At 42.9% G+C, this 144,179-nt stretch overlaps 2 protein-coding genes across 3 annotated transcripts in view; both read right to left on the minus strand.

Annotated features, from left to right (window-relative positions):
- HSF2 (heat shock transcription factor 2) overlaps nt 1-8,536 on the minus strand; it is a 24,374-nt gene extending 15,838 nt beyond the window's left edge. For both annotated transcript variants that reach the window (XM_063443462.1, XM_063443461.1), the window contains exons 1-7: nt 8,364-8,536; nt 5,578-5,686; nt 5,266-5,393; nt 4,297-4,421; nt 3,220-3,295; nt 1,192-1,253; nt 863-944 (exon numbers count right to left, since the gene is read on the minus strand). In XM_063443462.1, the coding sequence (XP_063299532.1) occupies nt 863-944; nt 1,192-1,253; nt 3,220-3,295; nt 4,297-4,421; nt 5,266-5,393; nt 5,578-5,686; nt 8,364-8,522 (741 nt within the window). In that variant the 5' untranslated portion in view covers nt 8,523-8,536. The remainder of the gene's footprint in view (nt 1-862; nt 945-1,191; nt 1,254-3,219; nt 3,296-4,296; nt 4,422-5,265; nt 5,394-5,577; nt 5,687-8,363) is intronic.
- A 29,379-nt stretch (nt 8,537-37,915) lies between these two features.
- On the minus strand, nt 37,916-75,559 carry LOC134587222 (heat shock factor protein 2-like). The gene is made up of 12 exons (XM_063443464.1): nt 75,365-75,559; nt 66,176-66,284; nt 65,355-65,482; nt 63,243-63,367; nt 62,136-62,211; nt 59,630-59,679; nt 59,304-59,379; nt 56,861-56,991; nt 55,252-55,374; nt 42,373-42,442; nt 40,780-40,852; nt 37,916-38,545 (listed from the first exon to the last, which is right to left on the minus strand). The coding sequence occupies exons 1-12, from the start codon at nt 75,455-75,457 to the stop codon at nt 38,238-38,240; spliced, it is 1,362 nt and encodes a 453-aa protein (XP_063299534.1). The 5' UTR covers nt 75,458-75,559; the 3' UTR covers nt 37,916-38,237.
- Between the last annotated feature and the right edge of the window lie 68,620 nt (nt 75,560-144,179).

Consider the following 144,179-nt stretch of genomic DNA (forward strand, 5'->3'; position numbering starts at 1 on the left):
GATCAGTCTTTCCTTTAAATCTATAACTGAATAAGAGCTTTGTGTTTGTGAGTAATTGTTAGAGTTATTCACTAAAGTACGGATTGGCAGAATTTCAAAGTTAAAGGGACACTATAGTCACCAAAACAACTTTAGCTTAATGAAGCAGTTTTTGAGTATAGATCAGATCTCTGAAGTTTCACTGCTCAATCAACTGCCATTTAGGAGTTAAATTGCTTTGTTTATGCTGCCGTTGCCACACCTCCCCTGGCTGAACTTTAATTTAATTAATGAACTTTAATAACATACATGGGGCGCCTGCAGGGTCTAGCAAGATACTAACAGAGCAGGAGACAAGAAAATCTACATTAAACTGAATCTGTAGTAAATGAAGTGTAAACATTAGTGGACTCTTGACAGGAAGTGTTTAGGAAGTCTGTGCAAGTCAAATGCAGGCAGGTGTAACAAGGACTACATAAACAAAGTAAACTCCTAAATGGCAGAGAATTGAGCAGTGAGGCTGCACAGGCATGGTCTATACACCAAAACTCCTTCATTAAGCTGATGTTGTTTTGGAGACTATAGGTCCCTTTAATTCACATTTTAGGCCAAAATCTCCAAATTGGAAAAAAATCTCCAAGTAAACGTTTTTTACTTCAACTATTTTAGGCTAAAGATGGAAATATTTTGAATTCCCAACAATTCACATTTTTATGAATAACCCTGCTACAAAACTAAACATGGGGTGCAGATTATGCTACCAAAAAAAACAAAAACAATCCCACACAATACATGATACTTTGGTTTTATAGAAATTAGAATCACTACAACAATGAATGTTTAAGATATTAAATGTGGACATTTTTAGTTTGAGTAACCTTACATGTTTATCTTCTACCGTCTCTTTAACTAATGGCTTTAAAAGCGTGGATTTTGGAGAACTGTTTGTGTTGAGTAGCAATGGCCTGGAAAGAAACAGAAGAGAGGTGAGATGACATTTAGGAGGTAGTATTTATAATTAAATGGGAAGTATCACAAAAACATGATCACATTAAATGTGTTACAATTATCCTATTGATAGGGTTTGCTTAAAAAAAAAAAAATAATAATAAACCACTTGGTCAAAGAACAGTTTTACCTCCATCATATTAATACTACCATTCTTTTGTGATAGTTCCCTTTTAATTAACAGAATAAAAAAAAAATGCTTACTGTTTTCTCTTCAGACTGACTAGTCTGTTATTCTGTACTAATGTCACAATGAATTGCACTATCTGCAGAGACATAAAACAAGTCACCATGAAATAAAAAGTCTGCGGAACTTTGCATAGCAAATTTTACAAAGCAAATTACACAAGGAATTGGGGATTGCAAAATCGGAAGTGCTCCCAAAGCCTACAGTTGTAACATCTGTGAACTACTAAATTATCTATACTACTGAACTACTTGACCCTGATAAATGGGATATGACCTTCAAAAAAGTTTGAACAATAAACAGAATCTGATTAAGCAAATGCACATACAAAAAAGTGGTGTAATGCCTTTATTATGAATATTGCCAACATTTTGCAATATTGAAACATAGAATGTGACGGCAGATAAGAACCATTAGACTCCTCTAGTCTGCCCAATATTTCGAAATACTTTCATTAGTCCCTGGCCTTATCTTAAGTCTAGGATAGCCTTATGCCTATCCCATACAGGGAGAGACTACCCATGCTCTCTATATTATCCGCAATTATGGTGTGCACACGTACGAAGAGCAAACAATGATTGTCACCACTAAAGCGTGTTCTCCTCAATAGATTTTGTTACAAAGGAGTTATATTCTGGTCAAAATCTCTCTCACAGGTTATGGGTAATCAATGCAGCTGTCCTGAAGCTGAAAACAGTCCCCATATTGCAGGGTTCAATTGCTTCTAGCTGTTGTCATTCAGACAGCCACTACAGGCTCTTCCAAGGAAATTGCAGAGTAAATCTCTGTTCTTTCAATCAGATGATCTTATAGAGGGCCAGCAGACCCAGCACAGCAATGGAAATAAGGTAAGATTGTACTATATTTAGGGGGGTAAAAGGGTCCAGATAGGGAGTTTAAAATGTGTACACATTTGTATTCCTGACCCTATAGTCCCTTTAACTTACTTTAGAAGATTTTATCTCCTACTCTGTATATTGAACTTCAATTACATACAGAAGGCTCCTGCAAGGCCTCCTAGCAAGCCATTAACAGAGCAGAAGATACACTTTAAATTAAACAGAACTTGCAATAAAGGAAGTTTAAACATTGGATCTCACTTTTGAGGGAGTGTTTAGAAATGATGTGCAGTTACTTGCAGGGTGGAGTGACTAGGGCTATCTAAACAAAACGATTTAACTCATAAACCGCAGAGAACTGAGCAGTGAGACTGCAGAGGCATTTCTATACACCACTGTTATAGCTCACTTTGAGTGTGTTTTTATCACTATGGGTAGCACGTTGTTGTTTTCTTTGATGGTTATGTTACTAGTGACCCTAGGGCTAGATGGTTTAGGTAGGCACTAGTGGTTTACCACGGTGCCGAAGTATCTAGGGATGGATTGTACAGTAAGATTTTTCTGGTTGACTAGCTTACAGTCTATAGGAGGTGGGGTATAAAACACAATAGGACAGGAGATACCAGTCACTTTCTCTGTCCTTTCCACTCAGTGGAGGCTTATTGCTACCCTATTTATAATGGGACTGTTATTATAGTCTCTTAGGACCTCGATCTCGCTTAGGTTTTTGGGTACACATTTTTAAATTTATTGCTAACTTTACCCTTCGTATTTAATATAGGTTATTTTTACATCATTATTTCTGTTTCTCCCTTTCAAGGTTTTCGGTTTTCCCAGACTCCTTGTTTCTTCCCTTTCTTGTTTAACTAATCAATTTAGGGATACCCCCTTCTTTGGGAGAAGCGTTTCAGGTAATCCACTAAGGTGGGAGGATATAAACAGTAAGAAGCAGTGCAGACAGATTTAAAATCAGATTTAGCAAATAACAGGTTGCTCAAGAAGTACTATGAGGAGGTGCCTAAATACAAAGGTTGACAGAATCCCCCCGCGCCTCGTCAAGGTTCTTCAACATATCTTGAATAGACCAGGGGGTTTACATTTTTAGATCAAAGAAGCAAAGCTAGAAAGAGTTTAGTATTTATAATAAAAAAAATTTAAAGAATTAAAAAAAAAAAAAAAAAAACACCTTGTGAAGAAATCATATACCTTTCGAATAACTTGTTGCTGATTGTTATGCTTGGTACGAAGATCTGAAATTTCTCTCCACAATGCTTCATTTTCTCTGAAACAAAAAAGACAAACTTCAGTTTGAAATTCAAGAACTAAGTAATGAATTCACCTATTACATTTTTTAGGAAAGTTACAGATTGTCAGAAAGTTATTTCCAGTTCCATGTCATTGCTTTCTGGACCATTAACCCGGTCCCATTTTATGACACTCGCCCTCTAATACTTGCCTGACCATCTTTTTCCTTTCTATAAAGCGGATACAATTCTAACATGACTTTGGGCAGTACTGCCACTCTTTCTTTGAAAAGTTTTTTTGGGGGTTTTCATTTTACATATATAAACACACTTTTCAACAGGTGAATCTGTTCCCGATCAGATCCTGAGCAGTAGTTATTAGTCCCAACCATAGACCTTTATTAAGCTATCAGGCATGCCTCACTGCATCACAGGCTCCACATTCATTTTAGATATTCTCCTTCACCACACATCTAAAATGTTGTCCACTTTATTCTCCTACTTCCGTGTTGTCACGGTTTAAAAAAAACAAAAAAAAACGTATTATTTCATTTACCATCTCCAATACTCCGCACGCTTGTTCTTCTCTTCTACAGTCACACCTTCTCTTCTCCCCTAGACATCAGTCCCCTGCCTGCACCTTTATATCTCACTTCCATCTCCTTTAACTCTATTGCTCCTGCAAGCGGAGCACATCTTCACTAACCCTGGGCCTGCTTCCTTTCTTCCTATTTCCCCTAGCAACCCTTCAACATTACACACATTCCACTTGTGCTCCCTCTTTTCACTGGGACCTTTGGAATATTAGCTCTGTCTGTAGCCTTGTCAAATCAGCTTTCATTCATCTTTATTTTTAATTCCCTCAATTACCTGGCCTCTCTGAAACTTTGCTCTCCCCCTCTTACTGTACTACACCTGCTAAAAGGGGATTGCCCAAGGCATACTAGACATAATGAGGGATGGATTTTTAAGTCCCACTTGCAAAGCATCACCCTCAGCCCCAATAGTCTGAGTTAAATAAAAATTCCAAATGCATTACCTTTTTAAAGTAAATAGCCTTGAATCAATGGTGTCTTGTTTGACCTGCACCTTAGCAGCACTACTTAAGATTTTAGTAATGTCTTCCTGTCTTACTTTTACTTCTTCAGGTCTTGTAGAAGACACCTAAGATGGCAAAAAAATAAAATAAAATCTGAAATCAACACAAATAAAAATACATTGGTAATACAGCTTTTCTCAAAACCACATGTATGCTTTTTAAAAAGTGTAGAAATAATATTATTGTTAAGCCTTGTAATATATATTTTGCAAGGAAAAAATTTTTACCTACCTATGGTAAATTTTGAATAATCTAATAGTGACACCCTATGCATTTGGTGGTTTGTTTGTTTTTTGGCATTACACAAAGCTGGACTCTCCCTCTCATTTTGAGACCACCCTTCTTCAAACACATGGACAAAGAAGAATTAGCGATATCAATTATGTCCAACCATGACAGCACTGAAAGGCGGAATGGAAATGACATCCTAAACCATGGTTGCCACCAACAAACTCATTGCCCTGAAATATATTAGTTATGGTGTTTAAAAGGGACACTAAGCATCATAACAGCCAACCTTTTGAGTAATTAGGTACAAGGAGTCTTTGTGTGCAATTTCACGTTTTTAGTCAATCCTTGGACAACTAGTATTCATCTATGGAAGGAGTTGGCATAATGGGCAACAGTCAAAAATGGCAAAGGTGTAAAGAGAGAAACTATTATGGGGAAAACTTGTCTATGTACATATTTTAGAAAAACAGCTAGCATATTTTGTTAAATTAAATTTCATATAAAGCTGCATCTGGAACGTCAGGCAAGTTTTAGAGTCTGATGTTATGGGATACTACATTAGAGCAATTACTTCCATGAAGAAGAAAAATCAAGCTCAACTTCACCTACTATCATTGCCATGTACTATAGCCTTTTACAATACAGTGATGTATGCACTTTTCCCATAAATAAACTAACCTTTCTCTTTATGTTCTCCAATAACTCGTCCTGACCTTGGACAAAGAATGGATGTTGAAATTCCACTGGCCCATCTCTCTCCTGCTTCACAATTCCAGAATCTGCATGTACTACCTTACGGAAACCGTCTGGAAAGACAGACAGGAGGAAAGATAATTTATTAAACATCATGTGATACTCGTATGCATAACCTCATGAGCCTACATACAACATGTGCATAGTAAAGTATTACATATAAAATGAAAGCATCCAAAATTATAAATATATATATATATATATATATATATATATATAAATAAAAAATAACCTTACACATGTTTAGCTGCCTTACAAAGCTTGCCATGTTGTTGTGTTTGAAATATTTGGGGAGAATCTCTTTAGCAAACCGTTGCTCGTCCAGAACAAGAAAACTCTGTCCATTCTGAAATAAAAATAAGATATAAGAGTCGTCAGTGATGCTACCCAATGCAAAATAAAACAATTTACACAGATATATATATATAAGATAATCTCAGTGTTAAATCATTGGGAGCAGTTCTCCACACATCAGTGTAACATTTTAAACAGAAAACCATGGTCACAGCTACTTTCGCAAAATATATATGTAAAACTTTATATACTTTCCTTTTATCTATCATGTATTGTAAAACTAATAATTTATAATAATAATAATTAATAAAATTTAAAAAAAACATAACATTTAAGGATGAAAGTTATCTTCATGAAGCACAGTGTTCCATAGAGAATACCCAAGGAAAGTTTCCTTTGTTAGAGAGGTTTGCATCTATTTTCTTAGTGGCTGCCCACTTTCATCCACCCTCGATCTTCTTTAATGCCATCTCCATGGATCTCTGTCACCCTCAGTTTTAATGCATCCGCAGACTCAATCACCCTCAATTGTCTGGCGGTCTATTTAAACAGCATTACGCACGTTTATTTCATTTTGATAAAAGTCCCATTCGGAGACTGAAAGGTTCATCCATATGTTTCTTGCTTCAATAAAGCAGCGGTAAACTTCTATACCAAGAAACATTATCTCTCTCACACACACACACACACTTTTTTTTTTTTTAAATCTAAGCGTTCATTTTTCAGCCATAAGGAGGGGATGGGATTTTTAACATCATATTGTGAAGCAAGTGGCATCTTTTTCTCCAAAATATTTACCGCTAGGCTGGCTTCCTGTAATCTATTAGGTACCCAGTGCACCTCCGAGGTGTTTAAGGTTTTATCATCGTGGAGAAGGCCATACCTCTCAGAGGTACACTGTGGACCTAACAGGCATGTGTGACGAGTGCCATGCATGTATTCAAGCTACCCCCATAGGAAAGCACTAAATCAATGCTATACTATGGAGCTTCCACCTCACGTGATTGAATTCTATTCAGTGCAACAGAAGCACTTGTAATGGCTGTCAGGATGGCAGCCACTGGAGGTGGACTTAGCCCTGCAATGTAAACATTGCAGTTTCTAACCAACTGCAATATTTATAATAGCAGGGTTATAAGGACAGGGACATTGTATCCAGACCACTTCATTCACTATAGTCACCAGAACAAATACAGCTTATTGTATTTGTGTAAGCATAAATCATTTCCTTCAGGCTTTTTGCAGTTAATATTGTTTTTTCAGAGAAAAGACAGGGTTTACATTACATCCTAGTGATGCCTCCACTGGTCACTCCTCAGATATCTACTGGAGGTGCATCCGTATGGAGACACTGAACTTTCCTCGCAGAGATGTATTGATTCAATGCATCTCGATGAGGAGCTACTGATTTGCCAGGGCTATGTTTGACTTGTGCTGGCTCTGCCCCCGATCTGCCATTTTGACAGTGTAAGCCAATCCAGTGCTTTCCTGTGTGAAAGCATTGTAATTGGCTGAGAGAATCACAGAGAAGCAGACTGGAATAAAAGTAAGATTTAGCTATATTTAGGGAGACAAGTTGGGCTAAATAGTTAAACACTATAGGAATACATGTTCATGACCCTAGGCCTATAGTGTTCCTTTTTGAAAATGAAAAGTGAAAAAAAGGCTGTAATCCACCAATATTGGGGAACTTTGTCACAGTAGTAGACTTATATGAAATCAGGGTTTAGTTCAGACATGTAAAATTATATTTAAAGATGTGAAATGCTTTTTTTAAACGGTTTATCTTTTCTTGTGTGTGTTTGCATCAGTCCATATTTGTGGTTATATTAACTTCAATGATTTCAGCAGCACCTATTATTTGTGTCTTTTGGGAGCCCATTTTAGGCTCAGGTCTTGAGAATGCATCCAGTAGTGACGTGAAATGCATTTTGTTGTTGTTTTTTCTGTATCCCCCTCTCCTTCTCTTTGTTGATGCTTAGTGCAGAGATTAGTTACAACTCTTGTAACTGCCGCTTATTATGGTGGCCATGCTCTGTTAACAATATTGTAATAAATCTGAACTACAAGCATACTCGTTCTCCAGATCTCTCTTCTTTTCATTACGCTCTTTTGATTGCGGTATTGCTATTTTTGTGAGAATGGAAGAGCCTTGATGCTGGCACCGAGAACTTGGGAGCATATTTACTGCCATGGTGGAGTGAGTAATATAGGTTTCCTGCTGCTTTTGTGACATTTCATATACGTATTCCAATTAGTTTTTATCAACTAACTAAATTGCTATATTTTTTTTCCTTATTTGGGGGTAGCAGCACATACCTCTCTTTACTTTTATTTCAGGTTTAATCATCCTGCACTTCCACACACCTGTACCCCATAAAAAGGAGCACTGCTAAGTGTTTAAACAGAACAAATCCTCACTTGTTGCTGGATATTTATGGATCTGCCAACAGTCAAACCCATATAAAGTATATAACGTGATTGCAGTAGGAAGCAGGTCCAGTCTGTAACATTGCTGAAGACAGGGATCCAAGACTGGGAATGAATGAGGGCCTGGGCCGGTTATTCCCTGCTGAGATGGAGCTGGTACCCGCAGGGAGGCCTCAAGGAAGGAGCCGGCGGGCACAAAGCACACACACACAGGGCCCAGCAGCATGCCACGGCCAGGAAATACTCCAGCGCCGTGCCCATCCCCAGCTGGCACAATACGGCACCCGCCTCAGCCCTACCTGGCTCCACGTGATGAACTCGTTGGTGTCCGAGTCCTCCACCAGGGTCCACAGCTTGCTCAGGAAGGCCGGCACGCTCGAATTCTGCTTCATTGTCCCCCGGGTGCTACCAGGGCCTGAAGAGAACACACTCTCACAGACAGGCCGCCCAGCGCGCATGCGCGAGAGAAGATCGGGGGGAAAGAAAATCAGTACGAACAACCTGAAATCGGCCCCGCCCATCGACTAAGTATCTGGCCTGGCGTCCAATCACGGCTCGGCTTTGCACAACAGCTCGCGACCTCACGTGGAGGGACAGGTGGAAGGCAGGGTCTTTACTGGAGCCCGGGCCTGCATTGGAACCCAGCGGGGTTTGTGGCCGACCAATCAGAAGCTGCGGAAGGCAGAGTGAGGGAGGGGGTGCTGGTGACATGTGCTGCGCTCTTCCTATGGGACCTGCACCAAATATAGCCTGAGATAAACTTGTTATAAGTGTCCTGGTACATAACATGCATTCACCATGGAGACTATTAACCCTTCAACTGGGCACTGAGAGACGGCATACTTACCAAGTGTCCCTAATTAGGAGGGAGAGTCCCTATGTTGGGCCCAAATTTCTATGTCTCTCTTTTTTATCCTGATATCCCTTTTTATTAGGAGTTCCAGGTTGTTGGTCTGTCTGAGTGTATAACAGAGCTTTACAGCAATAATACAGCAATGTGTCTTTCAACTATAATAACTGTGTTTAGAAATCAGTCCGTGTGACATAAAATATATTGTTCTTGTTCTAGATTACATTTTAGTTGCATGAATTATTAGGAATTTATTGCATGAAATTATCAGCCCAACTCTGGCCACACAACCCACTTACTCTAAAACTAAAATGTTCTTTCTCCAGTCGTATTCCTTTCTTGTTCCTTTTCTTTGTTATAAACTAAAAATTGTGCTGTGTCTACCTGTTATTCTGTTGAATATTGTAAATTGCACTCAGAAGCTGGTGTTGCTTTGAGTAAATGTTGGTGATACATGCACGACAAAAATAAAGAATAAAAAAAAAAAAAAAGTGACATCCAGGAAATGCTAGCCGGCCTGCAGAAAAACTTAAAACAAATGTGGGAAGATGACCTTGCAGTACTAACCACAGAGGTGCAGTCAGTAACAGCCCGCACACAAGCCACTGAATCAGGCCTGGCAGACCTGAAACAGGACCTCCAAACACTGGGGGACACAGTGCTGAGCCTAAAAGCAACACAAACCTCGATGGCCAGACAACTTAATATTTTGGACGACAGAGGCAGGAGGAAAAACGTAAAAATACGGGGGGTCCCAGAGAATATACCACTAGAAGAGCTGCCCCATTTCATCAGGCGCCTAGTGGCAACAGTCCTACCGTCCAAAGGGGCCAGACAATTTATGTTTGATGGCATATACAGGATAGCAAAGTCACCCCGGGCTCCAGAGTCAGCGTCACGAGACCTAATTCTGCGCTGCTGCACCATGACTGATAAAATGGGAATAATGGCGGCATTTCAAGGGAAGACCCCCTACACATTCGAGACTTGTCAACTCTCCTTATTTCAGGACCTAAGCAGGGAAACACTCCTTTGGCGTAAAACGCTGAAACCAATCACAGCCACCCTTCAAGACGCAGGTATCACCTACAGGTGGGCGACACCGAAGACCCTGTGGGTAACTAAAGAGGGAAAACACTACAAAGTCTCGGATCCAGCAGAGGGACCGGCGCTACTAGCAACACTGGGGCTAAAGAAACAAGGCATGAACGCAACCTCAAGCCTCGAGCGGAGACCAACAGGAAACAGAGCAGTAACAGAACCCAGAGGAACACACGAAGCCAAGACCTGACTCAAGAACATCTCCCATCAACCCCGGTTGAGGGACACTGGGACTTTTCAAGATCTACAGTTTGCTCCATTACATTAGATAAACTGTCCTACCCACAACCGTTACAAGAGCACACGCACTCCGGAGCTCTATTACCACCCTCCTCCCCCCCCCCCATCCCCAGGGTCACAGGGGAACTACATACAAAGGGGCCTACACACGACCTTAACGACTCCGCTCAGTCAGCGACCCACCTTACCTATGACATAGCTATATAGGACTGACGGACCACCATTATACACATTGACGCCCATAGACGCACCATAGCAGTCACTTTCTGAGATTGGACCTGAGCCATGCAATTAGACCACACGCAAATAGTCATAACCTAGCGAGCCACCACGCAACGTATACCTATTAGGGAATACCATAGACACACACAAATAGTCTAGCGACTCACATGGAGCTTATCCTAGAACTTCCTCCAAACAGAGGACACCGACGAAATCCGAGTCTAAAGCCCCTAGACATGACATCCACTTCCAGCTACCACAAACCAGGCAACGTTGGTGGTGACGGCAACTAAACAGTGATGAACTCACACCCACTTACACATGACCACATACCGCTACAACCCACCAGCCCTCTTAAAACTAAAAAATGTGCTTAATGTTTCTTGCTGTTGTCTTGTTGTACCAAGTTTACAATGTAGATACTTTACTTTACTATATCCGTTACAGCACCTGTTTGTGTAATCTTCACATTATGCGCTGAAAATAAAGAATTAAAAAAAAAAAGCATGCAACAGGACAAACTTGAGGTCTCGTAGGGAAGACCAGGTAAAACCTGACCAGAATGAAATGTTAGTTATACAAGCTATAGGTGGGGGAGTATTTGTAAGCTAAATATGAGTCATGAGTAGAACGGACCCCCAACTAGAACTTTGGCATTTATTATACTCACTTCTATTTTTTACTTTCTGTTACTTCTGTGTATTTCCATTTTGGATTAGATCCATAGATTCTCCTATGTGACATTTGAACTTATTCTATTCAAAGTTATATTTTAGAACCAGCACTTTATGGTGTTTCCACTACACTGGATTCTACCATACGGTATCACCTAAGTGGTACAAATCCCTCCTGGGGTTACCCTTTGTGGTCTTGTAGTACAGTAGTACGTGTATTCAAGGGTATGAAAAATAAACACAAGACAAATCCCAATCTAGTGTAGTATATAATATAGGGATAAAGTAATAGGGATATAGGGATATATATATATGTGTGTGTGTGTGTGTGTGTGTGTGTAATATAGGGATAAAGTAAGTCTATATACACACACATACATATACATATATATATATATATATATATATATATATATATATATATATATATATATATATATAATACCTTGTTGGAAGTGCACTCACAGAACTCGATACTGTTGCCAAAAATGTGCCATTTATTCAAACTTCAAAAAGTTGAATACATAGTGTCAACGTTTCAGTCCACTAGGGACTTTTTTCAAGACTTGAAAAAAGTCCCTAGTGAACTGAAACGTTGACACTATGTAATCAACTTTTTGAAGTTTGAATAAATGGCACATTGTTGGCAACAGTATCGAGTTCTGTGAGTGCACTTCCAACAAGGTATTATATATTTTGAGGTCGGAGTGGCACCTAGGCAATAAACAAGACTGGGAGCAGGAGTGCGGGACCCAGCGTGAATTTTATATATATATATATACAGTCAGGTCCATAAATATTGGGACATCGACACAATTCTAATCTTTTTGGCTCTATACACCAACACAATGGGTTTAAAATGAAACAAACAAGATGCAGACTTTCAGCTTTAATTTGAGGGTATTTACATCCAAATCAGGTGAACGGTGTAGGAAATACAACAGTTTGTATATGTGCCTCCCACTTTTTAAGGGACCAAAAGTAATGGGACAGATTAACAGTCATAAATCAAACTTTCACTTTTTAATACATGGTTGCAAATCCTTTGCAGTCAATTACAGCCTGAAGTCTGGAACGCATAGACATCACCAGGCGCTGGATTTCATCCCTGGTGATGCTCTGCCAGGCCTCTACTGCAACTGTCTACCTGCTTGTTTTGGGGGCATTTTCCCTTCAGTTTTGTCTTCATCAAGTGAAATGCATGCTCAATTGGATTCAGGTCAGGTGATTGACTTGGCCATTGCATAACATTCCACTTCTTTCCCTTAAAAAACTCTTTGGTTGCTTTTGCAGTATGCTTCGGGTCATTGTCCATCTGCACTGTGAAGCACTGTCCAATGAGTTCTGAAGCATTTGGCTGAATAATAGCAGATAATATTGCCCGAAACACTTCAGAATTCATCCTGCTGCTTTTGTCAGCAGTCACATCATCAATAAATACAAGAGAACCAGTTCCATTGGCAGCCATACATGCCCACCCCATGACACTACCACCACCATGCTTCCCTGATCAGGTGGTATTCTTTGGATCATGAGCAGTGTCACGTCCTGCTCTGTTCTTTGGAGATGTCTGCCAATGGCTTCTGGTATCCAGTACTCTTGTTACAATTCTTGTTTAGTTTTTCTTGTTTTTTTGGTTTTCTATTCTATGTCTGGTTTTCTTTATGCTGGGATTTCTGGGTTCATTCCTATAGTCCGTCCCTGGATTTCCCAATCTCTTGGATTCATTTAAATGTTTGTTTTATGTTGCCACACCCGTTTGTTTTCCATCATTCCCTTTGTTTCAGAGTTCATGCAGGCAGCTCCTCAAGGCTTCTGCCCTTTCTTGCAGGTAAGTGCTATATATGTTTTCTTTGGTTGTTTTAGCATACATTAGGCAGTGTAGGACCTGCCAGATATGGGGTACATTGGCATTGTTGGCAGGCTTATGCAATGTATGATCATATAGTGTGACTAAATCCCCATGATTTTCATATGTAGTACTTAATTATTTCTACTCTTGTTTTGCCTTGTCTTGTTTGTATACCCAGTCCATGTGCAGTCCTGTCCAGTCATGCCCATGTTATGTTCATGTTTTCCTCATGTCTTGTGTATATGTTCTGGGTTTAGCTTACTATCTTTCTCTGGTTCTAGGTTCTATTAGTTCTGTCTTGTTTTCATGTTTGGTGCCTATCTCTAGTCTTGCCTTGTTTCTAGTACTGGATACAATCTTGCTGCAGAGCCTCCCTATTCAGCTCCCGGGAGGTCTGCTTAATTTCCAAGCTCCTAGTTCCTGGTATCCGCTGAAGCTGATTCAGGGTTCTGGTATGTGGCTGCACAAACGCTGGTGCTCAACACCAGGGGGTGTGCGGTTACCCTGCACCAGGCCCTGCTAATCCACCTCCACGCTGTGACTCCTATTCTGAACTTCAGGCATACTGGGTCCCAGTCCTGCACCGCCGCCTGGATAGTGTCTGGGTCCCGGGCACCGGACCGCCACCCTGACAAGCAGTTCCTTTCCTTCTCCATACTCTTCTCTTCCCATCACTCTGGTACAAGTTGATCTTGGTCTCGTCTGTCCATAGGATGTTGTTCCAGAACTGTGAAGGCTTTTAAAGATGTTGTTTGGCAAACTCTAATCTGGCCTTCCTGTTTTTGAGGCTCCCCAATGGTTTACATCTTGTGGTGAACCCTCTGTATTGACTCTGGTGAAGTCTTCTCTTGATTGTTGACTTTGACACACATACACCTACCTCATGGAGAGTGTTCTTGATCTGGCCAACTGTTGTGAAGGGTGTATTCTTCACCAGGGAAAGAATTCTTCGGTCATCGACCACAATTGTTTTCCGTGATCTTCCGGGTCTTTTGGTGTTGCTGAGCTCACCGGTGCGTTCTTTCTTTTTAAGGATGTTCCAAACAGTTGATTTGGCCACACCTAATGTTTTTTCTATCTTTCTGATGGGTTTGTTTAGTTTTTTCAGCCTAATGATGGCTTGCTTCACTGATAGTGACAGCTCTTTGGATCTCATATTGAGAGTTGACAGCAACAGATTCCAAATGCAAATAGCACACTTGAAATGAACTCTGGACCTTTTATCTGCTCCTTGTAAATGGGATAATGAGGGAATAACACACACCTGGCCATGGAACAGCTGAGCAGCCAATTGTCCCATTACTTTTGGTCCCTTGAAAAGTGGGAGGCACATATACAAACTGTTGTAATTCCTACACCGTTCACCTGATTTGGATGTAAATACCCTCAAATTAAAGATGAAAGTCTGCAGTTAAAGCACATCATGTTCATTTAATTTCAAATCCATTGTGGTGGTGTATAGAGCCAAAAAGATTAGAATTGTGTCAATGTCCCAATATTTATGGACCTGACTGTATATATGTGTGTGTGTAGACTTACTTTATCCCTATATTATATATATGTGTGTGTGTGTGTATAGACTTACTTTATCCCTATATTATATACTACACTATATTGGGATTTGTCGTGTGTGTGTGTGTGTATATATATATATATATATATATATATATATATATAAAGGCACTAACAAATTATGAAGCCTCTAACTCTCTGGAAAGGAGGATCAAGTAGTATAATTCCCATTTAGGATCTTGTGTGTGCATAGGCAATCCAATAGCGAATATATGCAGACAGAAACAAGAAATAAAAAATACAGTGCTCTCAGTTATAGTAAAACATATAATAATATAGCGGAGAGGTACTCGCTACTGTGGAGCAAAACATCTGTTTTGCTCAGTCCATAGAGCTTAGGTGGTATGTTCCTTACTAAAGGAATAGGAGATCCGACTCCAAAGAAAGAAAACAGGATTGGTTCAGCAGTATAATAAAATATAACTACCGTATATACTCGAGTATAAGCAGAGCTTTTCAGCACATTTTTTGTGCTGAAAAACCCCAACTCGGCTTATACTCGAGTCAATAGTCTGTATTATGGCAATTTGCATTGCCATAATACAGACAGGGGCTGTGGGGGCTGCAGAGCTGTAACTTACCTGTCCTGCAGCTCCTGTCAGCTCCCTCCTCCTCCGTGCCGTCCGTTCAGCACCTCGGTCAGCTCCCAGTGTAAATCTCGCGAGAGCCGCGGCTCTCGCGAGACTTACAGTGGGAGCTGACAGAAGAGCTGACCGGACGTCGCGGAGGAGGAGAGTGTTCAGTTGTTTCTAAATGTATACTGATGAGCTGGTGATTGCTATTGTGGTATTTCAAGTTTCCTTGTTTATCTATGCACACAAAAATAAAGACGAAAAACAAACCAAAAAACTGACTCAATAGAAGATTCAAATTGCAGACCTCCCGTGTACAGAACTGGCATATTTGACTACTGATCATGAGCACATACTTCCCTTCTCGGACTTGGCATTTAACTCACAGGCTTAATACAGGGGTACAAAACTGACATTACTGATTACTGACTGTGAACAATTCTATCTCACTACTTGGACTTGGTGTCTTCCTTCTAGGCTGCATATTTGTGTAGTGACCTTGGCTTTGTACATATCTGGTAATGGTTTCTGCACTTTAAATGTTACTTGTTTCATTGTGTGCTGAAACTTTGTTGCGGCAGTAACCTTGCCACTTGATTGAAATACACAATGGGATTGAAATACACAAGCGCAGAGGATTGTCAGGAAGACAAAATAGTATTACCAAATACCTGCAAGTACACTGCTGGGTATTAATTAATCAGCAAAACTATACCAGCAGCTCCTACTTACCTTCATGATTAAATAGGAGCCTTAGATGTGCATCTCCAGGCCCATTCAGATAGAATAATCCCATTATTCCTGAATATGAACTATCGACTGGAGGGAGCATTTGCTGCTAAGGAGCCAGTGGGAGAGTTCGTCAGTGTTTGTGCAGGAACCCATTGCCTTGGATTCTCTGGAACTATTTTGGGGCATCACCTCGTGGCCGTCCGGCCGGTTAAAACTTCTCCAGAATGGCGATTTCGTTCCACCGAACCGTTCTGAGTGCTTTTGGATATGTTGTGCGCTCAGACCCAGGCTATTGGAGAGTATAAGACTTGTAGTGTTCCTATCATATTTTCGTATGTTTTCGGGGTGTTTTAGAATATTGTACATTATTTCCTGGATTGAGAGATAATTGAGTTATCTAGTTTAGAGCTCAATTATCTCTCAGACCCAGAGGCTGTTGGGTAAAAACCCCTGTAAAGTTGTGAAGACCCAATGCTAGGGGCCCATGCACAAAAGGCTGTGTGTGGCCCAATAAAAAATCAATTGACTCCAAGAACTGTGTGTCATACAGTTACTGGGGGAACGGGCTATATTCACTAAACAGCGCTTCCCTTTCAGCTCCAGAGTAGGAGTCACGGCGTGGAAATGGATTATCAGAACCTGGTGCAGGGTAACCACACAGCCCCGGATGTTGAGCACCAGCGTTTGTGCGGCCACATACCAGGGCCCTGATGCAGCTACTGCGGATCCCAGGTGCCAGATGACAATATGCAGACCTCCCAGGAACTGGATTAGGAGGCTCTGCAGCAGACATGTATCCAGTAGAGAAACAAGGTAAGAATAGAATAGACACCAAACAAGAAACCAAGACAAAACTAGGAGAACCCAGAACCGGAGCAGGACATAAAGCAGAACCCAGAACATGTACATGAGGAAAACATGAACAGGGCAGGACAGGACTGTACATGAACTGGGAAAACAAACTAAAACAAGACAAGATATGCAAGACAAAACAAGAGGAGACATAACTAAGTACTATATATGTAAAACATTGGAGATTTAGACATACATAAATGGCCAAAATGTATGCAGCCCACCACTGCGCCAAAGTACTTCAAATTACGGTGGGTCCTAGACTGCCTAGATATGCATGACTAAATAAACAATAATAAAACACACACAGCACTTACCTGCAAGAAAGGGGCAGAGGACTTGGAGCAACTGCCTGCAGGAACCAACTGAAACAAAAGGATTAATGGCAAAGGAACAGGTGTGGCAACAAAAAAACAAACATTTAATCCAAGAGACTGGGAATTCCAGGAACGGAATACAGGAATTAACCCATAAAGAAAACCAGACATGGAATAGAAAACCAGAAAAACTAAACAAGAAATGTAAAAAGAGTACTGGATACCAGAAGCCAAGGCCAGACATCTCTGCAGAATGTGACAGACATATAGCAACACATAGAATAATTCAGGCACACAGTCACAGAGATATGCAGGCGCAGAATCTACATATACAGGTACGATGTCATATAAATACAGACACACTCAGAGACATTCAGACACTGTCGTATAGAGACATAGGCATACAAAGACATACAGACACAGTTGTATAGTCATACAGATACAGACATACAGAGCAAAGGCAGATCCAGAATCTCGGGAAGGGCAGTGGTAGTGGGTTGAAGTGGCTGTAATTAAAAAGTTATGGCATGTAGTAAAAGGTGGGGTAAGGGTTGCACATGGGGTGACCGCAACTGTTGTTGGTGGGGCTGTGGTAGAGGGGACCAGGAGCTGTAGAGGGGGGGAGGCAGAGGCTGAGAGAGGTGGGACAGGGGCTGAGAGAGGGGGGACAGAGACTGTGGTGAAGGGCACAGGGACTGAGAGGAAGGTGGACAGGGGCTCTAGAGGTGGACTTTAGGGCCCCCACCTGCTGCTCAGGGGTGGGGGCCGGAGGGAGGACAATAGGTCCCCCCCTTATTCTAATTTAGGGCCCCCACTCGCCACTCAGGGGTGGGGGCCGGGGGGAGGACAATAGGGCCCCTCTTCAGGTTAGAAGCCCCCACTCGCGTGGCACAGGTGGGGGCTCGGGAGGGGGGACACTTTTTTTTTTACAGTGAGCAGCAACAGGCTGCTCACTGTTTACTAGACATGCCCCTACTCGTGGTATAGCGAGTAGGGGCATAATTTACTAATACTTAGTAATCTTTACTTCGTATTAGTAAATTTGGCTGAAAGACCAATTTAGGTCTTTCAGCCTGTTAGTAGATAGCTCCCTAATACCATGGGAATTAGGGAGTTATTTACTTATTCCTTTCATTCCATTGACTGGCTATTAAGTAACTTACATTTCATATGAATGTGTGTTACTTGATTGTTGTAAGTGTTGCAAATGCTTACAGCAACTGGACGACACACAGTTCTTGGAGTCAATTGATTTTTATTCGGCCACACACAGCCTTTTATGCATGGACCCCTAGCATGGGGTCTTCACAGCAACTTTACAGGGGTTCCTGGCTATGTCTGTATATGTTTGAGAAGGGCACGGCCGGGGTGAAACATCACTCTGGAGCTGGAAGGGAAGCGCTGCTTAGTGAATATAGCCCGTTCCCCCAGTAACTGGACGACACACAGTTCTTGGAGTCAATTGATTTTTATTCGGCCACACACAGTCTTTTATGCAAGGACCCCTAGCATGGGATCTTCACAGCAACTTTACAGGGGTTCCTGGCTATGTCTGTATATGTTTGAGAAGGGCACGGCCGGGGTGAAACATCATTCTGGAGCTGGAAGGGAAGCGCTGCTTAGTGAATATAGCCCGTTCCCCCAGTAACTGGACGACACACAGTTCTTGGAGTCAATTGATTTTTATTCAGCCACACACAGTCTTTTATGCAAGGACCCCTAGCATGGGATCTTCACAGCAACTTTACAGGGGTTCCTGGCTATGTTTGTATATGTTTGGGAAGGGCACGGCCGGGGTGAAAATCACTGAAAACAAGTATTTTGGTTATCAGGTTATTCAATCTGGGACAGCCAGTTTAGCTAGTGCTAGAACTAGAGCTAGATTTTTGTTTATAGTATTGTTGAATCACCTGTGAATTTTAAAGCTAAGAGTGGCATTTGTTTACTTATTACATAAAACTGCTCCATTCTGCAATTTCAAGTCTGCGGCTGTTTATACCCAAGAGGCCCATGTTGTTTTGGCTGGAAACAAGAATCCTGTGTGGTCGCTGTATCATTATGTACACACACACAAAATAAATATATATATATATATATATATATATATATATATATATATATATACACACACACAAAATGTGTATGTATACATGCATCCTTAATGTGTAATTTATTTTTTTAAACTTTCTTTCTGCCATGTGCTGCATTGTTATTTAAATGCAATTCTCTTATGCAGTATACTTAGACACCATTCTTCCAGATGGTTATATTTACTTTTATTCTCCATGCTTCCTCAATGTTAGTTGTCAAACCGTTTTAAGACTGATTTGATGTCTTACCTGTGGTTTGGGAGTGCCACTACCTGCCTCCAGTACAGGACTTAAAGGAGCACTATAAGGTCAGGAACACAAACATGTATTCCTGACCCTGTAGGGTTAAAACCACCATCTAGCCACCCTGGGCCCCTCATGCCTCCCTAAATATATAAATCTTACTTGTATTCAAGTCTGCAGCTGCTGGCTCTGACCCTGTCTGCCGTTAGACCTGCCCACTACCTGGTGACATCATCAGAAGTGGTAGCCTGATCCAATCACAGTGCTTCCCCATAGGATTGGCTGAGACTGACAAAGAGGCAGATCAGGGGCAGAGACAGCACAATTCAAACACAGCCCTGGCTGACCCAGGAAGGATCCCTAACAGACATCTTAGGAGTGGCCAGTGAAGTCATCACTAGGCTGTAATGTAAACATTGCATTTTCTCTGAAAAGACAGTGTTTACGGCAAAAGGCCTGAAGGTAATGATTCTACTCACCAGAACAAATTCAATAAACTGTAGTTGTTCTGGTGACTATAGTGTCCCTTTAAAGTTGCACTGTCATGGCCGCATCCATTTCTTTTTTTTTTTTTTTTTAACCTCCCCCCTCCCACTACATCTAATTGTCCCCCTCACCACCACATGCATCTAAGCCCCACATGTTAAACGCTTGGGTATTTGCTATTGCCTGAAATTCAGATGGGAATTTCATCTATTCATTCATTAGAAAGACGAAGGAATGAATAGAAATTTCAGATGAACAAACAAACCGAATATCAGTGTTCATTTAGTTTATTACAAGGAGAGAGCTACTGACTCGCAGTTCCCTCATTGTATTATGTAAAATTATAAGCGTCAGGGAGCTGTGCTCCCCGCCACTTCCTAAGCCTCCCCATGTCCTCCCTCACTCTGTGGGGGTCAATATGACCCCTATATTAGCATAAGGGAGATTGATAATTAAGCCTGTGGCTGCTCACTGTTGTGGGGGCTAGAGGGGAGGACAATAGGTCCCCCCCCCATTGTCTTTAGGGCCCCACCCGTCGCTCATGTTGAAGAACATCCTGTCATGTACTTAAAGGACCACTTCACACTTTAAAAAAAAAAAAAAACATAGTTTAGTATATATACCCACAATGAATACATGAATGTATATTTTTATATAATCTATGAGATTACAAAAGCTGCAGTTCTTATTACTGCAGCCTTTGTAAGCCCTCCCCTTTTTCACAGGAAGATAATTTCAGTCTCTTTTCAGGGAAATAAGCAATCAGAGGCTTCTCATTGAAAAGCCTCTGACTTGGTCCCAAGTAGCACGCTCGCGCACTCTGTTGCGTTAACATGCACACATTGTTGAGTGCACGTGTGCATGGATTAAGCTGAGGAGCTGGACTAAGGTCTGTGAGGGAGAGGTAGGCAGGCATGCTCAAGTAGAGCGTGCCTGCCACTTACGTTAGCTCAGGGAAGCTAATGGAAGTAGTAAGGAATCCTCCCTGACTGTTTGACTGACAGCCAGCAGGGTGTTCCCTAGTTCATTTATAAAATTGCTGATTACTCATAGAAATCAGCACTTTTATAAACTGGGGTTTAACTAGGGTACTCATCGCCTATAAAGCATTTCAGCAAGTTGAAGTGCTTTTGGGATGTGAAGCGGTTCTTTAAGTTGAATGTGCATCAACAAAGATACTCTGTAGTTGAAAAACTGTCTAGCAATGGACATTAGAAACATTTAAATATTATCTGCTAGGTAGAAGATTAAAATTGATTACCAATGATGCACCTATATAAAGAGTATAAAGAAAAAAATACCAGTGACCAGGTGGTTTCTGAGCCTACAACCATTTAATTTTTCTCTGGAACATTAGACTGTTAAAGCTCAGGGTAGTGCAGATGATTTTTACTGTGTGCACTGCTTATTGATACAGCTCATTCCCATAGGTCTGAATGGGGGTGATGGATATGTCACAGAGTGTCTGGTAAGGTAGTGGAGGGAAGGTATTTAAAGACCCAGAATACTTCATAGTGTCTATTCACTCACCTCTACCTAATTAATTAATTAATTAGCAGCAGGTACATTCTAAGGCTGCTGACTACTATAAAAAAAATGTGCTTTGTTTTAACTGGTGAGGGCACAGTAGGGGTGAAACATCATTAAAAGCAAGTATTTTGGGGTTCAGCTCAACTGAACGGTCGCATGAGCTGTTAGCTCCTCCGTGATCCGACCCTCAACAGTGATTAAACTAGCAAGTCTGCCTCATATTCACCGCAGAATACCATACAAGACCGGTACTATAGACATGGCATCAAAATCTGCCAAGAAACTCAGGCATAAACAAACCCTGCTGCATGTCCAGGAGCTCTCCTCGCCGCACCTACAGGCCCAAGATGGCGCCGGAACGCCGAGATCCCCAGCAGCATGCTCGGACAGCAGCGACCTCACCTCGGTCTCTGAACCAGCAGCTGCCCCAGCCACAGATCTTTCGATACACAAAATGTTACAGGCCATGCAGGCCTCCCTACAAGCCGAAATGACCAAAAAGGCGCGGGAGATTAGATCAGACATCCATGCCCTGGGGGACAGAACGTCCCACCTAGAAGAAAAATCAGAAGAAATAATATCTGCTCACAACACTCTGGCTGATGCGTACACCGCAATGAAAGAGCAGCTACACCGCCTAACAGAGAAGGTAGCGGATCATGAGGATAGAGACAGGCGCAGCAACATACGCCTCCGCGGCATTCCGGAGGAAGTCTTACCCCAAGATCTCCAGGCCTACGCCACAAGTCTCTTCCAACACCTAGTCCCAGACCTAACACAGAAGGACTTCCTCATTGACCGCATACACAGGCTGCCTAAGCCGAAATCTGTGCCAGCAGCAATCCCGAGGGACACAATTGCAAAGCTGCACTATTATACTACCAAGGACTGCATTATGAAAGCTTCCAGGCGCACACAGGACTTACCTGAGAAATTCACGGCAATCCAGCTCTTCACGGACCTCTCCGTATCCGGAGCTCGCCACCATCACTAGAGCCCTGCGAGACGCAAACATCCTATACCGGTGGGGATTCCCGGCACGCTTAATTGTCCGACGCAACGGCGTGGACCGTCATATCACCAGCATTGCAGAGGGGGAGAGGTCCCTTGCGGAATGGGGCGTTGCTCTACCACCTCAACCTGACAGAGGCACCCCACCCGACCGCCGGCGGCCCACATGGAAGGTGCCGCACGACTGGAACGCAGCAGCTTCAGCTAAGTGACTTTCCCACAGACATACACGCTGCTTTCTCTTTTCTACGCAAGGGCACACCGGCCTGACACCTTTTTTTTTTTTAATTCTTTATTTTTGAAGTGCGCACAGTTACAACAGTTGCTTAGGAGGTACCCCAAAGGCAGTCCTCTAGCATGTTAGGCACAGTTTAAACAGGGGTAGACATAAGATCTTGCACACAATTTTTTTTTAGTTAAGGATATGAACAGTAATGATATACATTGCTTAGAAAGTTTGAAAACCTAACATATAAAAACATCGCTTTAGTTTTCTACGTAGTAGGTTAATATGCTGTGTCAGATGCTAGGCAGAAACATTAGACAGACAGTTTACACATTAAACACTCTAGTTTAAGACTATACTGCTAGGTCTGGTCTGAAAAAGCAAGTGTCAGGGGACCGGGTTAATGACACTGTTAAGAAAATACTTGCTGGAACGTGTTAGTTTATAGGTCCATCGTTTCGACCGCTGGTACCGCTGATAGTCCACTGGGCACACTGTCCTGTTGTAGTAAATATGCTGAGGATGCTGAGGATTCGGAGCTTGAGGAGGTCTCGTGGGCTTTTCCTTGTGGTTTGGGGCTGGTGGCGGAACGTTGAGGTTCGGAGTCTCGTGGTAGCGGTGGGTAGAACGCCGATCCTCGGCTTGTTATCTCTGCCACCAGTGCCGCCTCCGCAGCTTTCGCCTCTGTGGTGTTGGCAGGTTAGTGCGGTATGAATGTTGGCCCATGGGGGTCTCTCAGGCCGTTTCCCTCTGCCCGCTCGGTGTGCCTTGTCTGGCTCCGCTGTTTGCCCTGCCCAGTTGAGTTGTTGGGCCCAAAGGGTGTCGGAAATGATTCCCAGGACGTCTGGTGTACGGGTCTTAGGGCCTGCTGAGGCTGGTTGCGGCAACGACGGACCTCGTGCTGCAGAGCCGGGTGCGGTCGCCATCTTGAGCGACTTCTTTCCCGCATGTTGTGGAGGTGTTGCAGGGCTCGCAGGTTGTCCCCCGGTCCAAAGGGGGGGGGGGAGAGGTGGTTCGTGGGTGCCCCCTTGTCTGCCAGAGAACCGGGAGAGCGGCCGTCTCTCCTCGGCTCCCGCCCGCACAGGCCGCCAGCCTCGCTTAGATCCGCTTTGCCCCGGAGAGCCCAGTGACGGGTGTCCCTGTGTGCCATGCAGTCTCCTCAGTCCGAGTCTCGCGTGCAGCAGTCCCTGCGGTCGGGCAATGAACCCCAAATCTCGGCCTGACACCTTTACCAATTGGAGACTTTATTTGTTATGTCTTATTTTGCTTTTCCGCACCTTTTCCTCCACTGTTTTCTCTGTTTTTCCTTCTCTTTTACTTTTCTTAAGGGCAACCAACGGCTTATTGCAGAGCTTTCTCTATCTATGACACTAGCTCGGTTGTCGAGCAGAGAATAGATGACAGACTTGTTTATCGAGCCTCGCAGCTATGGCGGAACCCTGTATATCGGGTCCCCCCATGGCGGTGATGCCAGAGGTCTGGAACGTGTTCCACACCATGCACCTAAAGCTGCTCATGCGGGATGCCCCACGCTACAGGGAATATTGGCCTGCTGGTACCGCAGACATAACAAGACCCTACAACGCCCGCTTAGCTTAACCTTACTGAAATGCCAAAGCCACCTACTCAGAGACCAGAGCTCAGGGAACCAATGCCCCAGAGCAGACACAAACTCACGATAACTCAGAGGGCCGACCACTGTATGGTTAACCACATCTTCCCCCCCAGGCTCCAAAGAGCCATGTTCTCACCGTCCCAGCCGCAAGGCGCTCTCTCTGACGTTTTTTTGTACATAGTTTTTAACACCCAGTTACTCTACCGAGAGATTATCTCCTGGTACACACCCTTACCCCCCAAATCCCCAACCCCACTATTGTATCAACTATGGCGCACAACACCCAACGAAAAGCTACTAAAAACCACCAAACAGTCTGACCACACTACGACTCTGAGAAGGTCCTATTGCACGAGCCGTGCAAACCTGACATCCACCAATTCACCGATACCACAGGAGCTTAACCTTTCACTGCATCATCCCTATGACCAACACAGCAATGCACCACCGATACCCACGCGACAAACAACATGATGCAACCACTGCACCGCTTCTACCCCCTCAAACTATGAAGGACAATCGCCACATACTGAGCTCACCACAGCTGTCCACCTCCGTACACACAAATGACACTCACGATACTGTCCTTAAATGCTAAAGGCCTAAACTCACCTCACAAAAGACGACTAGCACTGGAAGAGGCAAAAAAAACATAAAGCCCAAATAGCGTTCTTCCAAGAAACACATTTCAAATGGGGCCATCGCCCCAAATTCAGTTCCAAATTGTTCCCCCATGACTACCACTCATGCTTCAAGAAAAAAAAGAGAGGGGTATGTATACTGATAAGTAAATCGGTAGCATTTTCATTAATTAAAAAAATAAGCGACAGACAGGGACGATACCTCCTGCTCCAGTGCCTCATTAATAATGAGCCATATACGTTTTTTAATATATACGGCCCACACACGAACCAGACAGAATTTCTGGATACAGTGTTTGCCCTGGCAAACTTTCACAAATTCGGGGAACTCATCATAAGGGGAGACACCAATTTCCTCCTAGACTGCACACTGGACACAACCTCAGCCCATAAACTTACCGCACCATCCGCACGTAGACTCAATAAAACTACCTCCTCACATTGCCACCAAATTCTAAACAATAACTTCCTAGATCCGTGGAGAATTCTCCATCCCTCAGAAAGAGACTACACGTTCCACTCACCCGTGCACAACACCTATACGAGGATAGGTTCCTCATTCCTTCTACGACAATACATAAAGTAGTAAAGACCCACATAGGCTTGATCACTTGGTCAGACCATGCCCCTATAACACTGACCATGGCGGAACAGTTCCCAGCATTGGGCAAAGGGTCCTGGAGACTGAACGACTCCCTGTTAATGGACACAACACTCACGGACCAACTGAGAACACACAACCCCCACACAACCCCTACGACACCAACTTTTAACATTACAGTCCAAACTCTGAGACATAGAACTAAAGAAAACGACCCATATGCTTAAGCGCTTTAAATATAATTTCTTTGCGCAAGGTAACAAAGCGGGGGCGTTGCTGGCAGCACGGCTCAAAGCCCGCACCGCCAACTCAAAAATAGCCTATATCACAGATGACTCGAAACGAAAACTCACGAACCCACAGGACATAGTGGATGCGTTTGCATCATACTATGGCAGGCTTTATAACCTTAAGGATAACCCCGAAACTACGCCACCCCCTGCATCTGCCATCGAGGATTTCTTGGGTAAGACAAACCTCCCCAAACTGACACCTGATGATATAATCTCCCTATCGGAACCATTTACTGTAGGGGAGATAATAAAAACAATTACGCAACTACCTAAACACAAATCACCCGACCCTGACGGCTACACTAATTTCTACTATCAAACTTTTGCATCCACCCTAGCACCCCACCTATTCACGCTATTTAACCACTGTTTTGAAAAAGGCTCACTGCCCCCTGAGATGCTGAAGGCCCACATTTCCACCCTCCCGAAACCAGGGAAATCCCCAACGCAATGCCCCAACTTCAGGCCCATCTCCTTACTCAATGGAGACGTCAAATTATATGCTAAGCTCCTAGCAAACCGCCTAGCCACCGTACTCCCAAAGCTCACGCATAATGACCAATCTGGCTTTGTGAAAACAAGACAAGGCTCAGACAACACCAGGAAAATCCTTAATATCCTCGCACACACACATACCACCCACGGAGAGGGCCTCCTCCTAGCGCTAGACGCGGAGAAGGCCTTCGACCGACTCAATTGGATTATATGAGAAGGGTCCTTCAAACATTCGGCTTTACCCCACCATTGCTTTCTGGAATTATGGCCTTATACAACAAACCCTCGGCACAAGTAGGGAATGCTGGTTTCCCGTCTACCCCCTTTAATATCACCAATGGGACCAGGCAGGGTTGCCCCCTCTCACCACTGTTATTTGTCCTCTGCTTGGAACCACTGGCATACGTCATCAGACACCACCCCAACATTAAGGGTATGTCAATAGGCCCATGTGCATACAAACTATCTATGTTCGCTGATGACATCTTCTTGACATTAAGCGACGTAGAAACATCCCTGCCAACCCTACTGAAACTTTTAAATGAGTATGGTAAATTGTCATACTATAAATTAAACCAAGCCAAAACCCAGGCCCTACCTGTAGGCCTACAGCGAACCACAACCGCAGGCCTTGTTCAGGAATATAGATTCGACTGGAGAAAAGACCACATCACATATTTAGGGGTTAAGATAGCACCCACAGCGGACCAAATATTTCACTATAACTATAAACCACTAATCCTACTATGCAAATCGGAATGTCACAGATGGAAACCAGTGAAATTGTCCTGGTTAGGCAGGATCAACACCATCAAAATGGTCCTACTCCCAAAGCTACTGTACACATTCCGCCTACTACACATACAAGTCCCGCCTTCCTTCTTTAAAACGCTCCAACAGATAATATCCCAATATATTTGGGACTCCAGAAAACCCAGGCTATCACACCGTACTCTAAACAAGCCACAGCACAAGGCGGAGTCGGTCTACCGGACGTACACGCCTACTATAAAGCAGCTATACTAGAGGCAGCGGTAAAACTGCACAATCACAAAGGAACGTACCAATGGGTAGACATGGAGGTCACCCACTCTGGCTCGACGCCCCTGGTTGATCTCCTGTGGACCCCGAAAATCTATCGGCCCAAGGACAAATCCCTCTTACCGACCACATTACTGACTCTACACCACTGAGACAATCTACGTCACAAATACGACAATACCCACAAATTTCATCCCCGCACGCCATTGACAACACTGAAAGCAATCTCGCCCTGGCTCTCACTACACTCATGGGTCAAACTGGGAATTACCCACATAGAACAAGTTATGCAAGGTGACCTCATTAAACCCTTCCCAGACCTACAGAAGGAATTCAAACTCACCAATTCTTCAGTGTTTCCCTACCTAAAACTCAAGAGCGTAATTCCATTACATGTAACACATGACCATGAGTCCCCCGACCCAGGCTCAAGGGCCGTAACAACACTGTATGACAGATGCTGGCAAACCCCCAACAAGCCCAAATCCCTATCCCTCTGTTATCAGTTGACCCTAGGGGCCACACCCATAGGCACCCCAAAATTTGTGACCCAATGGCTTACAGAGGGCGCTGGCTCGATAAGTAAAAATGAAGTGCTAGCAGCCCCGCGGGCCCTCACAGGCATTACACAGTGCTACTCCCATGTAGAGGCCCACAAAAAGCTGGTATATAGGTGGTACCTAACACCCCACAGACTCCACTCGATGTACAACACAGCTCCACCACACTGCTGGAGCTGCGGGACTGAACGAGGCACAATGCTCCACATTTGGTGGACGTGCCAACGAATACGACCTCTATGGGCAGAGGCACAGACCATTTTGCAGTCCCTAGGCATCCCATCGCCACCCCTAGATATCCACACAGGTTTGTTCCTCTCATACCCGCGTTCAACCCCAAAACACGTGAGACGTATAATGGCCATTGTTATCCTTGCAACACGTAATCTGATAGCAATTCAGTGGAAACAACCCCACTGTCCCCCCCGAACCCAACTACTAGATAAAATCCATCAGTATTACATGTATGAGAGCGTGTCAAACACGACTGTCGCCCAACAAAAAGTGTTCCAAACAGACTGGCATCATGGGTAGCTCTAAGAGACAGAACGACCAATGGTAACAATACTCTATGCCAATAAGGCACTAAACAGGAGCGATGATAACGTTGCCCCATGGCTAGCTAACCTCTCCCGCCACACGCAACAAACTCCAGAATTCTCGTCCCCAGCACTAACTCAGACAGAGCCGGATTGACCTATTCATAGACATTAGCATGGCCAAGTCGCAAACCCCGTTAGGCCCTATGGCCCATACGCTGTGGTCTCCATCCGCCATGGTTATATGTTGCCGTGCACCAAACTGTGCTGCGCTATATATTTCCCCCTCCTCCCCACCCACCCACCTCCTCCCCATTGTATCTTCCCAGTTGGAGGATCCTACAGGTCCGAGCATATAATATTAGGTACCAATGGTAGGTGGTCACCAAATCAAGATAGCAGATAGAACACTTAGGTGTGATGAATGAATCCTTGACATGCTATATGAAATAACTATAAGCGCACATACACGACGCAACCGAGAGAGTTTCTGAGGTCACCCTCTTGCCTCCTGCTACTCAGATTCCAAGATGAGACCACAAAAGATGACCCCCATTGTACATTGTGATAGCATTGCTTATTACGTGAATTGTGATTCCCCCCACCCCCCTCTTTCTTTCTGTACCCCATTTACCATATGAAAATAAAAATTGTCAATTGAAAAAAAAAAAGCAAGTATTTTGGTTGTCAGGCTATTCTATCTGGGACAGCTAGGAATGTTTAGATAGTGCTCTAATTAGAGCTAGATTTTTGATTATAGTATTTTTGAATCACCTGTGAATGTTAAAGCCAAGTGTGGCATTTGTTTACTTATTAAATAAAACTGCTCCTTTCTGAAATTTCAAGTCTGCGGCTGTTTATACCCAAGAGGCCTGTGTTGTTTTGGCTGGAAACAAGAATCCTGTGTGGTTGCGGTATCATTATATATATATATATATATATATATATATATATATATATTGCCGTAATGGTTAGATAACATATAATTAGTAATAACATATGAATAGTAATAATAACCAGCCGGCAATGCAGTAAGCCTGTAAAAAAGAGGGCAAAAGGAAGTGTACCATACATATACCATACAATACATCAATTATTTGGACAAGTCTTGAAAGGCTTGACGAATCTCTTTAACTGGTTCTGGGATATATAGAGTGTACGTGGATGATTTCCAGCGTTCCATGGCTTTAATGATGTGTGTTGGAGTGTTATTGGATGAGGGCCGAGGAGGCAGCCCCTATGCGAAAAGAGTGGCCTGAATAGTGATTTGAATTAATTACTGGTTAGTAGCATGCGAACGTACAGCATGAATTTAGATGTAGTGAGCGTGAAACCGAGTAGTTCGAGAAGTGGTTGGTGAGGTAATTTTTGGAAAGTGCTGAAATATGTGTCTAAAACAAGAACTGGACGCCATTTGATGTTGGGTAGAATGGTATATTAACTGGATGTCCCATCTGACTTGTTTTAGAACAGTCGAGTGACAGGATGTAGTGATCCTGGGTTTTAGTGATATTCCTAGTTGTAAGGAAATCTGTGTCCGTTAGATTGGTCAATGTGAATTCCCATGGTCTTAGAAAACCGTAAAAGGCTAAGTATATGTCTGTTTTGATTACTATATTTGTATGTGGTTCAAAAGGAGAAGCATCTAATAAATTGGATAGAGATTGGAATAGTTTACCTTGGATAGGTAGTCTCTTAGGGGGTAATATTTTGTCAGATTTATGTATCCCTTTCAGCAAGATTTTGATTTGGTAAGTGGATAAGAATCCTGTGATGTTAGGGTGAAGTATTAACATGTGATGTTGAATGACTGTTGTTAGGTAGAATTTGATAGTGTTATAAGGTAATTTTAGCTTAAGGTGGCAAAAGGAAGTGAAACCCAATAAAGACACCATTGCAAATTTTTTCATGAATATGGAAATGAGCAGTGAATTTGGTGAAAAGTATCAAGTGGTAGAGGTTCTGTGCGCGTGACAACAAAACATTTAATCTATTAACATGTCTTGAAATGGGGGGGGGGGGGGGGGCAGGAGTAGCTAGATGAGAGGCAGTGGGTAGAGTCTTGTGGAATGCCTGCAAGTTAGAGACCCCTGGGATGTGAATACATGTGAGAAAAAACTGGTGAGGGGCTGCCACCAGTTTCCTCAAAAACCTCATGATAATTAAAGAAGATGAGCGACCTTTGTTGACAATGTGGCAGGTAGCTAGGTTATCTGAGAAGCATCTGACCGTGCGACCAGCCCAGCCAGGCCCCAAGGTAACTGCTGCCGCCACAATAGGGTACAATTCAAATAAGGCAGAAGTCTTAGAAAAACCTGGTAGTGACTCTACTTCAACAGGCCAAGGACCCCAGAGCCAGTTATTGCCACAGATGGCTGCGAATCCTGTATTGGCCGCATCATCTGTCCAGATTGTCGGGGAACTGTCAGAGATTGGTGGGATAAACATTGCCTTCCCGTTCCATTGTAGCAAGGAATTGCGCCACATGCGCAAGTCTGCCGTCGCGTGAGGGTCCAAAATGATGCGTGAGTAGTCTAAGGAAAGGTGAGGGAACAAAGAACAGTTGTGAAATAAAAGATCTGCCTTGTGGAAAAATACTCATGGTAAATTGAGCGAGCCAAGCAGCCTTCCGGTTGCAGGAACCCAATTGTAAGTAAAGGTTGATACTAGACAAAGTTTGCTAAATTGTATCACAGGATACCATATTTACAGAGTCCAGTTGAATCCCCAAAAAATGAATAACCGTATCAAGGCCCCCAGTCTTTTGTGGGGAGACTGGTATCCCCAGGCATCCAAAAAGACCGATTGCAGCAGTAAGACTGTGAGGGGTTTGAGAGTTGTCTTCAATCGTGAGGAAATCGTCCAAGTAATGTATAACTGTCGGGCATCTGCACACATTAAGTAGCAACCAGCAGAGGGTTTCCACAAAATGTCAAATATTTTGGGGCTACTCTTGTAACCGAACGCGAGTCTGGTGAAAAAATAATATAGACCATGCCACTTAATGCTGTGGAAATGTCATAGTGAGGGGTGGATAGGAAGTAATTTAAACGCATTGACAATATCGGTTTTGCTGAGCCATGCCCCTGCCCCAGCTGAGAGAATGGCCCACATAGCATTGTCAATGGTGGAGTATTGTAAATAGAACTCCTCATAGGGGATGAGGGAGTTAAGACTAGGTACTGTGGAGGAATGTGGTGCCGAAAGGTCAATGATCAATCTACAATAGGATTTGTTCTCCATGAGGTGAAAGGGTGTGACCTAAAAGGGCCAAGAACAAATCCCTGTTCCTATTTAGTCTCAATCAGTTTGCCCATCGATTCTGGATTTCCTAAGGCCGACTGTAAATTGTTACATTCAAGCGTTCCAGATGACAAGTGAATGATACTCGTGTGAAACCCTCGTGACAATCCCTCAACTAAAAAGTGAAACAAGTGTCGTGAGTGGTGACTCCTTTACAGGTCAGAAAAACAAATAAAATATCAGTGAGGTAGGGCCTAGGGTACATTTTACTTGGGCACATGGGCTTAGCATGAGCCCGGAAACAATTATATAAAATGTTCAACAGTCTACATGCTCTAAATCCACATGTAGCTGCATTAAAATTATTGCAGATTTGTGACTTGCCCAAAAACACAATATCCCGACCGAGTTTATCCTTGATTATTTTGGTAGACTATAGAATTGCTACCATTTATACCTGTAGTTTGCCACTGTAATGTTCTGTGCATGCAGTTTGTATTAAATGTTTAATGTTTGTGACCAATATTTCATGTACACAGTTATTAAAATTTTGGGTGATAGAATTTGGTTTCTATACTTTTCAATTGTATAGAACACATGGCTACTCTACTCTCCCTCTTTCCTATGCTCCTCTGGCTGTAAATACCTTCATATAACTGTTCCATCTCCATCTCTGTTCTTCAGGCCTCACTTCACACCTTTCCAGAACCATCAATACTCAAGCTCTGCATTTCTCCTCAGCACTACCTGCCCACACAGGTTCCCTCTAAATTTATGGCATGCTCCCCAAGCTGTTTGAGATTCTCACTCAATTACATCTTCATTCCCTTTACACTTTACCAATAACGGAAACTATCTGTGAACTTCTTTTAGCCATTACTTCCAAATTTCCCCTGCTACTTGCTGTCTCAAATCCCCACTGTATCCTTTAGATTGTACGCTCACGGGCAATCTAGCTAAGCAATTTGTATAAAATAGCTTCAATAGCTAGATATCAGTTAACAGGCAGAGCCCTCTCTACCTTTTGTATTTGTCTGTGTATATTGTACGTCCTCCACTAATTGTACAGCGCTGCGGAATCTGTTGGCGCTTTATAAATACCAGTAATAACTAAATAAATGTACACATCCAGTTCCTCTCTCTTTTTGGAATAAATGAAACAAAAAACATCCCTATATATCCCGAAAGCCTGGATGAATTCAGGCAAAGATAACTTCTTACTCAACCTCGAGTCCCTTGCTCTGAGCACCACTGAAATATCCCAATACGCATACGTCCTATTCTCAATAACATCCTCGGATTCAATAAGGAGCAAAACCAGGTTAACATCCTTGCCTCCCAGGATGTCCTTTTTTAAGATGAGCTGGAACCATATGCGATGGGTGTATAGCCTCAGGGGCTCTCAGTGGAGTGACAGAGTTACCCGGGTGCAGATGCTGCTGGCAGAGCAACCGTTGGTCTAGAGCTGGCAGTTTCCAAATGCTCCAACCTATCGTTTATTAGTCCAATGGATGATAGTAAAGAGGCCATCATGGCTTACACATCAAGCGGCTGGAATGCACTAGGCCCCTCCCCAGCATTAGAGGTGTCGGTGTTAACATCTAGAAGCTTGAACAACTCTTCCTGGCAGTAGCTGGGAATGGAATATGCCTCCTGCGGAGTTCAGCAGTGATTGTGGTACTGTCCACGATCTGAGCGATGACGGGCTAGCTGCATCTGCTCCACGGGAAGGAGCATCAGACCTAACTGCGGTGCTGAGAAGGGACAGTTCATCAGGGACATCAGGAGCCTGGGACATACTGAAATATAAGAGCACCATTTAGTGTGAAACCCAATCAGTACTTGCAGACTAGTTATTGCCATGTGGTGAAACAATTCCACTAATAGGTGACAGGTGAGGCCCTGCTAGTTGCCAAGTTTAACAGCTGTCTGCAAAATTGGCCATGCTTCTCTGTTTGATATCATGCAAACGGGTTTCAGACGTCTGAGCACTTGACATTGACGCACGTTCGTTTACTCCTACAGGAGTTTCTTTTAATATTTCTGGACATACAAAATCATTGATTTACTATCCCCTCATTTCCTCACAATGTTAAACTCTACCCAGTGGCCTGTCTCCAAGAATATGAAAAACAGACTCAGTGATCCAACGTGTAACGAGTTGTTATTGGCGCTTAGCCTACCACATCACCCTGTATCTACAGTGATATTAGCCCGCTGGGTAAAATGGATAATGTCTTTGGCTAACATAGATTCATCCATCTATGGTGCACATTCTACTAGAGGGGCCATGGCTTCAAAAGCTTTCAACCTGATCTGTAAACTGGAAGACCTTCTTCGGATGGCAGATTGGTCTTGTGAATCAACATTTAAGGAATATTATTTTCGCCCTAAAGAACATTTCTCCTCTACGGTTATTTCACAGCTTAGAACTAGCATAATATGAGCCTCCATGTACTTAATAAAATTACCAGATTTCACACCCTAGGTACACTGTGGGTAGTGAGTTGTAAATGTCTAGTATGCTTTAAGAGTTGGTTATTTATTTTCATGACTTAGTTACCTACAATATGATTAACTTAACATAGTGAATATTATTCAGTTTAATCACTACTGATAACATGGGTAATATTCTCTTGGAGCATATTTTACCATTTGTTCTCTCTGTTCATTACAGCTTGAAACTTTACGATGGCTCTCATCAGGACCGATTTCATCCACAGTTACAACGGATGTGTTCAAAAGGATCCGTTCCCTCGAAAGATGTTGCCTCACAGACAACAACTGTTCAACTGTCTGGTTGTGTTGAGTCAGTCATTTTGTTTCTGGTTCTTCTCGTTGACTATTGGCATCACCAAGAAAGAGTGGCTTAGGGTCACATGGGACTATATGGAATGCAGACTAATCTCATAGCATATGATGTTATGGTTAACCCTCTGAGGGTATTTTTTTTTCTATGAATATCTTAATATCCTTTCTTTGCTGCTGAGGAATAAAAAAAAAAAGAGATAAAGCATAATATTCACCTCAGTGTCCTTAATAAAATCATGACTATACATCATGTAAATAGTGAAATCTGGTAATTTTCTTATGCAGTATAATTATAACCATCTGGAAGAATGGGGTCTATTTACTTTTATTTTCCATGCTTCCTCAATGTAAGTTGTCAAACCGTTTTAAGACTGATTTAATGTCTTACCTTAGGTTTGCCAAGTGCCACTCCCTGCCTTCAGTGCAGGGCTTAACCCCTTAAGGACCAAACTTCTGGAATAAAAGGGAATCATGACAGGTCACACATGTCATGTGTCCTTAAGGGGTTAAACTCATTACCTGAGAGTGATCAGCCAAAGACTGGCCCTGCCCTCCTATAGAGGAGAATCTGGGCACTGCTGGCACCAAAACCAGTCCAGTACAGTACAGAGTAGTAGTTATTTTGCTTGTTCTTTTAACAACTTGAATAATGTTATCCTGCATGCTCTATGCTTATTCCCACTTGTAAACATATCATGTTTTCATATCCTTTATCTTCAGCTCTTTTCCACATAATTTTCCTCCTTTTATTTTTCCCAATATTTCTTCATTTTCATTTCAATGTCTTTTTGGCAGGTGCCTCAAACCTACCTACCACACTTGATTTTAGGATATGCTGATGCCAGGGCACATTCCTCCTTTGTCATATATTTATCCATAGGCTTGCCCATGCACATGTTCTTCCCCTCCCTGCCGACTATACATGTCTTGATTAAAATATATCTTTATCAATTCTAAGTACACTTTCCTAATGCCTCAGATTATTGCTGATGTATTCACCAATGAAACCCAGTGTGTGTAATCTATCAAGGTTGAGTGTATAGAGCAGTGGCCCCTAAACCAGTCCTCATGGACCACTAACAGTCCAAGATTTATGTATTTCCATTTTTTTTTTTTTTTATTCAAATGGAGACACTGACAAAACCTGGACTATTGGTGGTCCATGAGGGCTGGGTTAGGGTCCACTGGTATAGATAACATTATGCTGCTCTTACACCCATAAGATATCTGTTGCATTGATCCACGAGACCCACTATGCTGTTTCCTCTTTTAAAAGGCATTATCCCACAGGTTAATTTTGTAATGCATTTTATTTACGAAATTTTAAACGGCACAGTCTGTGGAGTTTGCATAATTTAGGTGGAAAGGGGGCAGGAAAAGGTGAGTTTAACTTAGCCTGTCCTTTGAAGGCATCTTCTTCTTGTGGCACTTCAGCATGCATTAGAGTACAGCACTGAGGTCTACAGCAGATCCCGCGGAATCCTCAACACATAGAGCCAAGTCCCGGCAGCTGTCACTGGTGATGGCTGGGGGATTGACACTTCTAGACAGTGGTAGCTCCACCTAGTGTCAGGCGTAGGAAAAATTGTGATGACAAAGCAGTTCCTACTTTGTCTCACTATAACTTTTGAAGGAATTTCAATGAAAGATTTTATCTTTGTGAAATACTAATTTTTCAGGGGAAAGAGTGACAGTGACAAAAAAAAGAAAATAATATAAATATATATTTTACCATGCTTGTGCCTGCCCCGACACTCTTGTCTAATCTATTGTTTTTTCATAGAGAAGCATAGGAGATTAAAAGCACGGCGTGCCCAATTACATGCTGGAATCCAATAGGTGATACCTGTGATCAGGATCAGTATTTAAGGATGGTAGCAGTCCTCACAGATCCATCACAAACAGAATCTGACTTGGTTGTTGCAAGAAGACAGTCACTAGAGGTAAGTTTAACCATGCAACAAAAACATTGCTCTAGTTACAAAATGGCAAGGTTTTACATCGAAAAAACTAAACCGACAGGGCCCCTGCACCCAGATGATTTCATTAAAACGGAAAAGCAAATACTTTTAAACAAATATACAAACCAAAATAAAGCAAGAAAAATGTTGACCAAGTTTATAAAGATTGTACAGATTGTACTGTTGAAAATGCATCTCAACGGGAATTTCTTCAGCCTACCACCAACATCATTCCTCTTACTCACCAATCTCCTTTTCAAACCACTATTGACAAAAACCAGGTGCAAAGTGAAGTGATCTTCCAACTGCACATGTGTAAATCATGGTAGGAATGCCCAATGCACTTTTCCAGCAATTATACGAATAGGACACCGGTTTATTAGACAGTATCCCACCCTTGTAGAGAGGTTGGAAAGCATAAGAAATAAGAAGCAGTAAAATATTGGACTTTTTCTTTTTCTTTTTTTAAACCTGCAGAAAATCAAAGCAAAAAATCCCTTTTGAATGGACAGTTGTCTCCTAATGATGCATGTCCCTTTAATATGAAGTGGTCATGGAATAATAAGGCATGTTAAGGAAGCTTAAATACTTAAGCATGTTCAGGTAAAAAAAAAAAAAAAAACACTTCATTTTATACCTTAAATGTGAAATTCTCACAACACATGGGGCGGGGTGGTCCGCCAGGATAGATAAAGTTGACAAAGAATGATAACAGGTCACTGGCATTGTCTAGCCATTCCAGTGGGAATATTGCCGCCATTGTCACCTACCCACACACTAATGAATGGCATTTATATTGCACCCACTTGATCAACAGAGCTTTTAAAAAAAATGATGCACGTGGGGAGCAAAGGCTATCTCGATCATACAGAAGAGCTACTGTAGATCAATTTGCAGAAAAGCAAACCGGTTTTCCTTGCACTAGAGGTTTAATAGGTACGCGCCCTCCTGCGCAGGGCCCCTTCAGCCACTTACCTGAATCCAGCACCATCTGAATCTTGGCGCTCGGTCAGGCTCTGCCCACACTCCTCCCTTGCCGCTGAGACATTATGCATATGGCCGCGTGCGCATTAGACCTCCCAACAGAAAAGCGTTATTCAATGCTTTCCTATGGGGAAAATCTGACGCTGGAGGCTCATGAAAATGTCCAGCGTCAGATAACGGACCAAAAGTCAGTTTAGATTCCAGTGGCTGTTAGGAAGATAGCAACTAGAGGTGTATTTTTAGCCTCTCAGTGTAAACACTACTGTTTTTACAAAATAGCAATGTTTTACATTAAAATGACAGGACCACTACACCCACACCACTTTATTGAGATGAAGTGGTCTAGACTAATTTTGTGGTCCTTTTATAATTAACATTAAAAATAGGAACTATAAAACAAAGACTCATTTGCTGTAATGAAGATTTGTGCTGACCTGGAGGATGTGATTAGTTATGTACCATTAGGAAGACGACGAAGAAAAAAATCTGCACAATAAAAAAGTGTTAGCTCACAATGTTTTAAAGCAAACAATGCTGTATTGATATTATTATGATCAACATATCCAGTGTTTGTGTTTTTTTTTGTCCATCCCTTATAACATATAAATGGATTTACTCATTCATTCAACTAAAACACCTAGCTTACTCCAACTGCTAGGCTAGGAATACTGTTGCAGTTATTGAAAAGGAACTCTCAACAAGATAAGATAATCCAAAAAAAATAAAACATCTAAAAATAATGCTATAAATTCCACACTTCTAACAAAGGAGGAAATATTTATAGCAAAGGAGGTCTAATAGCAAAAATAACCATCTGGGCTAAGATTCATTTTGCTTTTTGCCTTGAAATTTGGACCTCTGGGTTTGGGTTTCCTCATGTTGCATTCTCTTTCCATCTACAGTCATAGAAGGCAGAACCACATTTTTTGGCATCTTATCAGTGTGCATGATGAAGCTGGCTAAATTAGACAGCACTGCTGAAATCTCTGAAAGTTTCTCAAAAGACTGTTGTTCCAAAGTTAAAACACGCCTTGTCAAGGATGTGTTGTCTTTGTGCATTTCCTTTAGCATGGTTTCCATCTTGCAACAGGAGGATCTGCATATTTTTCGTCTCTTTCTTGTGTGCCCTTTAAATAGACAAATATAATTCAAGTAGTAAATATAGACACTTTCATAGCAAAACAAAATCATAGTCATGTTTATTTTAAATAAATATTCATGTGATGCTCGGTTTTCTTTTAACCCCTTTAGGACACATGACATGTGTGACATGTCATGATTCCCTTTTATTCCAGAAGTTTGGTCCTTAAGGGGTTAAATGCACATTACGGATTTAGCAATTGACATCATGAGTCAAATTCGGTCCCCAGATAAGCCCGGGACCACAAAAATAGACAAACAAAATCAAAACAGAAGCTTTGGGAGTCATGTATAAATATGTTGTATCCTGAAAAGTGGGGCAGTTACCATAGAAACCAGTAGACGCACAGAACTTGTGACACCACCCCTTTTCCAGGTTTATCATTTCAGAACAGATATGTGTTGTAAATTTCTCCTCCTCTGCCCACTCTACTTCACTTTACTGACTGACAGACAAAGGGCACAGTGTACAACAGTGATTGAGAGAAAGTTAAGGTGCACAGCATCATGATAGAGGCAAATACAGTGGTGTGGGATTCTTCACTTAAACATATAATAGACAAGTAAAGATGCTAGAAATTATTACAATCTGAGTGACATGTTGGACACCCCAGGAAGAAAGTCCAGAACATATAATTTGAAAGCCTCATATTTAGCCTTGTAACTTTCCAAAACACTGTAAAACCAGAACATGGTGGGCACTGGGAGACTTTGCTGAACACAAATATGAGTTTTTTAAAACAGCAATATGTATAATGATAATAATATCATCAGTAAAAGGGCAGTTTGGGTGTGAAAAATGCAAAAACGAATATGAACACTAACTTTGATCAAGTTTTGTGAGTAAGTGGCTCTTAACAAAAAAAAAACCAAAAAACTGGACATACCCCATTTTTAATACTATGAGTTGTCTATTTTTGCAAATGGTATGCAAAATCAAAACAAACCCTAGAAGTTGACTATATGTCTGCTCAACCATAATTCACATTGTTTCACTTTAACACTGATATATAATTTTGTTCAGGAGAAACGGGGCTTTCATTTCACATCCAATATTTTTATAGGAAACAATTTAATAGGAATAAAAACTGAAGAAAAATAACCCCATTTCTTAATTTCTCACTTTTTTTATTTTTATTTAGTCACACGTGGCTGTTTATGTAATACTGTTTGCTTTTACTGCAATAAAATACACATATTTGTGTTCAGTGATGTCTCACGAGTACAACAGTACATCCTCACGTACACGGAAAGTTAAAGGGTCAAATATAAGGCTTTCCCCTTTCCAGTTTTTACACATTGAAATTTGCCAGATTGGCTATGTTGCCTTTGAGACCACATGGCAGCGCAGGAATGAAAATTACCCTCACCATAGCATACCATTTGGAAAAGTAGACAACCCAGGGTATTTAAAATAGGGTATTTCCAGTCTTTCTTAGTAGCCACAGTTAGCATTCATATTTGTTTTAAAAAAATAAAAATAATTTCAACCAAAACTGCACTCTCACTGATAACATCATCGTTAACTGATTTAAAAACACTCATATTTATATGCAGCGAAGTCTGACTAGTAAATCAGTAGCCCCCCAGACCTGCATGTACAGGTTTTAACGTGTGCCGGAACATTACAGGGCTAAATATAGGGCTTGCAAATTGAATTTTATGAACTTTCTGCCTGGATTGTCAGACAGGTCCCTCAAATTATAATTGGTAAAATCACATAATTATGTATGTACACTTTCATTCAAAGTGTATTTTTATATTAATATATGTGAGCATTAACAATACACATTTACAGCAGAAGCGGAGTGTTGGGAAGTATCCCGGAGGCTCCAAGCCTCAAAGCCGTTACAGCGTTTTATACCGCCACAACAGCTTTAAAGACCTTTAAATGTGGAACAGCATTAAATGCCTTAACAGCGTCATGGGGTTAATGAGAAGATAATGCAGGGCCATCTTAAAGTATAGGAAAAAAAAATAAACCTTTTTACAGCTAACTTGCTTATCCAAGAATATACACGGCTTCCTCAAGTTGTACAAAAAAATATTCTCATATTTGTCATTAGAAAGTTATTTTTAGTTCGCTTTAAAAGATTTAGTATATGGATGCTTAACGATCACACTGTGTATTGTGTATATTATACTACTGCATACATATCATGATATTTTATGTAATGACATCATGAAAGTTTCTATGGGCGATAATCTTGATTTGCCTTACCAGAGTTTATGGAGCCAGCCCGGTTTTCATCTGCGTCTTCAGATCCACTGTAATCCATTATAAATTCTGTTTCCTATGATTTGTAATAGTACAGGATACATACGCATTAGACCACACTCGTCACAGGATAGAGGAGGGGATGGGAAGGTGGCCGAGCACCAGGGGACATCGGCACAGGGAAAAGAGGGGTCGCGGGGGTGCGGTAGTGCCAGGAATACGGCTTTGTATTCCTGGCACTACAGTATCCTTTTAATGTTGTGCTGTTGAGGTATTCTCTCACGCAATTTACATAGCCTGGATTGTAAATAGACTAGTGTCTATGAAACCACAGTTTGTAAGAGAGAGTAATCATCCTGAAACATGGAAGCATATAATATGGTCAGGTTTGAGTGATATACCTGTCCATTAAAGGAGACTATAGGCAACCAGACCACTACAGCTCACTGAAGTGGTCTTGGTGGAGTGTCCCAATCACCCTTATTCCTGCAGTGTAAGCATTGCAGTTTGAGAAACGGCAATGATTGTATTACAGGACTAAGACTGCCTCTAGTTGCCGTCAGACAAGCACTTTCTGTTGGTTAAGCAACATTTGGTCTGCATGAAGACACCCAGCGCCAGTTACATACCCATAGGAAAGCCTTGAAGCAATGTTTTCCTGTGGGGATGGTGTAATGCGCTTGCGGCGCATGCGCATCAGTCCTCTCACCCTTTTCAGATGACTGAGGAGGCAGAGCACTGATCCAGCACCGCGCTCCCGATTGGGTAAGTGTAAAAAGGTTTCTAACTCATTCTATGCCCAGAGGAAACTAGAGTGTAAGGAATACAGATTTGTACCCCTTACACTATAAAATCCCTTCAAAATGGCCTCATATTTCTTGGTTGTTATTAAAATTAAATTAAAAAAAAAAAAAAAAGAAATATTACTGAATCGAATAGTTTCTATAGGTTAGGAAATATATGTGTTTTTTTAATATATTCTTTTCAAAGCAAGCAATGGGTAAAGATAGCAAAGTTCTTAAAGTAGAGCAATAAACAAAGAAATTAACTGAATATTTAGACAGATTGCTCACTTTCACAACTTAACTTCGAGTTTATAAATAAGCCTCACATTAAGGAATATTTATCAAAGAGTTTTGCTCTGCAAAAATGGTGCAAAGTATTAAAACGGAGGCAATCACCACAGAAACCATAAGGTAATTTCCTTTTACATCTTTCCACTTCTCAGAACAAAATCTTGATAATTCTTCCCTGTAGTTATTAGACAATTGGCTACGGTTTATTGGTATGTTAACCATCATATTTACATGCAAACAAAACATTTCAATATGCAGGATATATTACTTTGCAATAATAATAATAAAAAGTAACAAGAACAAAAATAATAATCTAGATCAAAATGCTCAATGTTCTGTTGGTTGCTCTTTATTTAAAAACGATAAAAAAAAACAACAAGAACACAATTCAGGCATAAAGATCTCAAACTGGAGAAACTTATTTTATTCTTATTCAAATTTTATGATCTTTTGAAACACAACTGCTTTTTCTCCACAACATCTACATTATTACAAGTTATATTATCAAAATCATACTTACAGAATCTTGATGCTCTGCCTTGCTCTCCATTTTTATTTTCTTTATTTTGCTTCTGTCAGAAGGCTTTGAACTGTAAGAAGAATAAATAAATAAATGGTCACATTGTATGGTGTTGGAATAAAAAACAAACCTTAGAGTAAAATCGCATAATATTACCATTTACAAACATATGTGGTACCTACTTTAAACCCCACCAGAAGGACAACAGTTCAAGTGGTCCCTTCCATGATTTAAAGGGACACTATAGTCACCAGAACAACTACAGCTTATTGAATTTGTTCTGGTGAGTAGAATCATTACCTTCAGGCTTTTTGCTGTAAACACGGTCTTTTCAGAGAAAATGCAGTGTTTACATTTACAGCCTAGTGATAACTTCACTGGCCTTAGATAGCTGTTCGAGATCCTTCCTGGGTCATGGCTGCCTAAAATGCATCCAAACATTCAGTATCTGCACCCTCTGCATGCATAAACCGAACTTTCCGCATAGAGATGCGTTGATTCATTTAATCTCTATGAGGAGATGCTGATTGGCCAGGGCTATGTTTGAAAAGTGCTGCCTCTGCCCCTGATCTGCCTCTTTGTCAGTCTCAGCCAATCCTACGGGGAAGCATTGTGATTGGATCAGGCTACCACTTCTTATGATGCAGGCAGGTCTAAAGGAAACAGGGACATGTAAGCAGCTGCAGACTTTAATACAGGTACGATTTTACTATTTTTAGGGAGGCATGTGGTGGGAAGGGGGGCTAGATGGTGGTTTTAACCCTATAGGGTCAGGAATACAAGTTTGTGTTCCTGACCCTATAGTGCTCCTTTAAACCTGTGATCTTGGTGTTATACACAAATGTTGCAACATGCATATTAGCCCATAGAGCAGTTTTACCACCCCTGAACATAGCTAAAAGATGGTCTTACACACATCCAAGCTATTTTTTTTGTATGGAATGTATCCTAGAGTAAGTTGCTACCTGATATAGCAAAGTACTTTCTGAGAATTGTCAAGTAGGAGGATAATGTTCATGCAAAATAAAGTTTTATAATTACATCTATCTCCTAGTCTAGTGTGAGAAAATGCTGTCAAAAGGTTAACTTCACTACATTCACTGTAGTAAATAACACCACTAAAGTTTTTGCACCTGATTTACACCCCCCACCCCTCCCAGTAGAGGAGTAGAGGAGTAGAGGAGGGAGAAAGAAGAAGAAAAAAAAATTCTCGCCCATATCAAGTCTAGAAAAGACACAAGCAATATAAACAAGGACAGGGCTTTATGTGCAATCACGAAATAAGGTAAATACTGTACATGTATCCAAGTTTAAATCTTGTTTACCACTAATGCCCGATGAATGGTTTTTGCAATTTGTAACACTTGGTTCTGGTTCAACTTACATGTAATGCTTGCCTCTTCTGTCACACCTTTCCAATCTGCAGTTTTTCTCGTGCATCCTTCTATACAGCGGCTTGTGAAGCTGCCTGAATTAGTGACCCATATTCCACAGCATTCAACTGTGCATACAGCAATGGTTGTAATCTGCAAATATGGGGCAGTACAGCTTCATTGACAGCTGGTACTGAAGCTACTGTAAGGTATTACCTTACAGTAGTAGTTTTAGACATGTTTTTCTCTCCATCTTTATTTTTATAGCTTTGAATAGCAAACATCTGAAAAACAGAATTCAGATGTACGGGTTTTCAAGAAAATTCACAGTTCTCCTATACAGAGTATTGGGAAGACCTTGACTCATTCCAAAAATTCAACAACGTCTTCGTTATTGCAAAAGCAGTGCAGAATCAAGAGGCCTGCTGAAAACAAGTATCACACAAAGCGTTCTCTTCATTTTTAAAATGTAATATTTCTAAAACACACGTTAAAAAAAAACAACAACCAAAAAACAAGTCTGTAGTGTCCATTTAATACAATGTTAATGTTATATAGGAATAGCAGTTTTATCGGTAAAAAGAACATCTGCCCAAAGACCAGCAATTCCCCAGGTCCGGCAAAAAACATATTGCAATGAAAACTTAATCTCCTTGAGTGCTTTCATGTGCTGATGTACATGGGGAAGTGCGAGGTGAGGTGTACGAGATGAGGGCAGCGATTCCTCCTCTTCTGTGGAGGCTTCGGGTGAGTAGCAGGCCTCAGACGCCATCTTAGGTCTCCGTGGGGGCTCTAAGGCTCGGGTTGCCTAGGCGTAGCTGAGCCCTGATTCTTTTTGTTTTTCATCCCCATCATCTCTGCTTGGGGGTATCTTGTCTCGGTTGTATTGTTTTATGTTTTCCCGTGGATTTAAGCTTTAATGTTTATGTTTCGAGCGGAGCTCTGAGGAGATGTCCGCTCGGTTCAGCTGCTGGCCACGCCCCTCCGTATTTGCACTTTTAAAGCGGCACTGTCATGCCGAATCCCGTTTTTTTTTTAACCCCCCTCCCGCCTCCACTACATCCAATTGACCCCTTAGGTCACCCCCAAATGCCCCTAAGCCCCCCATATTACCTATTTTTTATTCTTTTTCTTCTGCCCCAATCTTTATTCAGGCCGCCGCCATCTTTGTGTGGGTAGGTGAAGTCCCTGAGTCATCTGCCCACACTAGATAGCCTGTGAGATTCCCGCACATGCCCAGTGAAACACCTGGACATGCGAACGGGAATTTCACCTATTCATTCATTCATCAGACAGACGAATGAATGAATAGAAAAAATCAAACGAACAAACAAACACCGAATATCAGTGTTGTTTGTTCATTCAGTTTATTACAAGGAGGGAGCTACCGGCGTGCAGCTCCCTCCTTGTAATATGTAAAGACAGAAGCGGCAGGGAGCTGTGCTCCCCACCACTTCATAAGCCCCCCAGCCCCCCCCCCTTACTCTCTGGGGGTCAATATGGGGGTCAATATGACCCCCATAATAGCATAAGGGAGATTAAAATCCTGTGGCTGCTCACTGTAAAAAATAAAAATGGTAATAAGGGGGGGGGGGGGGGGGGGGGGGACCACCTACTGTCCTCCCCCCGGCCCCCACCCCTGGGCGGCGGGTGGGGGGGGACCTACTGTCCTCCCGCCCTGGCACCCACCCCTGTGCGGTGGGTGGGTGGGGGCCCTAATAAAACAATAAGGGGGGGGGGACCTACTGCCCTCCCCCCTGGCCCCCACCCCTGAGCGGTGGGTGGGTGGGGGGAACGTACTGTCGTCCCCCCCCTGGCCCCCACCCCTGCGCGGTGGCCCTAATAAAACAATAAGGGGGGGGACCTACTGTCCTCCCCCCTGAGCGGTGGGGGCCCTAAATGAAATACCCCCCCCCCCAATCAAGGTGACTAGGGGTCCCAAGCCCCTAGTCACCTCCCCCCCCCCCCCAAAACAAACTATCCCCTACCTACCCCCCTCACCCTAAAAATAGTGAGGGGGAATAAAATAACTAGCCTGTAAAAAAAAGAAAATTAAACTTACCATTTGAAGTCTTCTTTTTTCTAAAATCTTCTTATATTCAGCCCCCAAAAGGCCAAATAAAAATCCATCATACCCGTCGAACTAAAAATAAAATAAAAAACCCGAGCGCAAAAAAAAGAATCCATCTTCTGATTGGTGGGTTTAAGCCAATCAGAGTGCTCTGTGTCATTTTACAAGCATGGGAAAGTTCTTTGGAATTTTCCCACGCTTGTAAAATGACAGAGCACTGTGATTGGATGGCTTGAAATCCATCCAATCACAGTGCTCTGTGTCATTTTACACAGCGTGGGAAAGTTCTTTGGAATTAAACCCACCAATCAGAGTGTTCTTAGCCTAATTGCAGGGCGGGGCAAGGCTTTATAAGCCTTCCCCCACCCTGCGGAGCTCAGTCTGCGCGGAGCCCTCCATGGGTGAAGATGGAATATTTTTTTTGCGCTCGGGTTTATTTTATTTTATTTTTAGTTCGACTGGTATGATGGATTTTTATTTGGCCTTTTTGGGGGCTGAATATAAGAAGATTTTAGAAAAAAGAAGACGTCAAATGGTAAGTTTAATTTTCTTTTTTTTACAGGTTAGTTATTTTATTCCCCCCTCACTATTTTTAGGATGAGGGGGGTAGGTAGGGGATAGTTTGTTTTGGGTGGGGGGGGGAGGTGACTAGGGGCTTGGGACCCCTAGTCACCTTGATTGGGGGGGGGGGGGGGTGGGTGTTTCATTTAGGGCTCCCACCCACCACTCAGGGGTGGGGGCCGGGGGGGGGGGGAGAGGACAGTAGATCCCCCCCCCCTTATTGTTTTATTAGGGCCCCCACCCACCGCGCAGGGGTGGGGGGAGGAAAATAGTTCCCCCCCCCATCTTTATTAAGGGCCCCCACCCACCGCTCAGGGGTGGGGGCTGGGGGGGGGGGGAGGACAGTAGGTCCCCCCCTTATTGTTTTAGTAGGGCCCCCACCCACCGCGCAGGGGTTGGGGCCAGGGGGGGGGAGGACAGTATGTCCTCCCCCTTATTGTTTTATTAGGACCCCCACCCACCGCTCAGGGGTGGGGGCCGGGGGGGGGTGGAGGACAGTAGGTTCCCCCCCCTTATTGTTTTATTAGGACCCCCACCCACCGCTCAGGGGTGGGGGCCAGGGGGGGAGGACAATAGTTTCCCCCCCCCATCTTTATTAAGGGCCCCCACCCACCGCTCAGGGGTGGGGGCCGGGGGGGGGGAGGACAGTAGGTCCTCCCCCTTATTGTTTTATTAGGACCCCCACCCACCGCTCAGGGGTGGGGGCCGGGGGGGGGGGGGGGGAGGACAGTAGGTCCCCCCCATTATTGTTTTAGTAGGGCCCCCACCCACCGCGCAGGGGTGGGGGCCAGGGGGGAGGACAGTAGATCCCCCCCCCTTATTGTTTTATTAGGGCCCCCACCCACCGCGCAGGGGTGGGGGCCAGGGGGGGGGGGAGGACAATAGTTTCCCCCCCATCTTTATTAAGGGCCCCCACCCACCGCTCAGGGGTGGGGGCCGGGGGGGGGAGGACAGTAGGTCCTCCCCCTTATTGTTTTATTAGGACCCCCACCCACCGCTCAGGGGTGGGGGCCGGGGGGGGGGGGGAGGACAGTAGGTTCCCCCCCTTATTGTTTTATTAGGACCCCCACCCACCGCTCAGGGGTGGGGGCCGGGGGGGGGGGGAGAGGACAGTAGATCCCCCCCCCCCTTATTGTTTTATTAGGGCCCCCACCCACCGCGCAGGGGTGGGGGCCAGGGGGGGGGGGAGGACAATAGTTTTCCCCCCCATCTTTATTAAGGGCCCCCACCCACCGCTCAGGGGTGGGGGCTGGGGGGGGAGGACAGTAGGTCCTCCCCCTTATTGTTTTATTAGGACCCCCACCCACCGCTCAGGGGTGGGGGCGAGGACAGTAGGTTCCCCCCCTTATTGTTTTATTAGGACCCCCACCCACCACTCAGGGGTGGGGGCTCGGGGGGGGGAAGGACAGTAGGTTCCCCCCCCTTATTGTTTTATTGGGACCCCCACCCACCGCTCAGGGGTGGGGGACAGGGGGGGGGGAGGACAATAGTTTCCCCCCCATCTTTATTAAGGGCCCCCACCGCTCAGGGGTGGGGGCCGGGGGGGGGGGGAGGACAGTAGGTCCCCCCCATTATTGTTTTAGTAGGGCCCCCAACCACCGCGCAGGGGTGGGGGCCAGGGGGGAGGACAGTAGATCCCCCCCCCTTATTGTTTTATTAGGGCCCCCACCCACCGCGCAGGGGTGGGGGCCAGGGGGGGGGAGGACAATAGTTTCCTCCCCATCTTTATTAAGGGCCCCCACCCACCGCTCAGGGGTGGGGGCCGGGGGGGGAGGACAGTAGGTCCTCCCCCTTATTGTTTTATTAGGACCCCCACCCACCGCTCAGGGGTGGGGGCCGGGGGGGGGGGAGGACAGTAGGTTCCCCCCCTTATTGTTTTATTAGGACCCCCACCCACCGCTCAGGGGTGGGGGCGAGAGTAGATCCCCCCCCCTTATTGTTTTATTAGGGCCCCCACGCACCGCGCAGGGGTGGGGGCCAGGGGGGGGAGGACAATAGTTCCCCCCCCATCTTTATTAAGGGCCCCCACCCACCGCTCAGGGGTGGGGGCCGGGGGGGGGGGGAGGACAGTAGGTCCCCCCCATTATTGTTTTAGTAGGGCCCCCACCCACCGCTCAGGGGTGGGGGCCGGGGGGAGAGGACAGTAGATCCCCCCCCCTTATTGTTTTATTAGGGCCCCCACCCACCGCGCAGGGGTGGGGGCCAGGGGGGGAGGACAATAGTTTCCTCCCCATCTTTATTAAGGGCCCCCACCCACCGCTCAGGGGTGGGGGCCGGGGGGGGAGGACAGTAGGTCCTCCCCCTTATTGTTTTATTAGGACCCCCACCCACCGCTCAGGGGTGGGGGCCGGGGGGGGGGAGAGGACAGTAGATCCCCCCCCCTTATTGTTTTATTAGGGCCCCCACCCACCGCGCAGGGGTGGGGGCCAGGGGGGGGGGAGGACAATAGTTTCCTCCCCATCTTTATTAAGGGCCCCCACCCACCGCTCAGGGGTGGGGGCCGGGGGGGGAGGACAGTAGGTCCTCCCCCTTATTGTTTTATTAGGACCCCCACCCACCGCTCAGGGGTGGGGGCCGGGGGGGGGGGGGAGGACAGTAGGTCCCCCCCCTTATTGTTTTATTAGGACCCCCACCCACCGCTCAGGGGTGGGGGCCGGGGGAGGACAGTAGGTTCCCCCCCCTTATTGTTTTATTAGGACCCCCACCCACCGCTCAGGGGTGGGGGCCGGGGGGGGGAGGACAGTAGGTTCCCCCCCCTTATTGTTTTATTAGGACCCCCACCCACCGCTCAGGGGTGGGGGCCCGGGGGGGAGGACAGTAGGCCCCCCCCCCCCCCCCCCATCTTTATTTAGGGCCCCCACCCACCGCTCAGGGGTGGGGAGGACAGTAGGACCTACTGTCCTCCCCCCGGGCCCCCAAGTAGGTCCCCCCCTGCAAGTCCACAGTTTCCAGATTACCCACATGCCTAAGGGATACCCAAGATTTCCTTAATAAAATCACCAGCTGTGAATTAAACGACACACAGTACATCTTTGCCACGGCAGATGTAAAAAATTTGTACACGGTGATTCCTCACAATATGGGGGTGGATGCGATGCGAACACTGCTATCACAATCAGATGTCTATGAAGGTCCCCCCATTGAATTCTTGTTAGAAGGATTACAACTTACATTGACGAATAATTATTTTCGTTTTGAAAAGAATTTTTAAATTCAAGAGACAGGAACTGCGATGGGATCGGCCATAGCTCCAACATATGCTAATAGTTTTATGTATGCACATGAGAGCAGACGAATTAGGAAAATTTGATACAGTATCACAGGTTTTTGGACGACATCTTTATGTTATGGCAAGGCACGGCAACAGAATTGGAAAAGATGATTGAGGAACTGAACAATTTAAACTCTACCATTAAACTTACTTTGACGTACAGCACGGATAAGATCCAATTCTTGGATGTGGAGATATTTCGGAAGGATCGAAACATTGGATATCGATTATTTAGAAAACCCTCAGACCGCAATACGCTGCTACACGCTAACAGCGCTCATCCCAAAACCCTAAAGGAGTCTTTACCTATTTCTCAATACTTAAGAGTGTACAGAAATAACTCAGATGAAAGTACATGTAAGACTCAACTAGAGGACATGACTAGATCCTTTGTGGAACGAGGATACACATATAAAGTGCTTCAAGAATGTCAAATAAAAGCAGAAAACATTCAGGGGCATATCTACTAAACAACTTCAAAATCTGCCCAGAATTACGATCCCTTTATTATACCACGCGGAGAGCCAGAGATTTTCCCAAAGGATCAAAGGCAGATGGGACATTTTATCCAGCGAAAAAACACTTAACCCGATTTTTCTACAGAAACCAAGGGTTGCGTATTCACGCAACAGAAACCTGAAGGACGTTTTAGTAAGAACAGATACACCGAGTCAATATAGTACACGAACATTGCATACCAAGAAAGGCTGTTTTAAGTGTTCAGGTTGTGTCACATGTGGACACATGTTGACAGGTTCTTCCTTTGCACATCCACACACAGGCAAAAGAATCCAGATCAAACATCGGCTAACCTGCATGAGTGACCATGTGGTATACCTCATTTCATGCCCGTGTGGTAAATATTATGTGGGAAAAACAGATCTCACAGTAAGAGATCGTATTCGCGGCCACAGATCAGGAATCATGACGGCGTACCGGGATGGGAAGACGGATAAACCTGTGGCAAAACACTTCCTAGAATTCCAACACCATTTACCCACGCACAAGTTCACAATGATAGACCACATACCACCGCTCACAAGAGGAGGCGACAGATCAAAGCTACTTTTACAAAGGGAAACCTTTTGGATCACACATCTGGACACGGTCCAACCGAAAGGATTAAACGAATACAACTCATTTAGTTGTTTCTTGGATATCCGTTGATCTCGCTGAGCATTAAATGACTTTGAAGAATACGCGAGACTTTGGCTCAGGATTGAATGGCCATCCCACAATAAAGAGGAGACTGTGAATTATCTCTGATTTCCTGTCACTGGGAGTGATAATATATAGCTCCAAGAATGGGTTGTGGACTTTTAATTGGTGATTGGGGATATTATATACTTATCTGCACCATTGGATTTTCGATAAACACTCAGTGACACAAGGGTAGTAGAGTCTTTCCTCCTTTTGCCTTAATTTCTTTTTTTCCTCTACTTCCTAGCATTCCTAGCTTGCAGGCTGAACTGGCATACAGTTAGAAGTATCACTGTAACAATTTCTTTATTCTTTTTTTCTGACAGTACATTCATATAATTCTTGGGGACACACTACACTATCAGTTCATATTTCAGCTGCACAGCATTTTTAACCTCTAGAGGTCAGGTAGTAAACACACATTCTTCGTTATATTTTTTCACACACTTTTTGTTACATTGTTTCACATATGCATCGTAGATTGATTTCAGCAATAGGATTTTCACATTCTCTTTTTACATTTTCACTAGTTTAAAATTTACATTCAGTTTATTTGACTCTCACAGTCTAGCATTCCCTGTGACAATTTATTTCTTTCATCACACATATGCTGACCACTTTACACAATTATAGATCCCGATAGATACATGGTCAATATCACACACACTTACCCACTGTTACATGCTGATAACTCCTATCATGCTAAGCCAGCCCGTTTTTTGAAATTGATGCTTTTTTATGGTTTAGGTTTGTGATTGGGCAACACACATGGCTTTCCCAGCTATGGTCTCCAATTTAGTAAGGGTCTAGGCAGTATTTGAGTTAGCTTTAGTAGGCTACACAGATCCACAGTTGCCAACATACCAGATTCTCTAACCGAGTCCCGATATGAGCAATCTTTTCAAGTCATTCTTGGCTCACTTGGTTGTTTAAACGATCAGTTAGACAGTTGCTAAGGCATTTAGAATAACACATATGCTATATACAATTTTATTTCTCCTCCGTATTAATTTTAAATCTCTGCTCACATTTGGTTGTTAAAACAGCTTCGCCGTCTCTAGGCAACACGTGGTGATTTCACCACACGTTACTTTACGGCAATTGACACAACGGCCCGCGATTTGCGGCTTGATTCACATGGCAGATTGGACACACAGGGAGCACTTGGTGATTGGGTAAGTTTAACAAGTGTTTATGTATATATTTGAGGTTTTTGTATATCACAGCATCTTGAAAAAGACTGCTAGACGGTCGAAACGTCGATTTTTTTGCGTGCTATTTGAATACAGTAATTTGATTTAACAAATCCATGGAGTGCTCTCATTTTTTGCTTTGTGTATATATATATATATATATATATATATATATATATATATATATATATATATATATATATATATATATATATATATATATATATATATATATATATATAGTAGATAGAGCACTCCAGAGGTCTTATACAAAATTATTTATTCGGTGAAGAAAATCAACGTTTCGACCTTAAGGTCTTTATCAAGATATCTTGATAAAGACCTTAGGGTCGAAACGTTGATTTTCTTCACCGAATAAATAATTTTGTATAAGACCTCTGGAGTGCTCTATCTACTTCCTACATATATATCCACGCTCTGCAGCACCGAGGCTTTTTTTGCATTTGAATCTATTTTAAGGTAGAGTGCCAGACTTTGAATATTGTATGTATATATATATATATATATATATACACATATATATACATATACACACACACACACACACGTGTGTGTAATTTCACTCTTAAGTGTATTTTTATATTGATATATGTATGACGTTATATAGAAGACTTTATACACACACACATATACACATACATATATATATATATACACACACACATATATATATATACACACACACACACACACACACACACACAGTTCAGGCAGTCCCCCAGCAGGCAGTACTATGGACGCCTATTGCAGCCATGTGACCGCTCTTTTTTAGAGCGATCACACGGCCCATGGGGTACTATTTAGCCGAGGGGGGACTGTCTCGGCTGTCAGACAGTCCCCCCAGATGGAGCAGAAGACCGATCGCTGGCGGGGGAACGGCGGCGATCGGGTAAGTGAATGGAGGGAGGAAAGGGTGAATATTTATTTTTAAAATTATTTTATTCTTCACTCAAGGCACTCAGCACGCCGACAGAGCATCGGAAGCCTTCCTGATGGCTTCCACTGCTCTGCCTCACTGCCGGGTGCCACATGGAGCAACCCGGAAGTGATCGCTCCGGGGAAGCATTCACCTGGCAGCCGGGCAGTGGGGGGGGGGGGGGGGGGTATTGCAGGATGCCAAGTCGTTAACCATTTTTTGTCTGACGTATCCTGTACATTCGCGGTCACCAAGGCATTAAACATTATGGCTGTGAACGTGTGAAGATATAAGGGGGAGAAATAGGGCAGGATGTCAAATATAAAATCTGTAAATATAGTGAACTGCTCACCTACCTCTCTGGAGCCTATAGAATATTGGCTTTAAGTTTTTGCATATTCATGCCAATTATGGAGTGGCAAAACACCCTCTTTTTCAGTGGAAAGAATGCTGTACCAAGAGGACTTGTAATGTTAAATAAAGTAACTTTAATACATAAAATTACAAACAAAAAATCCCACAATAGGAGATAAAAACAAAGATAATAAATAAAATATATACGGTCCATGAGGTCTCCGAGACACGTTTTGCCGGGTATGCAGGCTCTCTCAATCAGTGCATTCCTTCACTTCCTTCCCCTGTTTTTTAAGGGGATGTTCCGAGTTGTTTCGTCCAATAGGATATTCGTTCGGTCGGGGGCACGATCAAAACAGGTGTTTCCAATAATTGTTTGTACGTCTTTCACACATATAAATAGGTCTCCTATTTTATATATATACCCACTGGAGTTCTTAAAAGAATATAAAGAAGGATGTTGCAGTAAGCACCACAAAGGCACAGAAAGCCTGCATGTTCAGAGCCATAACGTTTAAAAGGCTCTACAATTGTGAGCATTCCTCATTTATATTATTTCTTGTTTACCCCAACTAAACAATATTTCACTATTATAGACTTTGTTTCTCTTTGTATATATGAAATCACTAATGCTGCATAACCGTATGGGTAAGCCCTGACTTGTTTGCAAATATACATTTTTCTATTAGCGCTGCACTATACACTGTTGTGTTTTGTGAAAGGAGAGTAATATCTCCTACACCCTATAAAGCATGTTGGGTTGTTCACCGTTTGATTTCTGGGAATCAGTAGGCGTACCAGACACTAAACTTTCCTCATAGAGATGCATTGATTCAATGCATCTCTATGAGGAGATGCTGATTGCCCAGGGCTGTGTTTGGCTTGTGCTGGCTTTCTCCCTGATCTGCCTCCTTGACAAGCTCAGCCAATGTAATGCTTTCCTATGTGAAAGCATTGTGATTGGCTCAGAACACCACTTCTGATGATATCAGCCAAGCAGACAATTTAAAGTCAGAGATAGCAGACTGCAATAAAAGTAAGATTTTGGTATATTTAGGGAGCAAAGTGGTTTGGTGGTTTTAACACAATTGGGTCAGGAATACATGAATGTGTTCCTTTAAAAATATGCACATGTACACACATTTTCAATTCAGTGTCCATTATCTTGCATTATTTAATATGGGGTTTGAAATTTAGTTTAAAAAAAATAAATAAATAATTTTTTCCACATACAGTACGTGTGAAAAAAAAAAATAAGCTTACTAGAGCTACGAGTATCACAAATAAAATATAAAATTAGATGCTGCTTACTATGTAGGATAGCTACTAATCTACAATAAAAATAAAAAATAAAAAAATAAAATCGAATAAAAATATACCACAATCTATGCATACATAAAACACAGTCCATATATCATATCAGTGGAATGTTGTCCAAATTCTATAAATAACAGATTCTGTTCAAAGAGAGTTCTGCCCATATAGTCACTGATCTGACGTGCACTTAAGAAGAGAAAATATCACCAAACAACTCTAGTGGTATAATCGGATTATCAGGTCCTAATGTTTACCTACGGCAGATTTCTGAAACGTGCCTTGCATCATTCCAGTCATTAATAACTATATTAAGAACAGGACTACTTCCCTGAGAACGGTAGACATTTAGCACTATTCCATTAAATGATTTACCGTCCTTTGTTGCCTCCATCACAATATCACACATAATGGCTCCCGGTTAACAAAACCAAATCGTGCAAGAGAGATGCGCATACCAAGTTTTTATGATTATTTTCACTGTTTCAGAATACAATATTGGTTTCCAATATTGACTTCTGAAAGTCAATATTGGAAAGTCTGTACAAGAAGTTGTCATTTAGCAAACAAAATCAAAACAAAACATTTCACATTTAAATGCTTACTTTTGTGGCAATTGGTTAGCTTCATGAGAAGTATCCTCATTGGTGATTTCCTCAATTTCACTAAAGGATGAATCTGAGAGATTGTCAGTGTCATCAGGTTGATAACTCTCAAACACATGAGGTCTATGACAGAGAAGGGAAAAAAACATTTTAAACCAAAAACCCACAAGAACATTCTACAAAAAGGATGATCCATGATTTGAATCTCGGTTTTCCCCTCTACTCTTGCCCTTTCTTTAATATTGGTGCTGCTGGATGAGCAGGAGCTCAATTTTCACTGATGCCCAATTATTTCAAATTTTAACACTAAAAACAGGTTAACAACGGTTTATTAGAAGTGCTAGATATTGAGCATAAAACAACAACTACTGCTTTCGTTTCATGTTTAATACCCCTCATCTATTTAATGACCCCTTCTGCAAAGAGGGAACATTAAAAGGGTAATGATGAAGTTTTGCCAGCACACCAAAGCACATGTTTGAGTTGAAGGATGGACGACTAAATGGCAACATGCAAAACATGATATTTTACAAAAAGGGCAGTAAGTAACCTTAGTTCCAGTTGAAATAAAGATTAACACAGTAAATTAATCCAAAGTAAAACCAAAGTTATCTTTAGCTGTCATCACAATTCATTTTGCTAACTTTTCAATACAGTATCAGTCTCACTGTGTTTTGACATATACAATTGTTGTACAGAAAATCTTAACAGTCAATGCTCATCTAAGGAGACACCGTATTAAAGGGACACTATAGTCACCTGAACAACTTTAGCTTAATGAAGCAGTTTTGGTGTATAGAACATGCCCCTGCAGCCCCACTGCTCAATCCTCTGCCATTTAGGAGTTAAATCCCTTTGTTTATGAACCCTAGTTACACCTCCCTGCATGTGACTTGCACAGCTTTCCATAAAGACTTCCTGTAAAGAGAGCCCTATTTAGGCTTTCTTTATTGCAAGTTCTATTTAATTAAGATTTTCTAATCCCCTGCTATGTTAATAGCTTGCTAGACCCTGCAAGAGCCTCCTGTATGTGATTAAAGTTTAATTTAGAGATACAATTATTTAAGGTAAATTAAATCTGTTTAAAAGTGAAACCAGGTTTTTTTTTCATGCAGGCTCTGTCAATCATAGCCAGGGGAGGTGTGGCTAGGGCTGCATAAACAGAAACAAAGTGATTTAACTCCTAAATGACAGTGAATTGAGCAGTGAAATTGCAGGGAAATAATCTATACACTAAAACTGCTTTATTTAGCCAAAGTAATTTAGGTGACTATAGTGTTCCTTTAAAGACGGCAAACTCTAGGTATATCCACTAATTATATTCTGATTGTATTAGGGCATAAAGGGGAAAACAAACACTCATCCAGAACATAAAAAGGTAATATAAATATAGCCTAAGAACAACTGAAAACAAGTTTGTTCCTCCACACAGTAGGACAAACTATCGAGACAGAAGCAATACATACATACAGTGCCCACTAATTAAAAAATGTGTTGTATGGTTTTTTTAAGTCATGTATTCTACATTAACTATCATTCAGCATTCAGTAAGGTTTCAAAATAACATGCACAATGTAACCTTATCTAGATAGAGTAGTGATTGACTTACAGAGAAATACTTGTTAAATGGGTACTGCTGTCTTCTGCAGTACTATCCAAATCATCTCTTAGATGAAAAGCTCGTTTTGTGCCTCTGGTTACATTCCCATTAATTCTCCACTGTGAATTATTCTCGTAGGTCTATTTAGATGAAATTGTAATTACTAAAGTGACAACTTTTGAAAAGTGTAAAAAGAATAACACAAAAAAACCTGAAACGTCAATGAACCCAAAATATTCTGTATTTGCTTATCGTTACTTTCTTAATGTATTTTTTTGTATATATGAAAGGACAACTGGCTTTGCCAACCTTGCACAGTTTTGCACACATTTCCACTAATGATTTGAAGCAAATCTGAGTGAACTTGGGCATGGGACCATTTGACCGGTTTGGTTAAGACTGTGTAACCAGGGGTTGCATAACTATAATATTTATTGTAACTGAATAGACTGACAGGGAGCAGTATTTGCCTGCGTTGTGTGTGCTCCCGTCTGACTCATTACTAAAGTTCTGTCATAAGACAGTTGTTTACCAAAGCTTAAAGAGATACTATAGGCATTATAAAAACTTTAGCTTAATGAAGCAGTTTTGGTGACTACATCATGCCCTTGCAATCTTCTCTGCCATTAAGGAGTTAAATCACTTGGCTTAATTTTCAATCAGATGTTTACTTGCTTTAGACGTTTGTATCCAACGCTCTGTAAATTTAACTTTAATCACATATAGGAGGCTCCTGCAGGGTCTAGAAGGCTATGAACAGAGCAGGAGATAATATATTTTAAACTAAACAGAATGTGCAATAAAAGAAGTGCAAACATTAGATATCACCTTTCATGGGGTGTTTAGGAAGAATGTGCAATTCACATGCAGGGGGTGACTATGGCTGTATAAACAAAGTGATTTTACTCCAAAATGGCTAAGATTTGAGCAGTGAGACTGCAGGGGCATGATCTATACACTACAACTGCTTCATTAAGCTGAAGATGTTTTGCTTTTAGTGTCCCTTTAACCCCTTAAGGACACATGACATGTGTGACATGTCATGATTCCCTTTTATTCCAGAAGTTTGGTCCTTAAGGGGTTAAGTGATGAGGCTGTCTGGTGAACACAGTGCAAGGAAGCAGCCACTGGAGAGAACCATATTACAGGTGTTGGAAGTAAGCATATATGGTGTGGGTGTGTAACGGTGTATGTATTTGGGAGTATGTAGTTTTGAGTGAGGCTGGGATTTGTACATGCGCGCAGGTGGCAGCATGCATCTGCAGCACCCCTGGGAGACAACAACTAGAAAAGTGGCCCCAGGTAAATTGACATTGAGACCTTATGGTCATAATCACAAATGTTCTATATAAAATAATTAAAAACATATGAGCAATTAAAATAATGGGTATTGGAATACTCCAGAAACCACAACAACTTCATCAAAATCAAGCCATAAAACCTGCTTGAAAAAAGTATGTTTCTTTTCAAGACATATTCTAAATGGAGATTCACTGATTGGTTGAGTGTCAGCTGACCGCTCTTAGCCAATCAGCGGCACCTTTGCCAGATGCTTCCAGTTTAAAAGCTTTTTAGAAAATGGAAGGGCAGAGAAGCAGGGATATTTGATGCTGTAACAAAAACTTTGGGGTTAAACCCTTACAGGTGAGCCAAAGCCAGGGATGTACTTGCGCCATAACGTTTCGATTAGTTGTTATGGTGCCTTAATTATTCCTTTATTCTTTAACCCCTTAAGGACACATGACATGTGTGACATGTCATGATTCCATTTTATTCTAGAAGTTTGGTCCTTAAGGGGTTCAGAAAAAAAAAAAAAAAAAAAAAATCATATTGGCCTCCCCTCAACCATAACATTTGCAAGGTGATCCACTTGTTGTGCAAAACATATTAATTTGACTCTCTCCAAGTCAAAGAGGACCATCACTTTGGGGAGGAAAAAAAATAAAATTAAAATAAGTCAGTGTTCCTGTAACTTATGATTTATTATGAGCAGTTGCCTAGGGCTTTGCTAATTCAACGTGACTTTTACTCAGAGGGCACCCACTAAATAGAACTAGTAAACCAAATATTGGGTCCTGACTCAGGAATTAAAAACATCAGTATAAAATTGAATTGCTTATCCACAAAAGGTGCCCATGACCAGGTTAACTGGACGTAGATATAAATATCTTACTGGGAGATTAGTGTTGCTTTTTTTCCACCACTCAGGATAAATGTGCATTGACTTGCCCAAAAATCATTTGCTTGTAAACAAAATATGGAGCACGACAGATGCAAGTGCCCGCACTGTTGCAGTCACATATATAATATAATCGGCATAAAGACTGAGGCTAAAAGAAAGTCACTTGCCAAATCAATATTAAGTGAAAATACCCTGGAATTATTTCTCTATAAAAGTGATAAATAATTTTAATGTAAGGAACAAAAAAAAAAAAAAAAAAAAAGACTTTACCTGGTTGGTGGTGCCTGGTTCAGTTTTAGCCACTGCAAGATTATTGTAGTTCCCCGTATTGTCAATCATGAGAGTCCTAAAACACAACACATTCCAGTTATAAAACACAATGTTCCTTAAAAGGTTTGGCTTTAAATGGGAATTCCAAGCACCATAAAAACCACAACTCATTGTAGTGGTTACTGTGCTATAAATCTTCTGTCAAACCTTTGGAGCAGTTTGACAAAGAACAATTGCCCTGTGAGTGTTCACTCGCATAATCAAAATGACTAAGTATCAGTAAAGTTGTAGCAGAGATCTCGGTGGTCTCTGGACAAAATACTTACTGGTTAGTTGGTACGGTTTCCATTCTGTTATAAGACCGAGAAGGGGATTCCTACAATAAAAAAGTATAAAAAAAAGAAATAAAATCATCAGGAGATATAAAGGAAACAGATGTTGTATAAACAATTGAGGTCCAGTGGTGGAACAAAGTGATGGACAACGATTTGCTGGGTGCTATCAAGAGACTCTACTATCTTTCTCGATGGGAGAGTGGTGAAAGACAGCTTGGCAACAGGGGCGTATTAGCCGCGAGGCAAACAAGGCATTTGCCTTGGGCGGCATTTTCCAGGGGGCGGCAAAAAAATGCCGCCCCCAAATGCCCAGGGCAAATGTCTTGTTAGCCTTGCGGCTAACAGACATGCTGGGCTGGTTGCTGGGCGGCCGGCGAGGGAGCTCTTCCCCTGAGCTCTCTGCTCAGCTCCCTCGCGCGCCGCCCGCAGAGTGAGACTGGGAGCCGGAATATGACGTCATATTCCGGCTCCGCCTCCCAGCCTCACTCTGCGGGCGGCGCGCGAGGGAGCTGAGCAGAGAGCTCAGGGGAAGAGCTCCCTCGCCGGCCGCCCAGCCTGCCCGCCAGTGCCGCCCTGCAGCCACTGGACCACCAGGGAATGGGAGAACCCCCCCACCCCCAGCATTCCCAAAGGTAAGGAGGCTGGGGGAGGGGGAGTAAATAAAAAAAAAAATGTGTTCATGTGAGTGTGTGTGTGTGTGTGTCTCTGACTGTGTGTGTCTGATAGTGTGTGTGTGTCTGTGACTGTGTGTGTGTCTGTGACTGTGTGTGTGTCTGTGACTGTGTGTGTCTGTTAGTGTGTGTGTGTCTGTTAGTGTGTGTGTGTCTGTTAGTGTGTGTGTGTCTGTTAGTGTGTGTGTGTGTGTGTGTCTGTGACTGTGTGTGTGTGTGTGTGTCTGTGACTGTGTGTGTCCGACAGTGTGTGTCTGTGACTGTGTGTGTCCGACAGTGTGTGTCTGTTAGTGTGTGTCTGTTAGTGTGTGTGTGTCCGACTGTGTGTGTCTGTTAGTGTGTGTGTGTCCGACTGTGTGTGTCTGTTAGTGTGTGTGTGTCCGACTGTGTGTGTCTGTTAGTGTGTGTGTGTCCGACTGTGTGTGTCTGTTAGTGTGTGTGTGTCCGACTGTGTGTGTCTGTTAGTGTGTGTGTGTCCGACTGTGTGTGTCTGTTAGTGTGTGTGTGTCTGTTAGTGTGTGTGTGTCCGTTAGTGTGTGTGTGTCCGTTAGTGTGTGTGTGTCCGTTAGTGTGTGTGTGTCCGACTGTGTGTGTCCGACTGTGTGTGTCCGACTGTGTGTGTCCGACTGTGTGTGTCCGACTGTGTGTGTCCGACTGTGTGTGTCCGACTGTGTGTGTCCGACTGTGTGTGTCCGACTGTGTGTGTCCGACTGTGTGTGTCCGACTGTGTGTGTCCGACTGTGTGTGTCCGACTGTGTGTGTCCGACTGTGTGTGTCCGACTGTGTGTGTCCGACTGTGTGTGTCCGACTGTGTGTGTCCGACTGTGTGTGTCCGACTGTGTGTGTCCGACTGTGTGTGTCCGACTGTGTGTGTCCGACTGTGTGTGTCCGACTGTGTGTGTCCGACTGTGTGTGTCCGACTGTGTGTGTCCGACTGTGTGTGTCCGACTGTGTGTGTCCGACAGCTAGTGTATGCATATCTGTCAGTGAATGTGTGTGTATTTAGAAGGCGGGGCAGGAGGGAAGGGTTGGGTGGGGGTGGCGCACGCGCGGGGGGGGGAGGGTGTCTGAGTTTTGTCCTGCCTAGGGCAGCACAAAACCAAGATACACCACTGCTTGGCAAAGCTTGAAGTTGCCTTGGAATTAATTGTAATACAGCAGAGATCAAATAATACTCATATTAGAGGCGATGGCTAGCGGGATTTTGAGTCCTGTTAAGATTATCAATATTTACATGCCAAGTTTGAAACAATGAAGAAAAAAAAAAAAAGCACAAGCTGCCAATTGTATTTAGGTCTAATGCTGGATCAAGAAAACAGAGCAAACAAGTAGGTGTTGAAGAGAAGGTCCAAACCCTCCCCTCCCTCCCCCCAGATAATTTATTATGTGAGCACAAGCATTTACTGCACATTATGTAATATGATAATAGTGTTTACTTTAAAAACAAATTGAAATTGGCATAAAAAAAAAAAATAAAAAAAAAAAAAAAAAAAGGATGAAGCTTCCCTTCCAAAATATGTACAGGATAGGCCAAATTCAGAGTGGGGTTTGACAGGTAAATAACTTATTTGTTAGTAGTTCCATTTTTTCGTTTTTGTTATTATAATGGAGTCTTGGGAGATTCAGAATAGGTAATTTCACAGTGGAACAACAAGTAAAAATAGTGGAATCTTTTTTTCAAAACTGAGACAACTGGTCAGCAAGTGGCTGATTAGTGACAGATTAATCAGCTGCCTTTTTAACTCCTCAAACCCTACTCTGAATTTTGGCCCAACCTGTATTTTCCTGTTCAGTTTGGGTAACAATGACAGAATTTAAAAACTTACATTTTCACTTTGTGGCTGGTTCTGGTATTGTTTTTGCCGTAACTGCAGAACTTCCTTCCATAAAGCCTCGTTTTCCCTAATAAAAATTTTATTAAAAAAAGTGAACATTTATATCCAGATGTGATCTTAACTTCTAAAACATGAAATTAAATGAAATGCTTAAAGGGAAACTCCAGTGCCAGGAAAAAAAAAATCTGGTTTCCTGGCACTGCAGGTCCCCTCTCCCTCCCATCCCAGGTAGCTGAAGGGGTGAAAACTCCTTCAGGTCACTTACCTGAGACCCCGCAGATGTCCCTCGGCGGTGGATTCGGGTCAGCGTCGCTCCTCCCATTAATTACATCAGCCGGTGGGCGAGACTGATCCCGCCCGCCGTCTGAGGAAACCTGATGCGCATTAGGTCTCCCCATAGGAAAGCATTGAAAAAGATTTTCAATGCTTTCCTATGGGGAATTGAGCGATGCTGGAGGTCCTCACACAGCGTGAGGACGTCCAGCAACGCTCTAGCAAAGAAAAACAAAAATCTTGCTATGATTCAGGAAGTGCCCTCTAGTAGACAGCCACTAGAGGTGGAGTTAACCCTGCAATGTAATTATTGCAGTTTATAAAAAACTGCAATATTTACAGTTGCAGGGTTAAGAGTAGTGGAAGTTGGCACCCAGACCACTCCAATGGGCAGAAGTGGTCTGGGTGCCTGGAGTGTCCCTTTAATAAACACGAGAAGATTAAAGGGAACCTGTCAGGGACTTACCTTGCGCTCTGATCTCATTAGAGAGACTTGTGCTACACTTCTATAACACCCATCTCCAGTCTGCCGGAGATCCTCCTGCCAATTTTAAATTTATTTGCCCTGCTTGGGAAGGGCAAACATCCAAGATACTGACACAATGGCATTTTTGCCAGCATCTGAACAGAGTGACTGTTCCTATACTTCCTAGCCAGCGCTAGCATGTTTGACAGGTGGGAGAAAAAAAAAAATGTTTTCCTCACAATATATGTTTTCTTCTAATTTATACATTTGGGGGGTGTGGGGGAATGGGGACAGGATCCCTTTAAGGCTTTATTCTATGTAAATAACTTCATGTTACAGTTATACAGAACTTCCAATACCTCTTTAAAGCTTCCACTGTTGAATCTATCGCATCTTGCCGCCCTTGCAACTGATGAAGGAATGCCAATATTTTGTGCATGTCATCTGGTGCAGATTTATTTTCATCCATACGAGGAACAGGAACCTGAAAGGAAGGCAATTAATGAATCCATGTATTGTGTGGTTATCACATTTTTTGTTGGGGAAGGGGGGGATATACATAAATAAATAATGCAGGCTTTACCTTTATATTTATGAATAATGTTTTCATTTCATAGATCATTAGGGGATATGTACTCAAATATGGAGTGATTTTAGTAATTCTATGTTACTCTAAACTAAAAACATTTTCAAGCTAACCTAATGATTGAAAAATATAGGCCCGTTAGAACGGTGCCAGGAAAACGTTTTGTGGGGGTGATGAATACTTTACCCACCACAAGATAACATTTGCAATATATTACCAAATTATTTGACCATAAAAAGGGCATTTTATTGTCGAGGGGCGCGGGGGGAGGGGGGGGAAGGGAAAAGGCTTAGCTTTCTTAAGACAGCAGAAATCCAAACATATCCTTTAGCTCACATGTGCTAAGCCCTGAAGGGCATCAATAAAAAAAATGCTCTCAGCCAATGAAATAAGTCCTGCACTGAAGCTCAGAGCTTCCCATGCTTCCCAGTTAAGAATCCGTTCTAATACAGTTTTACTACTTACAATGGGGGGCACTAATATCACCATTACCACTATAGCACTGTTGTTGTTGTGCTTCGATGTGGAATAATCGAAGACCATGAATGGCTGACTCTGTATAGTGTGTTAAAAATCAATGGATTTCCTATATCAACTTCGAACTGAGACCATTAAATTGAGATTTGATGTGAAACCTCACTACTATGGTGTCATGTATCAATCATTCCCTCAAGCTCGTAGGTGTGTTGGACTTGCTAGAATTCCAAGGAAGGATTTCAGCCTATTAGAATCCCCAGGGAAGAATGATAGCCCTACTAGCTTCTGATGTCCACATCACAGAAGTTAAAGGGACACTCCAGACCCCTAAAGCATGTTAGTTTGCTGAAAAGCTTTATGTGTGAAGAGTCTCTTAACTTTTTTCATTTAGCAAAAAGTGCAGATTTCAGTAGAGATTAACACTTTTATAAATTAACCTGGTCACATTCCCTTGGCTTTCAAGCAGACAACAGGTAACGTTTCTTCCTGGTGTGGTTAGCTTAGTGGAGCTAAACTCAAGAGCTCAGAGCACCTGCCTTGCAAAGACTTCTCATTGAGCTGCATTGGGAAGTCTGTGATTGAACAGACACATAAAATGTGGTTGGGGTTATAAGTTGAGCGTTTGCAAATGCTGCAGGTTTTGCAAGCTGTTTTATATATACCCCCAATGTAAAAAAAATGCACAATTAAATGCATGGAAGTTTTTGTTTGGGTTATATCTATTAAACAGTGTTTTTTGTTTTGTTTGTTTTTTTTTTTTTTTTTTTACTCATTTTGCATTTGGGCAGTGGAGTGTCCTTTTAAAGTAAGCAGGACATTAAATATTGAGAAAATGGTTTATATACAACAAAATATGTCTGGGTGCAGAAAAGTGTCTGGATGCTCTTTATTATTCAGTTTATTCACGCTTTTTTGTTTTTAAATTATTTTTGTTTGAGTAAATATAAAACATTTTTTAAATACAATTGCTGCCTGAATTTCCAGCGTTGCCAGATTAGTGGGAGGTGTTATCCAGAACACACTGGTGCCTTGCATACAGTGAGTATTTACAGCATGCATTTCAAAATTTTACAATATACATACCATTTGTTTAAACAACCTGCACTGCCTGGTGTTCTGCATAGGTTTTCTTTAAGACATTACCAACATGATTGCTTTGTATATGACTGGAGGGTGTGGTGGGACACCAACCACTTTTTCACTTAAGCCAGAACTACTTGATTTTGTATAAGATAAGTAATCTATTAATAAATATCATTGGGTTATAATAATCACATACTGCCGTAGGTTGTTTTTCTTTTTTTAGTTTTTTTTTGAGTATACATACATTTGAACTCTTGACTTGAAGGTGTTAATCCTGCAAAAGCTTCACAATTACATTTTCACAAAACAATGATAATTAGATTACCTTTCTTTTTATATTTATGAGGAGTTCTTCATGTCCACGCTGGAAAAATGCATGCTGATATTTCCCTGAGCAATATTTCTCTTGCCTAAGTGAACCAGACTCATCATGCATAACTTTATGGAAACCATCTAAGAGAAAAAACAGGCAGAAGCAGGGACTTAATTAAAAGAACCTAAACTATCCTAAGTTTAAACAAACCTTAGTACCACCTTTCACTGCTCAGCAGCAATGGCAGCAACAGTTTTTAATACACGCCGTGCTCTCACACAGTGCACAGGCTTTGAAAACATACCCGGTGAAATAAAAAAGCAGATAATCCAGATTACCTACATAAAAATATATTTGTAAACATACAGGGGTGTGTGCATACATTCCATGAACCCAGAGGATGATCAATTTAGATTGCCTGTGTGTAGGTGTGCAAGTTAACCGGTGTATCTATAAAAGCTCTGTGTGTTTGTGAGTGTGCTTGAGTGACCCAATGTGATATGGAGTGACAGTATTTTTAAGTGAACCACAAGGATTATCTGTGTAGAAAGTGTGTATATCAAGAGTGTGTTTGCGGAGTCTCTGTAGGTCTTATACATCTACTGCTGAAAATTCCATACAATTTAAGAAGAAAAAAAAAAAAAAAAAAAAAAGCAAAACAACGGGTTTTGTGGGACAAAGGGAAACAAGTAATCAAGATAATAAGGAAAAGACAGACATATAGATGCAAAGGTTTCTGAGTATTCTTTTTTTGCATTACAGAATTGATGAGCATGAGCAGAGCAAAAAAAAAAACAAACAAAAAAAAACAAGACATATGACACCATACTTACACCAATTGAGCTGTCTGACAAAGCTGGCCATGTTGTTATGCTTGAAATATCTGGGTAGAAGTTCTTTGGCAAAACGCTCTTCATCTAGCACAACAAAGCTGCCTCCATCCTGGAGAGAAACAGAACACGATAAATTGTTTTGCAAACTATAACCAAGAAGTGGAGGAACAAGAATATATAATGCAGGAATACAAATGTGGATTGGGGTGTGAATGTAGAGCGAGCAGGACGCAGACTGAGGTAGCGCCTCTGCTTAAAAGGGAAACTATATTCACCAGAACAACTACAGCTTAATGTAGTTCTGGGGAGTACAGAAGTTCCTCTAGGATTTTTTGCAGTCAATCCTGTCTAGGGACACCTCCCGTGGCTACACATCAGATGGCTACTAGAGGTGCTTCCTTGGATGACCGTTTACAGCTTATTGAATTATCCTGTGTTCTATATTAAAATGACATCCCAAAGATAATCTGCCACTCACCAAACTTTAGAAAGGGCAAGGGTGGAATGGCACTTGTAGGGTTCCCTGGTCCCAATGCAGTTATATTTCAATACCTTACATCTCACACACAGTGAGGGAAATGGAGAAAACAATACTTTTTTGGTAATTGTTTAGTACTAGTTTAATTACATGATTTTACTAGTCCATGATGGAAAGTCACAATGTTATTAATGACAGAGGCAAGTATTGTGCATATAACTCTTTACTCTGCTACTGCTTTCACCCGTGAAAATGTATCTACATTTCACTCCCCAACTGTAGAGGGTCTCGGAGGCCATGGAAATTTTCAGTTGCATCCCGTAGATGGCCCTGCCAGTTCAGGACACCATGTTGAGCATCCAACAGCGTAGTTAGGTTCTGGTATTTGCGTCCAGTGCCACAAAATCCTAGCAGGAGCAACCTCTGCACAGATGGTAAATTTTTAGGCATTGGAGAGCTCTATAGTGTAAGGGCCCTGGAAGGATGGTCTGGATAGAAGCCGTATGGAGACCAATAACTCAAGCCAGGTGATGCAGAGATATCATTGGGAGAGCCAGGGTCCATCTGAAATTCGTGCAGAAAGAACGCAGTTTTGAAGCCTTAGGGTGAAACTCAGGTTTTCGTTGACTGAGTTTAATAGGAAACCAAGGAACTCCAGTATCCTGGAAGAGAGGAGATGCAATTTCTTCCAGTTGATAAGGATTCCCAGGTGGGATAATAGATGCATTGTCCAGTCCAAATGTTTGAGGAGCGTTGTGCGATCTTGAGACAACAGAAGGAGATTGTCGAGGTATACTACGAGGTGAACCCCTCTGCTGCAGAGGAGCATCATAACCGTTCATAGCAGCTTAGTGAAGCACCAGGGGGCCGATGACAGCTCAAACGGTATACATTTGAAACACAAAAGCTCACCATTCCAGCAGAACTGATGCAAGTCTCTGGAAAAGGTTGTGACAGAGATGGCAAGATATGCGCAAGAAACAAATGACACTCTGCTACAATGTAAAATAGTAAGTGTACAGCCTGTATAACAGTGTACATCTGCCGTTCTCTCAAAATAACACACAGCTATTAATGTCTAAACCGTTGGCAAGAAAAGTGAGCCATTTTCCCTCCCGGGTGTCATGTGACTTGTTAGTATTACAAGGTCTCAGGTGTGAATGTGGAGCAGGTGTGTTAAATTTGGTGTTGTTATCGCTCTCACACTGGTCACTGGAAGTTCAATATGGCACCTCATGGCATAGAACTCTCTGAAGATCTGAAAAAAAATTATTGTTGCTTTACATGAAGATGGCCTAGGCTATAAGAAGATTGCCAAGACCCTGAAACTGAGCTGCAGCACGGTGGGCAAGACCATACAGCGGTTTCACAGGACAGGTTCCACTCAGAACAGGCCTCGCCATGGTCGACCAAAGAAGTTAAATACACATGCTAAGCGTCATATCCAGAGGTTGTCTTTGGGAAATAGACGTACGAGTAGGGGTGAAGGGGGTGAGGGGTCAGCCTGTCAGTGCTCAGACCACACGCCGTACACTGTACCAAATTGGTCTGCATGGCTGTCGTCCCAAAAGGAAGCCTCTTCTAAAAATGACGCACAAGAAAGCCTGCAAAACAGTTGCTGAAGACAAGCAGACTAAGGACATTGATTACCGGAACTAGGTCCTGTGGTCCGACGGGATCAAGATAAACTTATTTGGTTCAGAGGGTGTCAAGCATGTGTGGCGGCAGCCAGGTGAGGAGTACAAAGACAACGTTGTCTTGCCTACAGTGAAGCATATTGGTCGGAGTGTCATGGTCTGGGCCTGCATGAGTGCTAATGGCACTTGGGAGCTACAGTTCATTGAGGGAACCATGAATGCCAACATGTACTGTGACATACTGAAGCAGAGCATGATCCCCTCCCTTCTGAAACTGGGCCGCAGGGCAATATTCCAACATAGCCCCAAATACACCTCCAAGATGACCACTGCTTTGCTAAAGAAGTTGAAGGTAAAGGTTATGGACTGGCCAAGCATGCCTCCAGACCTAAACCCTATTGAGCATCCTCAAATGGAAGGTGGGGGGAGCGCAAGGTCTCTAACATCCACCAGCTCCGTGATGTCGTCATGGAAGAGGACTCCAGTGGCAACCTGTGAAGCTCTGGTTAACTCCATGCCCATGAGGGTTAAGGCAGTGCTGGAAAATAATGGTGGCCACACAAAATATTGACACTTTGGGCCCAATTTGGACATTTCCACTTAAGGGTGTACTCACTTTTGTTGCTAACGGTTTAGACATTAATGGCTGTGTGAGTTATTTTGAGGGAACAGCAAATGCACGCTGTTATATAGACTGTACACTTACTACTTTACATTGTAGCAGAGTGTCATTTCTTCAGTATTGTCACATGGAAAGATAAAATATTTACAAAAATGTGAGGGGTGTACACACACACACACACACACACACACACACATACATATGTATATATAAAAGCTTTGCATCTTTTCCTAAGTTGTGTTTCAAAGCTGTTGTCTACGGAAAACACAGACTCAAAGGAATCCATGTTTAAAATGGAATGAAGCAAAAATCTGTTTCTTTGTTAAATTAATTTGCATATGCCCACCAGAATCCTTTGCGGTAGTAACATCACTGCAAATGTAATTTCTGTTGGAAAAGCAAGTCTTATGGCTTGACTGGTGTACAGACTTTTGTTTAACATTGTATGAGAATATATATATATATTTATTATTATTTATTTTTTTGCTGCTATGGAAGAATTGCTATGAATAATTGGTATTTTCCCCTGAAAATAAGCCCTATCTTATTTTTGGGAGATGCTTGAAATATAAGCCCTACCCCAAAAATAAGCATTAGTCGGCAATCGCAAGTTCGACAATTTATGTTCGGGGAATTTTACCAGAGCATAGATTAGCAGGATTTCATTATCCTGAAATAAGACATCCCCCCCCCAAAATAAACCTTAGTGTGTTTTTTTGGGGAAAAATTAATATAATACCCAGTCTCATTTTCGGGAAAACATGGTATATATATGTGTGTACAATTGTTTAAAGAAAACATGAGTGAGCAGGCAAAAACACATTTCTTGTATTTCTTATGGGATTCATATTCAACTGTAGGTAATAACATAATGGCACAATCATAAAATAAAACATGGTAACAAAGAAATGACCCATATTAACCCCTTAGTGACCAGACCGCTTTTCAATTTTCTTACCGTTAAGGAGCAGGGCTGTTTTTAAATTTCTGCGGTGTTTGTGTTTAGCTGTAATTTTCCTCTTACTCATTTACTGTACCCACACATTATAAACCGTTTTTCCTCGCCATTAAATGGTCTTTCTAAAGATACCATTATTTTCATCATATGATTTACTATAAATTTTTTTTTATAAAATGATGAAAAAAAAACAAAAAAAACACACCTTTTCTAACAACGACCTGAAAATCTGTTCCACATCTACAACCGCCAAAAACACCCGTGCTAAAGAGTTTCTAAATTTTGTCCTGAGTTTAGAAATACCCAACGTTAACATGTACTTGGCTTAATTTGGAAAGTTATAGTGCTATAAGTACAAGTAGCACTTTGCGATTTCAAAACGAACTCAAGTTACATTGTAACACTGATATCTGTCAGGAATCCCTGAATAACCCTTCACATGTATATATTTTTTAAAAGAAGACAACTTAAGGTACTAAACTTGTTTTTTTTTTTTTACTCTTTCAAGGCAACCATTTTACCACCAATCTATGCCAAATTTAAAAAGAAATGTAAATAATAATTGGTGATTTTTTGTCACACATAGCAATTTAAGAATACATATACGGAGAACTTTAAAGGACCCCTCTAGGCACCCAGACCACTTCAGCTTAATGAAGTGGTCTGGGTGCCAGGTCCAGCTAGGGTTAACCCATTTTTTTTTTTATATAAACATAGCAGTTTCAGAGAAACTGCTATGTTTATTAATGGGTTAAGCCTTCCCCCAAATCCTCTAGTGGCTGTCTCATTGACAGCCGCTAGAGGCGCTTGCGTGATTCCCACTGTGAAAATCACAAAGAGAGCACGCAAGCGTCCATAGGAAAGCATTGTAAATGCTTTCCTATGCGACCGGCTGAATGCGTGCACAGCTCTTGCCGCGCGTGCGCATTCAGCCGACGGGGCGGAACGGAGGCAAAGATCTCCCCGCCCAGCGCTGGAAAAAGGTAAGTTTTACCCCTTTTCCCCTTTCCAGAGCCGAGCGGGAGGGGGACCCTGAGGGTGGGGGCACCCTCAGGGCACTATAGTGCCAGGAAAACTAGTATGTTTTCCTGGCACTAGAGTGGTCCTTTAAGGGTTGCTGCCAAAGAACACCCCAATATGTGTTCAGCAACATTTCCCGAGTAGTGATACCACCCATGTATAGGTGTGTCGGGTTCTCTGGTGGGCTAAAATACCTTATTTGGAGGGTACGCATTCCAGTTTTCCAACTTGGAATTTTCACAATTGGTCATCAACACACCTATGTCCTATTTGGGACATTTTTGAAACCGGCCAATGTAATTTACCCCATCAAACAATATATTTTTGAAAAGTAGACAGACAACCCAGAGTATTCAAGGCTGGGACAAGGAAGAACTGAGGTGGGTTTGCTGTGGGAAGCACTTTATAGGGTAAACGGGGAGGGACTTTTCTTAATTCCTATCTTGCAGATGCTTTTCCCAATTAGGAAGCACAACCCATACGTACTGCCACCATATGTCAGAAAAATAAGCATTGGCATACAAAGTAATCTTAACAGAAACAAGTGGAGAAGAGAACCCTGCTGAAACCAGCTCACAATCTAGGAAGAATTAAAACAGAACTACTCGACTGGACTGTTACATTGACTTTGCAAGTGACTTTATTCATGCTTTATTAAGACAAAACTTGGAGTGCAAATAAAACTGCTTTACAAAGAAAGTCATGAGAAAGCATATACATATAAAGCACTACATATAAAAATGTTGCATTGGTTGTAGAAAACTATCAAGATAGCCAGAGCAGAAACATCAGGCGGCTTTGTACCATAAAACCCTTAACCTGTACTTTACATTTTTGTGCAAAGTGGAAGTGAGTGCTTCCAACTGGGAAATACTGGATCATGAAAAGCTTCTCTATGAAAAACATTGCACTGGGGATTGCTGTATATGTGTCCCATGCCCCCAATTATAGGGAATAGACAGATATTGTTAGCCATGATGATCCCACTGTAGGAAGGGATCCATTTAAATCTAAAGATGAGCACTTCATCACTTCATGCACGTGCACCGGGCTGGCAAGGGGAGTGTAGAGGAGGGAGGGTTAAAAACAAAACAAAAAACAATTAAGTGAGGCGGGTGGGGGGAGCTAAAATGTTCATGTCTATCGGCAGCGAGCAGTGCACAAAATTAATATTGCCAGCCTAGAATAGAGTTCTGTGCTGCCCGGCAAACAAAATTAATATGTGCAGTATTTTAGCCGAAACAATGGGAGACAGTTTTGTTGTTCTTTTTTTTTTTAACCAACAAAGTTTAATTTTCAACCAAACAAATACAATTCTTAAAAGGGACACTATAGTCCTTAGAACAACAACTAAAGTAAGTGGTTCTGGTGTCTATATCCTGTCTCTGTAGGCTTTTCAATACAATGCTGCCTAGTAACACCTCTAGGGGCAGTCACTCAGACTGTCACTAGAGGGGATTCCTAGTCCACTACTGCACAGTATGTAGCACCTAAGTTAAGCATCTCAATGCTCCCCATAGGGATGCATTGATGTAATGCGCCTTTATTAGGAGATACAAATTTGAGCAGCACGGTATTTTGTCATGCATGCGCAAAAGCCTCCCTATGGGAATGCATTGGCTTGGCTGAGATCATCAAGCCTCAATAAGCCACGAGACTGGCACAGGATGGAAAAAAAGGAGTAAAAACACCTTTCCCATGCCATCGGAGGTGGGTTGGTTACCTAAAGAGACAGTCACTGCCTGACAGACAAACACTCACATTTTCTCATACACTCACAAATTGTTATTTTTATCTAAGTCCACCAAGCATCCCTACCTTTGGGAGAGCGGAAATTGATCCTTTCCCTTGGGTCTGGTGTGGCTACTGTAATCTTCTTGCAGTTCACGCTCTGCTCCCTCCTACGCTAGTGATGTTGGGACTAAAGTGAAGGCATATTCCAGCCCCCGGTATTACTAAACATTGCGCGAGGGAGCAGAGGAAGAACTGCAGGAAGATTACCGCTTCTTCACCGCCTCCTTGCTCTTTGGGCCTGGTTGGCCACCTATGCTGAAGAGCTAAATAACACCAAGGTGCCAGGACAGAATTTCTAGCCACCGTGGCAAGCAAGTTTTTTTATCCTTTGTTTAAAGGGACACTCCAGACCCCCCTAAAAGCACTTTAACTTGCTGAACTACTCTATGTGTTAAAGGATCACTATAGGGTCAGGAACACAAACATGTATTCCTGACCCTATAGTGTTAAAACAACCATCTGGCCCCCTCATGCCTACATAAATATAACACAATCTTACTGTATTCAAGCCTGAAGCTGTAACTCTGCATGCTGTTTGTCTCAGAAAAACAAGCAGTCTGCTGACATCATCAGAAGTGGGAGCCTGATCCAATCACAGTGCTTCTCCATAGGATTAGCTGAGACTGACAAAGAGACTGATCAGGGGCAGAGCAAGCATGATTCAAACACAGCCCTGGCCAATCTGCATCTGCTCATAGAGATGAATTGAATCAATGAATCTCTATGAGGAAAATTCAGTGTCTGCATGCAGAGGGAGGAGACACTGAATGTTTGGATGCATTTTAGGCAGCCATGACCCAGGAAGGATCTCTAACATCCATCTGAGGAATGGCCAGTGAAGTTATCACTAGACTAATGTAAACACTGCATTTGCTCTGAAAAGACAGTTTTTACAGCAAAAAAGCCTGCAGGTAATGATTCTACTCACCAGAACAAATTCAATAAGCTGTAGTTGTTCTGTTGACTATAGTGTCCCTTTAAGAGTCTAAAATCAGAGGGCTCTGCAGATTTGTATTCCTAACACTATAGAATCCCTTTAAGGGGTGGGCAACTGCCCAAAGCACTTGCAAAAATGTATCACTTAGCTGCATTGGGAAGTCAAAGAAAGTCTGGGCTGGATAGAAGGGCAGGGCTTGCAACGGCTATAGACAAGAGAATAACAGCTTTTGCAAGTTGGTTTTGGATACACCCACAAAATCAATAAAAATTAAATACATGCATGTTTTTATTTGGGGCATATCCGCTCCAGAGATTTTTATTTATTTTGGGCAGGGGAGTATAACTTTAAGGTTTGTATTTCCCTGGTGAATTCTGCGAACTTAACGAACTCTCTTTTAATATCTTAAAAATGTGTTGTGTACAGATTAAAATCTATAAATTTGTGAAAGCATACTTGTAGTGTATTATAGTTTATTTTTATAACACTACAGATAAACTACATGTAGAAACAAATGAGGAATTTTATAGCAATGCACCATTATTTTCTATTATACAGCAATATGTACTGCATATATAATGAAATGTAATTTATTTAGCTCCGTCACTTTGATCTAGATTTTTTTGTTTATTTTTCTAATTTCAAAATTTGCTGCTTAGTGAAAATAAATAAATAAATAAATAAATAAACAGGGTTATTATTACAGCTACATTGAGTTGAGACACATCCACTTATAAGATCACAACATGTTTTTTTTTTAAATTTGATGTGTCAGTTCACTTATAGACTGTTAGTGTTCTAAGAATTTCTAAAACACTCAATAGACAGATTGATATGCAAACATGGTGAATAATACATAAATATTTATCTTGTTTCATGTGATGAAAAGCACTGTCACTTTTTTTGTAGCCAAGCTCATTTACAATATGTGTTAACTGGAAGGCTAATAAAAGTTTACATTTGTAAATATAACTATTTAAATGTGTACCACACAAAAAGTGCAAGCCTGGCTGTTTAAGATAACACAAGAAGAGCCTATATCACCCATCATCCTCTCTGATTTGTCCTGGAATATTTGTTCTACATAGGTCACATGAAGCCAAATGAGGCACAGGGCTACCCAATCCCAATCCCTGGACTGAAATCAAGGATTCACTCATAGTGTCCCTTTAACATAATAAAATATGCTTAAATTAATGTTGATCTGCTATAAAAATATTAGATTCAACATAAGCTCATTTCAGCAGAACAACATTACCTCTTGTTCAATCCATTTTGCCTCGGGGCATGGGTTATTGTGAATTAAAACCAGTAACTAAATTAGCCAATCACAAGAAACGCTTCGTTTTTGATCTTTTCATTCTCAAATTACAGGGTGAATTATACCCAATTGTTATTTGAAATAATCGGGCACATACTTAAAAAAAACAATACTTCTAGCGGTACAGCACAAAATAATATTTATCTTGAACAAAATTCAGGTCATCTCCAACCAAATATGCTTCACACATGTTATAGTAACCCTTACAGGGCCCAAAAAAACAATAAAAACGTACAATCATAGCTCCACAACAATGCGGTCTATGACAAAAAAAAAAAAAAAAAAAATGAAATCGATCTGTGATAAGGTATAGAGTAGAGTAGACAATACCAGAGGAATGATGTGCTAGGTAGAAAATAGATTAACTCTTTGTTAACCAATGCCCTTCCCACTCCCACCAACAACATTCTGGGTATCCTTGCCTGACTCCAGCAGATGTAATCGTCTGTTTTGGAATCCTCTACCAAATCCCAGATTTTAGTGAGGAATTTTGGAACACTGTAGCTGGGCCTCATTCTGCAGATAGCGCCGTTCCAAGCCTGGAACTCTCTGTTGACTCCAAGTCATTTACATGACATGCAGACAATGTACACAGAGCAGCTACTGAAGCTCCTCCTCTCACGTGACTCACTACAGAGTATTCGCCTCTTTTTTTTTTTCCCTTCTTCAAAAAGTTTTATCAGCACACTACAAAAAATGCAATGAACAGCAGGAAAAAAAAAAAAAAAAAAAAGAATGGGAGATTTATTTAGCCCAGGGTGGTAAATAGTATGAATTGATGCATTGTCTCTTGTGACTAAACCAAGCACCCCTCCCTTTTATTCAAACAGTGAATTGTAGTAAACTGAAAAACTCCATTATTCAGGATCAAATTATTAAGAATTTTTCCAAATCAACTATTTTTGCCTAAATATTTTTTGGCCACATCCAAAGTGGTCATCAGTAATCAAGGGGCTCCATAAAGAACAATTTTGTAGGGCTCCCTAGCACACCCCCCTAGGTGCTATGGGTAGGGGTGCACACATGTATCAACAGAGAGACCTCCAGGCACACTCAAGGTAAACCAGCAAATAAATACAGCTACACCCAATTACATGCATGCACACACTCTTTTGAATACACATTGCGATACATACACATCAGCGGCTGAGTCCTCTCATGTCACACCATGTCCTCTAGAGAGCTTTCGGCACTGGTACCTTCTTTTTTTTTTTTTCATTTATTCAAAAAGTTTTATAAGCGGAAGGAAACCGGCAGATTTATTTAGCCCAAGGTAGTAATTAATAGACTTGTGCACAAATATTTTTCAGCTGGTGCAAATTTATCAAATGCCTTTTAATTTGCGCCAGGTCACTCCCACCCTGTATATATCCCTGCTGCTACATCCCTTTGTTGCCATATCCCTCTTACCCAGTACATCACCCCACTGCCATGCAGCAAATTACTCTCCACAGTCTCATTGTTTCACCAGTAACTGTTGTCCCAGAGCTGCATCCATCCATTTAGGCACTTAAAAAAAAAAAAAAAAAAATAGGGATCAACCGATTATTGGTCTGGCTGATATTCTGTATTTTCAGCAATATCGGTATCGGACAATAAAGATACCGATATTGCCGACCAGGGGCACCATCGGGGTCCTGGGTGTTCCAGCAAACTCTTACTTACCTTCCCAGCAGCTCCCTTCAGCTCCCCTGTCTAACTTTCGCGAGTCCCGCGTCCGTCAGGCCACACAGGCCGCGAGAGTTAAACAAGGGAACTGAAGGGAGCTGCTGGGAAGGTAAGTAAGAGTGTGCTGGGACCCCCAGGACTGCCGCAGGCCCCCAAAGGAATGCCATATCCCCCCTCCCTGGTCAGGTAAGAAGCCGGGAGGGGGGACTAAAACAAAATATATATATATTTTTAAAAAGTTAATAAATTAAAAATGCCCCTCTTTCCCCATTTTTTTTTCACTTAACATACCTACACAAACACTCACTGCATTTACTATACACACACACTACACAAACACTCACTGCATTTACTATACACACACTACACAAACACTCACTGCATTCACTATACACACACACACACACACTGCATTCACTAATCAAATACTCTCACTGCATTCACGACACACATACATTCTTGAAAACATAATACATTCTGACTGGCATGTATATTTTGTGCATTTACCTTAAAAAAAATAGATTTGCAAAAAAATAAATAATAAACATGTTCAGTTAACAGATTTGTGTAGAAAGTTTTTTTTTTGTTTTTAAATGGTAAATGTACAGAGTATCAGTATCGATAAGTTATCGGCTATCGACCTTAAAGTTCACAGATTATCGGTATCCGCTCTAAAAAGTCAATATCAGTCGATCCCTAATGCAAAAACTATAAATGATTTGAGCATGCAAGGAGGCCAAAATCTATTAAATGCATTAAAGTTGTATTGGTGCCTGAAGTGTCCATCAAAAGATAGTATTACAATTGGATAGTAAAGGGATATTAAAGGGGTTAGCATTAGAGTTAGATTACAAAGCGTGTTTAGTATTAAGAGTGCTTAAAAGGACCCCCCATCCCATGTTGCTGAAGAGGTTAAAACCCCTTCAGTGACTTATCTGAATCCAGCGCTGATGTCCCTTGGCGCTGGGTCAGGCTCCGCCCACACTCCTCCACCGCCGACAGCCTTTGGGGGAGACCTAATACGCATGCGCGGCAATGGCCGTGCGCACATTAGACCTCCCCACAGGAAAGCAATAATCAATGCTTATCAATGGGGATTCCGGCGACGCTGGAGGTCCTCATGCATAGCGGGAGGTCATACAGCGCCGGTTAAAACACTTTTCGTGCTTTAAGAACCTGGGAAGTCAGTCTAGTGGCTGTCTGATAGCCACTAGAGGAGGACTTAACCCTGCAAGGTGATTATTGCAATAATTACACTTGCAGCGTTAAGGGTGATGGGAGTTGGCACTCAGACCACTCCAATGGGCAGAAGTGGTCTGGGTGCCTGGAGTGTCCCTTTAATTCTTGAGACAGGCTATAGTGTCTTTAGAATTACTGGGTTAAGACTTAGAGTGGGGTTAAATTTAGTACTGAGATGCATAGTGTTTAAGATTAGGGCATTTTTTCAGGTAGGCTTTGAGTAATCAATTTGGGACTAGTGAAAGTGTTAAAGGTATTGGGAGAGTAACATTTAGGGCTAATGGAAAATAAGTGTTTAGGGTACAGACATGTAATGAAGAATTATTTCCAAAGTACTCACCTTCCAATGCTTGATAGTAATGCTGTTATACTTTGTGCATCATTATAGCGTCCCCCTGCAACTTATTTCCTGTGTAAGAGGTTGTTATTGGGCAGATAAACTTGGCCACTCCCTGTCCAATCTCACACATGGACATTGGAGGAGCAGGGACAGCACTGAGTTGCAGCAATAGTTATACCCTCTATAACAGTGATGGCGAACCTTTTTGAGCCCGAGTGCCCAAACCGCAATACATGCCAACTTTTTTCCCCTTAAAGTGCCAACATGGCAATTAAACCTGAATACTGAGGTTTACGTTTAGAAAAAACTACTCGTACAGTTAACAACTTTTGTTTTAAAAGAACACAACAAAGAGTTAAATTATGAAAATTTTAAATAATGATATAAATTAAAGGAACACTATAGTCACCTAAATTACTTTAGCTAAATAAAGCAGTTTTAGTTTATAGATCATTCCCCTGCAATTTCACTGCTCAATTCACTGCCATTTAGGAGTTAAATCACTTTGTTTCTGTTTATGCAGCCCTAGCCACACCTCCCATGGCTATGATTGACAAAGCCTGCATGAAAAAAACAACTGGTTTCACTTTCAAATAGATGTAATTTACCTTAAATATTTGTATCTCAATCTCTAAGTTGAACTTTAATCACATACAGGAGGCTCTTGTAGGGTCTAGCAAGCTATTAACATAGCAGGGGATAAGAAAATCTTAATTAAACAGAACTTGCAATAAAGAAAGCCTTAATAGGGCTCTCTTTACAGAAAGTGTTTATGGAAGGCTGTGCAAGTCACATGCAGGGAGGTGTGACTAGGGTTCATAAACAAAGTAATTTAACTCCTAAATGGCAGAGGATTGAGCAGTGACGCTGCAGGGGCATGTTCTATACACCAAAACTGCTTCATTAAGCTAAAGTTGTTCAGGTGACTATACTGTCCCTTTAAGCTTATATTTATTAGTATCTCCAACATTGCAATATATACACACAGACTGCTGAACACATTCACACACCAACTGCTTAATACATACACACACCGAGACACAGACAGACTGCTAAATACACACACAGTCCGCTAAATACACGCACACTGCTGAGTACACGCACGCAGTCTGCTGAATACGCACGCAGTCTGCTGAATACGCACGCAGTCTGCTGAATACGCACGCAGTCTGCTGAATACACACGCAGTCTGCTGAATACACACACAGTCTGCTGAATACACACACACACACTGCTGAATACATAGACTGCTGAACACACACACACACACATATACTGCATGCATTGAGGGGTGCAGTGTATGTGTCTGCGTGTAATGCTGTGTGTGGGGGTTTGGGGTGCTGTGTGTGGGGGGTTGGGGTGCTGTGTGTGGGGGGGTAGGGTGCTGTGTGTGTTTGGGGGAAAGGGTGCTGTGTGTGTGGGGGTAGGGGTGGTGTGGGGGGGTAGGGGTGCTGTGGGGGGTAGGGGTGCTGTGGGTGGGGGGGTTAGGGGTGCTGTGGGTGTGGGTGGTAGGGGTGCTGTGTGTGGGGGGGGTAGGGGTGCTGTGGATAGGGGTGCTGTGTGTAGGGGGTAGGGGTGCTGTGTATAGGGGTGCTGTGTGTAGGGGGGGTAGGGGTGCTGTGGATAGGGGTACTGTGTGTAGGGGGGGTAGGGGTGCTGTGGGTAGGGGTGCTGTGGGTGGGGGGAGGAGTTGAAGATGCATTACATTTTTTTTTTTTTAACATATTAAATATTTATTAAATCAGTATCCCCCCCCTTCCCTTCTTCTTACCTTTGGTGAAGCGGAGGGGGGGGGGAACACAGGTGGTATGCAGGACAGGAGGACAGGTCCTGCAGCTATCCTGTCTTCCCGCGCGATGCTGTGTGGAGCGTTGCCATGGTAACGTGCGGAAACGCTCCACACAGCTCGTGGGAGGAAAGGAGAGCTGCTTCCTCGATCCCTCCGCCCTGCTTCCGATCCTCCCGACACGGAAGCAGAGTAGGCACCTGCCGTTTCGGGCAGGCAGGCGCCTACTCTGCAGTGATGGCAAACCTATGGCCGCGTGCCCACAGAGAGGGCCCGGCGTGCCACCTGTGGCATGCATGCCATAGGTTCGCCATCACTGCTCTATAACTATTCCTGCAATTCTGCTATCACACATAGAAGGGTTACTGAACTACAGAGGACACTGGCCAAGGCTCATGATACTTGTCTCTCCCCACCAGCCCACTTAAAGGGTTATCCCAACCTTTTTTTAATTACACTGTTGTTTTTTTTTGCTTTGTTTTTTTTATATACATTTTTATTTAGAATCCCCTATTGGGAATTTGTTATTAGGTCCCCTATCCCTTAAAACCTATAAAATATACACCTAGAACAAATACAACAGCATTGTCCAGAATTACTGGTAGTGTCAAATGAAAGTTTTAAAAATCTATTTTTAATACAATATAGTTTAAAAATCCCCAAAATTCAATAAACAAGCAAAAAAAGAAAATTTCATAATAAAAGTATATAAAGTATTTACATGTAAATTATTCAATATGTATTGCAGCCAGTAAGCCTTAATTGAAGGAAATCCCTATTTCATATACAGTTGCACCTTAGTGGGTCTCTTTCTCCACCCCAGCCTTTTTGTGTGTCTTTTTCTTTCCAGCACCTCTGTGTGTCTCTTTGTCATTCCCCCCAGCCCCACTGTGTCTCTTTGTTCTCCCCTGTGCGACTCTGAGTCTCTTTGTCAACCAACCCCTCTATGGGTCTCTTTGTCCCCCCTGCCCCTTTGTGTCTCTCTTTGTTCGTCCAGCCCTTCTGTGCCACTCTCCCCAAGCACCCTGTGTCCTTCTCCATCCCAGCCCTCTGTGGGCCTCTTTTTCCTCCAGCCCTTTGTGTGCCTCTCCCCTAGCCCTCTGTGTGCCTCTTCATGTAATTCCCCCCAGCCCTCCATGTGTCTGACTAACCTTCCCCAGCCCTCCATGTGTCTGACTAACCTTCCCCAGCCCTCCATGTGTCTGACTAACCTTCCCCAGCCCTCCATGTGTCTGACTAACCTTCCCCAGCCCTCCATGTGTCTGACTAACCTTCCCCAGCCCTCCATGTGTCTGACTAACCTTCCCCAGCCCTCCATGTGTCTGACTAACCTTCCCAAGCCCTCCATGTGTCTGACTAACCTTCCTAAGCCCTCCATGTGTCTGACTAACCTTCCCCAGCCCTTCTTGTGTCTGAGTAACCTTCTCCAGCCCTCCATTTGTCTGAGTAACCTCCCCCAGCCCTCCATGTGTCTCAGTAAACCCACCAGTCCTCCATGTGTCTCCTCCAGCCTTCCATGTTTCACAGTAACCCATTCAGCTCTCTATGTGTCTCAGTAACCCTCCCCAGCTCTCCATGAGTCTCAGCAACCTCCTCAGCCCTCATGTGTCTTTGTAACCCCCTCCCAGCCTTCCATGCATCTCAGTAACTCCCCAGCCATTCACGAGTCTCAGCAATGTCAGATGGGGGAGAGGAACGTAAACTAGAAGAATGTAGCGCTTATTATAGAAGGAGAATAACACATAAAATGAATTGAATAATCACCGTAGGAATAGTATAATATGAAACCTTGATATATGGATAATGTACAAGATGAAATGGATGCCTATAAATAAAAATGATAAAACATAGTGAAGATCTTACAGAATTTTGTATATTTTGAAATAAAATATATAAAAACTCACAAATGGAGAGCTAAAGACCTAGCTCTGGTGTGAATGGCATCCGGGTCCGTACAGGCGACCCACCACTACAGGAAATATAGATTCTGTCCTGGGGACAATATATATAACGCAGACATAGATTAGCACAGTTGAAAAAGATAAATATCAAATATAGCTGCCAAGTGGGTACTTAGATACATTGAGCCCCTATGGCTTAGTAGTAGCGTATTGTGCAGTTAGGGACTGCACTCCCTTGATGGTAGTAAACAGTGGTGGAAAACCGGAAACCAGGATAAAAGTAAATAATTTATTGAACAACTATAAAAACAATAAAGGAACAATGTCCATTTAAAATACCAGAACGCGTTTCACTACTTTGTGTAGTTTCCTCAGCCAGGTGTGTTGTCTAATAATCCTTGGTTCCACGTTGTTTGCTTATGTACCCCCTTAAATGGGATGATCTTTTACTTGTGTTTTTTCACTGCAACGTAATTACCACTTACAGGTAAAACGTATGCGGTTCAAGCCTCCATATGGTCCCTTAAATTCTCTAATAGGTATAAGCACTCTTTCCTTGGAGGCTATATTTCTAAACACCCTTATAATATTCCCTGATCTTTTGCAGGCAATGCGTCCACATCCATAAGAGCCTTTTTGTTTTTTAAAGATCGTTGGTTCTTCTTTCTTATCTTTAATACAACTTTTTACCAGTGAGCATTTTAGATTTCTTACTCCCATATGGACAAATCTAGGTCAGGGGAGCAGGATGGGGAAGAAGGAAACAAGCTCCTCTCCTGTGGTCCATTTGCTTAGCCATGCTACATTCTGAGACCGGCAGGAGGGAAGCACTGTGCAGTGCACTCCCCTCCCACCAGTCAGCCGGGCAATGCTCCCCTAATCTGCCTAGCGGTCGCGCTGGCATTGAATGGAGAAAGAAGATCCGCACCCAGTAGAGCCCTTATTACCTCCTGCATTCACATTACCCCTATGGCCTCCTTTGCCCTTGCACCTACTACAGCTCCTACTCCCCTGCATCCACCACAACCTCTACCCTCCCTGCACCCACTACAACCCCTATTATCCTGTGCACCCACTACTATCCTCTGCTATCCTTTAATCCCTATAATCCTTTAATCCCTATAGCCCCCATCCCACTACTGTGTGTGCATAGGTCAGTGTATGCCTGTAAAGGTTAGTGTGTGTGTCTGTATGGGTCAGTGTGTGCATGGGTCTGTTACGGTCAGTGCACGTAGACTCAAGGCCCTTATGTTTTTCAAGAACAAAGACTCGATCTGTGCTGCTTGCCTCCCTACCTCCTGCATTGTCACCAGGGACGTGTCTTCCGCGAGGCAAAGAAGGCATCTGCCTTGGGCGGCACTTTGCAGGGGGCGGCAAAAAAAGGCTGCCCCCAAACGCCCAGGCAGATCCCTTGCTTGCCTTGTGTCCTGGGGGGCTCAAGAGCTGGCCGGCTGGCCACTTTTGAGCCCCCCCCCCCCGAGGCTGGCAGTGGGCAGCGAGGGAGCATACTCACCTATGCTCTTCCTGCTCAGCTCCCTCGCGTGCCGCTTAATGAAGCCGGGAGCCGGAATATGACGTCACTCCGGCTCCCAGCATGTTCCGATAATGAAACTTACAATTTGAACTATGCATTAACAGGGTTATTCACCAAAGTGAGAATTGCTGGGAATTCAAAATGTTTTTGGAGTGAATTCCAAGTTTAATGTTAAAATAGACAAATTGGATTTTTTTTTTTTTATAAATAAATCTCCAATTCAGCCATGTGTGCTGTTTGGCTTTTTGGCTTTTTTTTGTTACCTAAATACAAAATTTATTTTGGGTTCCCGACAATTCTATGTGATGTCTATAAATAAGCGCATCATATGGGTTGGGCATTGTGATGTCACACCATGTGTGGAGCGCATGGGGCAGCAACATTTTTTGCCTAGGGCTGCAAAAATCCTTGCATTGATCCCGTCTGTGATTTATTTGAGTCCACCCTGTGTATTGTTCCTAGGACATCAAAACATAGGAAAGTCATGGAGAGGGGGTTGTAACGGAGCTTCCTTTACCCTGGTTGGGTACCTCCGCGGATTCTCCTAGTGCTTACCGAGAGCTCCAAGCACGCCTACAGACACCACAAGTACTGCAGACCCCACAAACCTTCGCAGCTTGGTTGGGGTCTCGCCGTCTCCTACCCACCCTGGACCTACGACAAGGCTCCAGGTTCCAATGGGTGAACCTCTCTTCCTCCAGAGAGCGAAGCAGGAACAGCTCTTACAAGAGCTAGTGATTATTCAAGGGAGTATGATGAGCATAGCAATCCCTTGTAGTGATACAGCAATTCCCCCCAACAAGAGAGAAGACTCTAGATTGAGGGTGAAGTAGAACTAAAGGTTTAATAACACATACTGGTCTTTTATACAGTTTTCCCCACAAGGTTACCACCCAGGTGGACCTTGTGGGGCACAGGACATGAAATTCACAATCCAATAAAAACATAGTTTTACACTTAAACACTCCCACATACAGTAAACAATCCCTCCCCTTTGCCTGTGATATAATTAACGAAGACAATAGACTAACTCAATTAACTCTAAGCAGAAAAAAACTTGCAATTTTACAAACCCCAAAACATACCCCAAAATACAACATATTCCACAAACATCTCCCACGTACTTACTGATCGCTGCCGTTCAGTCTTCTTCTTAGGGGGGACTGTCAACGTGTGTCAAAAAATCACCAATTATTATTATTTTTTTTAATTTGGCATAGATTGGTGGTAAAATGGTTGCATGAAAAATACCCAAAGTTTAACACCTTAGGTTGTCTTCTTTTAAAAAAAATATATATGTGAAGGGTTATTCAGGGATCCCAGACAGATATCAGTGTTACAATGTAACTTGCGTTCATTTTGAAAAAAAAAATGGTTTGGAAATGTCAGGATCGGGACAGGGATCCAACACGCAGAGTACAAAGAGTAGCAGATACGTATACCGGACCTTAGAATGGCCGGACTAAACGTAATACTACGTATAGAATGGTCAGGGACAAGCCGAGGTCGAGGGAACGAGAAGACAGGTAAGCGAGAGACAAGCCGGGTCAAGGATAACAGAGAAGACAGGTAAGTAATAACAAAGCCGGGTCAGAACCAAAAGACAAGAGAATACAAGAGCACTGTGTGACTAGGCTGGCTAGAACCACGACAGGGCAATGAGCAAATGCTGAGAGCTCCCTTAAATACCCTGGTTCTAGAGACTAATCACGTCTCCGCCGAGACCTGATTCGTGTCCGGGATTTGACTGACAGGTCGGGCTAGAATAGCGTCATGACGTCGACTATTGAGCGTCACGTTACAAAAAGGCATAGTTCTCTCGCGGCCGGCGTTTACATGCGCGAGGGGACCGCGAGGAACGGGAGAATCATGCCGTCTGGATGGAAAAACGTCTAAGTCTCTACCCGTCTCAGGGGTAGAGACTACAGGTACCCTGACAGTACCCCGCCTCTCAGAAACGCCCACCGGGCGGAAGGAACCGGGGCGAGATGGAAAGCGGGAATGAAAAGCCCTGCGAAGACGAGGAGCATGGACATCCTCCTGTGGTACCCAGGTCCTCTCTTCTGGACCATATCCCTTCCAGTCAACCAGGTATTGAATTTTCCCCCGGGAGATTCGAGAATCGATGATGGAGTTGATTTCGTACTCCTCCTGGCCCTCAACCTGAACAGAGTGAGGAGAGGAGACCTTGGAGGAGAATCTGTTACAGATCAGGGGTTTTAGCAAGGAAACATGAAAGGAATTAGGAATACGTAAGGCAGAGGGGAGCGCTAGGCGATACGCAACAGGATTAATTCGATTCAGGATCCTATAGGGTCCAATGTAGCGAGGAGCGAATTTCATAGACGGTACTTTCAAACGAATGTTTCTAGTACTCAACCATACCCTATCACCAGGGACAAAACTAGGAGCCGGCCTTCTGCGTTTGTCAGCGTGTTTTTTATACAGTATAGAATTATGTAGGAGAATTTGTCGAGTCTGATCCCACAACTTCTTCAGATTGGCAACATGAGTATCAACCGACGGTACCCCCTGGGAAGAAGGAACCGACGGAAGAATGGAAGGATGAAAACCATAATTCATGAAAAAGGGGCTAGAGCGAGTTGAATCGCAAACAAGATTATTGTGTGCGAACTCTGCCCAAGGAATCAGACCGACCCAATCGTCCTGGTGTTCAGAAACAAAACAACGCAGATATTGTTCAATCTTTTGATTGGTACGTTCAGCGGCTCCGTTAGACTGAGGGTGATAAGCAGAAGAAAAATTCAATTTAATGCCTAGTTGAGAACAGAATGATCTCCAGAAACGTGAAACAAACTGGGAACCTCTATCAGAAGTAATCTCGGAAGGTATCCCATGTAAGCGAAAAATCTCTTTAGCAAAAATCTCCGCTAATTCAGGTGAAGTCGGAAGTTTAGGTAAAGGCACGAAATGAGCCATCTTGGTAAACCTATCCACCACTGTGAGAATAACAGTGTGCTTTTTCGAAACAGGCAAATCCACAATAAAATCCATCGCCAAACAGGACCAAGGTTTTTCTGGAACTTCCAGGGGATGTAAGAGACCACAAGGAAGCGAATGAGGTAGTTTAGTCTTAGTACAGACCTCACAGGCTCCGATAAAATCCTTAATATCCCTCCGTAAAGAAGGCCACCAGAAATCCTTAGAGATCAAGGAATATGTTTTGCGAACGCCCAGATGACCAGCCACCTTACTCTCGTGAAGACACTGTAAGAGCTCCAGTTGGAGTTCAGGAGGAACGAAGTGTCTAGATGCAGGAGTCAGTCTAGGTGCCAGATGCTGCAAGCTCCTGATCTGATCCAGAAGCGGAGAATGGATTTTGAGAGTTGTGTTAGCGATGATATTACAGTTAGGTACTATAGAGGATAAAACCGGCTCAGATATGGCAGAAGGTTCATGTTGGCGAGACAAGGCATCAGCTTTAGAATTCTTAGAACCAAGCCTATATGTGAGTATGTAATTGAAGTGAGTGAGGAATATAGACCAACGGGCCTGTCTTGATGATCATCGTTTAGCCTCCCCAATATAGGATACGTTTTTATGATCCGTCAAAATGGTAACAGGATGCAAAGTCCCCTCCAATAGATGTCTCCACTCCTTTAAAGCCATGATAACCGCTAGAAGTTCCCTGTCACCAATGTCATATCTGCTCTCAGTACCCGATAATTTTTTGGAAAAATACCCACATGGATGTAATGGTTTATCCACACCCAACCTTTGGGACAGGATGGCACCTATACCCGTCTCAGAAGCGTCAACTTCGAGTAGGAAAGGTAGAGTAGTATCAGGGTGAACTAAAATTGGTGCGGAAGCAAACAGCTCCTTGAGAGTCTTAAAAGCCAGAAGTGCTTCAGTAGACCAATTCTTAGTGTCTGCCCCTTGTCTGGTCATATTGGTGATAGGAGCAATAATAGAGGAGTAACCCTTAATGAAACGTCTGTAATAATTAGAGAAACCAATAAATCTCTGAATGGCCTTGAGACCCTTAGGTAAAGGCCAATCTAAAATGGATTGGAGTTTCTCCGGATCCATTTCAAACCCCTCTCCAGAAATCACGTAACCAAGAAAGGTAGTCTGGGAATGGTCAAAGCTACATTTCTCTAATTTGCAGTACAAGCCATGTTGAAGAAGTTTGTGCAAAACCCTTCTGACCTGTCCGTGGTGAGTCTCAATATCCCTGGAATGTATAAGTATATCATCGAGGTATACAATAACACAGTCATGCTGAAACTCCCTAAGAACTTCATTAATAAGATCCTGAAATACCGCCGGGGCATTACAGAGACCAAAAGGCATTACAGTATACTCATAGTGCCCATAACGAGTATTGAACGCAGTCTTCCACTCGTGTCCCTGCTGAATTCTCACCAAGTTATAAGCACCTCTGAGGTCTAACTTAGTGAAAATCTTGGAACCCTTTAATCGATCAAAAAGCTCGGTGATCAAGGGGATCGGATAGGCATTTCTAATGGTTATCTTGTTCAAACCTCGGTAGTCAATGCAAGGTCTTAAAGAACCATCCTTCTTTTTAACAAAAAAAAAATCCAGCCCCAGCAGGGGAGGAGGATCTCCTAATGAACCCTTTGTCTAGGTTCTCACGAATATACTCCTCTAAGACTAAATTCTCATTCGTAGACAAAGGGTATACATGGCCCCTGGGAGGCATAGTACCAGGAAGTAAATTAATTTTGCAATCAAAAGGCCTGTGTGGTGGTAAGGTATCAGCCTTTCCTTTGTCAAATACCGCCTTTAAATCTAGATACAAGGACGGTATCTGTACTTTAGTAGAGTCGGTAGAGTTATTAAGTGTGTTAACAATACAAAGGGGTGACACTCTCTTTAAACATCTCTCTTGACACCCCTGACCCCACGAGACTATTTCCCCTGATTTCCAATCTATAATGGGGTTATGTCTCTTCAGCCAGGAGTATCCCAGGACTATGGGAACAGAAGGAGATGAAATGAGTAGTAGAGATATCTCCTCCTTGTGTAGAATACCAGTAGTTAAGTTAAGAGGTGTGGTCTCCCGGAAAATCACAGGCTCAACTAAAGGTCTACCATCTATGGCCTCAACAGCCAAAGGTGTCTTCCTTAACTGGGATAGGATAGCGTGTTTGGTGAGAAAAACTTGGTCGATAAAGCTCTCAGCAGCTCCGGAGTCTATCAATGCCACAGTCTCTAAAGTTCCCTTCTCCCAAGTTAAAGAGACGGGTAATAGAAGCCTGTGTTCTTTGTAGTTATGAGTAGAGGACAAAATAGAAACACCCAAGGCCTGTCCTCTAGAGAAACTTAGGTGCGAGCGTTTCCCGGGCGATTGGGACAATTCAAACGTAAGTGACCTCTGACTCCACAATACATACACAGTCCCTCCCTTCTCCTGTACTGTCTCTCCTCTTCTGAGAGGCGAGTAAGGCCTATCTGCATAGGTTCTGGAAACTGTGGAGTTTTGGTTTCAGGACTTTGAAATGAAGGAGCTAGTCTAAAGGAAGGTCTACCGGTTCTATCTCGAGTGTTCTGCCTCTCTCTTAGACGTTCGTCAATGCGAGAGATAAAGGAAATTAAGTCCTCCAAATTCTCGGGAAGCTCTCTCGTCGCTACCTCGTCAAGTATTACATCGGATAATCCGTTTAAAAATACGTCTATATAAGCCTGTTCATTCCACTTAACCTCTGCCGCCAAAGACCTGAACTCTAGTGCGTACTCCACAAGTGTTCGGTTCTCTTGTCTAAGGCGCAACAGTAATCTAGCTGCATTGACCTTTCTGCCAGGGGGGTCAAAAGTTCTTCTAAAAGCAGCTACAAAGGCATTATAGTTATAGACTAATGGATTATCATTCTCCCACAAGGGATTAGCCCATCTCAGAGCCTTCTCAATGAGTAAGGTGATAATAAATCCCACCTTTGCCCTATCAGTAGGGTAGGAACGGGGTTGTAGCTCGAAATGGATACTGATCTGGTTCAAAAAGCCACGACACCTTTCAGGAGAACCAGCATAACGTACAGGTGGGGTAACTCGGGAAGAAGCACCTACAGTGGCTACCTCTAGCCCTGAACTCACAGGGGGAATAGAAGTATTACGCATCTCCTCAGGTGGATTATTAGGACGTGATAGTAACGCCTGTAGTGCCAGTGCCATCTGATCCATTCTATGATCCATGGCGTCAAACCTAGGATCAGGAGAACCAAGCTGACAGTTTGTACCTGCAGGATCCATTGGCCCTGTCGTAATGTCAGGATCGGGACAGGGATCCAACACGCAGAGTACAAAGAGTAGCAGATACGTATACCGGACCTTAGAATGGCCGGACTAAACGTAATACTACGTATAGAATGGTCAGGGACAAGCCGAGGTCGAGGGAACGAGAAGACAGGTAAGCGAGAGACAAGCCGGGTCAAGGATAACAGAGAAGACAGGTAAGTAATAACAAAGCCGGGTCAGAACCAAAAGACAAGAGAATACAAGAGCACTGTGTGACTAGGCTGGCTAGAACCACGACAGGGCAATGAGCAAATGCTGAGAGCTCCCTTAAATACCCTGGTTCTAGAGACTAATCACGCCTCCGCCGAGACCTGATTCGTGTCCGGGATTTGACTGACAGGTCGGGCTAGAATAGCGTCATGACGTCGACTATTGAGCGTCACGTTACAAAAAGGCATAGTTCTCTCGCGGCCGGCGTTTACATACGCGAGGGGACCGCGAGGAACGGGAGAATCATGCCGTCTGGATGGAAAAACGTCTAAGTCTCTACCCGTCTCAGGGGTAGAGACTACAGGTACCCTGACAGGAAATAGCAAAGTGCTACTTGTATTTATAGCCCTATAACTTTCCAATAAAAGCTAAGAACATGTTAACATTGGGCATTTCTAAACTCATGACAAAATTTAGAAACTATGTAGCATGGGTGTTTTTTGGCGGTTTTAGATGCGTAACAGATTTTGGGGGTCATATTTAGAAAAAGTGTGTTTTTAAAAAAATTTTCATCATATTTAAAAAAAATTTTATAGTAAATAATATGATATGGTGAAAATAATTGTATCTTTAGAAAGACCATTTAATGGCGAGAAAAACAGTATATAATATGTGAGGGTACAGTAAATTAGTAAAATTATAGAAACATAGAAACATAGAATGTGACGGCAGATAAGAACCATTCGGCCCATCTAGTCTGCCCAGTTTTCTAAATACTTTCATTAGTCCCCGGCATTATCTTATAGTTAGGATAGCCTTATGCCTATCCCACGCATGCTTAAACTCCTTTACTTTGTTAACCTCTACCACTTCAGGTGGAAGGCTATTCCATGCATCCACTACCCTCTCAGTAAAGTAATACTTCCTGATATTATTTTTAAACCTTTGTCCCTCTAATTTTAGACTATGTCCTCTTGTTGTGGTAGTTTTTCTTCTTTTAAATATAGTCTCCTCCTTTACTGTGTTGATTCCCTTTATGTATTTAAATGTTTCTATCATATCCCCCCTGTCTCGTCTTTCCACCAAGCTATACATGTTAAGATCCTTTAACCTTTCCTGGTAAGTTTTATCCTGCAATCCATGAACCAGTTTAGTAGTCCTTCTTTGAACTCTCTCTAAGGTATCAATATCCTTCTGAAGATATGGTCTCCAGTACTGTGTACAGTACTCCAAGTGAGGTCTCACCAGTGTTCTGTACAATGGCATGAGCACTTCCCTCTTTCTACTGCTAATACCTCTCCCTATACAACCAAGCATTCTGCTAGCATTCCCTGCTGCTCTGTTACATTGTCTGCCTTAATTACAGTTAAACACAAACACTGCAGAAATTTAAAAAGAGCCCTGGTCCTTAACGGTAAGAAAATTGAAAAACGATCTGGACACTAGAGAGCTGGTCTGAGCAGTTGTTGTGTAAGTAAGTCGCTAAATTAGGACTACCTGTATAATACATCTGTGGATTTTATTCCTACTTGGTGCCTGCTGTTTTTATCTCTTTTTTTGATATGCTGATATACTTATACAGGATCATGAAAATGTGAGTGGAATACAATCAACAATGATTTTATTATGTTATCTATTTACTGGTACATGTTGTACTGCCCTGTTGGAAGCATGTTATCTTTTAGGGTTATTTGGGTTAATCTGCTAAATGATATATATTTTTTATGTAATGTGTTCACTTATACACCTTTGAGTGACCACATATATGGTGAAACACTGATCTCATTTATTTCACATGAGAACCATAATTAAAAAATTTTTGGCTTACTGACTGATACCAAGAGTAGAAAAATGTGGGTCACAGGTGGGACTCTGCTAAGCGCCAAGCAGCTTGAGAGGCTCTAACTATGCCTTAAGCAAAGCGGTGTGAGACCATGGAATGATGTCGCGGGGTGTTGCCCTCTTTTAACACATATCAGCATAAGATAGCATGGGAGTGAGAGGTGAGGCCCTATCTTTGTGACTTTGCGAGGCTCTAGCTATGAGTTGGGCCAAAGGGCAAAATACTTCTGAGTATGAGAATGATTGTTGGCCTTGCGGGACCTCTAATCTAAGCCATAAAAGGCCTCTATTCTTATCCTATAGAGAGTAATGTGTTTAACCTTTACTTAAAGGGACTCTCCAGTGCCAGGAAAACATATCCATTTTCCTGGCACTGCAGAATCCTGCAGTGCCCCCCTCCCTCCCACCTCAATCCCATGTTGCTGAAGGGGTTAAAACACCTTCAGTGACTTACCTGAATCCATTGCCGATGTCCCTCGGCGCTGGTTCAGGCTCTGCCCATGCTCCTCCCACGCCGACGTAAGCCTGCGGGGGAGACCTAATGCATATGTGCGGCAATGGCCGCGCGCGAGCATTCGACCTCCCTATAGGAAAGCATTATTCAATGCTTTCCTATGGGGATTCCGGCGACACTGGAGGTCCTCATCCATAGCGTGAGGACATCGAGTGTCGTTTAAAACACTTTTCGTGTTCTAAGAACACGGAAGTCCCTCTAGTGGCTGTCTAATAGACACCAGTCGCTGTTTGTGTGGAGAGAGGCAGGGATAACAAGTTACAGCATCTCCCTTCCTGCCTCTCTCTACTCACTGATCCCCGGGGGAGCAGCTCTGCACAGAGAATCCAGACAGCAGCTCCGAGCCTGCAAGACATGGGGACGGTGAGAGACTTGGGGACGCTGAGACATTGGGACACTGGGAGACATAGGTACACTGGGGAACATGGGGACCCTGAGACACTAGGGACACAGTGGTCCCATGTCTCCCAGTGTCCCCATGTCTCCCAGCCAGTGTCCCTAGTGTCTCAGTGTCCCCATGTCTCCCAGCCAGTGTCCCTAGAGTCTGTGTCCCCCTGAGACACTAGGGACACAGTGGTCCCATGTCTCCCAGTGTCCCCATGTCTCCCAGCCAGTGTCCCTAGTGTCTCAGTGTCCCCATGTCTCCCAGCCAGTGTCCCTAGAGTCTGTGTCCCCATGGCTCCCAGTGGCCCCTAATCTTTCAGTGTCCCCATGTCTCCCAGCCAGTGTCTCAGTGTCCCCATGTCTCTCAATGTCCGTAGTGTGCCAGTATCCTTAGTGTCTCAGTATTTCCTAGTCTCCCAAAGTCCCCTAGTCTCCCAGTGTCTCAGTGTCCCAATGTCTCCCAGTGTCCCCATGTCTCCTAGTGTCTCAGTGTCCCCTAGTATAAAAGAAAAAATCTCAGGCACCCACTGTGATAGATTTAAACAGGTTTATTGGACAGCACAACGTTTCAACCTGTACCCAGGTCTTTTTCAAGTCTCAAGTTTCCCCTATGTATCACAGTGTCCCCTATGTATCCCAGTGTCTCAATGCACCATGTCTCAGTGTCTCTCAGTGTCCTTAGTGTCTCAGTGTCCCCTAGTCTCCCCATGTCTCACAGTGCCCCCAAGTGTCTCAGTGTCCCCATGTCTCACAGTGCCCCCAAGTGTCTGTGTCCCCTAGTATAAAATAAAAAAATCTCAGGCAATCACTGTGATAGATTTAACCAGGTTTATTGAACACCGCAACGTTTTGACCTGTAACCAGGTCTTTGTCAAGTCTCCAGTGTCCCCTTTATATCACAGTGTCCCCTATGCATCACAGTGTCTCAGTGCTCCATGTCTCCCAGTGTCCCCTCGTGTCTCAAAGTCACCCAGTGTCCCCATTTCTCCCAGTGTCCCCAGGTCTCCCAGTGTCGCCAGGTCTCCCAGTGTCCCCATGTCTCCATGTCTCCAAGTGTCCCAATGTCTCTCAATGTCCCCTAGTGTCCTTGTGACATGGGAGCACTGGAAGACATGGGGTCCCAGACACTAAGGGACTGGGAGACATGGGGACACTGAGACTCTTGGGGACACTGGGAGACATGGAGAAATGGGGACACTGGGTGCCCCCTTTTTGTGTATGTTCGACACTTTTGGCAATTCTGGTTATGTGATTTGTGTCAATGGCCCACCCTTTTACCCCATCCTTAGACTTCCTGATTTACTGGACACTGCTGTTAGGGGATATGGGTTTACTTGAAAGATGAAAGCGTGAGATTAGCATAGGGCATGTGTGTTCTCAAAGCTGCATCCTGTGAGTTTCCCTTCAGCACCATCTCCATCAGATACATGACGCTTGGGAGGTAGGACTGTTTTAGTGTTTTTGGTCAATAAGATTTTGTCATTAGGCCCATCATAATTGTCAGCACCAGGCCCACTGGGCTCTTAATCTGGCCTTGGTAACGTACCTTATTTGAATTATTGAAACCTTGCTTGAGTAAACTGGAAACCCAAATTGAGAACTTGGCATAATAGAATAAATTGAAATATATAGATAACCAAAGTGACCTTGCGATGTCATAGGGATGTCATAGTATGTCATAGGAAAATATATAGTATTGTATGGAATACTCACATACCTTAATATGCCAGGCTTGGAACTGAACCAGGTGGCCACTAAGACAGTAAGTAACCAAGAAAGTGTAAACAGAGCTGGCCTTAGGGGTGTGCAAGCTGTGCGGCAGCACTGTGTGCCATGACAACAGGGGTGCCAGGAGGACAACATAGCTCACACACACAAGGGACCAGCAATGCAGTGGCAAGTTTTAAAGGCCTGCCAATTAGGTGCAGGGGCCGAGCTAAATCAGCAGTGGGGGCAGAGCTAAATGTGGCATCTACAAACTGCCTGGTTACCACAGCACATTGAGGGGAAGCAGGAAGGAGTCCCCAGTAACTAAACTGCAGGGACTCTACTTCTTCCCCTCCAGCCCATAATGTCTGCAAGTGAAAAGAGAGAGTGTGTCTGTTACTGTGTGTGTGACGGTCTGCTCGTGGTTGTGTGTGACTGTTTGTGATTGTGTGTTTGTGTGACTGTCTGCCTATTTATGTGTGTGTTACTGTATGTGATTGTGTGTGTGACTGTCTGCCTGTAACTGTTTGAGGCTTCCTGTAACTGTGTGTGTGAATGTCTGCAACTGTGTGTGTGACTGTGTGCGAGTGACTATGTGCCTGGGACTGTGTGAACGTGGCTGTATTTGACAGTATATGTGTATAACTGTGTGCACCTGATTGTGTGTCTGCTTGTGGGACTGTGTGCCTGCAACACTGCAAAAATACACGTCTGCATTCACACACGGGCCTTTATGCATTTTTATTTTTTTATCTCAATTAAATAACCATCACACACGGTCAATACACAAATATATCACACACAGTCAATACACCGTTAATAAATATCACACACAGAGGTGGAGGAGCAGACCAGATTCCCAGCACACTGGACCACCATAGATTAACATTTCAAAACCAAATGACAGCAATTGTCGCCATGTAATACATACATAAACCCCGCCTTTATGTGCCGCGTGGCACAGAAAACATCTTACAATAATTTAAATAATGGTGTCAAAAGAACATAACTTAATAGAACCATACATAAAACAAGTAATAACTTATGAGTAGTGATGTCCCGAACCGTTCGCCGGCGAACATAGCCTGTTCGCGGTCGTGAACATGCGCGATGTTCGGTCCGCCCCCTATTCGTCATCATTGAGTGAACTTTAACCCTGTACCTCACAGTAAGCAGACACATTCCAGCCCATCATCAGCAGACCCTCCCACCCAGACCCTCCCACCTCCATGACAAATAGGGGGCGGACCGAACACGCTATGTTCGCCAGCGAACGGTTCCCGGCGAACTGTTCGGGACTTCACTACTTATGAGTAATAGTTCATTGCAAGTATACCCACAGGAGTCTACAATATAAAGTTAGATTTGATCCAATTTTAAGTGAAATATATTTGAACTGTACCTCTCTGGATGTCTTAGAGAGGAACCAATTTCCTGCTGTTGTCGAATTTCAGCGGAACGCTGTCAAATTATTTAGCCAAAAGCGTCAATGTCAGCCAATGATATTGAAATCCAGCCAAACAATGAATGAAATTCCGCCGAGCTGAGGTTTAATTCAGTTTTAGCGAATTCGAATTTGGCCCAAACTGAATGATAAAATTTCCCGAATGCTGAACAATAAATGCACAGTGACTGAAAACCGTTAGAAAACTCAGAGCTTGAAAGAAATATGGAACTGGAACTGATGTACTGTGCAGATCATGTTACAGTTGCTATAGAAAGGAGGGGAGTCCCCTAAATAACTGTGACAATAACAATGAAGGAGGAAGTTATCATAATGAGAGACTTGTTTTTTTTTTATTATTATTATTTTTTTTTTCCAAAAAATTATCACAATAGACAGTAGGAGACTTACATTTAAAAATATAAACAATAGACAATAAAACAATAAATACGTTCCGACAGTTCTAGCCCTCTAAGATACTACTACATTTTTAATTTATTACCCTTAATTATCACCTTAATTATAAATTAGACGACATACCAAATTTAGTGTCTTCACTTCAACTTGAAAGAACCTTAAATAGCTATTCACTGTCTATGACAAACCATGTAAACATAAAAACAAACAAACATAAAGTCATACTGTGCCGAGATCTATATATCCTGATAGATAGTGCCTTACTATGGGGCTTGATATTTCCCCCTTTACTTTCCCTTTTCTGCTACTTTCTCTCTTTTCTTCTCCCCTTTTTTTTTTTAAAGAAAATTTACGCTATAAATAGCCTAAAGACGGCTTTATACAGGGGCGGACTGACCGGTCGGGCACTTCGGACATGGTCCGAGGGCCTGGCCGGGAGGGGGGCCCGCCATCAGGGGGCCCACCGCCCCTTTAAATGCTGCAGCCGCCTGAGCGCTCTCTTAAGAGCCTCAGGCGGCTGCAGCTTCTCACCTCCCCTCCCCTCCCCTGTAGTGTGGCCGAGCTGCTGTGTGGTCCGCGGTGCCCAGCTGGAGTGATAGGAAGGTGCTCAGTGTGCACCTTCCTGTCAGTCCGGCCGGGTACAGGAAACAGAAACTCCTGTTCCGCGCGGAACAGGAGTTTCTGTTTCCTGTACCTGGCCGGACTGACAGGAAGTGTGCACCTTCCTATCACTCCGGCCGGGCACCGCGGACCGCACAGCAGCTCGGCCACTCTACAGGGGAGGGGAGGTGAGAAGAAAGAGGGAGGGAGGAGGGAGGAGGGGGGGAGGGGTGAGAAGAAAGAGGGAGGGAGGAGGGGGTGAGAAGAAAGAGGGAGGGGGTGAGAAGAAAGAGGGAGGGGGTGAGAAGAAAGAGGGAGGGGGGTGAGAAGAAAGAGGGAGGGGGGGTGAGAAGAAAGAGGGTGGGGGGTGAGAAGAAAGAGGGAGGGGGGGTGAGAAGAAAGAGGGTGGGAGGTGAGAAGAAAGAGGGAGGGGGCGTGAGAAGAAAGAGGGAGGGGGCGTGAGAAGAAAGGGAGGGGGGTGAGAAGAAAGAGGGAGGGGGGTGAGAAGAGAGAGGGAGGGGGTGAGAAGAGAGAGGGAGGGGGGGTGAGAAGAGAGAGGGAGGGGGGGTGAGAAGAGAGAGGGGGGGTGAGAAGAGAGAGGGAGGGAGGTAAGAAGAGAGAGGGAGGGGGTAAGAAGAGAGAGGGAGGGGGGTAAGAAGAGAGAGGGAGGGGGGTAAGAAGAGAGAGGGAGGGGGTATGAATAGAGAGGAAGGGGGGGTAAGAAGAGAGGGAGGGGGGGTGAGAAGAAAGAGGGAGGGGGGTGAGAAGAAAGAGGGAGGGGGGTGAGAAGAAAGAGGGAGGGGGTGAGAAGAAAGAGGGAGGGGGGTGAGAAGAAAGAGGGAGGGGGGTGAGAAGAAAGAGGGAGGGGGGGTGAGAAGAAAGAGGGAGGGGGGTGAGAAGAAAGAGGGAGGGGGGTGAGAAGAGAGAGGGAGGGGGGTGAGAAGAGAGAGGGAGGGGGTGAGAAGAGAGAGGGAGGGGGGTAAGAAGAGAGAGGGAGGGGTAAGAAGAGAGAGGGAGGGGGTATGAAGAGAGAGGAAGGGGGGGTAAGAAGAGAGGGAGGGGGAGTAAGGAGAGAGAGGGGGTAAGGAGAGAGGAGGGGGAGTAAGAAGAGAGGGGGGAGTAAGAAGGGGTAAGAAGAGGGGGAGGAGTAAGGAGGGGGAGGGGGGAGTAAAAAGAGGAAGGGGACAGTAAGAAGAGGGAGAGGGGGGAGTAAGAAGAGGGGGAGGGAAGAGTAAGAAGAGGGGGGGAGTAAGAAGAGGGGGGAGGGGGGTAAGAAGAGGGGGGTAAGAAGAGGGGGAGGGGGGAGTAAAAAGAGGAAGGGGAGAGTAAGAAGAGGGGGTAGGGGGGAGTAAGAAGAGGGGGTAGGGGGGAGTAAGAAGAGGGGGTAGGGGGGAGTAAGAAGAGAGAGGAGGGGGGTAAGAAGAGGGGGGAGGGGGTAAGAAGAGGGGAGGGGGAGTAAGAAGAGGGAGGAGTAAGAAGAGGTGGGAGTAAGAAAAAGGGGAGGGGGGAGTAAGAAGAGGGGGAGAGTAAGAAGGGGGGTAAGAAGAGGGGGGGAGTAAGACGGTGGGTAAGAAGAGGGGGAGGGGGGAGTAAGAGGAGGGCAATTGCCCCCTCCCCTGTCCGCAGGCACCGTGCGGGCAGCCTGCAGGGGAGGGAGGAAGAGAGGACCCGGGAGCTCAGTCTTCAGCTCCTCTGGGTCCTTCTTGCGCGAGCACAGATCGTTGCCGCGGTTACCACGGCAACGTTACGGCTCTTGCGAGAGTAAACTCTAGCCCCGGAGCTACGGGCTAGAGTTCACTCTCAACACTGTGACCACCAGGGATTCCTGGTGGTCGCAGTGTTGAGAGTGAACTCTAGCCCCATAAACACACTGCCCCCACACACTATACACATTCACACACTGCCCCCCATACACTCACACACACCATACACATTTACACACATTGCCTCACACACACACACACACACACATACACTGCCCACCCATACACACACAGCCCCCCATACTAACATTGCCACACACATACACAGCCCCCTCATACACACATTGCCCCACACACCCTACACATTCACACACTACACCCCCCACACACACTGAACCTTTCACACACACTGCACCCCTTACACATTGCACCACTGCTCCTATACCCTACTACAGCCTCATATCCCAGCAGACCCCAGGTAAGTTGTCAAACTGTTCTTAAACGGTTTGACTACTTACTCTGAAAGGGGGGCCCGGCCCTCCTGGCACCATAACGACTACACAGAGCAGTAGTGGTTATTGTGCATGGATTATTTCTTTAAATAATCTACAAGTGCCCCAGTAGCCAGCAAGCCAGCCAGCCCACATGCCGGCCGGCCAGCCTGCCAGCCCATAGGCCGGCCAGCCAGCCCACAGGCTGGCCAGTAGCCAGCCAGCCAGCCCACAGGCCACCAGTTAGGCTTACAGCCAGCAAGCCAACAGCCTGCCAACCGCCTCCAGCAAGCCACAGCCTGCCAGCCAGCAAGCCACAGCCTGCCAGCTGCAGCCAGCAAGCCAACAGCCTGCCAGCCGCAGCCAGCAAGCCCACAGCCTGCCGGCAGTAGCCAACAGCCTGCCAGCCGCAGCCAGCAAGCCCACAGTCTGCCGGCAGTAGCCAGCAAGCCCACAGCCTGCCAGCAAGCTCACAGCCTGCCAGCCGCAGCCAGTAAGCCCACAGCCTTCCAGCAAGCCCACAGACTGCCAGCCAGCAACAGTAATTAAGGTAAGAGGAGCCAACTTGGCCTAGGTATCAGCAAGCTATGTTGTGTTGCTATATTGTGAATAGGAACCAGAGTGTTGGAGAGACCCCCCTCCAGGCCCCATTAGACTCCATTGTAGTCTCTAATGGGACCTGGAGGAAATTATTTCTAACACACTCTCTAAAGGACACTGAGATAGCCTCTGCTAGACAGACCCCCTTCCATGGCCCATTAGCCCTCAATTGTAGTCTCTACTGGGGCCTCGAAGGGATTATTGCACTTTTGTTCCTTGTGTCTAAAGATTGTGTAGGGTGTGGCTGGAGGCGGTGCATGGAGGCGGGACATGGGTGGCGCTTGCTGCGGAGTATGGGTGGGGCCTGTAAGGGGGCCCTTGATTTATTTTGCCCGGGGGCCCTGAGGGTTCTCAGTCCGCCCCTGGTTTTATATAGAGATGCAAAATATAGAAACATTACAGACCCATGAACATATCAACAGTGTTAGCACTCTAAGATGTAAAATTATTAAGACATTTTTCTAAACTGTCTCTATATTCATAAGTTATTTGTCATACTAAGTTTATCATCTTTGATTCTTCTCAAAAAATCTTTTTTATTATTATTCACTACATTGTTTTTAACAGTAATGTCCAATATACATACTGTGCTAAAATCGAATAATAGATACTACTATTTTCCTTATGTAGGGCTTAACTTTTTTACCCATTCCTCCTATTGTTCTATTCTAGAATTAGTATAGTTATCTTGTCTCAGGATTCCAATCTCCATTTTGCAATGGTTCAGGACCTGATATTTTATCATATCCCAAGAGGGGGAATCAGATAATGTCCAGTATCTCGCTAATGTTGCTTTAGTCTCCGTTAAGATGTGGATCATGAGAGACTTTAATCTTCCTGATGTGAACTAGAAAACCAAAGTAGCAGCTTGTGCCAGGACCACACGTATTCTAAACTCCCTACTGGGATTGTCTCTAAAACAAGTCCTTGAGGAGCCACCTCGTAAGGAAGCCATGCTAGATTTGGTGTTAACAAATGGAGATTTGGTATCAGATATGAAAGTTTAGGATCCAGTGATCAGTCAGTCAGTGTGGTTTAATATAAGAACAGTGACTGAGTCACACCACACAAAAACAAAAGTTCGAGACTTTAGAAAAACAGACTTTTCTAAAATTAGAATATGTGTAAAGGAGTCATTATCAGACTGGAGCAATTTAAATGGAGCCCAGGAGAAATTGTATTTTTTATAAGTTGCACTGCTGAAGGCAACAGAAAATTGCATTAGGCTTGTCGGTAAAAGCAAAAAAATAAAGAAACCAATATGGGACTCTGCAGAAGTGGCCAACATAGTAAAAAACTAAAAGTTAGCATTTAGTAATTATAAAAAAAAAAACTAGAGTGAGGAAGATAGACAGATCTATAGGATTAGACAGAAAGAAGCTCAGCAAGGTATAAGAACTTCCAAATCATACACAGAAGAGAAAATAGCACAGTCAGTAAAAAAAAAAAAAGGGGGACAACATTTTTTAGATGCATAAATGAGACAAGGAGATAAAACAAGGATTAGTTAGATTAAAAACAAAAGAAGAAAGGTATGTAGAAGAGGATAAAGGGACCTCAGTTAGGAAAGAGGACAAATAAGTAATTTGTTACATGAGAGTTTACAGAGGAAGAGGTTTTATTTCAACTGTCAAAAATAAAGACAAATAAGTTGATGGGGGCTGACGGAATACATTATTAAAATAGCTTAGGGGTGTACTAGCAAAATTTAAACCAGATTTATTTAACCAATCAATGTTAACGGAAGTAGTCCCAGAAAATTGGAAGTTAGAAAATGATGTGCCCGTTCAAAGAAAGGTAGTAGGGAGGAGTCGGGTAACTATAGGCCAGTAAGCCTTACTTCAGTAGTGGGGAAAGTAATGGAAACCATGCTAAAGGATAGGATTGTTGAACATCTAAAATCACATGGATTTCAAGATCAGAGACAACATGGGTTTACTTCAGGGATATCATGCCAAACTAATCTTATTGATTTCTTTGATTCGGTAACTAAAATAATAGATCTGGGTGGTGCAGTTAGCAACACATTGCTAACCTAAATTTCAGTAAGGTTTTTGGCACTGTTGCACATAGAAAGCTTATCAATAAACTACAATCTTTAAGTTTGGATTCCAATATTGTTGAATGGGTAAGGCAGTGGCTGAGTGACTGGCAACACAGGGTTGTAAAGGAGTGTATGGTCTTGTTACCAGCGGGTACCTCAGGGATTAATACTTGGACCTATTCTCTTTAATATTTTTATTAGTAATATTGCAGAAGGTCTTGATGGTGAGGTATGTCTTTTTGCTAATGGTTCTAAAATATGTAACATAGTTGATGTTCCAGGAGGAATAAGCCAAATGTCAAATGATTTAGGTAAACTAGAAAAATTGTCAGAGCAGTGGCAGCTGATATTTGATGTGGATATGTGCAAGAGAATCCATCTTGGATGTAAAAACCCAAGGGCAGAGTACAGAATATTTGATAGAGTCCTAACCTCAACATCTGAGGAAAGGGGTTTAGGGATAATTATTTCAGATGACTTAAAAGTAGGCAAAGTAATAGAGCAGCAGGAAATGCTAGCAGAATGCTTGTTGTATAGGAAGAAGTATTAGTAGTAAAAATAAAAAAAGCAAAGTGCTCATGCCATTGTACAGAACTATGGTGGAACCTCACTTGGAGTATTGTACGCAGCACTGGAGACCGTATCTCCAGAAGGATATTGATACTATGGAGAGAGTTCAGAGAAGGGATACTAAACTGGTTCATGGATTACAGGATAAAACGTACAAGGAAAGGTTAAAGGATCTTAACATGTATAGCTTGGAGGAAAGACGAGACAAGGGAGATATGATTGAAACATTTAAATACATAAAGGAAATCAACACAGTAAAGGAGGAGACTATATTTAAAAGAAGAAAAACATGAAGCGAGCTCCTGCACAGGGACAACAAACAAGTTGAAAAAACGACTTCTCACCCGAGAAACCGGGCTCCGATCCGACTGGAGTCACTCTGCAACCTTGAGAGACACCCTGTGAGTCGTCCCGCTACTCGACAGGTGGTTAGAACCCGAAGCTTCCCTTTGGACCTGCACGCAGGCACAGTGGAGGAGATACGGCCGGTCTCCCTGCAGCCAGCAGCGCGGCACATAGGAGGTGGAAGGAGCTCCGGTACCCCCCCCCTTTTTTGCCAGTGAGGGATATCACGGCAACCGCACACAGGCTAAAGCTTCCCACTAAAAGGGTATTTAACGCCCCACACGTAACCTTAACTCCGAGGCCTACCTGGGTGCACCACTCAAAATGGCGGACGCCATGAATGCCTCCCCAAGGGTCCCGCGGGACATAGGCGAGGGCCATTCCAATCCCCACGGGAAAAGCAGATTGAGGCAGCAGACGACACGCTTACCGGCGCCCCCACTCACGGGGAAACCGCGACACCAAGGCCCGGCCAAGAAGATGGCGGCTCAGCAGCAACCCGAATCAAAAGCAGCACACACCAGGCCAAGGGCTGGGTCCCTGGACACTTTTGATCAGCTCTGTGTGAGCTTCTGGACATTACTCTGTAAACAGGGGCTAACCCACGACCAAGCAGTGAGAACGGTAGCCCCCTGGATCCGCCCCACAACCCGGCGCCGCCATTACAGGCCCCTGCCACGAGCCCGCAAAGCCACCACCCGGCAGGGCGAACGGCGGCAACTAAGCACACGCTCCCACGTCTTTATGAATGGGATTACCGGGCAGCCACAAAACCTCAGCAAGGCACCAGAACACAGCATCGCCGGCCAGCAAGCCAACACTCTGCAATCCAAGGCTCAAGAGTCCTACCAAGTCACGGCGCAGCAGACTACCAGAAGAATCCACGCCGGAGAGGGGCCCATAACCTTGCCGATCACAGGGACTGTCCATCTCAAGTGGCCCGTGTGTGGGATCGGCTGATCGAGGCCGGGTGCTGGTACCACCGTAAGGGGCAAGGAGGACACTCCTGTTCAAAGATGGGACTCAAACTGTTAAAATTCATTTTCTTTTTTCTTTTTTTTATTTATTCGCTCTAACACCCTACGCCCTGCAACCAATAGCCTGAGGCCTTCCCCTGCACACCACACGACAGCCAACATTAGCATAGGGCCTACTGTTTTACCACTCACTGACACAGACATACTCTGTAACCACCAGCGGAAGGTGGAAGTGTATTCCCCTAGCAACCACACGACACCATGTTGGTTTAGCCTGAGCCTACTTATTACTGCATGTAAGCCTAGCGGAGTTATTGTCATACAATTTGTTGAACTTTCCCGGCTCAGATGTGTATTATATTGCTGTGTAGTGATTTCAAGTGCATCAAGTGAAAAACCCTGCATACATAGGGGGAGAATTGCCCAGACTGTATTGGTGAAGGGCAAAGGGGCCTGCTACCGCCTAGCCTGCACACACAGAAGTACGCTGTCACAGCACACTGCCCTCATAGCAGGGGGACAATATGACAGAGAAAGCAACGTGTGGTCCCATAAGGAGAACGCACCATATCAAAGTCATAGCGCAATACCTCCTGACATCATCACCTAGTCTGAATTAAACCACCACTACATGTTTAAGGCGATCTATACTTGATCAATCGAAAGCACCTTCCTGTCTGTCCCCACTATATTAAGGCGCGAGGTACACACGCATCACACATAGCAAAGCAAACAATGACATGCGATTACAGCCCACCATAGCATAACTTACACCCACACCTGTGTTTCAAGCGATCTTCTACCTGTTCAACCATATACAAGTTTTCCCATGAGTAAAATTCTCAACGAAGTATCTGAGAGTGTATGCATGTCACTAGTGTATATTATTTTATTTTTCTATTATTATTTTTTATAACATGCTCTGACTTATATCAGTGCATTAGACCGTAAGCGGCATATGTCTGTATATGTCTCAACTACTGGCCCTCATCTTTTTATTTCTTTTATAGTGTCTCCCTATAAGCGAGGATATGCAATAGAAATGTTAATCATAATCTACTTTTACGAAGCGAAGATGCAACTCATATAATTAATGCGAAGAACCTACGTATGACTAGCCTGCTTTACTAATATAAAAAATGTGTATGTCCCATCAAAATGCTATATAACGGTTACCAAATCTATATGTACAAAATGTTGGATTATGCTGTTGTGGCATTGCTGACAAGCGGTTGTTCTTCATGCACAATAAAAATAAAGAATTAAAAAAAAAAAAAGAAGAAAAACGACCACAGCAAGAGGACATAGTCTTAAATTAGAGGAGCAAAGGTTTAAAATAATATCAGGAAATATTTCTAAACTTTACTGAGAGGGTAGTGAATGCATGGAATAGCCTTCCAGCTGAAGTGGTAGAGGTTAACACAGTGAATGAGATTAAGCATGTGTAAGATAGGCATAAGGCTATCCTAGCTAAAAGATAATTCCAGGGACTACTAAAAGTATTTAGAAAATTGGGCATACTAGATGGGCTGAATGGTTATTATTTGCCGTCACATTGTATGTTTCCATGTTCTATGAACTAGTGCCTTCCACAACTCGAGGCTTCCATCTTTACATAAATGTTCATTTTTAATACTTTGTTGAGAATCATTTGACTGCTTGAAGTTTGGAACTAATGGACATCGCCAAGTGCTGGGTTTCCTTCTTTGTGATGCTTTGCTAGTTCTTTAATGCACCTGTCTTCTGTTTTTTTTGTGGGTCTTTCTGCCTTAAGTTTTGTCTTTAGCAAGTGGATTGCATGCTTGATCGGGTTGATATAAGGTGATTGAATTTGCCATTGCAGAATATTCCACTTCTTCGCCTTAACAAAACTCCTGGGTAGCTTTCAAAGTATGTTTGGGTCATTGTCAATCTGTAAAGTGAAGTGCCATCCAATTAACTTTGTTGAATTTAGCTGAATCTGAACAGACACTATACACTTCAGAACTGGACTGCATTGGACTGCTTCTTTCACATCATCAATAACCACTAGTGACCCAGTGCTATTGGAAACAATGTGTGCCCATGCAATCACACTGCCTCCACTGTGTTTTACAGATGATGTGGTATACTACGGATCACAAGTCGTTCCAAGTCTTCTTCATACTGCTTTTTTTTTTTTTTTTTCATCATTCTGGTACAGGTTGATCTTAGTTTCATCTCTCCAAAGAATGCTATTCCAGAACTGGACTGGCCTTTCATTCTTGAGAATTATGAATGGTTTAAACCTTGTGATTAACCCTCTGTATTTGCTCTCATGAAGTCTTCTCTTTATGGTAGACATGGATAATGATATAAAAAAAAAACAAAGAAGAATTCAGCGCTTGTAAATTACTGATGCAGTTATAAGGCACCTCAGGAACCAGATCTGGAATCTTTCTTATCCGGGAGAGAATGGAGAAAGCAGGAGGGTTGGTGCAGCACTTAGGATGTCTTTAGAAATATATGTAACGATAGGAGAGAAGTAATAGTGTATTATGCAAAATAAATTGAATAAAGATTAAAAGTAGTTCACTCACACTTTTTAGGAGCTAATGTTCAGCTACAACTTGAATGCTTGTGCCGAATGATCCCCACCTAGGGATATAATGTGCTCCATGATCTGCGTGTAGTCCTTGTAGTGATAGATTTTATTGTGGATATTTGGAAGAAAATCAAGACAGTATAACGTAGTATGCCAGACCAAATCAGAATATCCACTCACGTGTTATGGAGCCTGAATAGTGGCTCCACAGGTATGGCGTGAAGTGGTATGATCCCCACTCAAGGATATAGGTGGGGTCAGTATCACTCTGTGTATGTAAGAGAAATGAAACCACAATAGTGTGTACTGTACAGATGGAGTGAAAAGATAAAATGAAATAAACTTAATGTAGTGATTTTACCCAACACTCAGAATGTAAATCCTCCAGAAAGATAGAGACAGAGAAAAGGTCACTAAACCGGTTCTTAGTATGGCCCGAAAGATAGAGTGAATAAATGGAAAAATAGGAACGTCAGAACAAGCTAAGGTCAAGGAACCTTGATAATCATAAAAACGAGAGAGAGTCGAGTCAAGGGAACCAGAGAAACAGAGTAGTCAAGAGAAAAACGGGTCAATACCAAAATATTATATTACAGACAAAGGTCAGCAATATTGAAATAAAATAAATTCTGGGGAACCACAACAGGGCAGTGTACCTTGGGCTAACTGTGATTTATATGTCTGGGGACATGGTTAGCGTGACCATGCCCACAAAACATGAGGGTTTGTTGAGCTTTAGTCCTTAGAGCTCTATTGATGTCATGACTCTGGCTGGCTTGCACTGCATCATAAAAAGGGGCATAATGTCAGCGCAAGGCTGACTTTACCCCCGTCTTAGAACCGACCATGGGGCGGGAATCACCAGGGCGATCAGGAAAGTGTAAATGGAAACACCGGAGCAGACAGGGAACATGGACATCATCCACCAATGAACAAATATTGAGGAAAACCCCTGTAGATTCTGGAATCCACAATAGACCGAATGTCATATTCCTCCTGCCCCTCCACCTCAACAGGGGAAGGAGCGATAAGAGGTCTGGTATATTTGCTACAAGTAGTAGTATATTTGTTACAACAGCATTGTAGTATATTTGTTACAACAGCGGGTTATTAAAAGGTATTGGGGATATGCAATGCAGGGGGCAATTGCAACCTATACAAAACAGGGTTTACACATCTTAGTATCTAGAAGGGGCATATGTAATTAGGTGCAGACTTCTTGGAAGGTACTTTCCAATTGATGTTCTTTGTGCTTAACCATGCCCTATTACCCACTTAGTATGAAGGGGCTGCCTGCTGATGACTATCTGTAAATTTATTTTCAAGGGTGGCCTTATGATTCAGGATGTGCCGAATCTGCTCTCAAATATTCCTCAGGTTGCCCAAGTATTCTTCTATAGCAGGCAGTTTCAATGAAGGAAAGGCAGATAGAGGAACAGTAGGATGGAAACCATAATTGAGGTAGAAAGGCTTGTGGCTTGTGGATTTGCATTGATTGCTATTATGAGCATATTCTGCCCAGCAAAGCAGCTTTCACCCAATTATCCTGGTTGTCTGAAATGACACAACTTAGGTATTGTTCCAAGGATTGTTTGCTTCTTTCAGTAGCCCCATTGTATTGAGGATGATAGGTAGACATATGACATAATGTAATATCACGTTGAGTATTGAATGCCTTTCAGAAGCGTGGACCCCTATTGCAAACCATTTCTTCTGGCATGCCATGTAAACAGAATATCTCTCTAGCAAATATATATATATGATCGTAACAGAAATGGACGTACCTTCGAGCAGATGACACCATTCCTTAAAGGCCAATACAATGGCTAATAGCTCCCTATCTCCTAGTTCTACTCAGCTTTGGACAGCTGATACCTGGGGCTCCCCACTGTCAGCTGGGGCCACATGCTGATGAGCCCAAGGCCTAAAAGTGGCCTAAAAGTGAGTGCTGCATAAAGTATCATTTGAAATCACCACAGTGATTCTGAGCCTGAAGATAATCTGTGGGAGATCCCCAGGCTTTGAACAGATAGAGATAACAGACCATGATAGGATCTCCCTGCATGCCCACATACCATGCTGATTGGTGCTGGGGATTGCCCAGCACTGATCACATTGTAATAGCAAATTCAGCATTCTGAAAACAGCCAGTAGTTGGCAGCAACGTATCTCTCTTTACTTTTATTTTATCTTAAAATTGCCTTTGCTAATATCAGTGTTGATATTAACAGAGGGAAACCATTGGGATTAGGATTCGTACTAAGTTTATGTTTATCATTATGGTTCAGGTCAGCAAGGGAATCTCTCTGCTAAAATTAGTAAAACACTATTGCTAGGGTTAGGATTAGGTACTTTAGGTTCAAATTATGGTGAGTTTTAGGATTTGGTTAGGTTATACCCATCTTCAATTTGTTATTTAAAAAAATATATATTATTATTCAGTATTTTCATAACAACTTCAAAAGAGACTATTTTTTTTTACATATTTCTTTATTCAACATTTCAATATTACAAATGTTAATACATTACAGATCATTATTATTAGAAATATCCATTAACATTTATGTCTACACCCATTCAACTAATCATTCATACTCCATACTAAGTTCGTTCTGACGTGACGGGGGGATTGTACATAGTGTCTTATTAATCTACCTGATCGTCTTTATTATTAGACGCTCCTTAATGGTTAATCTGTTGAGTGTCATAACTCGGTATGCCGCATGGCACATGCAGCTTCCAGGGGGTGCTGTGCAGCAGCCACAAAGTGTCTGGTCCCACGCTGTCCCTGCCACAGTAAACAGAGCAGCCCCTGCATGATCTGTCTTCTGGCAAGGGTTCCTGATCATTTTGGCAGCCTTGGGCCACCTAATGGAGTCCTTGGAAATAACAGAACCCTGTAGGTAAAGGCTTTTTATAGCATTAAAGTGACAGGTCATATTATTGGGACGCATAATCTGCCCTTCACAGATCACACCCCTTTGTGTGATTTGGTGCAGGGTGATGATGCTGTCCAATAAGATAAGTATTTGACTTTTCTGATTTTCTGGTTCCCTGACTTCGCCTTGTTATTTCGTATTTGAGTATCTCAGGTGTCCTTGACCTTGGCTTTCTATTTTGACTATCTAGGGTACATGTTAACCCGCCCATTCTAAGGTCCGGTATATGTACCTTCTCTCTTTTTATTAATTTATTATGGTTACTGTTTCCCTATACTCTGTGTGTGTGGGTTACCCAATCTTGACATTGAGATTGACTAACTCTTACATAGGCAGTTATTTGCCATTTGGCCCATTTTTTAAAATATAGATTCATCTGATTGTTCTTTAAATAAAAACCCTTTCTCCATTATACACTGGTAATTACTTGGTTTAATATTTCATACCGATTTTGATGATCTTGCATATTCCAGTTTCTTGCCATGCAAATTTTTACTGTTAGCGTAATGTGGGTCATTAAAAAAGAAAAGGGCTTATCCCATTGAGGAGGGTTTAAGTGGAAGAGGAAGAACTGTGGGATCAAAGGGAAATCTTTCCCTGTAATTTCTTTTAGGAGGTCTTTAAGATGTGTTTTTAACCCCTTAAGGACACATGACGTGTGTGACACGTCATGATTCCCTTTTATTCCAGAAGTTTGGTCCTTAAGGGGTTAAAGCATCTAACCCTGAACACTCCCGCCAAATGTGGAAGTGAGATCCTTTAGCTTTGTTGCATCTCCAGCATTGGTCGATTTGATCACTATATATTTTGTTTAATTTTGTTGGAACCAAATACCACCAATATAGAATTTTATAGATGAGCTCTACCAAACTAACACAGTGAGTGCTCTGTTTGACCCTCTCTATACTGCGTTTCCAAGATATATTTTCAAATTATTATTTTTTTAAATCGAGTTCCCATTTTATTACTGGGGGCTCTATAATAAAAGTTTCAGAAGCGGACAAGAATTTGAGTGATCGAGATTCTTTTTGAAGGATTATGATTTGCTAGGAATTCGGTAGTCTCATTATATTCTATTATTTGTTTTATAGTAAGTAATCTTAACTCTCAAATACGTGACTACTTCGCTTGGAGCAAGAGAGTATTTATATTGCAGTTGTTAAAATGGCATTCATTTACCATTTAAATAAATGTTTAACTCCAATTTCTCAGATCCATATCTCACGTTAATCTAGAATATTTCTATAGGGACAGATAATGCTATACCGTTAGTTTGATCATTTTTTTCCCCTTATAATAATTACCGTATTTAGAGTCACTCTGATGATTGTATTTACCATGATTTTCTCTTAATATCATTTACTATCTATCCAAAAAAAATCATAAAGTATATCTACTTTAAACCTTTGAGCTTCCATTTCCTTCCATGAATTAATATTATTGTTACTTGTATCCCAAGTTAAAAAGTGGGCTAGTATGCAGGCTTTGTGTAATGCAAAGTTATCTGGAAGTAGGAAGTAGGTAGCTTTGGAAGTAGGTAAGCTCAAATACTCTTAATTTTTTACATTTATATAATACAATACTATTATATTGATATATCATATAAGATGCATTGCAATAAACAAGGTATACACACTAAGGCAAAATAAGGAAAATGGGAATTGGTTATAAAAGGGGAAGGAAGAAAGAAATTTATAGCATGTAGAATGTGCACACATTTTGTTGTTGTTAAAGGGACACTATAGTCACCTGAACAATTTGCGCTTAATGGGGTTGTTCAGGTGAGTACAATAGCTCTGCAGGCTTTTTCATGTAAACACTGTATTTTCAGAGAAAATACATTGTTTACATTAGAACCTAGGAACACCTCCAGCGGCAGTCACTCAGACGGCCACCAGAGGGACTTCCGAGTCAAGTCCTGTCTGATGTGCAGGGCTCACGTTTGACGTCTTCACGCTTAACTGAAGACAACCGTGCTATCAGGAGGCACTGTGAACGCGTGTCCTGTAGTAACCTCGAGCCTGTCAGCAATCAGAGCAGACAGTGTGGGAGATAAGGATCTCCTGCACACAGCATCAGAAAGGGAGTTTACAATATTTAAAATTTGTGTGTTTTTATACAAACACTATATATAGAGATCTCTATGTATACAGGGAGTGCAGAATTATTAGGCAAATGAGTATTTTGACCCATCATCCTCTTTATGCATGTTGTCTTACTCCAAGCTGTATAGGCTCGAAAGCCTACTACCAATTAAGCATATTAGGTGATGTGCATCTCTGTAATGAGAAGGGGTGTGGTCTAATGACATCAACACCCTATATCAGGTGTGCATAATTATAAGGCAACTTCCTTTCCTTTGGCAAAATGGGTCAAAAGAAGGACTTGACAGGCTCAGAAAAGTCAAAAATAGTGAGATATCTTGCAGAGGGATGCAGCACTCTTAAAATTGCAAAGCTTCTGAAGCGTGATCATCGAACAATCAAGCGTTTCATTCAAAATAGTCAACAGGGTCGCAAGAAGCGTGTGGAGAAACCAAGGCGCAAAATAACTGCCCATGAACTGAGAAAAGTCAAGCGTGCAGCTGCCAAGATGCCACTTGCCACCAGTTTGGCCATATTTCAGAGCTGCAACATCACTGGAGTGCCCAAAAGCACAAGGTGTGCAATACTCAGAGACATGGCCAAGGTAAGAAAGGCTGAAAGACGACCACCACTGAACAAGACACACAAGCTGAAATGTCAAGACTGGGCCAAGAAATATCTCAAGACTGATTTTTCTAAGGTTTTATGGACTGATGAAATGAGAGTGAGTCTTGATGGGCCAGATGGATGGATTGGTAAAGGGCAGAGAGCTCCAGTCTGACTCAGACGCCAGCAAGGTGGAGGTGGAGTACTGGTTTGGGCTGGTATCATCAAAGATGAGCTTGTGGGGCCTTTTCGGGTTGAGGATGGAGTCAAGCTCAACTCCCAGTCCTACTGCCAGTTTCTGGAAGACACCTTCTTCAAGCAGTGGTACAGGAAGAAGTCTGCATCCTTCAAGAAAAACATGATTTTCATGCAGGACAATGCTCCATCACACGCGTCCAAGTACTCCACAGCGTGGCTGGCAAGAAAGGGTATAAAAGAAGAAAATCTAATGACATAGCCTCCTTGTTCACCTGATCTGAACCCCATTGAGAACCTGTGGTCCATCATCAAATGTGAGATTTACAAGGAGGGAAAACAGTACACCTCTCTGAACAGTGTCTGGGAGGCTGTGGTTGCTGCTGCACGCAATGTTGATGGTGAACAGATCAAAACACTGACAGAATCCATGGATGGCAGGCTTTTGAGTGTCCTTGCAAAGAAAGGTGGCTATATTGGTCACTGATTTGTTTTTGTTATGTTTTTGAATGTCAGAAATGTATATTTGTGAATGTTGAGATGTTATATTGGTTTCACTGGTAAAAATAAATAATTGAAATGGGTATATATTTGTTTTTTGTTAGGTTGCCTAATAATTATGCACAGTAATAGTCACCTGCACACACAGATATCCCCCTAAAATAGCTATAACTAAAAACAAACTAAAAACTACTTCCAAAAATATTCAGCTTTGATATTAATGAGTTTTTTGGGTTCATTGAGAACATGGTTGTTGTTCAATAATAAAATTAATCCTCAAAAATACAACTTGCCTAATAATTCTGCACTCCCTGTAGTGTTTCTATGGAAACACACAAACTTTGGGCTCAGGAGGGTTGCGATAGGAGAGGTGGGGCATTAACAGCGAGTTCATTCATAGAGCAGTATTCAATGCCACTCTACAAAGAACGCGATAGTTGCAGTGTGAAGCCGCGCATGCACACCAGAGAGCGATGATGCTTCTCAAAGAGAAGCGTCTGATTGAGCCCTGCTATTTAGTCATTTTGATGAAAAAGAGGGCGTGGCCTGCCGAGGAGCTCAGCGCTGGAACGGCGGTAAGTTTATATGAGAAAAATAACTCAATTTTTTTTTTAATGGGAACTAATATAAAAGCAAGAAAGAAGGCTAGGGGACCTGTCTTTCTTGATTTTTTACGTTGATTATAGTGCTCCTTTAAATCTATTCAATTTACACCCCTGTCAGGAAGAGCAGCATTGCGAGCAGTACCTGATGGGGACATACACAATTATGACAAGGTAAAAGACATTTTGTTGGCCAGATATGCTGTAACCCCAGAGGCATACAGGAAGAAGTTATGGGAACTTCGGAAAACAGGGAGAGATTTACACACTGAATGGGCTTTCCGGCTACACAGGGCAACCTGGAATTGGATGCAGGGATGCCAAGCAACTACCCTGGAGGATGCCTTACAGATCATACTATTGGAGCAGTTTTTAAACCACACAGCAGACAATATAAAAGACTGGTTAAAGGACAAAAAGCCTAAAACTGTGGAGGAAGCTGCCAGACTAGCGGATGAGCACCAGGACAACAGAAGGCGAGAACAGGGGGTGAGCAGGCCAACTTTTAAGCAGACCTACCCCGCTCCAGCAACATCTGCACCACCTAGAGCCTTCATAAGTAACCAGCTACAAGGCCCAGCAGCAACACCTCGACCCCCTGCAGTGTGTCATTACTGTAAGCAACCAGGACATTACAAAAACCAGTGCCCTCGTTTGAACTGGGGAACCTGGGAAAGGCAAACCCCACAACAGCCCAGGGCAGCCGCCCATTGTGTCCAGCAGGAAAGTACTACCTACGTCCCTAACCAAGAAGAGCAGTGGAGTGTTCTACATGAGGTCAATCCAGTGCAAGATGGAGGCGACAACCGGGACCACCACCGTCAATGGATTACAGTGGATGGCGTGGGGGCCCTAGCAATAAGAGATTTTGGGGCCACTTTAACCGTGGTACAACCACACACAGTCAAGGCCCAAACTCGCACCGGTCGCATAATGCCGTAAGGGTAGCTGGGGGTGCCATACACAAGCTACCTACAGCCAGCGTCCTTGTTGACTGGGGTTCGGGATCCAAACAGTTGGAGGTTGGCATTATGCAGGAACTGCCGGCAGAGGTCTTATTGGGAAATGACGTAGGCTGTTTAACCTCCCAACTATCACGGGACACCAGTTCAGAAGCCTACCCGGTTACCACCCGAGCCCAAGCCAGACTGGAAGCACCGCTGCACTCTGAGGAAAACCAGGTAGGAGTTGAAATACCCCCTTTGCCCGACCCCCCTTCCACTTTCTGGGATACACCACAGGGTTTTGAACAGGAACAGAGAACAGACCCCACAGTAGAAGGGTATAGAAAGGCAGTAGAGGTTACCCGGGGGGACAGCACTCACGAAAGGTTTGAGTGGTATAAGGGATTACTGTATCGAGTGACAGGAGTGGTGGGACACGGGGCCACTCAAGTCACTAAAAGACAGCTAGTAGTACCCTGTAAGTTTCGTGCTGAGTTATTAAAACTCAGTCATGACATTCCCCTAGCAGGACATCTAGGGGTTAAGAAGACGAGGGACCGGTTGACCCAAACGTTCTTCTGGCCTAGGATCACACAAGAGATTAAATATTATTGTAGAACGTGTGACATATGTCAAAAGATAGGGAAAAGAGGTGACCACCAAAAAAGCCAAACTCCACCCTTTACCCATTATAGAAGAGCCGTTTCACCGAGTAGCGGTGGACTTAATAGGACCTCTCAGCCGACCCAGTTAGTCCGGCAAAAAGTTCATCCTAACTGTAGTGGACTATGCCACTAGATACCCGGAAGCAGTAGCGCTCGCGAACATAGAGGCAGAGACCGTGGCAGAGGCCCTAGTTAAAATATTCTCCTGGGTAGGTTTTCCCCAGGAGATCCTGTCCGATTGGAGGACTCGGTTCACGGCAATCCTGACACAGCAATTGTGGCAGAGCTGTGGAGTAAAACCCCTATTCAGCGCTCCCTATCACCCCCAGACCAATGGGCTCTGTGAACGTATTAACGGCACGCTCAAGCAGATGCTAAAGACCTTTGCAGAGTCCTGCAGGAATTGGGAAAAGTATCTGCCCCATCTGCTGTTTGCCTACCGCAAAGTGCCCCAGGCATCCACCGGGTTTTCCCCCTTTGAACTCCTGTTCGGGAGAAAAGTTCGGGGCCCACTGGATCTCGTACGGAAGCACTGGGAGGGCAACACAGATGAGGGGGGAGTTCCCACCGTCCAGTATGTTCTGGAGTTCCGGGACTGACTACGGGCTCTCACCGAATCTGTTCGGGAGAACCTGCGGGCGGCCAAGGAATGCCAGAAGAAGTGGTACGATAGGGGCGCCAGAGATAGGGTACTAGACATAGGACAGAAAGTGTTGGCCCTGAGACCCGTTAAGAAGGACAAGCTGCAGGCGGCCTGGCAGGGACCCTTTAAGGTAGTAGAGCACATAAGCGATACCACCTATATTGTGAGCAAATGTTCAGATGAAAGGCTGACCAAAGCTTTTCATGTAAATATGCTAAAGCCCTATTTCGAAAGAACTGAAGATGTGGGCGCAGTATGTGCCCCCTCTTCTAAAGATAGCGAGGGACTGCCGCTCCGAGATTTATTAGACAATATGTACTATTGACCAAGTAAGCTTGGGTCAAAACCTAACCCCCTTAGAGAAGGGTGAGGCCTCTTAACTGCTTCAGGGATACCAAGGAATGTTTTCGGCCATACCAGGCTATACCGGTAGCAACCATATCGTATCCCTGAGGCAGTACGTGAGAATATGCTCGCTGAAATAAGGGATATGCTCAAGTAAGGGGTTATAGAACCCTCGCAGAGTCCTTGGGCTTCGCCGGTAGTACTAGTACCGAAGCGCGACGGCACCACGCGCTTCTGTGTAGACTATCGGAGACTCAACGATCACACCATAACTGATGCCTACCCCATGCCCAGAATAGATGAGCTATTAGACCGTATGGCTAGGGGGAATTACTTGACTACCCTGGACTTGTGCAAGGGGTATTGGCAGATCCCCTTGGAGCCTACGGCCATCCCCAAGTCAGAATTCATCACTCCATTTGGGCTATACCAGTTCAAGGTTATGCCCTTTGGGATGAAGAATGCCCTGGCTACTTTTCAGAGGATGGCTGATAGGCTCTTAGAGGGGTTCCAGGACTTTGCATGTGCGTATCTAGACGATATTGCCGTCTACAGCTGCACGTGGGAGGACCACCTGGGGCACTTGTCCAGGGTACTCAAGCGAATTCGGCTAGCGGGTCTCACATTGAAACCTGACAAATGCCATGTAGGCATGGCCGAGGTACAGTATCTCGGTCAAAGGGTAGGTTCCGGTAGGTAGCATCCAGAGCCTGCTAAAGTAGAGGCCATAGCTAATTGGCCCCAACCCTGTACCAAAACCCAGGTGTTAGCCTTTTTGGGGACGGTCGGCTACTACCGAAAATTTGTCCCAGAGTATAGCGCCCTGGCCAAACCACTCACCGACCTTACCAAAAAGACCCTACCAAAACAAGTAACCTGGACCACAGAGTGCGCAGACGCTTTTCAGAGACTTAAAGTGGCATTAAGTGAGGCTCCTGTGTTGGCAGCACCCAACCTTACTAAACAATTTCTTGTCCACACAGATGCCTCCATGTTTGGGTTGGGAACTGTGTTGAGCCAAGTGGGGGACGACGGCATGGAACACCCGGTGGCATACCTCAGCCGTAAACTTTTGCCCAGAGAGGTCAGCTATGCCACCGTGGAAAAAGAGTGCCTAGCCCTAGTTTGGGCACTCAAGAAACCTCAGCCTTATCTTTATGGACGGCCATTTACTCTTATGACCGACCACAACCCCCTTGTGTGGCTAAACCGGGTAGCTGGTGACAACCCCAGGCTATTACGGTGGAGCCTAGCCCTTCAGCCCTATAACTTTACAATGCAATACCGTCCGGGCAAACAAAACGGTAATGCGGACGGTCTGTCCCGACAGACCGAACTGGACTCCTAAAATACGTTTCTCAGACATTCCCAAGCCAACCCGACAGAGTCTAGGCGGGTATGCCGACCTATAGACTTATAGGGGAGCAGTGTGAAGAAATCACTCTTTATATACAACATTTCTTCCCTATTCATTCGGTACATTTAACTACCGAACAAAGACCACCCCCCTGGCTCATTAAACTTTAAAGACTGCTTCAATTGAACCCTCTATCTGTGCGACCGAACGCCACAAGGCTGAGAAAACTACATATATACATACATATATACACACACACACCAGTTTTAATTTGTTCAACACTTTGGCCCGTGTTTATGACTAAGTGACTGCTAGAAAAGACTGGACATACCCATTTGTAATACCCTGGGTTGTCTACTTTTGCAAATAATATACCATCATGGGGGTAATTTTCATTCCTGGGCTACCATTTTGTCTCAAAGGCAACATAACCAGTCTAGCAAATTGAGAATGTGTATAAACTGAAAAATGTAATGTGCTATATTTGACCATGTCACTTTCCAAAACACCATAAAACCTGTACATTGTTGGTACTGTTTTACCCGTGAGCAGGGCCGGACTGGGAAAAAAATTAGGCCCGGGCATTTTTCAATCAGAGCGGCCCCCCTAAGAAGGGGGCGGGGCCAGAGAGGGTGTGTTTTGTCATCACTAATGACAAGCACACCCCCTCTCAAAGTGAGCAAGTTGGTTCAATGCGCAGAGCCCTGCTGAAGAGCTCTGGCATTAGAAAAAGGCTTGCGCTGTGTTTGCTTTTAAATTGTCTCTGGTGTCTCCACAAGTGGGATACCAGAGGACAATTGGGCCAGGAAAGTGTATGGTGCATGTGTTTGGAGCCTGCTTGTGAAATTGCGTGTGTGTAGAGTGTGGTGTGGTATTGTGTAAATAGGTCAATTTCATTTGTGTTTGTGGTGTAATATGTGTGGCTAGGGGCTGTAGATAGTGTGTGTATAGGGGGCATAGTGTTATAGGGGATTTAGCGAGTGTGTGCATACAGGCTGTAGTGTGTGTGTGTGTGTGTGTATAGGTGACGTAGTGTGTGTAGGGGTTGTAGAGAGGGTGTGTAGGAGATCTAGTGTGTATAGGAGATTGTGTGTGTGTGTGTGTGTGTGTATATAGAGGATTAAGAGTGCATATAGGGTAAGGGATCTAGCGTGTATCTGGAGCGTAATGTGTGTGGTGGTGCAGTGTGAGGGGTGCTGTAGTGTGTGTGTGTATATATATATATATATATATATATATATATTTGGACGTATTGTATGTGTGAGGGGCGCAGTGTGTGTGTATTTAAGAGGGGTGCTGTGTGTGAGGGTGTTTTTATCTGCCGTCACATTCTAGGTTTCTAATTTTCTTTGTCTGTTAACTCACCGAGGGTTATTTTATATATGTGTATGTGTGTGAGCGAGGGTGCGGTCTGTCTGAGGGTGCTGTCTGTCTGAGGGTGCTGTCTGTCTGAGGGTGCTGTCTGTCTGAGGGTGTTGTCTGTGAGTGAGGGTGCTGTGTGTGTCTGAAGGTGATGTGTGTGTCTGAAGGTGATGTGTGTGTCTGAAGGTGATGGGTGCTGTGTGCTGTGTGTCTGAGGGTGCTGTGTGCGCTGTGTGTCTGGGTGCGCTGTGTGTCTGGGTGCGCTGTGAGTGTTTGGGTGCTGTGTGTGTCTGGGGGGCTGTGTGTGTCTGGGGGTGCTGTATGTGTTTGGGTGCTGTGTGTGTCTGGGGGGGCTGTGTGTGTCTGGGGGGCTGTGTGTGTCTGGGGGGGCTGTGTGTGTCTGGGGGGGCTGTATGTGTTTGGGTGCTGTGTGTGTCTGGGGGTGATGTGTGTGTGTGTGTGTGTGAGGGGGCTGTTGGTGTGATTTTTTTTTTTTTTATATTTTTTTTTATTAATAATTAAAAAAAAAAAAAAGTTATATCCCCCCCTCCCTTCTTACCTTTAGCATGGGAGGGGGGAGGCGTTCTGCCTGCGAGGAGCCGTTCTGCCTGGGGGGATCCTTTCTGCAGCTTCCTTCCCTGGTGGTCCAGTGGTGAGAGTGAACTCTAACCTGCCGGCTAGAGTTCACTCTCGCGAGATCTGAGCGTTGCCGCGGTAACCGTGGCAACGCTCAGACCTCGCGAGAGGACCCGGCGGAGCTGCTGGATTGAGCTCCGCCGGTCCTCTCTGCTGCCTCCCTCACACCCCAAAGCCGTCGGCCGCCTGTCAGTGTTTCTGGGCCGGTGAGGGAGATCTTTGATCTCCCCACCGGCCCATGGAGGCTCAGAGCAGGGCCGGCGCTCGGGTAGCCCACTGGGCATTTGCCCGGTGTGCCCGATGGCCAGTCCGGGCCTGCCCGTGAGACATCGCTGAATACAGATATGTGTACTTTATTGCAGCAACAGCTAACGGTATTGTCACCTACATAGTTAAAATGCCATGCAGAACCACATTTCTTAATTTCTATTTTTTTTTCTATTTTATTCATATTAAATTATGTTTAATATACAAATATTTTTAATGTGACATGAACTGATATATCATAATTGTAGGTGCACATAATATGAAAGAGGTGACTTACGCCTGAACAGACATATAGCGCAAATTCAAGGTTTTGTTTTGATCAGTCCTTAAGGGGTTAAAGGTAAGATTTTGCTATATTTAGGGATGCAAGGTAAGTCAGGGGGGCTAGATAGTGGTTTTAACAATATAGGTTCAGGAATACATGTTTTTGTTCCTGACCTTATAGTGTTCCTTTAAGCTGCACTAATTATGCAAACATTATTATTGCCAAAACTGTTTTTTTTCTTAATTTATTGGCATTATTTTAATAATATGTGAGAGTTTGTATATGTTATGTCACATCAAATTATAGCCATATTTTATTCTTTAACCCCTTAAGGACTGGACTGTTTTTGCGATGTTGTACATTTGCGACCAGGCCTCTTTTTACACTTTTGTGGTGTTTGTGTTTAGCTGTAATTTTCTGCTCTCTCATTTACTGTTCCCATACAAATTATATATATATTTTTTTCAGGACAAAAAGGGCTTTCTTTACATACCATTATTTATATAACCTCATGTAATTTAATTTAAAAAAAATAAAAAAATATGATGCAAAATTGAAAAAAATACATGTTTTTTTACTTTTACTTGAAAAATCTTTTACTCATCTACAAAAGCTTATTAAAAAAAATACTAAATAGATTCAAAATTTTGTCCTGAGTTTAAAAATACCCAGTGTTTACATGCTTTTTTTTGCAAGTTATAGGGCTATAAGTACAAGTAGGATATTGCGGTTTCAAAACATGCATAGGCTTGTCGAGTTGTTTGGGGGCTAAAAGGCCACATTTGGCAGGTGCGCATATCCATTTTCCAACTTGGAATTTTGACATGTAGTCAACCTGCGCACATGTCCTATTTGGGACATTTGTAAGGCCGACCAATGCATTTTACCACCACCAGACCATATATTTTTGGAAAGTAGACACCCTAGGGTATTTCAAAAGGGTCTGAAAGGAGCAGAAAGGTATCAGAAAGAGAAAGGAGCAGAAGGGCGCAAAATAAGCAGAATGTAGCAGAAAGGTAAAGGAGCAGAAGGAGCCAAGGAGGAGAGAAGACAGTGTCAGAAGAAAAAGAAGACTGTGTCAAATGAAGGAGAAGAAAAGGAGATTGGAGCAGGAAGGAAAAGTGAAGTGAACCCTCTGTCAGAGGTGGCGGTATGGAAACCGGGACCCCTGAGTGCCTCATGATAATGAAGGGAGTCTCATCGTGGAAATGGACCATCAGGACCTGGTGCAGGGTAACCACACGCCCCCTGGTGTTGAGCATCAGCTTTTTTTTTCGGCCACATACCAGGGCCATGATGCAGTTTCTGCGGATCCAAAAGCTAGGAGCTTTATATGCAGACCTCCCAGGAACTGGATAGGAAGGCTCTGCAGCAAATATGTATCCAGTACAGAAACAAGGCAAGACTAGGACAGGCACCTAACAAGAAAACAAGACAAGACTAGAAGAACCCAGAACATGTACACAAGACATGAGGGAAACATGAACAGGGCAGAACTGTACATGAACTGGGAATACAAGACAAAGTAAAACAAGACCAGATATGCAGGGCAAAACAAGAAGAGACAAAACTAAGTTCTATATATGTAAAACTATGGGGATTTAGTTACATTATATGATCATACATTGCATAAGCCTGCCACAACGTCAATGTACCCCATATTCGGCAGGTCCTACTCTAACTGGCTAATGTCTGCTAAATGAACAATAGTAAAACACACACAGCACTTACCTTCAAAGGAATGAGCAGAGGAAATGAAACCACTGCTGCAGGTCCAGACTGAAACAAAAGGATTAATGGGAAAGGAACGGGTGTGGCAACAAAAAACAAACATTTAAAGGAATCCAAGAGACTGGGAATTCCATGAACGGAATACAGGAATGAACCAAGAAAACCCAGCATAAAGAAAACCAGACGTAATAGAAAACCAGAAAAACTAAACAAGAATTGTAAAAAGAGTACTGGATACCAGAAGCCAAGGCAGACATCTCCGCAGAACAGGATGTGACACCCTCCACTTTATTCTGGACACCACATCATAAGGCTTTGGTACCTAGGCCTGGCAGGGACACTTTGGATCTTCTCATCTCCCCAGGTAAAAAAGAAATATCAGTGTTAATGTGTTCACTTTTATTTACTGAGTGTCAAGAAGCACAGAGTGCCGTTGGGTAGGGGAGTCGCTGATTGGCTAAAGCGGTCAGCTGGCACTCTAAGCCAATCAGTAGCTCCCCATTCATAAAAAAGTAAAACATGTTTATGAACCGGGAGCTAGTGATTGGCTTAATGCGTCAACTGACCACTCTAGCCAATCTGCAGCACCCATGCCTGACGTCAATCTGCGCTTCCTGACACTCCGTTTCAAAAGCCGAATACCACTGGCGACCTGGAAATCTGGAGCTGGAGGAAGCCTTTGGGGTTAAACCATTTGAGAGCGGTGTAACCCCATAAAGGAAAGAGAGCACCCAGGGGCTTCCTGGCATCATAGCATTTCCATTTAGATGAAGTTGTTATGGTGACCAGAATGTTCCTTAAATTTTAAAGGAACACTATAGCGTCAAGAATACAAACATGTATTCCTGACACCACAGTTGTGAAAACGCTATTTACCCTGGCTTTATGAGATAATGACTATGCCCTTCCCTTTTATGACACTGTCAAAAAGGGACCAAGCATGGATGTCATTACAATTATGCCCCCCCTTGGAAAAATTCCTGCGGAAGCCCATGATTCGAGCTACTCTATAAAAATAAGGTTTAGGTGTAAAATTGATAATTTCTTAGGTTCTTGTTGTAATATCACATGTAGTGATTGAAATTGAATGTGACAAATATGTTGTATGATATCTGTGGGTTTAAACATATCTTTGCTGAGAATATTTTGTGGAGGATCACTTGTTTAGAAATTGTCTAAAATGGTCACTGTGCTGAAGCTGGTCTCAGAGAATAAGTGCGTGGTCATGGAACTGATATATTTTTCATCTGACTTACTTCAAAAGATTGCCTAATGTCACTTTATTGATATATTGATTTTTTTTGTTGTAAAATATATAGGTGATTATTTACTTTAAAATTATATAGAAATGAGAAGTATTGCTTTGGTGCCATCTTGTGGCTTAACTATGTATTACATTTATTAGACCTTTGACAGAGAGGTTAGGCTGAAAATGATATGTCTTAGTATCTTCACTCAAGTCTATGTTTCTATTGCCTTCACAATATTTTCAGAGCAATATAAATTTATATTCCAATTAATACATAAAGACAGTTGGAGACAACGTTTTGTCTCTGGGGGTTAGATTTAGATTCACACCAACATTTTATTAACTGCCACTGCTTTCACTTTCATGTTTTCCTTCTTTCCCAGCCATCTTTTCACACCCTTTACCATCCATTCAGTGTCCATTAACTTTATGCTCTGCCTGCTCCTGAGACTTCATTTTACCCTTACCCTCCCACAATCAAAATAAAACAGAAAACTACAGAGTCCTGTTCACACTCTTATGTTTGTACTGATGAAGCACTACAACAAAATATCAGTGTCATTAAAGGGCAAGGGCAGTGCTGATGGTAGCGGCTGTACTGTAAAGTTTGCAATGGTTGGTGGGTGGGTCTTAACTGTTCATAGGCTGGCAGCCACTTTACATTACAGGAACAGAGTGAGAGAAGTGGCTGTAAGATATCTGAACAGCAACATTACTATGTGACTTAGTTACTATGTTTGTCTTCAGTGTATGTGTTGCTGTTCATGTGTGTGTTATGTCAGTTTGTGTATTTGTTGTGTATTTGTTGTATATTGGCATTCATGTGTGTTCAAGCAATATTAAGTGTCAGATTGGGGCCCTGTCCTAGAGCTCTGGCTATTTTTTATGTGAGTGTAGTAGCTGAGTGTTGTTTGTGTGTGGAGGAGTGTGTTTATGTATTTAGCATTATGAACCTGTGTATGTGCCAGAGCATCATTGTGTGTGAATTCATGTCTCTGTGTCGGTGTGCAAGTTACTTGTGTAAAGGGGATTGCTTGTTGTTTTGTGTGTTGTGTTTCATGTGGGAGGTGACTATATATGACAATGACTATATTCAGGGGGTAACGGTGATAAGGTGTGTATGGCAGTGTATGGTAGTGGTTGTGGCAGAGTAATAGGCATAAGTGTGACTGTGTGAGAAGCATAATTGTGGAAGGCTGCAGGGGTGAGTGTTACAGCATTTGGGGGGGGGGGGAGGTTAGTGCAACAGAGTGAGGAAGTGAGAGTTACAGCTGTGGTGTATTCTGGTTTTGTGCTGCCCTAGACCCCCCTCACCCCTCTCCCCCCCACCTTCTAAATACACATACACACTCACTGACAGACACATATACACTCAGTGTCAGACATACACATTCACTGACTTACACACAAAAAATAGCTAATAGATATACAAACTCACTGACAGACACACATACACTCTCACTAACAAACACAAACACACACACAGTCACTAACAAACACATACACACTCTCACTAACAGACATGCATACACATTAACAGACACACACACTCACTAACACACTCACTAACAGACACACACACACACACACTAACAGACACACACATAGTAACACACTCACTAACAGACACATGCATAGTAACACACTCACTAACAGACACACACACACACACACACACACACATTATCACACTCCCTAACAGACACACACTAAGAGACACAGGCCTCCCCCTACCCCTACCCCCTGCCTTCTAAATACACATACACACTAACAACAGACACACACACACTAACACACACACACACACACACACACACTCACTAATAGGCACACACACACACACACACACACACACACACACACACACACACACCTAACAGACACACACATAGTAACACACTAACAGACACACACACTAACACACACACACTAACACACACACACACACTCCCATTTAAAAAACAAAACAAATTTCAAATGCAATCCCCCCAGCCTCCCTACCTTTGGGAGTGCAGGGGTAGATTCTCGCTTTCCCTGGGGTCCAGTGGGGCTGCTGGGCGGCCAGCCGGTCACTGCACTCGCGCACCGCGTAGTGATGCCGGGGCCAGAGTGACATCATATTCCGGTTATGGCATCACTGCGGTGCGCACGAGGGAACTGAACAGGAGGATCAGTGCTCCCTCGCCGCCCGCCCGGAAAGTACCATCGCTGCCAGCCTCCGGGGGCCCCGAGGACAAGAGGCTGGAAAAGCATTTGCCATGGCGATTGGGAGGCGGCTCTTTTTGCCGCCCCCTAGAATGTGCCGCCCAAGGCAAATGCCTTGTCAGTCTCACAGTAAATACATCCCTGAGTGACAGGCATCTCCAGCCACAAGCAACACTACGGTCCACGGCACAGACAATAGAAATAAATCAGCTGAGGCAGCTTGCTCAGATGGGAAAAAAAAACTTTTTTCTTAAAAACTAAAAATATGGCACACAACAGAAACCCTTCCTCTCCACCTAATGCGTTTTGTGCTAACCTAGTCATACTCTCCCCTAGTCTTGCATCTTTTAAGAAGTGCCTTAAAACCCATCTCTTTAGGAAAGCTTATGGCCTCTAAGACTAACCAATACCTCACATACCTGTCTCTTGCCCTCTCCTAAAGGGCAGTCCACCTTATTTGATTGCAAATTCCTGTCCTAATGTGTTTTACACCCCACCTCCTATAGAATGTAAGCTCGATCGAGCAGGGTCCTCTTCAACCTATTGTTCTTGTAAGTTTATTTGTAATTGTCCTATTTATAGTTAAATCCCCTCTCATAATATTGTAAAGCGCTACGGAATCTGTTGGCGCTATATAAATTGCAATAATAATAATAATAATAATAATAATATGTAAGTGTAAAACCCACATATGACTTTTCAAAGCCCCACATCACAGATCAATTAAATATACCAAATACCAACTTCTTTCATTAAAATGTCAGTGTTATACAATTAGAAATAGCATTCCAACAAAAATATATATCAGAAAATTGATAAAAAGCTCATCATTATACCATACTGAATTAATGAAATAAATGAATAACAATAAGAGATAAAGCAAAAAATCTCTCTCTATCACTATCTCTTCGTAATAAATTGAAGTTAACCTGTTACTCAGACGTGAGGCTTTCTGGATATACACGTTGGAAACATTATCACAATCTGGTTTAAATGAGAAGAACTCATATTGGTTTTTACCTAGAAGATAATATATGATTGAGCTAGGTTTTACAGAATGCATTAATATAGTACAGTTATTTGCCGTAACTCCATGATGGAAGTAGTCCATATCGTAAATGCCTCAAAATTGCATTGACAATATTTTGCTATAAAACTGAGCTAATATTTAGCAAATGACGATAAGTACTATGTATCTATGTTCCTTTGGTTAGGGTTGAAACATTTGTATATACTTTATTTTTATAGTTATTTATCTTTTATTACTTTCTGACTTATCTACACGAGAGTATATTTCACATACCGGTTACACATAGGGTTAACTTAAATTTATTACGTAATTTAAACATGTTTACATCATTAATGACATCACTCTGATCCGTTTTTACCTTTCACCTGTTAACTCTCAAATAGGATCACTGCATTTTTTGTATATAAGGTATCCATCTCACATACACAATTGTCTTGAAAAAAGTATTTTACTGAAACGTCGACTGGAATGTGTGAATTTGTAATTGCTCAATAAAGCAACATATTTACTTTGAAAGACTCCTGAGTGCTCTCTACTGGTATCGTGTGTGTGTGTCTATATATATATATATATATATATACAAAATACAATTTGAAAAAAGAAACATTTATAAAAACACTAACTTTGGCCAGCGTTTGTGACTAAGAGGCTGCAACAAAAGACTGGAAATACTCCATTTTAAATACCCTGGGTTTATTTCACATTCCTGGGGTACTATATGGTCTCAAAAGGCAACACAGACCCCGCAAAGCAAAAAATCGGACACTCGACTTCCCGACCACCGCTAAAAACCTACGAACGCTTGCTTCCTTTTCACGAACAGCTAGGAGAGCACCGTTCGGTAGTTTAGTTCCCACGAACAAGGGGAACAATTGCTCCTATGAGCCAGGGGGCTCATTTGTTTATTTTACTTTATCGAAATAGACCGAAATTGAGACTTCCATACAATTCGAAAACCTCTGAACCGCTCTGGGTGATTTTTGAATATGTTGGTCACCCAGATCAGGGCTATCAGGGGATATTTATAGGGATACCATGTGTTCTAGGGTACGTTCCAACTTTTGGGGAAAATATGTTTTTTCTGCCTGGAGATAATTGGGTTATCCATTAGCTTACCTAATTATCTCACAGGCAAAGAGGAGGGGATTGTATGTTTGCAGTGGGTGTGTTTCACTTTGTCAGTGTAATGCTATTTGTTGTAACTTTTGTGTCCTGGTGCCCCACAAGGTCCAGGTGGGAGGTCCCCTTGCATTGGGACTTGCATAAAAGCCAGAGTGGCATCAATAAACCATTATTCCTGTTGTAACCTTCATGAAGTCTAGGCTCATGTTTGGGTAACTATCTACTGGCTAAGGAGAAACTTCTTGGAAGCTGCATTCGTCTGGAACTAGTCGTACACCCGAACTGCTGCTATAATCACTAAGGCTCAGCCATTCGGTAGGAATAGGCGAACAAGATACCATAAATACCAGCGTTCGTAACAGTAAGAAGGGAAGGTGGATATTTCGTAACCTGCCCCCCCAACCCCCACACAGAATCAAACAAATTCACACACACAGCACACAAACAGCACCCTCACACACACACACACAGGACACAAACAGCACCCTCACACACACACCACACAAACAGCACCCTCATACACACAGCACCCTCACAAACAAACACACAACACCCTCACCCACACATCACACTAACAGCACCCTCTCTCACACACACACACACACACACAGCGCACAGCACACTAACATGACCCTCACACAAACAAATACACACACACGCACAGCGCACAGCACACTAACAGCACCCTCACACACACAGCAGTGTATGTGTGTGTGTGTAATATATATATATGTATATATACATACACACCTACATATACAAGCGGCATGTGTTTGTGCTTTAGGGTGCACACCTTTATGCAATAGGCTGTGCACACCTATGACTTCAGCTTTTATATAGGTGGTCACACTTGTTGATTATCAATTAATCAAGGGCATTTGATTAACAGCATCTGTCTGTTACTTAATTCCTATGGAAGCAGTAAGGGTGTACTTCATTTTTACACGTTTTCTCCATTTTGGCTATATTTTTGTTAAATAAATCATGATATAGTGAAATAAGTCATGTGTTGTTATTCATCTGAGGTTGTATTTACCTACCTGCTAAGGAACAGATGATTGTTATTTCCTGATATGTAAACCCATAGAATACAAAGAGGGTGTAATTTCTTTCCCCCGCAACTGTATATGTTATTCATCGGCCTATATCTCAGTGGTTACTTCAACTATATTTCTCGTATGAAATACCCGAGATAATATATTACAGGTGATTGCAGATTTAACAAGTATACTGGTTTAAAAAAATTGGTTTTAAGGACATGAATGTCTAAAAATATCATTGCTGAAAACTGATATTAACCCCTTAAAACCGGAGGGCGTACTATTACGCCCTATTCTAAGCGGCTCTAAACTCCTTTTTTTTTTTACTTACCCGGTCGCCGGCGTGGGATTGGGTTTTTTCGTAGCCACTTAGTCACAAACACTGGCCAAAATTGGCGTTTTTTGCATTTTTCACACACAAACAAATACTAACGCTGACTTTGGCCAGTGTTTGTGACCAAATGGCTACTAAAAAAGACTGGACATACCCAATTTGCAATACCTTGGGTTGTCTACTATTGCAAATGGTATGCCATTATGGGTGTAAATTTAATTCCTGGGCTACTATACAGTCTCAAAGGCAACGTAACCAATCTGGCGAATTTCAATTTCAAATGTAACATGCTATATTTGACCCTGTAACTTCCCAAAACACCATACAACCTGTACATAGGGGGTACTGTTTTACACGTGAGACTTTGCTGAATACAAATATGTGTATTTTATTAAAGTAAAAGCAAACAGTATTATGACATTGACAGTTAAAATGTCATGTAGAACTAAAAAAATAACTTTCTTATTTTCTCCCATTTATTTCATATTAAATTATGTTTCATAGCAAAATATTTGATATTAAATGAAAGCCCTGTTTCCCCTGAATAAAATGATATATAATAAGGGTGGGTGCATTATATGCATAATATGAAAGAGGTGAATTACGGTTGGACAGACATATAGCGCAAATGCCAGGTTTTGTTTACGTTTTGTTTTGTTCACAACGTGTGGCTCAGTCCTTAAGGGGTTTATCTAATTTTGTTCACTATTTGTTGTATTTTTTCAGTGACTATTTCTTAAGCGCAATAATTTATAATATGGATTCTGGTAGGTAAAAAAAAATAATAACAACTGGAGGCTGGTCTAGCGAACTCTAATAGATATCTATTTACCATCTACCCTTGTAACAACAGGAGGCTGGTCTAGCGAACTCTAATAGATATCTATTTACCATCTACTCTTGCCAGTGCTTCTCCTGTGTTATTCTGTCACTGCTGCCTATTTGTTTGGACTATTCTCTACATAGAGATACTCCTTTCTAGTAGCAGTGGATACAGTTAGATAGTACAAGCAGCATCCCATTTTTATCATTTACTTGTACGCATGCCCTATTCTCCTGGTTTAGTCTACCTTGTGCTACCTACTGCACTGAAAGATGGTCCGTATAGGGACCTGTCTTTGGAACAACAGTATAATAGTATTTTTCCTATTTTTCCTTCTTTTGGGTACTTACTGGGAAAGGCATTGCTTATTTCCATTTTTCGCGTCCTAGAATTAATAAGCATGTACATACATCTCTACTGTGCTTAGTCTAATACGCCTGTATATTGCGATTTCAGATCTATCCTAAACACTATTTTCTCTACCGAGAAAATTATCCCATGTGAAATACACAGATAATTCTGTATACAACCCACTTAGGGTATTTCAGAAACCAGTCTGTTTTATTTGTAATACATCGGTCTAATCATCTGCACAGTTGTATATTGTGGGGCTTTTAGTTATATAGTGTAGATTTATGGTACAATTCTAGCAGTCTTTTAACTCCTATATCGTCCACACATTTAGTTTGAACACTTTTTTGTTGCACGAACATTACTCTTTTGTGTGTATTATTATTATTATTATCTTTTATCATATATCTTTTCTCAATAAAGTTTATTACCTTATATTGATCTCTACACAGGAGGTAATTTCAGTGGGGTTGGCTGGCTTTCTTAGTCTGAAGCTAACCATCCTCAATAGTTATTTTCATTATTTGGTTCCAATGGTTATGCCCTCTCTTACCTCTGTAACCCCTTTCATTCCATGAGGTAATTTTCTATTCTGTTATAAAAAAATGTTTTAACTTTTAAATACCTCCAGTTATAGTTTACTAATTTAGCCACTTGGTGGAGACAGTGTCACACATATCTCATTAAGAGGTAACTAGTTTAGTACCTTGTTTTTGATTGATTCATTCTAAAAAATAAAGCAGTAAAAAAAAAAAAAGGAAAAAAAATGTGAAACAAAAAAGCAAATTGTGCTTTACTTTAATCTCTAAATTTTTTATGTAGACCTAAAAAAAAAAAAGAAATAAAGGGACATTGTAGCAAACCACTGGTAAATGAAACCCCAATACATTTACAAACCACCTCAATATATTGCCTCAATATATCTCAAAACTTTAGAAATGGTCAGAACTGGATTTGAAAGTTCAATGTTATGTGACAACCCTGAGATAGTGTCTACTAGCTTAGGAATCGATCCAGAAAGCATTCCTACATTGTTGTTTGATTTGTACAATTTAGCATATAATTGCTAAAGCTTGCAGTTAGGAAACCCATAACCCCCAAAACACCACCAACTCTATGAATTGGAGTGTGAAAGTAATATTGAAAAAATATATATGTTTATATACAACTTTAAAGTCATAATACCACATTTCAATAGTAAATTTTATTTGTGACTGTTGTACTGATTCAGTTTTACAGTTTAGCCCAAAATATCGTAGATGGAAAAAAGCTAAAAAGAAGATAATTTTTCTACATCAGCTATTTAACTCTAAAAGCTGTTAACCCGGCTAGTGAATATTCCTGACACTAGTGTGTCTTTAAGGCCAGTGCAAGGTGTTTTGGGAACACAGGCAAATATGTATTTTGCCTACTCCCCAAAATATGTCTTCACGATTTTCACACAAACACACAATCTGATGGACACACAGTTATACATACAAATGCACCCAGGATGAAAGGGGAGGTCCTGCATCTAGAGAATACAAGGGGAGGTCCAGCATCCAGAAGAGAGAGGCAGAGGTCCAGCACCTATCTGTACAATATTTTGGCGATATTTGAAGGCTATTTAAATGAAAGGAGAAGAAAGCCAGACACATGCCAACTGAGGAAGCCTATTCATAGGCGAAACACGTTTTGGACTTGCATTTGTACTTTATATTTTAATTCTCCCTATGTAGAATTTATTTTATGTAAGTTTATAATTTTATTTTGTATGTTTTTAGTGCACCGAAATTCTGGAAATGGGTAGGGATAGCAGCATGCTCTGCATCTGCTTAAAGATGGATGCCATCATAGCTGTGGTGGCTGCTGCCTTCTTCATGTTAGTGCAGGACAGGCTTTGTTGAGGGCCCATCCTAGAGTCCATGGCCAAATGCCTGACTGGTCTGTCCACACCTGGGAATACATCTAAATAAATATTTCAGAACTCTAAGCCAAGTCCATGTTGTTATATTTTCATTGATCGTCAGGGTTATTAATGAATCAGACACGCAGAACTAAGGGTCAGAACTCCTCAATAAACAGAAAGGCAGGACAGAAGTATATTCATAGTCTATAAAATGCCAAACTTAAAGGGACACTCCAGGCACCCAGACCACTTCTGCCCATTGGAGTGGTCTGGATGCCAACTACCACTACCCTAAACCCTGCAAGTGTAATTATTGCAGTTTTCATAAACTGCAATATTTACCTTGAAGGGTTAAGTCCACCTCTAGTGGCTGTCTACTAGACAGCGACTAGAGGACACTTCCGTGTTCAAAGAACAAGAAAAGTGTGTTATAACGTCGATGGGCTTCCTCACGCTGAGGTCCTCCAGCGTCGCTGAAATCCCCATAGGAAAGCATTGAAAGCATTAGCTTTCCTATGGGGAGGTCTAATGCGCGCGTGCGTGTTAGGTCTCCCCCTGCCGCCGGCTGCGCATGCTCAATAGGTTTCTCCCGCCGGATGACGTTGGCGGGGGAGAAGTGTGGGCGCACCCTTCAGCATCATGGGATGGGGGGTGGGAGGGAGAGGGGACCTGCAGTGCCCGTTTTACTGGCACTGGAGAGTCCCTTTAATGTAGTGTCTGGATAGACAAAAAGAAAAACAGGAATGAGTTCAGACAGAGAGAATCAACATAATCAGTATAGCAAATTGAAGTCTAGAGTAACAGCAAACAACGTTTTCACAGCTGGTATTTGCGGCTGTCTGGCCAGTGTTAAAAAAAAAACTGGCCATGCAAATTTCAGTATTTTTTTCTGAATGGATTCTATCTCCAGTTCTCTGACTACTCTCCCTCTTCCTCTGCAGTTTGCCTCAGATTGCTGTGTTCAGTCTGAGAAATCCTGATATCTGCATGGCCACACTCCTTCAGACAGAACACAGCAATTCAAGGCAGCTGCAGAGGAAGAAGGAGAGAACTGGAGAAAGAATGGCCACGTGCTGTTATGAATGTCAAACGCATACAGGCACTCACACACTCCGTGAGACACTATATACATCCTCAAAATATACACACACATATCAGAAATATTGCTGATTGATAGGGGATCAAATAATTATTTTTTATATATTTTTTTATTTTGTTTTTGTTTTTCTGTCTCTCACTGTTAAAATACACCTATCATTAAAATTATAGACTGATCATTTCTTTGTCAGTGGACAAACGTTCAAAATCAGCAGGGGATCAAATACTTTTTTCCCTTACTGTAGTTATGAGTTCAAGATGATTAAATCATAGCCAACGGTAAAAGTCCGTTATAGTATGCTAAAACTGACATGTGAATGAGTCTGTAAAAAGAGCGCTCACCTAAGTAATTGTTAGCTAGAATAATTTAAATAAAGTGGTGGGGATCAGCAGAGACACATAGCGTTACTCTTATACCGGCCATGAAGACTGAATAGTCTTGAATGGTAAAATCCCTTCCACAACTCCAGAATTGCAGCCTTTCCATTTGTGGTCAGGGACATCAACCATGCATGCCATAATTATGTAATAAGGTTTATGGTGTAGCCTATAGTTATACGTTCTAGATGACTAAATAGCCACCTAAAGGAAGAGTCATTTGTGGTGTGCCAAAACTGATGTGTACTTGAGCCTGCAAAATAAGGGCATAAATATTTACTAATGCCTAGGCCATAACTTGAAATTTACCAATGTGACCAGATGCTGGTGAGTGTGTGCCCTGCCCTAGTGAGCTACACCAGCCCCTAGTACCTATGGACCATCCAGTCCCACAGCATCAAACAAGCCCCACCTCCCTCTGGCCTGGCCAGCAGCAGGGCCCGATATCCTGAGCCCTTCACTAAATACAGCAGATATAACAAATCTAGTAGTGGTCAGTCTAATGATAAGGAGGCTAAACTAAAGAAACACAGAGTGGGGTGTTTAAAGGCCCTTCCTGACTAATTCATCAAATGCAATATGAAGGAAAGAAGAATGTGTGCAACTCCTCCACCCTTTAGATATGGTAAATCAGTGTATATAGGAAGGGGTTTATTATTTACGTACTGCACTGCATAGGTAAAGAGTTAATACAGACTACATATGGTGACTAAATTTAGCCTATAGTTATGTAGAAACATTGAGTAATATATACAATGGTAGCAGATATGTTGAGCAGAGGTGTTTGATGAGAGTTCACTTAAGGTCAGAAAACAATGTTTGTAACGTAGCTATTTGGGAACGAGGGTTCCTAAAAGTAATGATGTAGGGATAGTGAACTAAATAGAAAAATGTAACAAAGGACAGTCCAGCTGGTCTCAAAAAAATACGGTTGTATATCTGAAAAGGATAAATAACAGTTATGCCCAGTCAAGCTCACCATGATGTCCTGAAAAAAAGAAAATAGATGTTAGAACAACCCTTTGATACCATTACATGTTTACAAAGTGAGTGTGGAAAACTAAGGTCCCACTGTAATACATAGGTACAGGCTGTACTAACCTAGGCCTACTGGCAAAGCAATTAAACGTAACTTAGTGACTGGTGATGCCTAGCTAGTTGCCAAGTGACAGTGAGAGGCTCTACCTAACATTTAGGCCATGGGGCATATGTCACAGAATGCAGCGATGTGATGTTGGTCTCTTGGTGACGGTACAAGGTTAAAGGTAGAATTGCCATGACACGCAAGTCTTTAACTAGCTTGCCAAAGGGGGCAGTGAAGTGAGACCTAGCTGTGATTTGGAGCATATACCTGTTTAATGGAGGATGGGAGCTGGCTTCGCAGCTGAAATACTGCTTAGAGGCTGCTACTGATAGCCTAAAGCCCGACCTTGATAATTGGGGTGCCCTATACATGCCGAATGTGTGAACAGATGTTCTGGGGATGGTTTTGAAGGAAAACATAATTTTGTAATTTTTTTTTACTATTTGCATTGTACAATAATGTGTAATTAGCAATGTTCCTATGGTGCAATCCAGGCATAAATAGCACTGATTGCATATAACAAGTAAATGCTGTAACGGATCACCTGTACTCCGACCGAGTACCTACCGTTGATGGACACTTCCTAACTTGTGCCGAGTACCACAAGCACCTCACCGGACACCACAACCACCGCAGACTCCACAACCCCCGTAGCTTAACTGGAGTCTCGCCGTCTTCCTTCCACCCTGGATCAGCTTCTGTCCTCCAGGAACGTGTGGAAAATACCTCTCCTCTAGGAGAGCGTATCAGGAACAGCTCTTAAAAGAGCTAAGTGATTAGAGCTTAAGGGAGTATACTAAGTATAGCAATCCCCAGTGTGATTATAGCAGTTCCTCTCCAATCACGAGACAAGACTACGTGTTGAGGGTAAAACAGGAACAGAATGCACTGAGGCTTTATTGCTTCTTTTAAACACCTTTCCCTCCAAGGTTACCACCCACGTGGACCTTGTTGGGTACTGAAAACACAAACGTAACAATCAATCATATACAGACACATAGTTAAACACTCCTATTTATCACAGCAAATTCCTCCCATTTGCTTGGGAGATAATTGAGTTTAATGGCTGTATTAACTCAATTATCTCCAAGCGAAAAAACATACTTTTTACAGAACTTTTATAACTTTAAAATTACACATCATATTCGCATATTTTTTTTTTAGAAACAGCATAATTATGGGAACAACATATTTACATTCAATTCGAATCCGTTCAGCCATTCGGGAGTTAGCTGGAAGTCCCATTTTGACCGACCACACGCACATTTTCATGCCCAAAAGAGTTTCAGAGATTTGAGCTGTACGGCCGGTCTATTCATTACAGTTTAAATGCAGTTTGAAATCACGAATGGCTGCCGTGCAAATAGCAATATTACTGTGGCGTTCGAATGGTCGAACGCCGTTTGAATGTGACTGTTCCAGGTAAGGTAAAACTTCAGCGGTGTTTGTGCCGTCGAGTAGCTGATTTCAGTTCCATGAACTCAACGGCAAAACACAGCTGACCGCGTTTGGCTAAATTAAAATGGCCACCGCCACTTCGACTACTTCTGCACTTCGGCTGCATCCAAGGTGCCATAGCAAATGTACAGATCTTTACCCAGAGCATTTAAAGGACCAGAAGCAGTCTAATAAAACTCCATAAGCCCAAATAACGTTTTTAAAGGGCAAACTCTCCCAGGGGCCATAGTCACAAGGCAAGAGGCTGGCAATTAGTCCTCTCCAGGCACAAGTGCATACTACAATGGGTATAGAACAACATTCAAGCGGCATGTGCTGTATGCCGACAACCAGGTAACATGACAATGTGTATATTGAATGGACATACTAATTACGCAACAATGCTTATATTGCACGGCCACCCAAACAGGTCAATGATGCATTGAAATAAAACAGACCTTCCTAGAAGCAATACTGCAATGCTAAGAAGTTAAGAAGTGTAGGCCAAAGATTAATTTGTATAATGCATTACTACATAAATTGTACTCATTCTATCTTTTAATTTAACCCTGATTGTATTATTATTCTTTTGAAAATTATGGCTTTTATTTACCAGTTTTGGATAAGCATTTCAAATGATTTAATATTTTTGGATAAGCTTTAAAAATGAGTCAACATTTTAAAAAATATTTTAATATGTTGATATTTTTTGATGTATTGATAATATATATATATATCAATACATCAAAAAATATCAACATATTAAAATATTTTATATATACACTGAACAAAATTATAAACGCAACACCTTTGTTTTTGCCCCCATTTCTCACCAGCTGAACTCAAAGATCTAAGACTTTTTCTATGCACACAAAAGGCCTATTTCTCTCAAATATTGTTCACAAATCTGACTTAATTATATTAGACAGCATGATTATTGCAAAGGTGTGCCACAATAAAAGGCCACTCTAAAATGTGCAGTTTTATCACACAACACAATGCCACAGATGTTGCAAGTTTTGAGGGAGCGTGCAATTGGCATGCTGACTGCAGGAATGTCCACCAGAGCTTTTGCCCTGTGAATTGAATGATCATTTCTCTACCATTAGCCGTATCTAAAGGCGTTTCAGAGAATTTGGCAGTACATCCAACCGGCCTCACAACCGCAGACCACGTGTAACCACACCAGCCCAGGACCTCTCCATTCAGCATCTTCACCAGCCACCCGGACAGCTGCTGCAACAATCGGTTTGAATAACCAAAGAATTTCTACAGAAACTGTCAGAAACCATCTCAGGGAAGCTTATCTGCATGCTCGTCGTCCTCATCGTGGTCTTGACCTGACTGCAGTTCGTCGTCGTAACCGACTTAAGTGGGAAAATGATCACATTCGATGGTGTCTGGCCCTTTGGAGAGGTGCTCTCTTCATAGACGAATCCCGGTTTTCACTGTACAGGGCAGATGGCAGACAGTTTGTATGGCGTCGTGTGAGTGAGCGGTTTGCTGATGTCAACGTTGTGGATCAAGTAGCCCGTGGTGATGGTGGGGTTATGGTATGTGCAGGCGTATGTTATGGACAATGAACACAGATGCATTTTATTGATGGCACTTTGAATGCACAGAGATACCATGATGAGATCCTGAGGCCCATTGTTGTGCCATTCATCCACGACCATCACCACATGTTGCATGTTGCATCATGATAATGCATGGCCTCATGTTGCAAGGATCTGTACACAATTCCTGGAAGCTGAAAACATCCCAATTCTTGCATAGCCAGCATACTTACCGGACATGTCACCCATTGAGCATGTTTGGCATGCTCTGACTAGGCATATACGACAGCGTGTTCCAGGTCCTGCCAATATCCAGCAACTTCGCACAACCATTGAAGAGGAGTGGACCACAGGCCACAGTCAACAACATGATCAACTCTATGCGAAGGAGATGCGTGAGGCAAATGGTGGTCACACTAGATACTGACTGTTTTTTGGACTTCCCCCCTGGTCCCCCTCAATACAGTAAAACTGCACATTTTAGAGTGGCATTTTATTGTGGCCAGCCTAAGTAACACCTTTGTAATAATCATGCTGTCTAATCAGCCTCTTGATATGCCACACCTGTGAGGTGGATGGATTATCTCGGCAAAGGAGAAGAGCTCACTAACACAGATTTAGACAGATTTGTGAACAATATTTGAGAGAAATATGCCTTTTGTGTACATATAAAAAGTCTTAGATCTTTGAGTTCAGCTCATAAAAAATGGGGCAAAAACAAGTGTCGTGTTTTTGCCACATACACCATACATTTTTGATATTTTACTACTTTGAAACATTTTTTTTTTAGAAATGTATAAAAATATTAAATCCTTTCAAAATCAAGGCTTATATATTCTATAACTTAGAAGTCTCAGCAAGTCAACACTCTTTTAAGGCCAACATAGCTTAACTTGATAAATTATCCACAAAAGAAATGCTAGTTTGGCTATTATGACATTACATTTGTAATTTTCCTTACTTATATTAGGCAGGGTTATTCACTAAAGTAAGAACATATATAATTATAAATGTGCAGTTTGTCTTACACCATGACTTGTTTGTGATATGTATGTTTTATTTTAAACTTCCAATGAAACACACAATTAAAAAAAAATAAAGATGGATGTTCAGGACAATTAAAAAAGAATCAAATCTATCCACTCTGCTGAACAGATTACAGATTACAGTTATAAAGGGAAATGAGATGTAGATGAAGAGACTAGTAATATTATTAGATCACACTGTGCGAAGGAATGTAACCCAGAGAAGCTTTGTACATTATTACAGATGGTAAATGACTGGGTGAGTCTGTCTGTAAGTCAAATATTTAGTGATTACCTACTACAATATCTTCAGAATATGTCAAATATGTTTAATTAGTAAAGTGATATGTTTAGGTCTTACTTATTATAGTGTTTCCATGACGCATTCTAGGCAGATAGAGACAGATAAATTATTCCAAACCATTTAATTTATCTTCTAAAGTAAATGAGTGTGAACGAAGTGCACAGACTTTAAATCTTTTTAAGTTTTGCTATGTTTGCTTTTTTGATTCTGATGGGATTTAGATTAAAAAATTAAATCACTAACGCGTGGCTCTTTTATAAGCTGATGTGTTTAAATCTATAAACAGTTCAGATCTCTTGTATATAAAAAAAGAGACTCTACTTTTGAGTAACTCAAGCAATTCTAACTTCACATTTATTTTTGCAGTACAGATTAGATGCTCAAGCATTTACAAGCTGTTCGATTCTAGACTTTAACACCAGTTTAGGTCTGTCCTACATTTCTTCCGAATTTGGGTTGATGGGATTATTGATTGAACTCCCGAACTTTGAGCTGAAATGTACCTTAATGAAGAACACAAACAAACTGGGCAATGGCTGAAAATGATAGTTTTAATGATTCTTAATTCAGCCCGCGGCACCATACAAAGAGATGATTGATAGAAAAAAAGATGATTGATGGCTAGGAGATTGTCACTAAATGTTGAGAGAGTGAGTTGAGAGTGCTGGGTAGAGAAAGAGACACTATGGAGCTCAGGAAGAGACACACAGAGGGACTAAGAAAGGGGAAAAGGAGACACACAAAGGGGTAGGGGGACAAAAAGATACAAAGTGGTTTATCCCATCCCCCTGCCCTTTTGTGTCTCTTTCAGGGGCTGGTGAGGAGACACACAAAAATAGGCCTGGAGAGAAAGAGACACACAGAGTGGCTGGGAGGGAGAAAGAGATACACAAAGGGGCTGGTTGAGGGGAAGAGACACACATAGAGGCTCTGGAAGGGGAAAAAGAGACACACGCAGACGTTGGGGGAGAAATAGGCAAAAAATAGTCTTGCACTAGCTCTGTAAATAGAGGATGTAGTGTGTGTTTAGGGAATTTAGTGTGTGCATAGGGAATCCAGAGTGTGTATGTCAGAAATGTAGTGTATGTGTAGCTCGTGTAGTGTGTGTCTATATGGTATCTACTGTGTGTGTAGGGGATTTAGTGTGTGTATAGGGTACCTAATGTGTGTGTAGAGGACCCAGAGTGTTAATAAGTTATCTAGTGTGTGTTTGTGTAGAGGACCCAGAGTATGTCTAGGGTATCTAGTGTGTGTAGGGGATCCAGAGTGTGTATAAGGGATGTAGTGTGTGTGAAATGTCATATCTGTAAGTGATGCAATGTGTATATAAAGGATGCTAAGTGTGTGTCAAGAATGTAGTCTACGTATAAGGGATGTAGTCTCTATCAGGGATCTAGTGTGTAGAGGTGCAGTATGTGTGAGGGGTGCAGTGTGTGCAGGGCCGGACTGGCCCACTGGGATACAGGGAAATTTCCCGGTGGGCCGTCGGCACCTGGGGCCGGGCAGACACCTGGGTCTGCTGGCGGCCACTGGGGGAGGTCTTCTGGCTGTTCTGGCTCTGTTCCCCAGCGCGCAGCTTAATGAGACCGCGGCCGGAATATGACGTCATATTCCGGCCGCGGTCTCATGCAGCAGCGCGCGAGTGCGGGAGAGCAGAGCCAGCACAGCACAGCTTCCCATGCGGCCGCCAGCAGACCTCCCCCAGCGGCCGCCAGACTTCAGCACAAGTCCCCCAGCGGCCGCCAGCACAGACAGCAGTCTGCACTGCACGACCACCTGGCAGGTAGGAGTAATGTGTGTTATGGTCTGTCTGTCTGTTATGGTCTGTCTGTCTGTGTCATGGTGTCTGTCTGTGTTATGGTGTGTGTGTCTGTCTGTGTCATGGTGTGTGTCTGTATGGTGTGTGTGTGTGCGTGTCTGTCTGTGTCATGGTGTCTGTCTGTATGGTGTGTGTGTGTCTGTCTGTATGGTGTGTGTGTGTCTGTCTGTCATGGTGTGTGTAACGGATCGCCTGGCACCCCGACTTGGTACCTCCGTTAAAGGATGCTCCTAGCGCTTCCTGAGGCCTCCAAGCACTCTGGCAGACACCACAATCACCGAATCTGAGAAGCATATGAATGCTCTCAAGCCTCTGAATGCTGTAGACAGTTGAATAGGAACCATACGAATAGGCTTGCACTCCTAGCAGTCAACTGGAACAGCATGCAATAAATCCTCCCCCCCAATAATGAGACGACACATCACTTTGAGGGTAAAACAGGAACTCTGGACTGGCTCATCCAGCCTGGCTTTTATTTCCATCTCACACATACACGCCACACCCAGGGGGAGGCATAAAATAACCAATCCGAGATATGGTACAACCCACACATCCCCTCCCCTTAGCCTGAGAGATAATCCACTTATTATACAGTTTAAAACATAACTTTTACACAATATCTGTAACTTCAAAACCATACATCACATTCACATACAAATTACATATTCAGACTCAGCATACTTTAAACATAAACACTTCCAAAATTCAGGCAAATCCCTCCAGTGAATCAAAAGTTACACGGAAGTCCTTTTATGACCGACCGCAAGCACATTTTCTTGCCCAAAACAGTTCCATAGATTTGGGCTGTGCGGTCGGTCAATTCCCGGCATAAAAACGGCTAAGTCCCATTCGAAGTGTGCCTGTACTTCGACTTTGGTCGAAGTGTCGAAGTGGAGTTGATGTTAAGGGTCGACGGTGTTCGAAGTTAAAATGGCCGCCGCCACGTGGTCCTTTGTCCGATACCGGCCGCTTCGACGACTTCGACAACTTCGGTAACTTCGACCGCTTCGACCGCTTCGACCGCTTCGACAGCTTCGACAGCTTCGACAGCTTCGACAGCTTCGACAGCTTCGACTGTGTCTGAAGTGCCATATACAAAAGTACCAATCTGTCCCCAAAGTATTTAAAGGGCTAGGGACAGTATTATATCAATCCACATGTCCAAAAGTAGTTCTTAAAGGGTCAGTACATTATGGTAGCAGTCCATAAGCCCCAATTCAGTCCCTTAAAGGGCAATACCTCCCAGGGACCATAATCACTGGGCAGAAGGCAAGCAACCAGGCTTCTCCAGTTCTCAGTGGCGAGGTTGGTCCCGCCACAGTGTGTGTGTGTGTCTGTCTGTGTCATGGTGTGTGTGTGTGTCTGTCTGTGTCATGGTGTGTGTGTGTGTCTGTCTCTGTGTCTGTCTGTCATGGTGTGTGTGTCTGTCTGCCCGTCATGGGGTGTGTGTCTGTCTGCCCATCATGGGGTGTGTGTCTGTCCGTGTCATGGTGTGTGTGTCATGGTATATGTGTGTTTCTGTCTCTGTCATGGTGTATATGTGTGTTTTAAAAATAGTGTTCTTGCTCACCTTTTTGTTCCCCCACGCAGCGTGCTTGTGAGGACCTGACTCTGCTGGGTTTCAAACCCTTGTTTACATGCTGCTAAACCTCTTCCTTACCAGTACACCAGCCTGCCTTTTGCAAATTTACCTGAGATCTGATAACCTTGACTCTACAAGCAATGGTATCAGTGACAACTCTCTTCAGCTGTGTCTTGTCAGGTGTCTGGTTCTTGGCCTATAAAAGCCACTTCCTGTCTCTGTACCTTTGCCAGATTATTGTGGTTCCTGTACTCTCTAATAAAGCTTGTTCCTGTTTCTCTTACCTGTTGCTGAATTTGGACCGTTTTGACTTTGCTGCTTCTCCTTCCCAGTGACCTCGGCTTGCCTCACTACGATTATCATCTTTCTGTTCCAGTCTCCCATCTCTGCTTAAGACCAGAAGGCCACTCAAGGCTCAGGGGCTCAACCACCTGGGTAACGAGTGGCTACTTCTGGCAGAAAACAATTGCTGATCTGGCTTCTGGACTCCAAAACTTTGTAACATCAATATCATTACAGTGCTTTTCTCCCCTCGACTGGCCCTGCCTCTATGGCTAAGATCATCAAGCTTGATGATCTCAACCAATCCAATGCTTTGCCATAGGATTGGCTGCAAAACGCTACACCAATCAGCATCTCCTCATAGAGATGCATTGAATCAATGTATCTCTATGGGGAACGTTCAGCACCTTCAGAGTGTGGAGGCCCTGAATGTAGGTGCACTGACACAGGAAGCACCTCTAGTGACCGTCTGAGTGACTGTCACTAGCGGTGTCACTTTGAAGCAATGTAAACACTGCCTTTTCTCTGAAAAGACAGTGTTTACATTGAAAACCTGTAGAGACATGCTATAGACACCAGTACCACTACATTATTATTATTATTTATTATTATTGCCATTTATATAGCGCCAACAGATTCCGTAGCTCTTTACAATATTATGAGAGGGGGATTTAACTATAAATAGGAAAATTACAAAGAACTTACGGGAACAATAGGTTGAAGAGGACCCTGCTCAATTGAGCTTACATTCTATAGGAGGTGGGGTGTAAAACACATAAGGACAGGAATTTGCAGTCAAATAAGGTGGGTTGCCCTATAGGAGAGAGCGAGAGACAGGTATGTGAGGTAGAGGTTACTCTGGGAGGCCATAAGCTTTCCTAAAGAGATGGGTTTTAAGGCACTTCTTAAAAGATGCAAGACTAGGGGAGAGTCTGATGGAGGTAGGCAGGCTATTCCATAGGAAGGGAGCCGCCCGCAAGAAGTCCTGCAAGCGTGAGTTGGCCGTACGGGTGCGGACAACGGACAGGAGGTGGTAACGGGCAGAGCGGAGAGACCGAGAAGGGACATACCTATGGATCTGTGAAGAGATATAAGAGGGGCTAGAGTTGTTCAGTGCTTAATAGGTGTAAATTAGTACCTTGAATTGACTCCTATAGCATACAGGAAGCCAATGTAAGGACTGACAGAGGGGTGAGGTGTGAGAGAAACGACTAGAGAAGAAAATCAGTCTGGCAGCAGCGTTCATTACGGACTGTAGCGGTGCAGTACGGCTTTTGGGAAGACCAATCAGGAGAGGGTTACAATAATCCATGTGGGAAATTACATGCATGGACAAGCTCCTTGGTAGTATCTGGTGCAAAAAAGGGGTGGATGCGGGCTATGTTTTAAGATGGAATCTACAGGATTTGGCAACATGCTGGATGTGAGGCTCAAAGGTGAGGCCAGAATCAAGTATGACGCCAAGACAGCACGCTTGCAAGGATGGACTGATGTGGGTAGCACATACTTGAAGGGAGAGCGAAAGTGGAGGATCAGTATTAGGAGGAGGAAAGACAAGGAGCTCAGTTTTAGAGAGATTGAGTTTCAGAAAGCGGGACGATTTCCAGTCAGAGATGGAAGCAGTGACACGTTGCAGGACGGCAGGGGAGAGGTCCGGGGAGGAGAGATATAATTGGGTGTCATCAGCGTGCAGGTGGTAGTGGAATCCAAAAGAGGTAATAAGTTTGCCAAGAGAGGCAGTATAAAGAGAAAATAGAAGGGGACTAAGGACAGAGCCTTGGGGGACTCCAACCGAGACAGGACGAGGGGAGGAGGTATCATTAGAAAAAGAGACACTGAATGAGCGTTGGGAGAGATAAGAGGAAAACCATGAGAGGACAGAGTCACAGAGACCAAGCGATTGAAGAGTTTGAAGAAGGAGAGAATGATCAACGGTGTCAAAGGCTGCTGAGAGGTCAAGAAGAATTAGTATGGAGTAGTGGCCTTTGGATTTAGCTGCGATTAGGTCGTTAGTAACTTTGATAAGTGCAGTCTCAGTAGAGTGGAGAGGGCAGAAACCAGTTTGAAGAGGGTCAAGGAGAGAGTTGGAATTGAGTAAATGAGACACACGGGTGAAGACAAGTGTGGCGAAACCAGCTTCGCCACTGTGAACTGGAGAGGCCTGGCTGCTAGCCTCCTGCCCGCTGACTATGGCCCCTGGACATATTGCACTTTAAAGACTATATTTGGGCAGGTAATAATTTGTATTGCTGCTGCTGGCCCTTTAAAAGCAGCGATGGACATATTGGAACTTTTGGGACTACTGTACCTTTAAGACTGTGGAACGTAGTACAGTAATCCTGCCTTTAATACTTTAAATGTCATGTATGTATTGTTGTATGCAGTTAACC

This window comes from Pelobates fuscus, chromosome 2, assembly GCF_036172605.1.
Source record: "Pelobates fuscus isolate aPelFus1 chromosome 2, aPelFus1.pri, whole genome shotgun sequence".
NCBI classification, from domain to species: domain Eukaryota; kingdom Metazoa; phylum Chordata; class Amphibia; order Anura; family Pelobatidae; genus Pelobates; species Pelobates fuscus.

Bases quoted from the DNA above. Each gene is read 5' to 3' on its own strand.
- LOC134587222 (XM_063443464.1), bottom strand. From the start codon at position 75,457: ATGAGGCCCAGCTACAGTGTTCCAAAATTCCTCACTAAAATCTGGGAT. The intron at 63,368-65,354 runs GTAATCTAATTA...CCTTCCTTTCAG, and splicing joins TCATAAATATAAAAAGAAAG to GTTCCTGTTCCTCGTATGGA. The intron at 38,546-40,779 runs GTAAGGCAAATC...GTCTATTTAAAG, and splicing joins GGCTGGCTCCATAAACTCTG to GGCACACAAGAAAGAGACGA.